Source organism: Antedon mediterranea, chromosome 6 (assembly GCF_964355755.1).
Source record: "Antedon mediterranea chromosome 6, ecAntMedi1.1, whole genome shotgun sequence".
Classification (NCBI taxonomy): Eukaryota; Metazoa; Echinodermata; class Crinoidea; order Comatulida; family Antedonidae; genus Antedon; species Antedon mediterranea.
Genome location: NC_092675.1, coordinates 19,040,196 through 19,162,091, shown reverse-complemented (window position 1 = coordinate 19,162,091; position 121,896 = coordinate 19,040,196). Strand labels below are relative to the sequence as shown.

Below are 121,896 nucleotides of genomic sequence, written 5' to 3'. Positions count from 1 at the left end.
GTACGTGGGTCTCCCTTTTCGTATATTTAGGTCTCCCTTTTCGTATTGGGTATCTGGTCTCTGGTCTCGGGTCTCTAGTTTCGAAACACCCGTTTTAACCGATTATTCTGTTTAACAGCACGCTAGATGTGCTAGATTTAAAGTACCGTATTTATTGAAAAAACGGCCTGGGCTGTTTATTGTTTAGGTGGTTTTTAGGTGGACATTTATTGGAAGAAAGTTGTTTATTCATTGGGAGGGGGTATAATCTAATGGAAATAGACGCCGATTATTCCATATGATGTTTCATGGGAGTGACATGGTCACCGTTTATTTGAGGGGAATTTATTTAAAGATCGCCGTTTATTCGGTGAGTGAACATTGAGGTCAAATATCAAAAGTGATATTATTCTTCAAGTGTACAAAAATACATATATGACAAATTTTAGACAAAAATTAATTCTTTTAAGACCAGTGGTTATCGAAGCATTGTCCTGACGCAAAAATTATTATTATTATTAGCGAACCCAGTCTTTACAGTAAATAGGGAGTACTATATAATACGTTCGACTATCCTATGATCATGTGTGACAATCTTCAGTTTATACCAGGCTATATTTATGTTCAATCTTTTACTTTTGTTTACAATAATGAATAGTAATTCGTCAAAGTAACGAATTAAAATATAGTTATTAATTCCTATTATACACTGTTGCAGAGTCAGGTTGTTGAATGGTCTGGGTGGTAGTTGTCCGTCCGGGGGGTAGTTGTTCTAAAGGGATAGTTGTCTGGGTGGTAGTTGTCCAGGGGTTAGTTGTCCTACGGAGGTAGTTGTCCTAAAAGATTATTTGCCCTCGGAGTATTGTCCAGGTCCAGGAGGTAGTTGTCCTACGGGGAGTATTGTGTCAGAGGTAGTTGTCCGCGGGGTAATTACCCGGGGGAGGGGTAATTCTCCGGGGGTAATTGTCAGGGGGTAATTGTTCCTAGGGGGTAATTGTCCGGGGGGTAGTTGTCCAGGGGTTAGTTGTCCTACGGAGGTAGTTGTCCTAAAAGATTATTTGCCCTCGGAGTATTGTCCAGGAAGTAGTTGTCCTACGGGGAGTATTGTGTCAGAGGTAGTTGTCCGCGGGGTAATTACCCGGGGGGGGGGGGGGTAATTGTCCGGGGGGTAATTGTTCCTAGGGGGTAATTGTTCCTAGGGGGTAATTGTCCGGGGGGTAGTTGTCCAGGGGGTAGTTGTCCTAAGGGGGTTGTTTCCTAAGGGGGTAGTTGTCCGGGGGGTATTTGTCCGGGGGGTAGTTGTCCTAAAGGGGTAGTTGTCCTAAGGGGGTAGTGGTCCAGGTGGTGGTTGTCCGGGGGGGGGGGGTAGTTTTCCGGGGGGTAAATGTCAGGGGGTGAATATCCGGATACGATATTAGGCCTATAGTGGATTATGAATTTCTACAGATTTGAACATTAAAGATGTATTGTCCCCCAAAAACATGACAAAGTAGGATTAATTAAATCAGACTTTGAATACGGTATGTTATTTTGTAGTTTTAAGGAAGTTAATCATTTCTGTAGAAAAAAAATGAAAAAAAAAATGTTTTCACTTAGGCCTTTAAAATGGCAAAATAAATGGGTAAATTCAACGAAACCTATTTGGCTATAAAATACAGTTTTTTCATGTAAATACATTTTTTTCGATCTATTTTTTGGTCAAAGTGGATAACTATTGTGTTAAAATTATTAAAATTGCATATGTATATCTATAAAAATTGTGTTAACTAAGAATTATTTTTTCAGGGGGATAATACATCGTTAAGGGTGTCATGTTATTATTATTATTAAAATTATTATTAAAATTATTATCATTACTATTATTCATTATTTATAAAGCACCTTTCCAGATGATAAAAGAGCTATACAGATTAACAGAAACAACAAACAATTAAATCATTACAAGATACAAGTAAACTGTCATTTTAGCAATTAAAAGTCATTAACATACAAAAATTGTTCCTTTTGTAATATAGTGTTATGAGGTTTCTGACTTGTAATGAAAACTCTTACTCGCTTAACTGTAGTAACACATATATTGTTTATTCAATAATACGTTATAATTATACTAAATAATGATACAGTACAATATACAACTATAAGTATAAGGAACGGAGGATCAGTGATGCTGTCGGTGAGATATGAGTGTAGGTCTGCTTCTGGAGAAGTGGCTGTGAGGTGCGTAGGTCTGCTTCTGGAGAAGTGGCTGTGAGGTGTGTCTGGGCTCTTTTGAAACTTGGGGGTATATTGGATCAGTTCATTAGCATATGTCAATTACGTAATTTTAGAGGTTACTGATTGGTCCTAAGTTATCCAGGGTGTTTAGGTGGGAGTGATTAATGGTATAGTATTTCAATGATGGATAACACTGTCAAATCTGTACTTAAATAGTGTCAATCTCTCCTGGTTTAACGACGGGAGAGGTCAGAAGGTTAAGCTAAGTGTTTTGTTTAGGGGTTCAAATTATACACTAAATATACTTTTAAAACATCTGGACAAACTCTCCTCTGGACTTTCTGGGCCAAGTTCGTGAACTTAGTTGAAATCTAATACAAAGGTTGATTTCTTAATTATAAATGTATATCATTATATTACACTTTGCATCCATCATCTCTTGTCGAGTGCATTTGTTCATTTATGGGTATACATTTATTTATGAATAATTAATTAATTCAATCAAAACGGCCACTAGTGAATGATACCATGCTCATTGATAATTAATACAATTGCGTTTTTTACCTTTAAACAAATAGGGCATCTCGCATCCGATGAATTTTATCGTGATGATCATCCATGCATGGATAATATTTATTATTATGTCTGTTATGTGCATGTTTTGATGTTTGTTTTCTTAATGCATGGTACGATATTTAATTTTAATAGGATAGTTTTATTTTTTATAGCTATTTTATCCAATTTTTATATAGGGGCCTATTTGTAATGCAATACATTTCAGTCCTTGACTGTCGTTTTGTAATTGGCTGTATTTTTATTATAAATAAATAAAAAATATAAGTAAAAATAGACGCTAAATAATCTATAAATAGATGGGCCTTAATTGAGGAACAAAACAAACAACTGTTTAGATCAGTTTACGAGTTTCGTTTCCTCCTAATTAAAATACTGTATTTTCATTGGATTGACAACGAAGCAAAGCTTAAAATGTAATCAAAATAATTTTGTCAAATTAAGTGGTAATATTAGATGTAGAAAAATCCATTTTATAATAAGAGATTTTGTATCGTACATTATTGCTGCTCATGTGCATAATGTAGGCCTACTAACACACACAATATTTAATAAAGTAATCAATTCTTCTTTTTTAATTTATCGTCAATAACTATAATTTCTTAATCTAAAAAAAATCTATCAAAAATCATAAATACCAGCAAGTATAACAATGGATGCCATACATCGTATTACAACGAAAGTGGATATGATTGGATCATTACTAATTTGTTTGTTAGATTAACTTTCTGGAATTTCCAATTCGTCATCTAGGCCAATTATGAAACTACATGGCAAACACCATTATCTGTTTATACATTATGGTATTCGCAAACATTAAATCCCATTCTATTTCTCTAATTCAGTTATTTTCGGTAAGTTGTTTTAAAGTTATATTTTCAAAAACGTATTGTGTTTGTTTATTAGTTTTATTTCAAATTATCTATTAAACATTTTTACAGAAATATTGTTTTTACTATAAAGATTTAAAATATCATATATGCCTATAGCGCCGCACCGTTACAGAAAAACATTTATTAAACATTTTGATGATCTGATTTTATCATTAGAAAATGATGTGTGTTATAATAAATAGACAGATTCATTGTCATCACCAACCAATTCTCTCATTAGCAGCTGTAATAAAACAAGGCCATATACATGGCTGCAGTCGCATGCTCAAATTTGAGTTAGTGTTTACCGACCAACTGACCGACCGACCAACCGACCGACAATGAGCTGTAGAGACTAAAAATGTACATAATACATTTCATTTTATTTCCATACAACTTTAAAGTTGTCTCTCCTATTAAATTGTGCGACAAGTGCATTGTATGACGATGATCATTCATTAAATATCAACCAACGTCCAAATCGGCTACCCTAATTTTGGAAATAGGCTTCTACTAATTCATTTTTGTGTACTTTATAACTGTAAACTATAATCAATGATAAAATAACGGGTTCAGAATCGGATGAATAATTCTACATTTTTTGTCTAAAATATTGTATATGCCTAAATGTAAAAAAAAAAATGCAATAGGCCTATACGATATCTACCGTATATCTTTTATAGTTATTACGAGAATATGATTAAAAACAAATGGTTTCTTGGCCTGCAAAGCCATGCGACATTCTATTTATTGTTTAACAAACTTTGGCAAAAAAACTCCGATGATATGTATCTATAATATCCAGGCCAAAAGGCTCTGATAATTTGTTGACTTTATCATTTTGTTGATACTCCATTGAAATCCAAGCACTGATATCCACAGCATTGTCATTTTTTCAGTAATTTATACCTTATCCAAGAGTTTTATATCATCGTATTTGGAAATGCAGCTGATTTTTTTTTTCAAAATCTTGCGGTTGACAAATAGAAGTATTTTTATAACAAGTTTGTGCTTTATACCAAATTACGTTAAGTTTAAAAACTATTTTAGATTATTTTTATAATTAGGTCTACTAGGACCTAGGTCTAATATTTCCATTTCTAGACTTCTCTTGATTCTTCGCGACTACAGAATTGTGGTTAGGTCTTTTATTGGTAGTTCGATTTTATTGTACAGTAAAAATGGCGTCATCTCTGGGAAATTCCAAGTTCTTCTAAAAATAGGCAACAACTGAACGATATAATTAAGTTATTGTATAATGCGAGTGATTAAGTACAGTACATTACGGAAAGTGTGGCGCTTACCACCTGCTGGACTGCAATCTTTTTTGTTCAATAATCTAATGAATTTCTGGTTTCTGGTAAAATCCAGTCATTGCAACAAACGTTGCGGGCACGAGGCACATTTTAATACTACATTTAAGGCACAGTTTTACCACACAAACACACAAAAAGAAACAGAATATCTATAGCATATTTAGCTAATTTTGCTTGATAGACATGTTTTATATTTCATATATTGTTTTTCTGCGCTTTATTAGAACTGTTAATGTTATTTCTATCTGCTGAAGCTATATTTCGTTGTTTTGCTTAGTAGGATGATTTCTATGTCAGCATCATTGCTAATTTACACACAGCTCAGTATTGCGATTCTACACCCAAAAACTGAGGCCTATAATTTATTGCACTCCTTTGCTTTCCAGCTCTCGGCTAATTTGTATGCTCATGCTTCTTTGCTATTTTTGCTTATTCTGCTAAAACTGTTTTATCACGATAGTGCTGTTAACTGCTCTTTTCTTTTAGCAATGCTTAATTTCTGCTAAATGTTGTATTACCTTTTCATTGATAGTTATCCTATTTTTACACAATTTTGCATTCTGGACTACAGCAGATCAACTCCTATTAATAAAAGATGTATAAGCGTGAAGTTTTTTGACTTTAATAAGTGTATTAATAAATATTGTAATGTAATAATTAGTTATAATCTTTTCACCAATTTGCCCTTGAAACGCCCAGTAAGAAATTGACCAGATGTTTTTGTTAAGACTATTTACCTCCCTAAAAAAACAGAACTTTCACATCGTGAAACAATTAGAGATTGACACATGTTAGGCACAGATTTGACGACCATATCCATCATTGTAATACCTTCAGAACCCTCCCAAAAAAAGTATCTGGTACAACTTAGGACCAATAGTTGAGATGATGATGACATATACTAATCAACATAAGCCGATACCCCCAGTCTCAGCAGAACCCAGACACACCTCACAGACACTTCTTCAAGCAAACACCTACAACACTTCCTCAGAAGCACACCTACAGAGACACAACTCGATTACAGCATCATTTATCCTCTGTTCCTGTATACTCCTGTGTATTATCTGTTGATCTGTAGTAATATTATTAAGCACGAATCAGAATAAATAACTCTGATATTGCAACCTAGCGAGTAGTCTCAATACAGCTAAAACCCTCGCACATTATACAGTACAGTATTACAATATTTTCAAACAATAGCAACCTTTATATATTTTTAATCATTATATTGCAGAGGTTTCTTACTTACGACACTTACTTACACAGTAATAATGCGAGTTAGTTTTAGGTATTAGAAAATAGATTAAAATTAACATACTTTACTGTTGAAGTCTTATTATTAATAAGGTAATAATAAATATGGAAAATATGATATTGCTACTATTTAATTCATTTTTTTTATTATACAGTATTTACAAATTTGTGCAGAATGTTATCATTTTAACTAATAATATTTTAATGTAGCTTAAAAAGAAAGCCTAGTGCTTGAAATTGTCACAGTCACAGTCATGCTCATCATGGTATATTTGTGCCAAGTTAATAATAATAATAATATGGAAAATATGATATTACAGTTTATCTACTACTACTGTATTTAGTTTTTTTGTTTCATTACACTATTCACACATTTTTGCAGTATGTTATCATTTTAACTAATATTTTAATTATAGCATACAAAAAATAAGCCTAGTTCTTGAAATTGTACTAGAGACATGTTCATCATTCTACTGTATATTTGTGCCAAGTTGAAGCATCATGTTCACACTTGATCATGATCAACTTGCTCATGACATAATATTGTGTGTTATTGTGTGTTCTTAGTGTTAGTGTGGTTATTGGCAATCCCCCTCCATCTGGCCATCTGCACACAATATTATGTAATATTATTATATATCTTCATCATCAAAACTGAGTTATCTTTACTATGATTTCTAAACCAAAAAACCCTATGATGGCCAATCAACTACACCATATCAAAACCACAACTAAAGAAGGGAAGCCAATTGCTTATTTTGATTTGCTCCATTCATGCCATTACCAGTGGTACTTCATCTGTATCGTGTATCTATAAAATCAAAGAACTGCTTAGCTACAGCCATGTAGCATAGGCTAGATGAAACAGCATATAAAACACTAATCAATTTGTCTGTTATTAATAACTGACGGACGGTGCCGCAGATTAGAATGGTTCCAAAATTAAACATTGCGCTCCCATAAACACTCCAAAGTAAACGATAAGTGTACGGTGCTGCTTTGAAACACTTCCTGTTGTAAAGGTAAAGACCAACGCCTAGGTGAGAATTGAACAGAAGTGCATTTGCAATGCCGAAGTGCCATGTTGGAAAAACTCTGCAAGTAAAAACAAAATAGTGTTAATGTTAAAGCCCCATTCCCTACGTTTTTTAGATCTAATTTAAGATCACAAACTATATTTAATGTAAAAATAATACTATATGGTCCTATTGCGATAACTTTTTTCGTCTTTAAACGGTTAAAAATGTGAAAAATAAATCGATTTTAATAATTATAGCGGCCCGCTATAAATCCCAAAATGCATTGCGCGCGGATTGATATTTTTGTTTTTCACCTGTAATTCGCCCACTTTTCGATCGATCGTGAAGCCAAAACAAATGGAAGACTCCTAACTTTTCAGCGAAAATACCGGGTTTTCCCCAATTTGTATCAACGGAGTCTGGCAAAAATAGAAAGACAATTAATGCAGCAACTATACAACGTCAGGCTAGGTATATAGCTAGCGTACGATGTTTGTACGTTACCGATGTTTACCAGCTAGGCCTACAAAACTAAGCCTAGCTAGGCTAGGCCTGAGACCGTCCACGAGAGGTCGATCGCCGCGAGCTACTTAGGTAGTGCATTGTTTCTCACTTTTTATCATAATTTACCATAAAACGTACATTTAAGACAAGGAATGACATGGTTTAATGTTTTTAAAGTGATATATATGTATTATTTTCCAAAAAACGTCCAAAATTGCAGGGAAGGGGTCTTTAACATATTCATTTAGGCAGGCAGATATAAATTTAATATTTTTTTCAAACACACAGCCTTAAAATAAAAGGCTTTTTTTCTTCCGTTATTTATTAACAATATATCAATAAATTAATAGTAGAGTAGGCCGGCCAAGATAGAGCCTCTATTTATTAGACTAGGGCCATCTCTTTCTGTTAATGTTATGCAAACCGTACCAAAATACTCAATAGTCTATAGAGAATAGTTAGTAGCTAGCCTAGGACTAGCCTAGACCCTACTCTAGCTAGCGTAGCCTAGCTAGTAAGCCTACCTAGCCTAGAGGGGCCTACCTAGGTTTATTTTATTTTAGGCCGCGCCTACTTACGCTGGTAAAAATTCTCTATTAAGTATATGTACAGAAAACGACATGTGGCTAACTACTCCTACGATTGGAAGATAAACATAGTTGATATCATCCAATGTTTCCTTCGTCGGGAAATTCCTGATCGATTTTGGAACAGCCATTTCTGTAGTAGGTAGGCCTCTAGCGGATTAGTCAGCTGTAACCCTCTCTCCCCTTCGGTATCTCTCGACTATAAATTTTATAAATAATACGGCACGCCCTCTACGTTTTCGGCCACCTCGACTATACCATTATTATAGGGGTGTAACAAACCATCCTGCCATAAACAGAAAAAAATGGAAACAAATTGTGGAAAGCGTAAGACGGAACAACAACAACGTAGTGTATTATGTTTCATGTAGAGAAGCCTGGTGTCTATTGAATGGGAAGACAATAGTATTCAGTTATTTAACCTACAGTACAAACTACAACAAGGAACAATACAGAACAAAACTAGCAAGCCGCACATACTGTGTTACGGAATGCCAAGACTGTGTAACAAACAATATTACTATATAATAAGTGTAATTTGAACTATCCCCCCCCCCCCACCCACCACTGATAAGAAAGTGCTTATTTTCAACAAGCTGGTGCTGGTGACGTAACATAACAAAAAACACAAATACAATCCCAAAAAATTATGAAACATAGGGAAACTATAGATCGATAATTATTGGAATGATATGTATGATCAATAGAAATTTGTTGCCCGCATCTGGCATTTGAAACCTGTTAAACCATGGTTAAACTACAATAGGCCTACAACTAAACTAAATACTATAGTACAATCAATCGTAATCAAAACATATTAAAAACTACAATACAATACAATCGGAATTAAAACATGTCAAACTACAAAACAACTTAAATAGGGCCTACATTACAATCGGTTAAATTACCTACACTCTAGGCCTAATGTTATGAAATATGTAAAAGACATGTTAACAAATGCCTCTTCACTGGACCTACCACCGCCTTACTCGCAATTAAAATTGTTAACAAAATGGTAAACGAACTACTGTAATTTCTTATCTTCCTTTACACCAAGAAAAAATCATTCGTTTGTGGAATAGAAAGTTCTTATAAGAGGGGCCGATGTTGTACGTTGTACAAGACATTCTAATCGGCCAAATACATCGGTAGATAAGTATTTTTATTTGTGAGGAAAGGGATAATTTCTAACAACATGGATTTGAACCTAAGAACCTGGAATCGGTAGCCGAGCATAATTGAAGATTCATTGACATAACTGTATAAAAAAAAAAGAAATTGATTGACTTTCGAAAACATAATTGGTCTGACGGACTCGGTATACGTTGTTCAATTACAGAAACGTTTAAAACGTTTTAGAAAAACCAAACCTAAAAACACGCAATTCGATTACGTTTAAAAGACGTTCTGTGTTTTTGAACAAAATGGTACAGATTCATTGACATAATTATAAAGTTTATTTGTACCTAACAATCTATGTGATAGATTTGATTAAAAGTACTACTGCCATCTTTATTACATGTGCTACTGTGTTATCGCTAGATAATTTTTTTTTTGTAACTGGAATAAAAGCTAATTTCTTTATATACTTTCTATATCTATAAATCCGTAATAATTATTCAATATCCTTCCTAAGGAATCCACCTAATATCCATATTATTATTAAGGAAGGATACCTAAAAATGATATAGAAATAAAGAGCCATGTGTATTAACTTGTAAACTGCAATTAATTCTGCAGGGCGTAGTTGTTTTCACTTTGTTGCTGAAACATAGTGCGCTAAACAAAAGAACAAGAGCAGCAGTATTTTAATACATTAGCACACTAAATTAATAAATGGGGCACCCCTATTTTTTCCATCTTTTTATAATGGTATAGTCCATACAAGTCAAGGCGACCGAAAACGGCACCTGATTCATTTGACCAATAGAGAAGCTTTCTGAGGGGGAATCCCCTCTCTACATTTTAGCAGTTCATGACGACGAAGCTCATTCAGTGACTATTCTTGTTCACAATTTGTGGAAAAACGACATATAAAGATGGTAAGTAAATACTAAATTAAACGCCGCTGTGTCTTTTAAACTTTAAAGTAACTAAAATGTTAGATAGAATATTAAAATAAATGAAAATAAAGCGAGAAAAACGTGTTTACCTTCCCAACTCACACTAATACGTACATGTAACCTACACAAACCTGCACAAAGCACTCATTTTTAACACTAACAGGCCTAATATTAGTGACGTGGATTTTCCATTCTTTATTTAGGCGGGGAACGGCTTTAGTGCTATTTTATTTGTATTACGATTATACATGAGATAATGCCTCCTACACACATTATGACTAAACATCCAATAAAAAGTCAGCTGTATTGAATTAAACATACAATGAATTACATATAGGTTTCTTAAGTATGAAATGAAATGTTTTAATAATTTTTTTAATATCTTAATACATTCCATGAAATAAATATTAATTAGTACTTTTTAGGTTATATTTTAGCAATGTTTATAATTGTCTTCCAAAGTTGATTTAATTTGTTTATTGTTGTAACTTTCTTGATTGTGATCCTTGTACATATCTTTATAAGTGTGGCACTGTGCCATTGATGTCAAAGAGAAACAATAAAGTTCACATGATCACACACTATATTTTTTTTGTTTATTTCATAATAAACTAGAACATTAAAGTTTAAACTGGAAGTTCCCTATAAACTTTGTTGATATTTCAATTGTTTGTATAATAGGTATTGCAGCAGGATTCAAAGGTTGTTGTCCTAGTATTAACGGGTATCCTGGAGATTAGTTTTCGTAACATGCTTTCTCAATTAGTCATTTTCAAGAATTTTCTAAAAAAAATGTACTTGATTGTAATTTGAAAAAATTAAATGATCGTTAGTGATTTATTAAAAATTCTTAAAATTAAACCTAAATTGTGATACTGTCTCAATAAAACTACAATTATTTATATTTTTTAATAGATACAAACTAATCTACAACTTCTTTGCCGTTATATGTACTTTACACTTACTCATTAGATTAAATTCAACAACACAAAGAGGATACAGTCAAATTTATAATATATTATTGTTTAGATTAACAATACAATCCTGGCACAACAGTACACTCTTTCATTGTCAGTGTTTATATATATATTATGATTAAAACCAAACACCTACACCTCTAACTATGACTGTCCCAGTACTTAAAGTTCTGTCACATAATTTTATCCACCATTTTTACTACATGTAGGAGTTCAATCAAACCAGTGCTTATCCTCTGTTGCGAAATATTAAGCAATAACTGTGTGTACTGTATTTAGATTATTGTGAAAGGGTCTGTTTTTTTCATTATTTTATAATCATTATTATTTTATCATTGAATTTAAATTTTTGTTATCAAATAGAATACAAATTTCTATTTTGATGATGAAATCCGTGACATTTCTAGATATTTCTTTGATATGATATTATCTTCAAACCAAATTAAACCATTATGTCACAAATAAAAATAGATGTGACAATGACAGTATTCTGGTATTTTATCCTATGATGAGTGAACACATGCTTGTCACCCTGTAGTAAATCAAGAGGGGGAACCCCTTCCTGCTATTTCTTATGTCTGTACTTTCACTTCACTGTTTTTTATTTGTAAGTATGTGATTTTGAAATTTCTAATTAATAATTTTTAAAATTAAAGTTTAGTAATATTAATTTTTTATTAGATAATGATTATTTCACAATTATTGTTCTGTTACTTTTAAAATAAGTGATTTTTTTTTTATTGATATGTTATTAATTATCGACCAGAGATACACATTAAATGATGATTTCAAATTACACATTACAAAAATAGTTATAAATCAAAATATTATTGTGTTATACCATTAAAAAATGATTATAGTTATGCAATGCACTATAAGATCAAAGTTTTAATTTCATATAAAAAAAATCACAAATCCAATTTTGTTTAAATAGAATTATGAATAACCTAACATATCAAGAAGTCTTAGCAGAAAACAGAATACTGAAGAATGAAAATGACAAACTTAAAAGATCCAGCGAAGGAATACATGTCATCAGTAAGTAACATCCATTGTTGATCCTATGCAATAATAAGTAAAAAATGGGCTTATTATAACTTTGCATGAATGCATTTATATAGATACCAGCAATTCAATTTCACAACCTTTTAAACTCCCAAAAACTACTGCTTTATATTTTTAGGTGAGGCATTGGTGGAGTCAAGAAAAGAAGGAGAGAAACTAAAAGGCACTATCCGAATTTTGACTCAGCAGTTGTCCTCTGTTTCATCATCAGAATCATGTAGTAATAGCATTTCAATTCATACCATTGGTAAGAATATTTATTGTTTTTTAGTATGGTTAATAATTGTCAATTATTTCATTCTTCAAGATTATATAATCATTTAAAATGATTCTAATCTTGTGTATTCATAAAGTTTTGATGGGTTATTATTGATTAAGTATTCAGGATAGATTTATTTACAAATTTATGCCTGCTTCAAATTAAAAATGTGTATTTAAAAAATGAATGTGATATACACAGTAGAACCCCTATTTAACTGTAAGTTACCGTTGGTCGCAGTGTTTAAACATTTATTGTCCTGTTCTTTTAACAAAAAAGTATCCTCGTCGTGAGGTGGTTTCCCGAATGATCGTAAAATCAAAACGGTACTGGGTATGACCAACTAGCGTTATTGTCACCGGCTAGTCATCCATTCATAGAAGTACTAATGTAGTAGCCTACCTGTACGGTGACCATAGAATGTGACCCGAGGCATGACTAACTACGACTTTTAGATGATAGAAAGTTGAGAAAAAATGTTACGAGTAGTTGTACGACATGAAGATGTTTATGAAATTAACGTCATGAGGTAACTTCCCGATTGATCGTAATCAAAACGGTACTGGGTTTGGTCTACTAGCGTTCCTGCTCCCAACCAGTACATCCATTCATAGAAGCCTTAATGAAGTAAGCCTACCTGGTGGTGGCCATAGAACGGTCCCGAGATAACGACTATACTTCGGCTTTAGTCGATAGAAGATTGAATAAATTGTTAGAGATAGAGTATACGATGTTATGATTATGTGTAGATATGTGATTTGTTCTTTTTATTCCAATGATGTTATGTATTTAATAAATTTGTTATATCAATTAATTAAATTATCGTAGATTGCATATTATGCGATGAATATTATTTAATAAATTTTTGATATATTATTATTATTATATTAATAAAAATTAATATGAGTCCTAAAAGAGGGGTTCAAGTGTATTCCAACCCACTAAATTTGAATTCTTGAGGTAAGCCCGTCAAATGTGATACATTTTGTGTTAAAAAAAGTGGCCATAAATCTTAAATCAGTATTTTGTTCTTAATAGTGAACAAAATATTATTTCCACTTAACATTTTAGATAAACACTCATCAATATCAGATCAAACTCTACTGGGTCTTGCTGATAAGTTTGGCTCCAATTGGAGAAGCCTTGCCTTCCGACTCGACATCAAGACTGAAGATGTTGACAGAGTTCAAGAAGAGTACGAATCTGCCAAGGAACAGATCTTTCAAATTCTTCTCTTGTGGAAACAGAAACAAACTCCATCCTCAGATGTTCATGCTAAACTTGTGTCTGTGCTGGAAAGAACTGGACGTTTAGATCTTGCAGAAATGCTTCAAACAGGTATGGAGATAATGTAAAACAGATAGATGGATCAGGTTTAACAATCCAATCATTATAAAATATCCTGACATCATAGACAACCAATACCACAATTGGTTGGGGTAAAGCACATACAGTGTATTCCTTATAAAGATTTAAATTGATGACTTTATATTTTAGGTTTTTTTGAAAGAAATGAAACAACCAATTATGATTTGCCATGGTTTGTTGATGCTGTCAGTTTTGAGTGCAAAAATGATTGGCGGGAACTTGCAGAACAATTTGGTTTAACTTCAGAACAGATTGCTGTGAACTCAAAATTACCACCAGCAGAGAGGATATACGGACTCTTTGACATTTGGTTGAATGATCTAAAGCATGGAGATAATGTTATCCAGCTGCTTGCGACTGCATTGAAAGACATTGGAAGAGAAGATGTAGCAGATAAAATCATTGAAGGTTTGCAGTCATTGTTAATCTAAATTAGTATCCTAGTACCAAAGAATCATAATATTAGAATGCCATCCATTGTTCCATTTATGTTATTTCTAGACTAGGCTTTTCTAATTATGTTGCACTTGCAAAACAATTTTTAAACTTCTAAAATTGTGTAGAATTGTAAATGATGCACCAAGGGAGGTTTTGATTAAACTGTCATAAATGGCTACACAGTAATACGCTATATTTACATTATTAACAGCATCTAAACTCAGACCTAAATATGTGGAAGAGTGGAGTATGAAACATCAGGAGACATCAACAACTTTGAATCCAAAGCCTAAATCATCTGAGTGTGACACAATGTCAGGAATTCCATCACTGAAGAACTCAAGTATTCATTCTAGAGAGCCTACTGGTATTCAATCTATTGAGTCTAATGTTACCAAGCAAGAGTCTGTGAGAAGCTTTGGTGTTCAAGAGAGAATGGATTCTACTAGCTCAATGGTAATATGCAAATCTTTTTCATTGTATGCTTTCTGCAACCTTGTTACAAACACTTATTGATTGTTAACATATTTCTATAAACATATATAACCAGTATACTTCATTACATTTATTTCCAACAAATTAGTGAGCACAACATTATTAAAAAAGGTGCAAAATGTTGCAGCAATTAAGATCATACTGTACACTTGGATCATTTAATAGTACTATTCCATGTGTTTAATAGAGTGAACAAGAACATGACACAAGTCTCTCATTGCAAATCAAAGACATTGAAAAGATTTGCAGAACACAGTTTGGGAGCTCTGAGTTAACTAATGGATTGGCCAAGATGTTACCACAAAGCATACAACAGGACAAGCAATTGAAACAACTAAAAGTAAGCATAATATAATACTTTTTAGTGTTTTCTTCTCTCCTCCAAAGATTCTTATTATTCAATATTTAAACTCCACAGAAAGCTTCTCAAAATGAATTTCTTCAGTTATATATTCTTCTTGAGTTAGGCATGGCAGATCTTTGCTCTTCTTGTAAAGGTGTCTTCTGTGGATCATTATACATACATTACATATTTTTCTTTAGACACTCAGGCATGCAACAATTGAACAAAACCAACGATTGAAGGAAGATCTTGAAGACAAGAACCAAACAATCAATGATCTTAGGTAAGTCTACCTGGCAACAGGTTAAGTTGGCATCTTTAACATTACTCAGTCATTTTAGTGACATCATGTGTTTCATCAAATTCAGACATTGTGCTTTGATGCATACAGTAATGCTCTAAAGTATAAATTATTAAAATAATATTTTTGTTTCTGTGTATAGTAATTCATTTGACCAAGATTTTGTCATGTGTTGTCTGATTTTAAAGCAATTTACTTTAAAACATGTTTGTTAATATCTACTAATTTTTTTAATGATTTGTAATGTAATTTCAGATTGGAAGCAAGACGTCTAAAAAATGAACTTGAAGATTTGAAGAAAGTGAAAGAAGATGAAAACTTATATAGTTTTGAAGTTGTTACAACAGGTGATGCACATGCATTGAGAAAGGAAGAAAAACTTGTAAGTAATAATATAAATAATAAATATAATAATAATTAAGATTTATAGAGCGCACTTATCCATAAAGTGCTCATGGCGCTTGTGAAAACCATGAGAAATGCAACCATGAAACTAAAAACAACAATTTTGCAAAAAGAAAAAAAAACGGAAAAAAGCAGACCAATCGAACCCACATCACTGCTTGTGAAGTTTATTTTACTACCAACCAATGTCATGTGATGTTGTCAACCTTTCACTGCATATTTGCAGTTTCCCCTTTCAGGTTTTCATAGAAATGTATGCCTGACATATTATTAAAAAGATAGTTGTGTTTACAGTCAAACTATATTTGCACTGTACATATAATCAATAATCAGTAAAATGTATTGATCTCAGAAATACGTTTACATACATTTCCGGCATAAGAAATGAATGGTGTTATACACAGAAATGCAATCTTTTATGTTTAGGGTTCCTATTTTAGATTTTACACATACAGTCATGATGGCTGTCTTTATTTTTGTGGCAATTTCATGAAATATGGCCATCTTAATCGATTAATTAGATTTTTAAAGTTGTAAACAATTTGAGTGAGAACACACCATTCGAGACAGAATAACAAAATATCAAACAATTGGTATGGTCATTCGGTTGTGAAGTGATTTGTTTAGATAATAAGAAGATAATTTGGATTTGTTGTAATGAAAATCTATTTATAAACACCTGTATATTTTATTCCATTACATTTAGAAATACTATTATTTCCTGTAACATTATCATATTGTAATATCTTTATTGGGTTTGTGCAGATCTCTTTATCAACCAAAGAGAACAGAAGTTACTATATCCACAATTCAAAAATATATACAGTAAAATTCCCTTACATTATTTTGGTGTACAAACAATAGCAATCAATCAATATTTATATAATAAAGGTCAACTTATTTCCTATTTCAATAGGTAGGTATACAATTTCACTTAAAATGTATTTATGTAATATAAATTTATAATAAGTAATGAATGGTTATTTTCAAAATCATTTACCTATGTAATTTATTATTTTTGTATTGTAAATATTATTTTTTTATTAAGAAAAAAAGAGAAAATGAGACATACTAATGGTTTGTTAGGTACATTATCTATTTGTTTCTCCTCAATTAATTTCTTTACACTCAACATCCTTTCAATGCAAATTTTAATTAAATTCACTAGATTGAGTTTTCTTTGTTAAGCTCTGTCCACACTATCTAGTTTGACAAGTGTCTCAAAATATGGTACTGGTAATGATATGCTTAAATATGGTAGTGACATGACAACATCATGTCCGTATATGGACATATCACATTTTTTGTCAAATAAAGTTTGATAGTGTAGACAGAGCTTTAGAATTCTATACTAAGCTCAAGTTTAATATTCAAAGCAATACTTAGTAGCAGTACTTGAACATATTTCTCCAGTTTTACGTGACTTACACTGGTTGCCTGTAGATCAGCGCATTCGTTTTAAAATCCTGTTGCTGACATATAAGGCCATCAACGGATGTGCTCCAGCCTACATATGTGACATCATTACTCCGTCAACCAACTCTTCGCTTCGTTCATCCTGCAGACTTCTTCTAAAACCTGGACCCCGTTCCAGAACTCGGTTTTACGGTGATCGTGCTTTCGCTGTCGCAGCCCCAAAACTCTGGAACACTCTACCCCTCGAAATACGCTCATCAAAATCTGTTACCACATTTAAAACTAAACTCAAAACTCATCTCTTCAGAGAAGCATAATCACACGCTACTACTTGCACAGATCTTGGAAAACACAGCGCTTTGAAACCTTTGTCTCTTGCGCTTTATAAATGTTATTTATTATTATTATTACTGTAGGCAATATGGAACAAAAGCATGTTTTTATCCGCTACATCATATATTTACTAGAAAGGAAGGAAATATTGAATCTTCACTTTAGGAATTACAGGCATTACAGTGTACCACAAACATAATATTACTAATACTTGTAATATAATCTTCTAACAGTATTGTATAATATTATTGATTGAAAATGAAATAACCAAAATTTAAAACTTTGAAACAAAAATAACCCATTATAAATTTGAATCTCAGGTTATACTTAAGCTCTGTCTAAACTATCAAATGTGACATAAAATATGATGTGCCCATATATGGAGATGATGATGTCATATCACTACCATATTTGGTTGGGCACATCACACTTTTCTATAGTGTAGACAGAGCTTAAGTAAACAAGAAATATAATTAATATCAACAAGGAAATGAAGCCAAAACATTTGGGACTTTTCTGTTTAGATTTTCTGCTCTATTTAGATCGACGCTGAGTTAGATCACTTGAACTTCCTCTAAGAAATGGCTATGGCAATACATGATAAACAAATGTCTGCACTGTATTATCATAAATTAACAAATTTAATGTTCATGCTAGGTTTAAAAAAATGATCCAGATATTTTCACTTCTAATTTGATTCCTAAAAAAAGTCTTTAGTCTATATAATTTACCTTATATTAATCGTTAAATTTACGAAATTTTTAATTTTTAATAAAAATAAATATTGAATGAAATGAAATTAATATATGGAGCAAGGATTTATTTTAAATAGTTCTGTCAGTGGCATGTATTGTAGTTTTGCTTTCCAGTGACAAGGTCCTGGTTTTAAATCCTGTCTTTGTCACAGTACCAGTATTGTTTACTGCCAAAAAGTGCTAAGTATTTATAATAATAATGATACTTAATTTATATTGCGCATATAAGCAGGTACTCCCGGAATAAATAAATAAATGATCTTCAATATGGTATTAATTATGATCAAACTATATTATATTATAATTTAGCAAAATAGTTCTATGTTAAATACTGGCTAATCAAATTCAAAGCTTTATAATAAATAAAGATTGTTTCTCTTTAAATCAACAAAACAACGTACGCAAAGAAACAAAGTATGCGTAACACAAGAGACCAATCACAAGTGACGGTTTCGGTTAATCTTTCACATGATTGGTCAAATTACTTATCACCGTGCATTGCATCCAAGAAAGAATACATTTCTGGTTTTTTTAGAAAGTCCCATGAGATAGTTGACTAATACACAGAAATTATTATTAATATCATGAATAATATAATAATGATATGCTTCACAGGATGTGGAGACAAAGCAAGGAACATCTTCAGACAACAAACCACAAGACAACCTTGTTATTGTGAATCTAAGAAAGGAAAATGCATCATTGAAAAAACAGGTCGACGAGGTAGGAATAATATCAATATAACATTTAAAGAAAAACAAAAACGGCACCATAAAGGAATATTGGATACTCCCATTGCTTGGTGATACTTTGTACTACAGGCACAGTTATGTTAAACATTAAGTTTTGATGAATTTGAAACTATATAAAAAGCATTTCTATATTTGTGACAACAATAAATCTAGTGTGTATAATATTAAAACATGCATTGCCTTCTAAAAGTAAACAATTGTTTAAAAAAAGATGTTTGGTTTATGAAGAATGTATACCTCTAGTTTTAAGAAAATGGTTGGAGTAAACAATCTTTAATATTTTGATAGCTTCCCCCCTAAAATAAGGCCTCATTTTAATATTAACATTTTGACATAATATTTATCACTCTCTAAATAGTTTTGAGGCACAAGTTTGTAGAATGACACAATAAAGTAGTAGAAACCCTGAAATTAATTTATGAAAATATTAAATTGTAAGATTCTAAAAGTGAACAATGAATGGGATCAACATTATGCCGGAATGAAGTCTAGTTACGAAGCTAAGCTTAAAAAAGCTGAAGAAGTCAAACAACAGTTCAAGCAAGATCTTGATCAAAAGCTGCAAGAAAGCATGCAACGGATGGCGGTAGAAAATAAACAAGAATCAATTCTGGACAAAAAACAAAGAGAGTTTGATCAGATGTTGACTCAAGCTAAAACAAGAATTGATGCCATTGAGGTAAGCTCTAACTTTTGTCATCGAGTCAACTTCAACATAACAAGTGTAACAAATAAATAAATGCTTTTATTTCATTTGTATTCATAACATTTGCTAGCCAGGAGTGAATATATATATATGAATGTTTTTCCACAAAATGTTTTGATTATCTTAATTAAATAACATTATTATTTTAAAGTTGGAACGAGATGAACATCGAGATAGATCAGCAAGACTTGAGAAATGGGTTCACATGTTAATCAGCAAGAAAACTGAAAATGAAGAGGAAATCAGCAGATTGAATCAGGTTGGTATTCTGAAAGATCAGATGATTTAAATATATGGATAAGAGTGGGACACGTCAGTATTGCTTGCTTGTCTAAATCAGCATTAAATTGAGGATTTTTGATTACCAAAATGCTGTATTCCTAGGAATATTGCACACTAAAATAAATTTATATTTAACATGGCAATAAGTGTCTAACTACACTGTTGTGTTCTTATGTGAAGTGTATGAGTAACTTGTACTTTTAGTAACGTCTTTGTGGGACGTAAAGATAATCTCCAGTTATTATTTACTTGATATGATACAGTAAATTTCTTGAGAATTTGCATAATTTGATTGTTACCATTTACTAATGAAATTGTTTAGGGTTAGGAACTTGAACAAAGCATGCAGCAACATTGGGAGTTTGAAATTCATCATGGAGCAGCAGCAGCAGCGGCTGTTGGATTTTTTTTTTTTCTTCTACTCAAATTGTTTGTGATTTATTAACAGGAACTTAAACAAAGCATGCAGCAACCTCAGGAGTTTTAGATTCACCGTGGAGCAGCAGCAGCAGCTGTTGGAGTTTTTTTCTATTTTCTTCTAATCAAATTGTTTGGGGTTTGTTAACAGGAACTTGAACAAAGCATGCAGCAACCTCGTGAGTTTGAAATTCACCGTGGAGCAGCAGCAGCAGCTGTTGGAATTGATGAGATGAGGATTCCAAGAGGAGCAGACGATGATGTATCACAGAGAATGAAAGAACAAGTGGATCTGCTTCAGCAGCAGAACATGGCATTCCAATCAGATTTCAACCAGGAACGCAGAGATCGTCAGCACACCGCCGGTCAACTTGCAGAAGCTAAAGAGGAGTTGCACAATTTGAGAAAAATTGCAAAAGATCTGCAAGAACAGGTACCTACTGATTTTGTGTTTTGTACACTTTAGCTTTTTAACTTTCTAATTTATGAAATATTTCATTGCTTGGATTGATTTTTTTTTTCATTTGTTATTGCATTTACCTAGTAATATTAAACCATCCTATTATTATTTATATTCAGGTGAATTACTATGAAGGTGACAGAAGAATCAAACAACCACCACCGGTTAGTATTGATATTAGTTGACACTACTTTACATTCCATCATATCTATTAACAATTAATAATAAACCAATATATCTGGTATTGAGGTGTAAAGTTATTATTTTGACAGTTTTCAATATGCTTCCTCTTTCAGGGATACAAAAGTTATTACATTCATGAAGTTCCTCCTCGGGGCAAGGTATGTATTTATGCTTCCTCAACAAATTGTGTATAGTTTATGTTAGTACATAGGTGGCTATTAGCAACAATATTGCTGGTGGAAATGCTTTTAAGGAAATAAACAAACCATATAGAACACCATTTGTAAATGTATCAATCAGCAAGTTCACATATAAAGTAATGTCAAGATTTAACCTGACCTTCCATATCTCTTTACTTTTTATTTTGTTAGAAGAAAGCTTTTTCAATATGCCGCTAGTCAAAGGCATAATATCACTGACAAAATTATATTTATTTTGTTTAAATGAACAAGTTATGTACACTATTTTGTGTTTTCTTTCTGTCAGATGATTAGACGTGGTGTAAACTATGGTGGTAATGATATGTTCATTGATGGTGATGTTGAAATTGATGGTGTGGATGCTTCTAGCCCTGTGTTGAAAAACGCTGACTCCGAATGTCCAATGTAAGTTGTTTTACAGCACTTGTTGCAAGACTGGCCAATTTTGCTGTGTGCTGAACCGTAACATTCAGGTGTGGTTTGGTCTGAGAAAATGTTTGTAAGTTAGGTTACCATCAATGTTTGTTTGTGGTTATACGAGTTTGAATATTACATCTTTCAGAGTGTGTATGTTAAGTTATTGGTCATGCATGAATGCACATAGTGCAAACATCTAATGATGATACTCTAGTTGATAGAGATATATATTGAGTTTAACTAAGATTTGAAATAATTGTAACTAATGTATGTTTGTCAAACATGCCACAACTTTGTGAAGGAATGTGCCTGTTCTATGTTTATGCAAAGAGCCAATAGAAAAGTATTACTATTTGATAGTTACAAAAACTATCGGTAGTGAAGAGGTAATATTGAAGAGGTTAAGTAGATATTGAGCACGAACACTGCCTGATGTATGTTATGAAATGAGAAGAAGAGAATTGTGAAAGAATTGGACCAGTGTGTTTCCGATGATCATACTATCAAAGAGTATGTGTATAAGTTTAATTTTTTGTGATTTGAAGAATGAAATGAAATGAATTTGAAAGAATGAAATCCAGAAGACCTTAAAAAGTAAAACAAATATTTTTGATGTATTACATAAGATCATGATGTCGAAGTTAATTATGTCTTGTGAAAAACTACATGTAATGAGATAACAATATCAAAGAGCTCATGTTAAGAAATTTAGCATAAAAGTTAACTGTCTCTGAAGGTTGATGAAAAGACCAGTACAGTTCTTAATTTGGGGCTCCCAAGATAGCATTGTGCCTGATGTGTTTTGATGAAACAGACCACATTATTGAAGAAATTAACTAGGCCTTGAGAAAGAATTTTTCCTGGTGCAGTATACTTTTTCTAGAAAGAATATTAAAAAACATGATGAGCATGACAATGGCTTCTGGAAAGACAGTACTGGATGTACAGTACGGTATACTGCAATATGATGAAGTTAGTGCCTTGTGAGAGTTTGATAGTTAAGCCTGTTTTCCAGGCGACATTGAGCTACATGGAGTTGCGTTGAATGAACAAGTTTCTAATGCACAGTAGAATGACTTATCTAGACCTTATGAAACTTTGAATAAATTGTACCTCAACAATTTGAAAAGTAAGCAGCTAATAGTTTTGAAAAGAACAGAAAAGAACTACACTACTGTAGATGACCTTCACTAGGCCTGGTGTATTTTTGTTGAAAAGGGGCTAAACTGTACAGAAAAGAGCTTAACTAAAGCTTCAGAAAGAATTTTGGAACTCTGCCTAGAAAGGTAATTTATCGCTGATGATCTGAAATATATGTATACTTACAATTTTAACACTAAGGAGTAAGAAGATTTAGACATGTTTTCTAATCTACTAATTGCTTACTGATTGTGATATAAATATTGTGGTTTTATTTGTTTTTAGTTGTCAGAGATCTATTGCTGACAAGCAAGAATTGGAGAGACATGTTGAAAGATGTACTAACAATTTCACCTAGTTAAAAATGGTAAGATGATGATAGAATATCCAGTACTGTGATCACTATATAAAATAATATTCTAATATATTATTTTATATAGTGTAGTATGCCATTTGACATATATATTTATATATATATGTCACACAGTATTGTATGTGCACAAGTATGATTATGTCATCAACACGTTTTCAAACATTTGTTTGGCTTTTTAATGAATGTATTAATGTTTGCATGATGAATAGTACTATTGATTTAAACTAGAATGTTAAACATTAATTATGTTAAAATGAAAAATCAAAATAAGTAGATGTTGATGAGACAAAAGTGACGCAATATAAAACATTGCTAGTGATTTATGTTTAAAAAAAAATATGTATTTTGATGTCATTACATAGACTTGCAGTTTGTTATATAGTTTTAAGTTTATTTTACTTCTCAATTTGTGGTTTATCTTCAGAGTAGTAGGCCTAATAAATGGAAATGTTGCGGTTTGGAAGGGATAATAATTAACTGTTATTATTACTACCAAATAGAAACTTCATTCATATTCTACTCTGATAAGACAATATAAAGTTAATACAAACATATAATAAACAAGCTTATCGTAAGATAAAATGTCATTAACATTACTCATTTTCAAATTTATATTATTATACTGTATCTTAAATACAACACAACTTTTTAATTACCGTAGTTAATTTAGTATTTACTTAAAAGAAGGAAACCATTTTGTTGATAATTTTGCTCTTAATGTCATAAAACATGATATCATCTAACACTAACTACTAATAAAATATTTGTTGTACATCGCATGCGTAGCATAGTTATGAAGATATATTTATTGTTTACTTGTTCAGTTGGATGTTTCATAAAACACCAACAAACAAATAAAACAATAAATGTTCTAAATAATGTGTTGCTTGGGTCCAAATATTATAAAAAGAAAAAACAATTTGGAAAAAGAATACTATTCGAAAACGGAAAAAAAAAGAATACAGGAAAAAGTCTACAGAAAAGTCAAAAAAAAAATGATATACCGCACCGTACTAATAATAAACGTCATCTATACTCCGCACTAATGGAAACATTAACTTTTTAAATAATGGCGTTTGCTTATACCTTTAAAACAATTTATTCAAAAATTGAATGGTATGTGGTAGGGAGTAAGTTTTTTTAGTAATCGTAACATTATTGATCTTCAATTTGGTGTTGGATTTAATATTGTAATGATAATGTATTTATCAATATCTAGCATTAGAACAAAAAATAGGCGTAACCAACATAATCAAACATTTGAAATTGACAAAACGTATCTCACGTTATGATATTATATGCGGTGTTTGGATTTGAGTGTTATGTACTGTATTTAGAATGAAACATTTAGCAACGACAATACCAACTATCATACTCAAATGAGTTCATACTCAAATGAATACGTGTGCAATGTTTATCTCCAATGGAGATAAGCCTATCTATAACTCGTTGCTATCTGTTCAATATGTTGTGTTTAAAGAATCAATAAACCTTTGCTTATGCTTATATGTTGAGTATAATTTTGTTTTCATTCATAAATACATTAATAAAAAAAACATTTTAAGAGCACTTGGACAGAATTGAGATAAAAATACAGTTATATCAATGAGGCTCATGGAATTATTTGAATTTAAAAGGGGTTTTTCTTCTTCTAAAGTTGTCTATATGTTATAGAAAATAGATGAGAAACGCAGTTATTACTTATAGAGATTATTATAAATATATAATATATAACAAATGCTGTCTGGCCTAGTCATCTATGTTGAAAGCCCGAACAATTTAGAATAGTACTGTATAACAGAAATGATACAAGCCCTAACCAAGGCACAAATTCACTATAGTTAATATATTGAGAAATGTACAGCAAAATGAACTTTAAACTATCGAGGTCTTCGGATTTGTTTGTCTTATGACGTACATGCCTTAGTAAATAATGATGATAGTTCAAACGTTTAGATCAACAGTGTGAACAGTATACGAAAGCAGCATGGAATCTACTGTCGGAAAGGTACGTTATTTAAACAGAAATGTACTTATAGCGTGATTTTTTAAAATGTGTGTCTAGCTAACAGTAATAACTGGCATTAATATACATAAGGTCTTTGTTGATCTAGGTTTGTGAGCCATGCACACACTTTTAGGCTAAACTTTTAGGATAGATCAGTTGGTCTTATAGAGAATGCTTCTAATCTAATACATTAAAATGTATCCATCAAGAAGATGGTTCAAAGCAGATCGTATCATAGTCACTGAAATGAATTATATTGAGTCAATCTCCAAAACCATGGTATCGATCAATATTCAGGTTTATGGTATCGAGAGCTTATGCATAAGCAGACACGTTATAATTCATGCCAGATCTGAGTCTAACAAAATTATTAAATGGTGTATACAATGTGTGTTTCCTTCCGTTCGTATGTGAACGAGGTAGTTTCTTGCCAAGTTTCTTCTGCAGCATCTTACCACTAAATAATCTATAATAACCAGGGACGTGTTTGGGTAAACAGATTGTATTCACAAGGTGTTTTAAAAGATAGGGTATTTTAAACTGAAACTGAAATATCTTTGTGTAATTTTTGCTGAAAGGGGCAAAGTTGTTCAGTGTTTAGTTTTTTGATGCTATGTCGGCGTTTTTTGAGTAGAGCAAACAAAATAAACGCCTGATTTTCAGTTACAACTTTGTTTAAATAGAATCCGTTTATTTAGCCGATCACATAAGCTAATTTGGTCCTATTTTACAGACGATTTCTTGCAAAGCAGCTATCAGCTGGGATGCTACCAAACCTATGACAATTGAGACGATAGAGGTTGCGCCACCAAAAGCTGGTGAGGTGAGAATGAAGGTAAGTGTAGAAAAGACAATTTTATTTACAGTTATGTCTTACAATCACGGTATATACCGGTACCGGTACAGCTTAGACTTCCAACGAACGTAACAAAATGACAATTATAGCAACAATAAAGCAACAATTATATATAAAAAAAACTACTACAGTAACATTATTATAATTCCAAATAGTAACATACCTTAACTTTAATTCAGGTGAGTGCGACTGGAATATGTCGTTCGGACGAATTTTACAGAAGCGGACAAGAGGACAGACATCCATACCCTTGTATTTTGGGCCATGAAGGTTCAGGGATAGTAGAAAGTGTAGGGGATGGAGTGACAAGTGTTGCACCTGGTGATCACGTCATCTCAGTTTTTATCCCTCACTGCCGCAAATGTAAGATGTGTCAAAATTCAAAGTCAAACATGTGCACTGAAAACAGGTAGGCTCTTAAGTGAAACGCCATGCAATTAAACAAGCATTTGAAATATGCGCTTCGTCGCAACGTCCTGCATGTTAACATTTGGTGAGTTCTGATTGGTTGCGCATTTTCACGTCACAAAAAGTAGATGAAAATACTAATACGCATGCGCATTCGTTAACACTTTTGATTCGCCTGACGAAATTTAAATTGATTCAATAAAATTTAAAACGCAAATTACTATCAGAGTATCAGTAGCTGGATCTCAATGATAGAGTAAAACGACCAGAAAGAAATATCAGAGCTTTTTCAGTAGAAGTTAATATTATAATATCATTAGGCCTATGGTGCACATTTCAGGTTCCAACATTTCGCTGTTGTGAACAATTTGTAAAAAAAATTGTAAAACATAATCTTTGATGTATTCTTAGTTCCAGTCGGCTAATAGGGTTGATGCCTGATGGTACGTCTCGTTTCACTTGTAAGGGACAAACTGTCCATCACACATTAAGTTGCTCGATGTTCAGTGAATATACTGTCATTTGTGAAATAAATGTTGCTAAGGTAGGTCAACTACTTACTCAAAATCGATAAATGGAAATAGTAACAACATAAACAGAATATAATTCAGTCAGAATACGCCTACTTCGCTTTTGTTGATAATAAAAACGCTTTCTTTTAGATTGATAAAGAGGCACCACTGGATAAGGTATGCCTTCTTGGATGTGGTGTTTCAACTGGATACGGTGCACCACTGAATAATGCCAAGGTAGCAACACAATTGAACTTCATTGACCACTGTCGTCTCATCATCACAATCATCATCATCATAATCATCATCATCAACTTCATCATCATTATCAGCATCAGTATCATCATCAACTTCATCATCATCATCCTCATTTTAGAATGTACCTCTACATCCAGGTCCTCGTCAATAATTAACATTGTATAATAACCATGGAGAATTAACTCTACTCTCTATAACGTATAACGTATACATCAAATGCTATATTTAGGTAGAAGAGGGATCGACATGTGCTATATGGGGTATTGGCGCTGTTGGCTTAGCTGTCATAATGGGCTGCAAAGTAGCTAAAGCATCAAGAATTATTGCCGTTGATATTAATCCAGCGAAAGAGAAAATAGGTGAGCGAAAAAAAAATAGCCACGTTAATCTTCTCAACTATTATTGTATCATTATGAAATCAAACAATATCAAGTCAAATCACGTGCAATGATCAAACTGTGAGAAGAAACGATTTCGAATGTTTTTTTTCCTCGGACTTCTATCGGCCTTTGGATTTCGGGTTGAATCCGAATACACAGACAAAACAAGAGCTAAAAACAGTATTAAAATCGTCATTTCCCATGCAGTGGAATAGGTAAACACAGAAACTAAAAAATAAATAAAATGTCATGACTGCGCTGAGGAGGGTTGTATGATTTGATGAAGATGTAAACAATTAAGAGATTTAAAATTATGATTAATTGTATTGATGTTCATCCTAATTGCTAAACATCTTGTAATATTTCAAAGCGATGTATTTATTATTTTGCAGCTCGTGAATTTGGAGCTACAGATTTTGTAAATCCAAAATCCTTAGATACGAGTACAGTTCAGCATTTGGTAGCAATTACTGACGGTGGCCTAGACTATACATTTGAATGTATTGGTAATGTTCAAACTATGGTAAGTTAGCCTGGAAATGTCGATGAAAAGGTTTCGGGCTTATCGCACACGTGCATCTGTCACAGAATAGAGAAATCCTTACTAGGCCTACATAATATCCGATTATGTTGACCGCTGTGTATCCGAATGTGAACGCGTTTATCAAAGTTGATATGTATAAGGCCTACAATTATCACGATGTACCGATGATGAATAAGCTTGAAATAAGTAAAAAAAATTGAACATATAAATTATAAGTACATTTTCTTCACTAAGAGAGAAGCACTGGAGTCATGTCATAAAGGTTGGGGCTTGTCAACCGTGTTAGGAATATCGAATCCCAAAGACGATATCAAGATTATGCCATTCCAACTGGTTACTGGTCGAACTTGGCAGGGGTCACTGTTTGGAGGTAAAATAATATTTGTTCTTTTAAACAGAGGTATCTCAGTACGTTACATAGATACATTAGAACTCTATATACTCAATAAGAAATATGGTTGTTATGCAGATCCATTTGAATGACGTTGGACAACCGCTAGACATCTAACTTTTATTATAATAATATCAATGTTATGATAGGTTGGAAGGGCCGTGATAGTGTTCCTGGACTGGTGAAAGAATACATGTCTGGTGCCATTAAGTTAGATGAATTTATTTCACATAAACTAAGTTTGGACCGCATCAACGAGGGATTTGATCTTATGCTTTCAGGAAAAAGGTAAACATACTTTCTTTCAAAAATGTTTGAATTGATTTACGGGATACAACGCCGCGTGCGCGCGTCGTACAAACGTCATACACAAATGATTTTATATATCAGGATAAAGGGCACGGATGAAAAAAAAAACAACAAAAAACAAATAAACAATTATTATAAGTAATAGTAGGATCATACTTATATATCATTAATATATTGATGTAATTTTATTTACAGTGTTCGGAGCGTAATTATCATGTAACGTACAAGGTCATCAAGTAACGTATATACACAATAAAAATTAAGTATGATTTAACGATAAAAGAAGATGGCCAATGGGGTTTCTACTCGCATGCACTTTTAGTTATGAACAAGGATGCGGTTACTATAGGAATATCTAAATATATACAATTATTAATCCGAGGAGATGATTTAACAAAAGGATTGAGAATGCATGCATCTAGCAATGATGTAATTACATATAGGAACTTAACACACTAAGGCCGAGTTTGATCTTTTTTCTGAAATAAAAATAGTAATCGAATTTAATTATATCATTAATTGTTTTATTATTTATGAATTTGTGGTAATGAGAAATAAGGATGGGGACACATTATCACAATGATCATGGTTTGAGGTTGGTTTATTTTGGATGGTACGGTCCTAACTGAGGAAGAAACAATTCAAGTAAACTTAAAACATTCTTTCTTTGTACATGCTTCGGCAATTTTCATTGGTGGAAAGTTTTAACATGCCGTTACACTTCCGCACGCGTCTTGTATCTTAAGAGTATACTAGATTTTATGCATGCGCGCATGCGTGTTAACCGTCCCCTTTCTACCGTTCCGAAGTCAAACAATTAGCGAGCTTTCGTTTTAGTACGGAAGTAGTTCAGTACGGTAATTTGAACCGAAATGTGATCTACGCATGCGCAGAAATTTAAGACTCGCCGTAGCGCTAAATTTCAGAACGGTAGTGAGAAGAAATAGCGTCCTGTCTGAAACGAACATTCAGCTGTGTATTTTAATACGAAGGACACGATGGAAGCAGTATCGTCAAAGGTAAAGCAGTTTAATCAGTCGTTATTTTAGCTTTATGTAATCAAACATAGACTAGGCTATAGCATATTAAATGAATGTTCATTAATGTAGTGCTCTAGATCAGTGATGCCAAATATAAAATAAAAAAATTGGCTTAGAGATTCGGCCTAGGGCCTAGCTAGCCTAGGCTAGTAGTAGTATAATAGAGGGCAAACCAGTGGCCTAATCGAACTAACTAGCCTAGGGCCTAGCTGCGATACCCTAGCTGCTGGCATTTAGGCTATCCCTACACGGTCCTACAAATAAACACAACTTGCACAAATAGGAGGTCTAGATACGTAGGACCCCCTACTCAAAAGATGACAGAAAATGACAAGTTCAATAATATTGATAAAAACTAGCTAATCAAATTATCTTCAATTCAATCCTGCTTTGCTTAAAACAAAGGAGTTGTTTACTTTATTAGATTTATAACAACTCCCTGCCAATGTAGCTTAAAGTATTTATCTTATTGTCATACAATATAAGATATATGTAGATAAGCTTGTGTACATTTTATTATTTTTATCTTGATTTTTTATTTATTTTTTTTTCAAAACAGGCAGAAGAAATTAAGACAAAAAAGAGTACAAACCGGTTAGTTAGATAATTCAATAGTGCTCACTTTTTTACATTTATTTTAATATATTATTATTATTGTAAACTTTTTTTTTGTATGCACAAAACATATAATATTATATAATAGTATGCTTTTTTCAGTCTGAAATAAATGTGTTATCAATGTCAATCAATATTAGCATGATTAATTGTATAAAGTGGATAGTTCATTCAAGCTATATTATTTATTTTCATTTATTACTTCATTAGATTAAAAACTCCTACACTGAATTGATGAGAAAAATATTACATTAAAAAACACTATCATAAATTATGTGATTTTATTATTTATTTCAGCATGATCTGGGACAACCAAAAGGATCAAATCCTAATAGGAGAAGTAATCTTGGCTAGACCTTTCCAGTCCAAGAAGGGCACAACTGAGCGGGGAAAGGCATGGCAGGCTGTTGCTGATGCAATGAAGGCCCGTGAATACAAAGTTGACAGGCGGGCAGTGCGAGATCGCATATCTAATTTGATGGATAAGGTGAAAGGAAAAAATAACAAAGAAAAGGCAGCCAGTGGAATTGCAGTGGAGGAGACAGATGAGGAAAAGCAAATAAGGGAAAGTATTGAAGAATTCATCCAAGAAGAGGAGGATATAGAAATGTTACCAAAGGAAAGAGGAGATGAAGAGAAGAAAAAGGCTGATGGTGCAGAAATGAGAAAACGTGCATGTGAAACATTTGGAGAAACGCGGAAAAGGTAATACCAAATTTATGTAAAATGTAGAGGCAGATTAAAGTGTTTTTTATCCCCCTCTTCCTTAGTTTAGTTCTTATTTTTGTAAATTTATTTTTAGGCTTGATGTTGAAAGTAACACACCAAAAAGAAGGAATAGTGGGAATGACACAATCGGTATCATTAAAAAAAAAATGGAGATAGATCAGCAACTTCGAAGGGAGGAGATGGAGAGAAAAAAAGAGGAAGAAGAACGAAGGAGGGCAGAAGAAAGAGGAAGGGAAAGACGATTTGAGGCCTTCCAACAGCAACAACTGCAACAACAACAACAAATGCAGCAGCAAATACTTCAACAACAGCAACTCTTGCAACATCAAAACCAGCAAACGCAAACACTGATGATGGCATTTCTTAAGTCCATGGAAAAGAAAAACTAGATCCTTGATATATTTTTTTATTGTGCTAATCTGTGCAATATACTTTCTACTATAGTTGTTTTTATATATATTTGTGTTTATTAATGCATGCCTTTATTTATATATACTTATACCATTGTTTCTTTCAATCTATTAATTATTATCTTGAATGTTTTGAATACCATTGATGCCAAAGAATATGTAGTTTAAATCAAAGAAGTTTTGTTTCTATATGAATGAGCATTAACAAAATATAATTAATACATGCTTTTCAATATCAATAAATAGAAACATTTATTTACCTTACGACGTTTTAACATAATACCGGTAATTCAGCTATCACTTTAGTCACAATTACAATAATTTACATTTTAAAAATACACTAAATATTTGTTCTATTGCAGGTGTATCTTTAGTGTTGGTATGTTATATACAGTTAAGTGTTTAAGAGTTTTCCAGGATTTTTATTTAAACTGGAACCATTTTATTTCTTTTAATCTATTAAAGGTTCTCTTGTATTACAGTTAGATGTTTATGAATGTATATATGTATATGGTTACAATAAAAATATTTATATGAATAACTTCTTAAATTTAAATGGAAACAGTTATTTACTTTATAATTTATACAATTTTTAATAAATTCAATATCACTTCTATCACAATTATTTACAATAATTTAGAAAAAAAATACATTCATTGAAAATATTCTTCCAGCGATGGCGGTTCAAGTTCAAAATAGGCAGATGTATTGTTCTTATACACACATGTATGTGCATTTGTAAGTATTCCAGAAACAATGTACATTTTGCCACATGCACTCAATTGCACTTTCTGAGACTTCTTATAGTCTGTAAATTTAAATATATTTACAATGTCACCAAATAGCCATTCAACGCTAATTCTGACTTTGGACATTGCCACGTTGAAGGCCACTTGTTCTGGTGTTATCCGTACCGTCGGGAAAGGTGCTTGCAATTGTGGGCGCAATGGGTACGCAGGATCACCATACACGCACAATACATTTCCCTGTGGATCATGTGATCTGGCCTCAAGCTCTGTCAACAGACCCGATTCACGAAGGAGAAATGCATCATGTCTCCTCCCTTCCACAGGTCCATATAGGTGAGCTATGAGGCCATTGGGAGCTGTCACTGACTGGAATTTCATGGCATGGATTCTTTTGTGACCATTATACATAACTTGTTGATGCTGATTTGGTCGGCATATTGGCCTTACGGTTCCATCAACGAACCCCCAACAGTTCCTCAAAGCAGCACCCTTTGTGTGTGTTGCCTCAGCAAATTCCTGTAAATGTTGTGGGGATAACCATGGCTGATCTAAGGATGAGATCCGATGTCTATGGATGTCGAAGATGTAGTTGGTCATCCACTTAAACGCCAAGTAAAGCTGTGGTACTGAACGTCCATAGTCCTTGATAAGATCTCCATATCTACAAGGATATGCATACCTTTGGAGTGTGATGCACAAAGCCTCAAGTCCATCAATTTTCGACTTATTCTCCAGAATTACAGTTGGTGGCACCCCCAAAGCATGTTTCAGCCGGTAGATATCATTTTTCTGGAATCTAAGGGAAATAATAATACACAGTATATTTTAAATCTCATAATGGATAACATACATGATACTGGACATGTTATGGGCATCATATATTAATTTAATATTTAATCAACATTTATTACTAAATAGTAGCTTCTGTAGATAGTATAGTAGCCTACTAGGGCTATACATAAAAGAAAGCAATACCTTCAAGGTATATGGAAGTATAATTGTTAGTAACCAATGTTAAATGTATTTAAGCTTTATAATGCCTTAACGTTATCTAGCCCTACCTAGTAGTAGATTATAAATTGATAAATAAAGTGCTACCCTGATTTAGCCTGATGGTCGGCTTACCTGAAATAGCTGTTGCATTCATCATCGTTGAATTTATCCAAGTTGAATTGATATTCATCACTTTTATACTGAAAATCAGGATTACTTGGGGAATTCATACTATACAACATAATGAATTCTTCCTCGTCCAGAACATCTGATATATAGGCAGCAACAAGAGCATCTCGTACCCTATGTAGGTTCGCCATGTTGTAAGATGCTGAAAGTCGAGTCAACTGATGATGGTACCTGATACATCGCGCACATGTTCCCGTCGCGCCCGTGAACAAAACGAAACAGAAACAGACATGACGGGAACCTAGTAAATGAGTACGGTCACGGTTGGTTAAACCGGCCGTACTGCACGTTTACCGTACTAAAACGAAAGCTCGCTAATTTACTTCGTAGACGTACTTTTCATTTTGGTAGAATTTTTTTGTTCGTTTAAGCTCAGAGGGAATCAACGATTTCAAAAATTCAAAATAGAAAAATGTAGTGATTAGGCCTAATAGTATTATTTTTTTAAATAATGAATACAGAATATTATGGACATCTAGGCCTCAAAGCAATACCGGTAATTTAAAAATGATAAATTTAATACCCGCAGAATTACATTGATACACATAATTACACATCAAAGAATGTAGATCAGCCATGTTCCAATCGGTGTCATTAGACGTAAATTATTGCAACAGAACGCCGTGACTTTTAGATTTAGACGTAGATAAGTATACGTTCTAAATAAAAATGGCTTAATAATACTGTAATATGTTCTTATATAATAATATTATTACACATGACAATTGTTATAGCCCACTTATGATAAAAGAGCTTAATATTAAATATTGCGAAATTTGTATCGCATGTAAAGCAATCATGATTATAGAATAGACTATACACAGACATGTGACCTTACCTACTTGTATACATGTTTGATCATTTAATTCCATTGTGTTGATAGTCTATCTGTGAGATATAGGTGATAGTTTATGTCACCAGGACGTTATCTTTTCAAGCGGAACAACGGAATGGGTTATTAAAACAAACTTTCAACTATAGATATCGATGACATGTTTAAAGTATATAAATGCTAGTACTGTAATTATATTCGGAGAGGACTTATTAACTTGCTTTTGAAAGTATCTCATGATGACAGAAAAGGTAAGTAGCCTACCTATACTCACTCACACTCAAAATTGTAGGCCAATTCAGTCGTACATTGCATGGTCGTACTACTACTAGAATAATATGTAGTCCATGCCCGTCCATGCAATATTAATGATTAGGCCTATACCAGCATTTTGCAAAGGGAGGTCGAATCCGTAAAAAAACAAACACATTTTAACAATTTAATTAAAGGTAGCAATTAAGATTGGTTGGTCCAATAGATATAATTAAGCATACTTTATACAACAAACGGATTGTAGGCTCCCAAAGTACCAGATATAATGTTCTTTTAAAACCATTCAATAAAAAGTGATCATTTGGAGCTTTAATTTAATACAATTTTCATCTGACCCGGGTAAATGGGGGTGGACGAGTGTGTTTCTTTTGTATGGAAAGGAGACCAAATGCACTGTATATTTATCGAAATTTCCTGGCTTAGACGAACCTTCACACTTTATATTTAGGAAACGTTGGTCATCCTGGCATCCGTAGGTAATTGTGATGGCCTTGATCGCAAGGTGCATTATCACAAAAATCGATAGATTAAGATACGACAATTGAAAATGGTTTCTTTATTCATAATGTAATCTTCAACCTGCGTAAGAAACAATTGACTAGTTTTTTTACAAAAATAAAAAAGTAGAAACGCCCTGTCCCCTATTTTAGAATTCTTTCCTTCTGTAATTCTCATTTATCTATCTCAACTAATAATATATCAACTATACATTTTTAACTAGACGTGTACGGTAATTAATAGGCCTAGTGCTTTGTTGTCATACCCTCATGCCTGTATGTTTACGGTCCAGGGCATTAAATAAACAGCCATTCGTATATTAATATGTTATGCGCGATTTGAACGATTTGCGCAATTTGAAATTGCGCAAAAAATTCCTTGCGCAATTTGAAATTGCGCAAAGTTCTTGCGCAATTTCAAATTGCGCAAGGAATTTTTTGCGCAATTTCAAATTGCGCAATCAACTTGCGCAATATCAAATTGCGCAAGAAAATCCTTGCGCAATTTCAAATTGCGCTGCACAATTTGTAAAATTGTCAAATTGCGCAGCAGAATTCTACCAGAATGCGTGCTAACGTCGACGATCGGTTAACAATGATAATTTATTAGAAACTAATAACTCAAAATGAAACATAATAAATGCGAAGATAACATGTGTATATACACAACATCAATGGCATACACAATTAAATAATATTATCACTCATTGCAACTTAAAATAAATCAAAATAAATGTAAAAATAACAAAAATTAATGTAGTAGGCCTAATACACAACATGTCTACCGCCACTAACGTTTAGACCTGCTATCAAAACATAGCCATACAGTAGGCTATAGAGAGCATCTTTGGCTAGATGTAGTAATAGTATTAGCCGCCCGCCGGGAACACCACCTTTGTGGTCCTTTGTCGGGTCTTCGACGGTATGCTAACAATAACAATATTTTCACTACTAAAATAAGGAAATGCGATATTATGTTTAATTTTGAATCATTCTTAGAAATTACTATGAAAATATGGGTGTGCATGATTTCACAATCTGTCGAAAAACCTTGCGCAATTTGCAGATTACTTGCGCAATTTAATACGTTGCTTGCGCAATTTGAAACAGATGTTTCAATTCAAATTGCGCAAGGAATTCTTTGCGCAATTTTAAATTGCGCAAATCGTTCAAATCGCGCATAACAAATACATGTATTTTCACAACTTGTCTTGAATAACGCATTGCGAAACACAGGTCTTTGGTTATAGACTATTAGGTCTTAGTTACTTCTAACAACCAACTGAAGTTTGGAAGTACAATTAACGGTCTATATCCTAGTATTGTATTATCCTCGTGTTTAAATAGCTTTCTTTTATTATTATTATTATTATTAATATTATTATTATTATTATTATTATTAAAGACAAGTTTGCTCGGTAATGGAAGACATCCAGAAGTATCGTACGCTGGTGTTGGTGGGTTACATCCCAGTTACCAAGCCGCGGATGACAATCACCACAAGGTGGAAGTTGAGTCCACTAACATCCATTCAGTTGTATCTTTCCACAATATATGCTACCGAGTTTTGGACAAAGCTGCTGGAAAAGACGTGTACAAGAACATCCTGACAAACATTAGGTAGGGTTACCTGGAGCCAAATGTGATCTTTAAAAAATGATCTGGCTGACCGTTACACAAATGACCGACTCACTGACTTGACCGACTGTATGACTGACAAACAACAAAAGTGGAAGGAAGTACTTGTACTTGTATTTAGAAATACATTCATTCATTCAGGCTTATCGCCTGACTTTATTTACTTTAGGCCTCTGGCCCCTAGTTATTAACAAAATAATAATTACATTGAAAAATAAAGCAATTTATGGTCACAAGAAAAATTAATTAATTAATTTCGTTCACTGACCAAAACATATATCTTAACTTATAAGCATGATAAATATTTAGATAGATTATCAATAATTATTGGATCCTGTGATGACATTAAACGGCAGAATTTAAAAGTATTTACAGTAAAACATATTTTGATTTGGGCTGATTTTTCATTGTATTCTTTATTAATACGTATATTGTTTATACTTTCTGCATATTAGTGGTGTTTTTGCTCCTGGTATGAATGGAATAATGGGACCGACAGGTAGTGGCAAAACGTCGTAAGTATACTGTACTGAGAAATAATGATTACATGGTGGAAAGGGAGAAAAAAGATCAGGGATAGAGAAAAGGGTGGTGAAGGGATAGTGGCTAGAGATGGAAGGAAGGATGGAGTGGTGATAGAAAGATGTCTGGATTGCAATGTATGAATAGAAGGAAATATTTTAGGATACAGTAGATGGAGAGAAGGATAGGAAGTACTTAGATTAAGATGAACGGCGACCGAATGAGTAGTTGATGGAAGGATTTTTCTTCCATATCCTTACAGATGCTTCGTCTTTCCTCAGATTATTAGACGTGTTAGCGGCAAGAAAGCATCCTAAAGGACTTTCAGGGGCAGTACTAATTGATGGAAAGCCACAACCAGCACAATTCCGGTTAATATCCGGCTATGTCGTTCAGGTAGGTTAATGCATTTATGTGCATCAGTGTTGTCAAACATGATATGGCCTACCCTAGGTCTACACCTGTTGTTTGTATGGCAAGTTACGATGTCTTTTATTCGGAAGACATGAAAGTGCACGCACTTATAAGAGTTCTTTACAATAACTCTTCTGCTTTGAAGAGTATGGTTTCCGCATTTATTATTGTTTAATTAATTATATACAATATATGAGCAGTAGGCTACGTTACTAAAGTTGAAATAAAATAAGGTATTTTTATTCAAAAAGGATGACGTGGTTATGGGAACGATGTCAGTAAAAGAAAATCTGAGATTTTCCGCAGAACTTCGACTAGGAAAAGAAATATCTACTTCTGAAAAACGAAGACGAGTCAATGACATAATAAAAGAGTTAGGATTAACAAAATGCGCAGACTCAAAGGTAAAAGTCATTTTATTTTACGGGTCAATCTCTGTTTTACGAATTAATTATTAGATATAATAATAATAATAATAATAATACTAATAATAATAATAATATTTATTTCCACAAATATTAAAGCAAAATACAGAGAATCATAATACTGTAAATATACAACTGATAATGAACATATAATAAAAATAATATAATGCAATAATATAACATTGTTTTCCCCAATTATTATTATTATTGATTCTTATTTGTTGTTGATTTCAGAATCAATGTTGACGATGTCGGCTGCACTTTTCTTTATATTTCCACAAAATGTTTTCTGTTAAATTCTTACTCTCCAATACATTCCAAAGTTGATACTTGTCCATATTTTTCCATGTAGCGTATGGAACAAACAAAATGTACTGACATAAAAACGTAAAACTACTAAAATTATTGGAATCACTTCTATGTCGTGTAGTTCGCCGTCTTGTGTACCGGTATTCTATATATTCACTACCTTCCCATCCACCCATTCATATATAAATGGTCCGCTCAATCTACTCACTCTATTTTTAAAATATAAATAATAAACAAATGATTTATATGGTTGTAATCAACAGGTTGGAACTCTTTTCATCCGCGGAATTTCAGGAGGTGAGCGAAAACGAACAAATGTTGGGATGGAATTGGTAACTAAGCCAAGAATACTTTTTCTGGACGAACCAACGACGGGCCTAGATGCAAGCACGGCCAAATCGGTCATGACAAATCTTGCTCAGTACGTTTTTTCGTTATCTGTTCTTGCTTCTTTTAAAAAACGACATTGAATACATGCCTCCAAATTGCTAGATATTACTCTGTTATAAAAACCGCACACACACACAACATTATTCGTTTTTACGATGGAAACTGCACTAAATCAACAAAGCATCTTTGTAGAAGGCCTAGGCCTACTCAAAATTATGTACTATGAAACCGAAGAAACAGAGGGCCGCCCTACATCAATGTGTTAATCACGCTTACGCTAATAAAATGTAATCCAAGTTTTCATTCATGTTACAGGTTGTCTAAACGTGGACGCACTATAATATTCTCCATTCACCAGCCACGGTATTCCATCTTCAGTCAATTCAATAAGCTACATCTACTGAGTCTAGGCCAGACGGTGTATCACGGACCAGCAAACGAGACGAATGACTTCTTTGGAGCCGCTGGTAAAGTTGATTCACTTTTTCAACATTTACTAATAATATAATAGATTCGGTCTATATTCAATAACGAAAAACACCACGAATAGACTTGCTTTTTAATTTTAAAAAAAGAAGAAAAAAAGCTGGCTTCACGTGGAATAAAAAACCGAATGTTTAACTTACTAAACTCTTTGGTCGTCATATTTTATACTTTTCAAATTTCTTTCTTAGGGTATCCTTGCCCCGAGTTCAACAACCCGGCTGATTTCTTTCTCGACGTTATTATTGAACAAGAACAAAGTGGTATGTAGGCCAACATGTTATGCCTTAATTAGACAGCAGTGTAGAATTTTCCATGAGAATTTTTTAGTCCACAAACGCTTTAGGCCTATTAACCAAAAAGTAAATGTATTTCAGATCGATACGTTCTTAAACAATTTATTTCAATTATGTTCTATTGGAGAGTAATGACATTTTGTAAAAGTGTCACTGTACAAATCTTTCCTTGATATAATGTAGGCCTACTTGTACTTAGACTTTTTAGACGGTCTATCCCACCGTGAAGTCTTATCCCCCAAAACAATGTGTGAACTTAACTGTATATTGATAAACACGTGTATACATTGTATGTTTTAAAATAGAAAATGCAATAGATGGTACCAAGACATTGGTGGAATATTTTAATAAATCAAAATACAACACAGTATTAGAGGAAGAGGAAAGAAAACTTACAGGTTTGCACCGATCAGATAGTTTTGTTGAACAAGTTATTGACTATCCAACGTCAGTCTTCAAACAGGTAGGAGCATAGTTAGTAAATACTAAAATACCTCACCTATCTGTCAAGTTGAGTAATTATTGATTACCTACTGAGTTCCTTGTTCCCTTAAAACCGTCAATCAAGCTGATGATTAGCTGTCATCTATCACCAACCAATTGTATTATTCGTATTTATTGAAATTCAACTTCCTAATTTTTAAAACATAGTAGCAAAAAATTGCTGATTTGAGTTCTAATTTACATTAAAATTTTGTTTATTTGTTCTTTATACTGGGTGACCTCTTCAGTAAAAACTGTTCTTCCATAGGTCCCATTACATTACAATAAAAACATCAAAAGGTAATTTATTTATCATTTATTTTGTTTCCACCAACTTCTGTTTTAGTTTGCTGTACTATCAAAAAGGGCGTTTACAAACATGATTCGTAATCCACAGACATCGTCCTTACAGGTAAACTGTTCAAGAGTCTGGCTCTGTCTACACTATCAACTTTATATAATAAAGTGTTGAAAAAATGATGTGCCCATATATGGGCATGATGATGTCATACCACTACCATGTTTGGGCATATCACTACCATATTTGGGCACATCACTTTTTTTTGTCGAACTAGTTTGATAGTGTAGAGACAGAGCTTTAATATTAGAAGATTTTAGTAGGCCTATGTTGCTTATTGCTTCAATGTTCACATATCCTTCCAATAGTACGGCAGCAGAAAATACATATAATGTTCCGAGTAAAATTTGAATTTGCTAAATTGTACAAGAATTTGTTCAACGTCTTTCCACAGGTTTTGATTATGGTTGTGTTGGGTATCTTCGTTGGCGGCTTATTTTGGCAGCTTGATACCTCACAGTCATCAGGAATACAAAACAGGTTTTACAAACATTAAAAATATTCGCAAAACATTAGACAATGTGCTCCTTGTTGAGTTCTATAATAATTTACATTGCATCATCAAAATATGGTAACGTTATGATACATAATAAATGATTACTGAAAAAACAACTTGAATTCTTATATTTCAGAATCGGAGTGTTTTTCTTTATGATTATGAACGTCACTTTCGGAAACATGAGTGCCCTGGAGGTTTTTATTTACGAAAGAGTAATATTTAGGTAAGTTTGAAATGTTATTAGGCCTATATTGATATTGAAAATAGCAACAAAAAACTCCATAAACTGACAATAATAATGTATCAAGAACCAACAGACAAGTTAACGTTGTGGTCCACCATTCTCGAGTAATACAGTTTATGCTTTTTACCTTTATTATCAAAAGGGTGAATGTTTTGATAAAATCGATAGAGTTATAGCCTAAATCCTAACGTCAGCGTCAACATTTACTAATATTATGGTTTTGTTCTCCTTTCCTTCTCATTTACAGGCATGAATCTGCAAGCGGTTTCTATCGTGCATCTGCCTACTTCTTTTCAATGGTGCTTTGTGATCTTATTCCAATGAGAATTGTGCCTACAACCATCTATTGCTGTATCACGTACTGGATGATAGGTAAATCATCCTCATCACTTTAAAGAATAAGGGAGGAAGTATAGGCCTCAAATACTGTATTAACTTTTCTCTTTTCAGCGGTAATCAGTAGGATTAATTGATTTATTCTTATAGTACATTATAATAAACATCTCAATGGACTGTAGCCTACAGTACAACATTTCAAATCACAAATATAAAAAGACTTTAAAAAAATACAAAACACAAATGTTTTTCTTTTTTTCTCTAAAAGGGTTGCAGCCGACTGCTACAAACTTCTTTATATTCCTATTGGATCTGCTGGTGACCACAATGACAGGCTGTTCATTGGTGTTTTGTATTAGTGCAACGGTTGGAATTTATGGAATTGCCGTCCTAATTGCAGCTATGTCTATGATTATTATGGTGGTAAGTATAATTGTGCTATTAACTAAAATAAGACTGGGCCTACACCTATAATTACTGTGAAGCTAAGGCAAAGGAAACTGGGAAGAAGGGAACTTATCGGCGGCAAATGAATGGATTATAATAATATGTAGCCTAACCCGATGAAAATGAGATAATAATTCAAGAGTGATCAATTACCCCGATTTACACAGACATTCGAAGTTTGGCTCTTGTACTTGCAGACGCCCACCAATGTTAAATTAGTGCGTAATTAATAATACAGTATATTATTTTCTATCCTAATTACTATATATAATTAATCATTATAATTATCATTAGGTTTTCGGTGGGCTTTTTATAAACATTTCATCTTTACCAGTTTGGCTGCAGTGGTTACAGTACCTTAGCATGTTTCGATTTAGTCTTAATGTAAGTGCCATTTTACGTTACTAATTATTCATAATTATGAATGTCAATCGCATTTTCCATGCGGGTCTCGGTGATTGTATTGATTTGAATTACTCCCTAAGTTACGTTATAATATTCAGATATCTAAAGGTTCAGTTTGGTCTTGTTCATGACGCTAAATAGTAGGCCCTAGCTTTCGATTTGCGACTACCTGCAGCAGGACCTAAACAATACTTTCCTATTATTCTGTACAGTGTATTGTTTGAAGGTGGTTTGCATGGCGAAAATAGAACAAATTCATCATCAGATACAGTACAGTATAAACGCACAGAAGCTCAACAGTTATTATATTCTGTATAGAAGTTTTGAATTAATAATAATATATGTTCTGTAATAAAAGTAAATTATTACTTGTTTTACAGACGTTAACTATAAATGAACTAAAAGGAATGGTGTTCTGTGATCCGCCTTTGAATGCAAGTGCACATTACTATGACCCAGTAACCTGGTGAGTATTTTGTTAGAATAAAATAAACACTGAAGATGACCATATTGTTTACGATTTCCATTTCATATTCAGGTCAGTAGGTCTATACTGTACTGGGATAATTTTTGATAAGTTCGAATCCCACAAAGTCTCCGAATATCATTCACACGTATTTTCTACCTTCTGGCTCCCGTACCTCATAATAATACCTTATGATAATTCAGTATTCATATTCTTCCACAAGCTTAGCTCCCACTATTTTAACTTATACCATTTATTTTACAGTATAACAGGCGAAGCTTATATGGATCAGCAAGGCATTGACTACAGCACATGGGGTCTTTGGCAAAACCAAATGGCCCTAGGAATCATGATATTGGTATTGTTGACACTCTCATACATCCAACTCCGTAGAATTCCAAAATACAAATAGATAGTGAAACGTACAATTTATATATTTTAAAATAATAAAATATACGTAAAATGCAAATGAGTGAGTGAGGAGGAGGTTGATTTAAAACGAGATGCCATATGTATATATCCAACGACGGTTTGTTAAAATGAGCATTATAGTACTTATAGTGCTGATAAGTAGGTCTTAAATGTAGTATTTGTTCGTCTTAGACGTCTTTTGATTTTACAATTTTTAAAAGTTTAATTTTAGTCATATCTTGCATATAAAATAAAGCCTGTATTATATATTGTGCACTAAATATTCAATTTCTTAGTCGTATTATATAAGATTAGATATACAGTAAACCCACAGTATTAACCAAGTTAGTGTGTATTTTATTGAAATAAATAAGTTGTTTGTATTTGTAGTTTGTTTTCCCTACCAACTGTAGGCCTTAAAAAAGATATTTGATTTAAGATAAATAAAATGTAATATACCTGACAGAAGGTATGTGATATACTGTATGCTGTAGTTATGTTGAGACAAACATTTCAAAGACATACACACCATATCAAGAAGATATTCTGCGCAGGCGCGCCAAGAAAATTGTTGTCGAAAAGTACGCGCAAATAGCAGAATGATCTAATTATAGTACGTCTTAACTTTGCAGGCTATTATCGTTCTTATTAATAATCAATACTTTATTAGAAAAACAATGCTAATTGATGGTTTGAAGATACAGAGAAAGGCAACGTTGCAGTCGAAATGCTCAGTTGTGTGCGACAAATACATATAGGTGACGATACTTTTAATTAATAATTATCAATTTAAAATTGGTTGTCCTGACCGTTTATATAATCGTCTTTCTATCGTCAAAATGTTCAAGAATATTTTTATATTCTTATATTGTAAACATAGGCCTATAACAATAAAAAGAAACATGAGTTATCGATTTTGTAAATTAATTTCAACGATTTACAGTTTCTCACTCCAATTATATTGCCTACCCTCTCACATGCCCGTCTTTTAACCAATAATAACTCCATTCAATTCTCAACATTAAACAAAAATGATAAATGTCTGTTCTCTACAAAACAAATGTCCAAACCACCGCGCTAATAAATTACCAAATAATACACTTTATAACATCTATATAAATTCCTGTCATTTGATTGGACGATTGTGGGTCACATGGCGTGCAATAGTACGCATTGAACGGTCGTTCATTATTTGTATAATACCAAACGTATCAAAATAGCACATCATCCAAAGCTAGTCTGAATAAGGCACATTGAGGTGTGGTTCTTTGTGAGACCAGAAAACGAAAATATTTCAACTGCAAGCTCAATCTGTTAAAAGGATAACGGCGAGCTCTGATATAGGAGATTCAAAGTTCTGAAAGATGGAGCGGAGGTTCACCTGCTTTTCTCTTAGTTTTCGGGTTATCTTAGGATATTTTAGGAATCATATTCATTTGTGTGTAAAGCGCTTAGAAACGTTGTATTAGACGCTATATAAGACTCATATTATTATTATATGTTTGCGGGTTTTAATACTACAAGGCTATTAGACGTTATTATGTAAAACAATCAATATTATTATTATAAAAGTTTGCGGGTTTTGGTACAAAAAGGCGCAATTACGGTATGTTCCGTCTGTGGTGTGTTCTGGGGTAGGACAGATTTCAGAAACTCCTTTGAAATTAAAAATATACAGCTTGAAATGCCAATAACCTGGGACAAATTTCTGCAATAGCATAACATCTATATAATGTAAAAATAAATTTAATTTGTAAAATATGTTTATCCATATTTCTTCAATGTTTACGCATGTTGGCTTTAAAGAGAATATTAGAGTTATTCAACGGAATAACAAATACAAACAGAGAAATTAATTTGCCATTACATGTAGTTATTGATTATCCATTTCTACTTGATGTCGCCTGAATGATTGCACGTTTTCACTCCTATAGGCATACTTTTTACACCATTAACGATATAGTTCCTTAACCATAGCCAGGCTATTGGATAAATATAGCCTATAATAAGTTTTTGTCGCACAACAACAGTTGGTTCATTGGCAATGATCTGATTTGTCGTGTTTCAAGAGAATCAGGCGATGCGTATATTTCTAAATACTTTGTTTCTTTTAGCATTTCTTCAATTAACAAGACTAGGTAAGTAACTGTATGAGTATGCTGTATTCATGCTGTTATATATCATGTATATGTGGTGGTTTATTTCGTTGTCAAACGAGAGAAATAATTATCTGTTTTGGTCGGGAATAGGCAATACGAGACCTATTACATTTAGTGTTTCTTAGTTGAAAAAAGTGCAATATTTTGTTATCTACTTGGTAACTATGCTGTTAGTGACCTTTTCACTGGGTCTTTAGGCCTATTATCTAGAAAATGTAGGCTTAAGATTTGTATTCACATATAACGTTCTGTACTTAAACTTTTAGACACGATTGTGTTTTTTTTTATTGACTGACATTGTATTTATTATTATCATAAGTATAGACTAACTTAACGATATAATAATTATAATGTCACAGGCCTGCGGCCTACAATTTTGTAAAGATGATTCTTTATTGTTTTATTGTAGTAGGTCTTATTCAATTTGAGCAAATAAATGCAGACAACATTATTGTATGAATACAAACAGTAAAAGAACCATCACAATAACATGCGGTTTATGAGATATTAAGTAGAAATTGATAACATTGCGAAATAAATTGATATCTTCTTTTGAAACATCTTATAGCAAAATTATTCATAGGTAGACAGTATAGTATAATGTATAAAACGATTTGTCATTACAGTCTTGGCTTTATATACGTTTCAAAAAATACCTGCATTTAATATCTCTCTAAATAGGCCTACTGGAAAACTATAATATATATATATTGCAATGTATGTTTTTCCAAGGACATGGGTAATTCAAACAAACTCATATTGCACAAAACTCAAAATAGCATTTATTATTTTGCGAAATTGGAAATACTCCTTTCTTTCAATGTGACTCGAGCTTATTAGAACGATATAAGGTTGTTGATTTTAACACTTGTTGACGCAACCTGAACAAAATAATTTGAGTGGATGTAAGAAATATTTTGATCCTTAAATAATACAAACAATGTATACCTCTATAAGATTGTAAAGCTTTTTTAAAATATGTATTTTTCCCAATTGTACCATATTATAGAATATGCAATGATAATAATTATTTAATTATGTTTTCTAATGTCTTTTAATGTAACGCAGTAAGCCTTCACTATTCTTACTTATTGTGTGAAACAATATTTCGAATTTTGTATTTGTGAAAAACTCTGCATTTTAAATGTCCAGATAAATCTTAATTATATATTATACAATACAACAATACACACACTATTGCATGATCCTTGTTCAATATTTACGACTGTTTCTAACAGAAACGATCAGTATTCAATCATTGGGTAATAAGTTATAATTAATTAAACACGTTAGGTAAAAATAGAACTGTAAGTAGACTTATATTTATATAATAGGCGTTAGTGATATTGGATGTGGGTATATGGATGGTACATGCAATTTGTGTTGAAAGAATTAACGGTAACAAATATGTAAAGGTTAAAAACTTACTGAAGTCCAATGGTCTGAGCAGTGGCGTAACACAGAGGCCTGGAGCTCCTGGATTAGGGATCTTAACGCTAGGGGTCTTTTCGTTATATTTTAATCCCTCTGGGCAATGCTCCGGGCCCCTGGTCTTGACCAGTGAACGTTCATAGCCGTTACGCCACTTGGTCTGACTCCTGATTAGTTTTTACGATTTCAGCATTTCTTCTTTAAGTTTAGAAATATAATAATTATTCGTATAGAAATAAACGTACAATGAATGAAGTCTAGTAATAATAATTTGTTTTTTTGCAGGACGATCGCTACGATGTTATGACTGTACCGCTAAATATTACAAATCTAAACCGTTAGGTACCGACTGTTTAGACAATCCCAACAGAACATTTACACCAAGGCTCTGCCAATCATTTGAACATTCCTGCGCTGTAAGTAAAATAAATTATATTGATCGGGCCTTGTATCATCACACATATTTGATAGTTGATTAGGTTCACTTTTTAGATTTGTGTCTTGTTTTTCTTTATCATAATTTATGCTTTTGTGTTTGAATGAGACGAATAAATGTGAAGATGCACCCCGCGTGTTCACTACTGTGACAGTACAAACTGTACTAAAGTTCATCTACCATTTATATTCCAAAAGCATTGTTATCGGTATTTGATACACTTGAAACAGAAAACTTCTTTCACCAAGGCATCCTTTTTCTCAAACAGCCCATTTTAATTTCATTCGTTCCAGTCACTATCGAACAGACTGTATACTTACAGACCATTTTTAATTTCAATGGTTAGATAACACAGACGAAAGCTGCTGGTGTTCTCGTTGAATTCGTTCGTGATTGTTCCAGTAACTGTGTTGATGGATACTGTAAACACACTGGTCTCGGCATCACTACATCAGTTTGTAACTTCTGCTGCCGTACCAATGGATGTAACGTAGGAAACACTGCTTCAAATCTGGGTCCTACACTAAGTTTGCTTACACTTGCATTTTCTGCCATTTTGTATAATGTTTTACGTTAATAATTTATGGAAAGATTAACCCAAGAAGTGAATTTGACATTCATCGCTTTTTCGGCATATTTCGAGTTAGTTCAACTTAAATCTGTCACGGTTACTAATACAGTATGTCCATATAGGCCTAACAATAATTTCGCGCTTAGTATTACAAGGAAAGAGTGAAATACCATTACATCTTACATTATGTAAAGATTGGTATAAGAGAGATTTTTATATTCATAATTTTATTTCGGTAAAAAGTTATTTATATTATGTAAATAGATATAAAATATTTTACAATTATAATGTATATTTTACACAGCTTGCCATGTACACAGATCTTGCCAGTAGTGTTAATAATCATTATTACTGTTCTTCCTATGTTATTGAATTCTCTGTTCAATATAGTAGTGTAGCGAGTCAGTATAATGCGCAAAATAATAATAATAATTTGTGGGCGGAATACATAAGCCAATAATAGTGCTGTCAGTACCTGATTGCTTGAATCCATACCACGGAAGCCTCAGTGGTCTGCATAAGCAGGAATTGCACAGGGAACTTTTTTTGACTCATAACATAATTTTCTACTTTTACCACATTTACAGTATCGTAAAAACAATCCCCCTTTAAACTCATAATTGTATCAAGATTAGCCCTATTTTGCAGTTTTAAAAGTATCGCGAGAATTGAACATACAATTTCCGTATAAAAGGGTTTTTTAGTTTGATTTCTTCGGTAGGTGATGCAGAAATTCATTATTTTAATTTAATTTATTGAATATGCACGACGTAAACATTGACTATCCAACTACAAATTGGTTATTGACAATGCATTCCATTTTACAAAATTAGCAAAAAAAATTATTTTAAATAATCAAATTGCCTTATTTGCATAATATAATATTAAAACAGAGATATTAATAAATGAATGAAAAAAATAATGATAAGGTTTTTGTGTATTTATTATATTTAATTTATTTATTTATACAACTATATTTTCATCACACATCTAATAGCGAGTTTGAGAATGTGAACTAAACTTATATTTTGGCAAAGAGAAAAATCCTAGTACTTGAACAGGAATCAAACCCAGGAGACTAGGAGTATAAGCAAAGCATACTTCAAAGCGTTGCATTACAATTATGATTTTAAACAGATATTTTATGGAATACATAATGTATGTATGTATCTATTTCATAAATTGGCAACAATCAACAAAATGGTTAATTAAAAACATAATCTTAAAATCAGCAAACAATTGTAGTCTAACAGCAATTACAGGATGGATATCACAGAGCACTGATTAGAGAGGTCTTTCCCAACAAATCAAATCGAACAACAAAACTGAACACAAGACTAAGGGCCTGTTCAGACCTACGGAGTTATGCTTTCGTATTGTACGCAGCGTACAACTCCATATGTCTGAACCAGGAAAAGGTTAGTGGAAGCCACCTTGTACTACACTGATCTTTTGTTTGTTACGACAGCTCAAAGTACAGGATTAGTGAACTCCGCTTACGATACGAAAGTCATGCATCAACGATTTTGACCTCTAACCAATCAAATTTACTCCTGCATACCAGATGTTCACACAAATCGGTGACAATTCAGCTTGTAACCAAAGCGTTAGGTAGGCAAATCTGAATACTTTACTGTTACTACATTAATTATAATATGACATTGCTTGAGATATGAAAGCATAACTCCATGGATCTGAACATACTCATAGGAAGGTGAAGCACCAATAAAGAGAATCACATAACTTTGACTACATTGATTACGATACAATTTACTATGAAAAGGGTCTGGTTTGGATCACCTTAGCTCTAGATTCTAGCAAGAACACTACTTGGTTAACTGAATAAAAAATACCCCACCAAGGAGCATCTAAAAATAAATACAAACATGAAGTAAAAGTGAACCAAAATTAAATAACAAACATTGTCAGCCATTATTCCGGACTGACTCAATGTCTTCAAAATATTGCACCAATATAATCGGATATAATATGATACTATACTACTAGTGTAATTGTGTACTTTTTACATATAATAATGCATGGCTCTTCAGCCATACAATGGATTGAAATGACACTTTATATACATGATTACTTTTACAGATTCATTTAGGAAAATCATTATTTCCTTTTAGGTTTCTCTCCATGTGCACCATAATGACTATCCTGGCCTGATATTGTGTATGTATGGTGGTATTTCTTAAATTACATGGCTGCAGACCGTCTATTGAATTTCCAATGTACGACCAAGGTTTTATTGACAATATGATAATTATCAATCAAATACAGATACTGGTTTTCTTGGTATTTGGAACATAGAAAATGATAACATTTAAAAAATCAAATTTAAAATGTCCATATGAAATGCTATTATTGACTGAGCGTACCTAGATTGATTGTAACTTCATTTTGTAGCCAGGAGATTTCAGGCAGCTTCTCTTCAGTATTACGCAATGGAGTGGAAATATTCTTGAAGACATATCTCAATATGAAAGACACCTATGAAATACAAATACCATTCAAACATGATTTATGGCAATATCATATTTCATTTTTATATATCAATTAACAAGCACAGAATAAATTCTAAACCACCTGGTGATAAACTGAATATTAATTAATTTGAAATACATACAATTTAAAAATTGTCTCAAGAAACAAGATTTGTATATACCTGTATATGAGACCACAGATTACATCAGTAATTAATATTTATATTATAATATTTTTGGTTTGGTTTTTTTGTTTGGTTAGTACAGATGCAGGTATAAGATCGATCAATACAGTCATCATATATCACACAAAAATTACATCCACTGTATTGAGTTTAGCATTTAGTCACTGTTAATGCAGACTGTTGATACTGTAGCTAGTAAATCTTCTTAACATGTTAGTACACAACGTCGTACTTACTATTACATCATTAGTAGACGTAAGAGGTGTCACTTTAACTAGAATACCCAGCTTGTGAGCACGACGAAACTGCACAATCCTGAAAAAGAAATGTAGATGATAAAAGTGTCTTCCCTCTAACTACAAGATCTTCATGTGCCTTAAAGCTTTCATGAGTTTCATTAAAGATACAAATAAGTCAACTACAAAACCATAATTGGTCTTTAAAGTTTGGTTCCCAATAGTGACACAACTCAAGGGCGTAACGCTACGCAAGTGATTTTGACCAATCACAAGCGATTGATTATTCTAACAGTGGATTGTCATTGGTCAACTAACTTGCGTTGTGCGTACGTCCTTCCGTTGTGTCTCTAGTGGGAACCACGCCTTATTGAAGAGGAAAATTATATATTAACGATATAATAGAATTGTAAATTCACAGAAACATACAGATAATTTAGTTGACTATAAGAACTTTAGTGCAAAATCATTTAAAAATTCAATTAAAGGATACATGAATATTTTGTGGATAGACCTATGTATAGACCAACTTACTCTGGTTTATCTTCAAATTGTGTTCCATCTTGTGGTTGGTCATCAAACTCTGCTGTATCATCTTTAGCAGCCAAAATGAGCTCCTCCTCAGGAACAACAATCTAAACAATAAAAACAGTCAGTTAAGCTCTGTCTACATTATCAAACTAGTTTGACAAAAAAAAGTGTGATGTGCCCAAATATGGTAATGATATGACATTGTCATGTCCATATATGGGCACATTTTTAATTTCAAATAAAATTGATAGTGTAGACAGAGCTTTAAGCTCTGTCTACACTATCAAACTAGTTTACAAAAAAGTGTGATGTGCCCAAATATGGTAGTGATATGCCAAAAATGGCCACATCACATTTTTTTTGTCAAACTAGTTTGATAGTGTAGACAGTGCTTAAAGCTTTGAAAGTTATACTGTATATTCATTAACAGGAAGCCAAAAGCATAAAGTTTAGCTACCTAGAAGCTGACCATGAATGATGAACAATCTCACCTTAGAGTTGGCTAATGGGCTGTTTTCAGGCTCAATTGCTTCTAACTTGATGTTAGTCGTGTACTCCATTGGATTCACAAACAATAGTGTCACATGACTCTCGCGCTCAAATTGTAGATTGGGCACAAGAAATATGCGAACATCAGGTAAATAATGTCTGAATAAAATATTAGTGTAATAGTGTTAATCTACTGGCCTTAAGCCTGTCTACTTTTATATACTTTTCTTATATTTACTAGTATCCTGTTTGTGTGTAGACAACATTGATTAAAAATTTAAAATGATTCTTGGCCAACATGTATTTTAAATTTTAATTCTAAACTGTGATTAAATAATTTAATTAATTAATTTAAAAATGATAAAGAATAAATCAGTGGGAATGAGAAAAAGCCACTCCAACTGAGATTCAAACTCAGAATCTTCTGCCTGATTTGCAGATGTCAAACATTAGACCACTGAGACTAGCATGGTATTATTCAAATTTGATTTACCACCCTTGGCATGGTACGGCAGAAATATTCTTATATATATATTCAGCAATTCTTCATTTATTATTTTATTTTACATACAGTGACAGGGAAAAATTTCATTTAAAAATGTTGTTTAGCAATATTGCTAATCAAACTGATTTTTTAGTCCAGAAACATAGTTTTTGTATTGACCATTTTTGCTACACATTTATAAAATTGTGTAGCAATAAGGTTGTTTTGAAGAGCTTTTTGCTATGCTAAACTGGAGAAAGTATTCACTGAGTGACTACAAGAAAAGGGAATTATACTTACAGAGCAATTAACTGTAATTTAAACTTAATGGAAGAGGGATTGAACTCTGGTTTACTTAGGTTGTGTTCACATTCCTAAAATCAAAATAAAATATTAACGTGATAATAAATGCCTCCTGTAAATTGCAAGCGTCAAAAAGTTTTGTATAATTTGCATAATGTTTATTTATATACAAAAGATAGACATCAAACATATCTTTTGGGACATCCTGATTAGGGAAACACAGGTTTTGAAGCTACAAACCAACCAACCTATTCAGGGGATACACCCCTATTCAGGGGATACACCCCTATTCTGGGGACACACCTCTATTAAGGGACACTTTATTGGGTCCTGGTGGTGTCTTCATATTAGGGGTTCACTGTATAATCATGAGGGTTCATATCACACAATAGGAATTCATGCAATGCAGTGTGTAATTATATTTACTGTACATTAATATTATTAATAAATTAAGAAGAAGAAACATACCCGGCATCTCTGTGACCTTTTAATTAGAAGATGTTTGTGGCGTGGAAACAGTTCATTGATGTTTGAGCAACTAAACTCTGGTTGCATATGACGCTGTTCAATGGCTGCCACTATAAAAACAAATTTTAAAATTTTAATCATCTATTTATTTACCTATCCATAAACTATGTAGTTTTATTTAGAAGAAGCAGTATCCTTCACAAATACAGAGCATAAAACGTTAAAAAGGCATTACCGTAGTTCCCCGGGTATAATCCTACCCCCCTTGTACGTGAAATTTGCCCGAATTTGGGAGGTGGGACTATACCCGGGGATTTCCCGCTGCATGAACTGAAAATGACGATATTTCTTCTGTCTACGATTTTGCTATCTAAAAGCTATACAGTATTCCGATGTAGGCCTAGCAACTAGACGGCCAGGCCATCTAGGCCTAGGCGGCCTAATTGGTCTTACCTGTGCTATGCCTACCGTATAGATTTTCCCCGAGATTTCTACTTAAAAAATACCCTAAAATGTGATCTAGGTCTAGCTTCCTAAATCGACATGAACTCGATCATACGAGTTCTCCACGTTCACCCACACGCTCGAGCTCTCTGTGTAAATCGCATGTTGTTGCATGTGACACAAACTCTACTGCACAAGCCGGTTGGTATAGAGGGCGGTGTTTTTTTTACGGTAATCAAGCATGCACAGTAGTGTAAACAAGAAAGAATGTACACGACGGCGAAAGGATGTACAGAACGTGACGATCGGAGCATGCTAGCCTTAAGGTTGTATTCAACTTAACAATGTTTGATGAGTTTTAAGTCAGCCAAATTCAGAGAAATTACTCTATTTTTATGGTGAGACATTGACGTCGGCCTAGCTAGCTACAGTAGGCCTAGGTCCACCTCTGGCCTAATGTTAAATTATACACTGGGACTTTGCCCGGGGATATGCTTGCGTGCGAAGGTAATCGTAAAGTCGGAGGTGGGATTATACCCGAGGTGGGATTATACCCGAGGAACTACGGTATATATCAGACAAAAGTACAATATAATTGTGTCAATATATAATGTACAATTGTTAATGAGGCAAAACAATATTAATAATTTTGCTTGTGAAATGCGATTACCTTTTTCAAGAACGACTGCTTGAGTGTAAAATTTAGCAGGTAAAGGTTCAACTTCTTCTGATGCCTCGACTTCTTCAACTGCTATCTCTTTTTCATTGTTTTCAATTGTTTTAAGCCTAAAAAAATAAGTTTTGTAAGTTATTCTAATCTAGTATTGTTACTACAAATTAAATCTAGGATACAGTAAAACCCCTCCTTTGGGACACTCCTATTAAGCCTGGTTTCCATAAAATCGCTACACCGTTTCCATTGAAATCGCTACACGCGCAGATGTCGCCGACGCGCATCGGAGAGGTCTCCCCGATTCATCGCAGACAAATCGGCAAAGTTCAACCATGTTCAACCTTGCCGATTTTGTCGGCGATGAATCGTATACGAGTGTACCAAAGAATCTTTAGCGCTCGCGTACTAGATCCCCGATAAATTCTAGCGTTTCCATAGAATCGCTACGCTCTGTCGGCGACAGCAGTTGGCGACACGGTGTAGCAATTTTATGGAAACCAGGCTTTAAGGAGACACTTATTAGGGGAAATATATGTTTTAACACTATTATCAACCCTATTCAGGGGACACATGTTGGGTCCAGAAGGTGTCCTGTTAATAGGACCTCTACTGTAGCAGATAATTTTATGAATGTTATAGCTACATTGTTAGTTACTTACGAAGCAAGTGCACTCATTAAAGCACTACTCCTACGAGATGTACGACTGCTTGCTGACTTGTCTGGCATACTAAAATAAGTACGTCGCCGTGTAAATCTTTTTCGTTCACGTTCTTGTTTTTCACGGATAGACAGCTGTCTGTAGTATTCCAACAGGTCAGAAATCTGATGAGGAAATATTAATTATTATTATCCAAAATAGGTACAAAAAAAAATAAAATATTGATAAATAATAAAATTCATACTAATGCTCATTATTGGGAGAATGGTATACATAATTGTTTAGCTGTTGTTCTATTGTATTTTCATTTAAGCACATAGCAAGGGTAGCTGAGCACATAGCAAGGGTAGCTGAGCACATAGCAAGGGTAGCTGAGCACATAGCAAGGGTAGCTGAGCACATTGCAAGGGTAGCTGAGCACATAGCAAGGGTAGCTGAGCACATAGCAAGGGTAGCTGAGCACATAGCAAGGGTAGCTGAGCACATAGCAAGGGTAGCTGAGCACATAGCAAGTGTAGCTGAGCACATTGCAAGGGTAGCTGAGCACATAGCAAGGGTAGCTGAGCACATAGCAAGGGTAGCTGAGCACATAGCTAGGGTAGCTGAGCACATAGCAAGTGTAGCTGAGCACATTGCAAGGGTAGCTGAGCACATAGCAAGGGTAGCTGAGCACATAGCAAGGGTAGCTGAGCACATAGCTAGGGTAGCTGAGCACATAGCAAGGGTAGCTGAGCACATAGCAAGGGTAGCTGAGCACATAGCAAGGGTAGCTGAGCACATAGCAAGGGTAGCCATAAGTGAGTTCATTCTTAAAGGTGGCAACCCTGTTCACAAAACAAACATTAATACACATGATGCTCTACAAAAGTCTTTATTGGCGTCTGACAGGATTTGAACCCAGGATCCTGGGATTGGTAGCCGAGTATCAACAAGCTAAAAAAGCACTATACAATACTTACCCTTGTGGTGTTTGCATTCTCCTTTTCATCCCACTGCCCACTAGCTAATTAGATAAAGAAAATGACATGAGTTTAGTTTACAAATCTTTGTTTTTGTACATTAAATCAAAATTATAACATATATTACCTGCTTGCTTATCTTTCATTCCAATATCTCGAGAGCTCCATCGGCAGAATCCACACGCCAAGTAGTATACTTTTCTCGTGGTACTCTTCTTTTGATCCTCAACATCAGGTTGTGCAACGCTGGTCGCTCGTGTTGACAGTGTATGAGAACAGCTTGGACAATCGAAGCAGTTTGCGCACCTGGTATGGTAAATATATGCAAATCCAAAGTTAATTTAGATGTATTATTTTAATATAGGCCTACAATTTTTTGGGCAAATATTTCCAAGAGCATCAGTACATCCTAATTAGGTGGTATATATGCAAATCCAAAGTTTATTTAGGTGTATTATTTTAATATAGGCCTACAATTTTTTGGGCTGATGAGCATCAGCACATCCTAATTACCTGTAGGTGGTAATCAGGTATGTACACCAAAAGTCAGTGGAATTGGTAGCCACCAGGTGTATCATTGTATTTATTCACAGATCATTTATTAGTTCTAGGTTTGGAGTTGTACCCGATGTTGGCTTGATGGCTGTTCCAAAAATTAAATAAACTATCTAATATTAATATATAAAGTTATGAATATAACAAACCTATTCTTCTTCAACTTCGCCTCTGCAGATGGCATGTTCTCAAGACAATTTGGGCAAAAATGAGAATCGACCTGAAAGAAATCAGAAACAATTTGTACAGTGTCTTTATAACCAGACCTACTCATATGCTTACCATATAGAAGCAGCTTATAACTTTTACGTTTTTCTTCTGTAATTCACCCACTTTTCGATTGATCGTGAGGCCAAAATAAATGGAAGACTCCTAACTTTTCAGCGAAAATACCGGGTTTTCCCCAATTTGTATTAACGGAGTCTGGCAAAAATAGAAAGACAATTAATGCAGCAACTATACAACGTCAGGCTAGGTATATAGCTAGCGTACGATGTTCGTACGTTACCGATGTTTACCAGTTAGGCCTACAAAACTAAGCCTAGAGACCACGAGAGGTCAGTCACCGCGAGCTACTTGGGTAGTGCATTGTTTCTCACTTTTTATTATAATTTACCATAAAACGTACATTTAAGACAAGGAATGACCTGGTTTAATGTTTTTAAAGTAATATATATGTATTATTTTTACAAAACGTCACAAATTGTAGGGAAGGTGTCTTTAATTTTTTTTTACTCATCTCTTTATCATTGTCAAAAATGTAAATGAAAAATAATAATTATACTAAATTATAGCCTATATTTATTATTAAATTTTTTAAATTATGATTGGAAAAATGCCACAAAATAATTTGACATTTACTCTAGCCCTAAAAAATAAAATAAAATAGTGTAATGCTGAAAATAAATACAGATAGTGTCAGTAGGCTAGGCCTACATAGCCAGGATAGTAGTGTACTAATACTATACTAGGCCTAGCCTACCTAACTAAGGCTAGTAGTAGGCCTAGCCTCTAGTTAGGCTACACAAAGTTTATTTTATTAAAAAAATTAGCTTGGTCTTTGTCTAATTTATTTCAGATTTAGGCCTATATTATATAGTGATGAATTATTCTATGACCTGCTAGAGCAGACAACACAGACAGAGAAGAGCAGTGGAAAATTGCCACGCCCACAACCGGTTCCACCCTCACTGTCCTGTGCTCCTGCTGCTGCTGCCGGCTCACTTGACTCAGCAGTCACAAACTGGCTAAAAAAAGTAACGGCTGGCTAGTCTAGCAAGAATCGGATGCATACTCGCTGTACATTAATAAAATAATGAAATACAGTACCTCGTGCGATACACATCGTTTGCATCTTAGTTTCATACAATGTTTGCAGAAGTAAAGTTTTGTGATAGGTGAACGAATACCGCAAGAACATAAGATTTGAACCTTTTCATATTGCTGCAAGTCTGCCATCTTTTTCATTTGTGGTAGTCATCTCACCCCTGACCTTTGTAAGATCTCCAGACGTTTGTAATTTGGGAGATTATGAGACAAGGAATGTAGATATTTTTAAACAATAAAAACTACGATGATGTATTGCAGTGTGTTATAAAAAATATATTTTAGTAACTTGCTGTTTTTAATACTTTACCAAGTACAGCAACAAACATTTGTGTTACTGGGATTTATGATACATCTGGAAATAAGAGGCTATTGACCGGTGTCACGTGGTATCGGAACATTGCTCATTCATCGAACATGGCATCTGGAGAAGTTACCAAAATACGTAAAGAGGTAATTATCAAGTCGATTATAAAAGCAAAATAATTCACTTTTTTATTATTAAGCATATAATATAATAAATCATTTATTAAAGCATTTTTGTATAATAAAATTACGTAATTTTGTGTTGATTTGTCAGAGTAATCTGATAATTTAAACATCGAGAAATCAGGAAGATCGAGTCCATCATTTCAGAGAGAGGGAAGGCAGTATCCTACCTGTGCTGTGTGTGGCGTGTGTATGACAAGAGAGACACTTTGCCACGCAGTACTATGCCTAACAACTTTCTTGTTTTTGTATTGTTTGTATGTATGTAGATATCTGATTAATGTACTAGGTATCGCATCCTGCACCTAATTTATAAATAAAAGCATGCCATTTTTATTTAGAAATAAAGAGTTGTACATTTTTACAATTTTTTAAGAAATTTTATATTGATTTTTTATTTTATTTTTATTTCTATATTTAATATAATAATAACACATCTCTTATCTAGCCTACTACACAGTAGTGTACCAGAGCAACAAATGATCGGACCTATGACCAGAAAGACAAAATGGGTCCAGTTTTTAAGGGCCAGATTGTCTTATGTGCTAGGAAAAATCGTCAAAACTTTAGTATTGGAAAATTCCCATTAAAACTATTACTATATTTTAAAGCCACAGGGTATCTTAAATACAGAAATTGATAACACATATGACCAGGGCTCGATTTATCTTTTTCATATTGCTAGCCCACTGGGCTAGTTCACTGTAGATTTCACTAGCCCATACATTATTTTACTAGCCCACTCTTATTATCGCACCGTGATAGCAGGGCCGCCATATAAATGAATTCAGGCATTTTGTACAATAGAGGGCGCACTAATCTAAACGCTCGAGAATTGCTACACATTTACATACAAACTGTATTAAACTATTATTACATGAAAAATTACACAAAATTGTATTTCTTTATTGTTCACATCCCGGTTCACATTATAAAAATTAACTTTGCGTTGCGACGCATAGTCTATTTCATGCTCAACATATTCACAGAATCGATTTATTGAGGTCTTTTTGTTGTTGGGCTTCAACCTAGCCAAGAAAACTAATTAGATTCTGTCTACCTTAGGCTAGAGGCCTAGGCCTAGAGCCTATTATTATAGTAGGGTAGCTAGGATAGACCTACCTACTAGGCCTAGCCTAGCCTAGATCGCATTGGAGCACCCTGGCCTACTGTACCAAAATGGTACTAGGCCCTAGCCTAGGTAGTATCTAGCTAGGCCTAGCTAGCTGCTGAGCAGCCATCACGATGCCAAACGATGGCTTTTGGTTCTATCTAGGCCTCCTACGCATATTATAAAATATGGCCTCCATGGCCTACCTACAGGGATAGAGCCAGCCACCCGGCCCTACAAAATATCCCTACTAGCTTTGGTCTGTGACAACCAGGCCTGGCCTGACAAGACTGGACAAGTTATTTTTAACATTGGCAAAATTCTACTACATTTGGCCAATCACAGTTCGTTATTTATGGTCATATTTTTGTGACATGTTTGACCTGATAATGAAGCTCCGCCTACTTCACAATAACCTGGGTGACAAAAACATAAATGGCCAATCATAATTCGGGAAATTTGTTTGATTATGAGAGGCTCCGCCTACATCATCACTTGTTATGGCCCCAGCAGCAGCGCGCGAGTGATTTTTTTTTGCTGATGTTGCCAAGACATGTCTTTTATGCTGGAGTTATTTTTATGAGGTCATTTCGTCCCAATTTCGAGTTCCCACAACCTACTAGCCATCCGGGCTTAAAGGAAGATACTTTAGGTAGCCCGGAGCTGTTTTTACTAGCCATTGTACGCCGGGCTAGCACTAAATCGAGCCCTGATGACAGTCATTTTTTACTATATATTTTTTTTTTTATAAAGGAGAAGGATGAAGCAGAGGAGGTTCCTGAAACAAAAGAAGGAAAAGAAGTGATTAAACAAGAAATTGATGTCACCCCTGATCATGCAATCAAACATCCTTTAGAAAACAAATGGGCCCTATGGTTCTTCAAAAACGACAAGACAAAATCATGGGCTGATAATCTTAGAGTTGTAACAACCTTTGATACGGTTGAAGACTTCTGGGCGTAAGTCACTTGAAGCATTGCATGATTCATAGCATGTTTCATTGTACATTGTATCAGTAAAGGTTTTGTTCTATTCTAACTAATTATGTTTTTGACTGAACTAACTGCTCTGCACATCTTACTGTGATTAATGATATATTGTTTATAGGCTATAAAACCCTAAATTATTAAGGTGTTTTCAAATAATATTCTGTTCAAAATCAAACCTCCTTCTGTAGAGAATAATTTCATTGATCAAACCCACAGCTGAAGGCAGCGTTTATGTCTTTCATAATTTGATGTAAAAAAGCATGCTATACAGTATTTTTAAATATATTGTGCATACATGTGTGAAACTATACAGTAACAATCATGATTAACATGTCAGTATAATAATCAAGTTTCATATATTATTTATTACAGGGTATACAATCATATACAACTTGCAAGTAAACTTGTAACAGGATGTGACTATTCATTATTCAAGGTAAACTATGACACTCTTTTGCATTTGAACTACAACATTTAAAAGATCATGAAAGTTTTATGATAGTCCTAATTTGCATAGTGGTTGGTAATGATGTTGTTTTGCACCAAGGAGGCGCTATACAGTACCTGTCATTTTGAGCATAAACTCACAACTTTGGGCAAAACAAATACATCTACTATTTCTACAAAGCACATCATTATGTGACAAGTTTAGTGTGGGTTTTAAGCATCATGGTGCTGTGGTGATTCCCTATGCCCCCATGACATATATTTTAGCATATTTTTTCTTTGTCTTCTCAATAAAGGATGGAGTGAAACCAATGTGGGAAGATGATCAAAACAAAGCAGGTGGAAGGTGGCTTGTGAATTTTGACAAAAGAAATCGTAATTCTGATATAGATAAGTTATGGCTAGAAACGGTAAGTGAAATGGAAATATATTTTTATTTTTGTAAATTTTATTTTATTTTTAAAACCAGAAACAATTACAGCAGAAACAAATCCGCCACTTACAGCTTGGTTTAACAGATACAAAGACAATTACAACAACTCAGAAACAATTAAATTACGACGAAACAGATAAAGATTTGAATTTAAAATGTCGATATAGGGATGGGCCTGGACTGAACTATTATAACATAAACTTAACCTACTGATGTAACCATTTTTAAGAACATTGACTCTACTAAAGGGAACACAAAGGATATTGTTGTTTCTTAAATTATGGGTGGGAACACGAATACCGAAAATTGGAGATAAAGTTGCAGTCAAAAATTGAATGAAGACATTTAAAAAGAAAAATAAGATCATTGTGACATCTACGTAATGAAGGGGGAGATATGAGATATATTTTTTTTTCATCGTCAAAATTATATAGATCGTTACATTTATAAAGGATATTCTGATTGTGGCTGATGTAGCGCAAACATCTAGAGTGGAGTCAGTCAATACGTGAGGCTTGGGTTTTTGAGACTATGGATACCCCATATCAAAGGTACACTCCTATTAATGTGTTCCCTTAATTGGGCCTCTACTGTAATAGTAATACTTTTTTGTTTTATCTGTTTTTAGTTATTGTGCTTAGTTGGTGAAGCATTTGAAGACCAAGGTGATTACGTGAACGGTTGTGTTATTAATATACGACCCAAGGCATATAAGATAGCAATATGGACTGGTTCACAAAATGAGGAAAGCGTAATGGCTGTCGGGTAAGTTCATTATTTACCTCCTCTCTACTCTCTAGTGCCTCCAGCTGATCTTCAATAGGTGTTGGTTCATTGCATCATTGAACAAAAGTCAATTGTAATTGCCTTTGGCTGTAATTGAGTCATAGGAAAATATGCCAAATATGAAAGGGGAAAACAATTTACAATGACTTAGCCTTTCAAATTGAAATAATCACCAATTAATAATATTAAATATAATTTTTTTCTTTTAGACGGAAATTTAAAAGTAGACTTAACTTACCACCAAGAGCAATAATTGGATTTGAGGTAAGATAAAAACAAAATATAAAAAAATAGTCCTATCACATAGTTAATGTGATAAGATCTGTTTTACTGTTATTGTTTATACCATAGTGTGTTTAAAAGCAATTTCACTCGCCCAAAAGGATAGATAAGTTCTCAAATTTGTTCCTACTTTTACACTGCAATTACATACTGAGATGAATTTACTGTATTTGAATTTCATGATATAAAACACAATTATCTTCTTCTTTAGTCCCATGCAGATACTAAAGTGAAAACAGGATCGATGGCGAAACACAAGTACTCTGTATGATCAGATCTGAAGAACGAGGGACGATTAAAAAAACGGAGTGGATTGGATAAAACAAACTGGAATAACAAACCTATCCAAGATACGATACCAGCAACCGACCAAGATGTGTATAAATAACTGGTGATCGAGAGCCTTTTAAGTGCTAGGCTCTGCTTGTTCTGTTGTGGGCACTTACTTAGTGAACCGCAGGAGGGGAGGAGTCAATGGTCCTGTAGCAACATAAAAGCTCAAGAAATGCTGGCCTAACTACTATAATAACATTATTAAACGTGATGTTGATAACTGATTTATCACTGGTATGGTAGTGTATTGACATGACTTTAATTTTTTTATTCTTAAAGAAAAATAGTATAGGTGTTAATTAAATGAGTCAGCTGCCTAATCATAATTGATAATAATCAAAGACTTAAAACCTCTGTGTACATTTTTAGTTTTGGCGATTTACCAACTAAATTACCAAGTAAAGTTGCAAATTGCACAAATTATACTAATGCATCTGCTAACATGTATTTTGCAGAGATATTAAACTAAAATGATTTTAAAAAGCATGTTTGTTCAAAAAGAAATAGTGGAGAGGTTGCAGCTGTGAAGCTAAATTAGAAAATGTCGTACATGATCATACTAATAGTTTATTTCACATTTTTTATGAAGGGATGTAATGCCTAAAAGATGAAGACTCTTTATCTAGTCTTAAACGTTTCTTTATTGTGCTTTTTGATATTCATTTTTTATAGTTAAAAAGTATTAACCTGAACTTATATTTAAGTTTTGCTGTAAGCACTGTTTGTGTTCAATTATGAAATTCTTCTAACTTGTCTGTTGTGTTTTGTATAGATCATCTCATAAATATAATCAACCCGTTTGCATCACATTTATTTGTAGAAAAAATATTCTGTTAAAAAGAAACTGTAATATAGATAGTAGTTTAGGGTGATAAGTTTGTTTGAGAATTTTACAATATACTTCATTATAAAACATACAGTAATTGAGTTTACTGCTTAAATTAGATCTTTATGTAAAGGAAATAGTGTTTAATATTCAGATTTTAGACTTTGTTATTCTAATCAACATTTAGAATCAAGAGTTTAGGGCAAGTTTTAAGATTTAAATCGTTATTTTATTAACTGGAAAATCAGTGTTTTTTTTTTTTAAATAATCGGAAATATCAAAGAATTTGTTTATATGTTTAATGAGTCAAGATTGATTTATCATTTTGTGTATTTAAGATGATTATTATTAAAAACCTAGTCAGACCCCCTACATGGGGTATTAAGCTTAATTTGGTGTCTTGTGTATGAGTTATGAGTAAAGCTCTGTCTACACTATCAAATATAGTAGTGATATGACATGTCCATATGGGCACATGATGAGGTAGCATCTCCGACTTCAGACTGGGATGTTTTTTTTTTGTTTAATAGTGTAGACAAAGCTTAACACTAGGTAATCATTCAAAGAATCAACAATTACACTCTTTTGTGTCCAATTTCTTTTTATTAATTTAAAGCAAGAAGCCCTGAGAACAGTCAATTATTGTTTGAAGCGTACCATTTTGTGTCCCAATATTCACATTATAAGAAAATTATTACATAATAACAGAAAAAGTATAGTACCAGGGAAAAAAAGGCCAGAGTATGGCAAGCCAAGTCTGCCAAAAGTCCTCAATCCATACCATTTAACAATACATTCATCATCAACCCAAACCATTCATGTAAAGGCTTAATATTTTACAAAGTTACTAGGCACCGAACATGATACAAGATGGTTGTCTGAAAAGGAGTAATGTGTTATGTCTCATTCATCAGAGCAAGTAGAGTTTGTCCAAAATACAATTTAATACATTGGATTGCAGGTTGTACAGTACAAACTATATTCTATAAACTCTATAAATATACTACTACAATATATATATTTAAGACATAATTTTTAAAAATCCCTTTCATCTTTTACTACATTTTGGTTTGACCAAAAAACCCACATTTTTTTTTCATCTTACAAAAAAATATATGCATTCTTAGATCTTTTTATTGGAAGGGAATATGATACAGTTATCTCTCCCTCTGGCTGGCCAATATATCTGGACTAATTGTGTTTTAGAATTGGGACCTTTTTGCCCTCAATACAAAAACAGTCTAGTTTTGAAAGAGTTTTTGGTTTTCAGAGAGAGAGTTGTATTAGGAGAGTTGACTACATCATACATGTATGACAAATTCACTACGGTAATGTATTCACTTAATCAGCCGTCATACTGTAGGTGTCTAAGTGATGTTCCTCTGTAATAATACCTGTTTAAAAAACGATCTTCAAACTTACTTTGCACCAAAAGATTTTACATTTTGTATATATTTTATACAATTAATACAATGTACATATATTTGCATAGTTTTTTTAGAATGGTAGCTTTTGCCCTTTATTTAGCACCAACTAAGCTTTTTGTAATTTAAAAAATAAAGTAGCAACAGCCAAATCAATAATGTATTATTTATAGAAAAAAATATATATAACCAGGCTTTATTAATTATTATATATATATAAAAAAAACTATCTGATTATAATATTATTACTATACATTATTACTTTGCATGGCGACATTTATAATACAATGGTCGATAAACAAGAATGTTACCTTTCAATACTCTTCTGAAAACAAATGTAACATAAAAATAAATTCAAAAATTATCCAAAAAGAACTTTTAAAGATGAATTGTACCCAAACCAAATTATTAATAAGGCACATGTTATGTGCATTTTTAAATCATTGACATATACATTAGTATTTATAGGTGTACGCTTAACATCCTACAAGTTATAGGAAACCCTCTATTTATGGGTAGCAGCCTTGCCATAATTAGGACGTTCTTTACCTCAGAAAAAAATGATATGCCATGCCATTGGGTCATAATTCACAATTACTCTGTAAAATAACATTCTGATCTGAAAGCAACTTTGGAATTTTATCATAAGCGTGTTTTACCTTATCTCCAGCTTTTGATTTCCTAATGAAAAATGCTTTTTAGTACAGTAATAACAATGACATTGATTGCTGATTTTAATACTAATAGCACCAGTTAGTATAAAGTGTTAGAGTACATATTCAAATTGAGAAATGTGACAATACAATAAGCCTATACAATTGATATGCCATATTCAAATATGGCACGATATGACAATACTTTATGCTTATACAATTTGATTTTATTTCATTAAAAAGACACTCCTCTCACTAATCCATTTACGACTAAGTGTACAGGCCTGTAAATCCAATGAATATATAATTATGGTGTACAGTATAATATTTAAATGTACCTTATAGAATTTACAACCTTTAAACTAATCTTTAATTTGAACATATATCCAAATGAATATTTCTGGTGCCATATGAGGGTCTTTCACACCTGCTCTGGTCCGACTCAAGTTTAAGTTCATGTCATACTCAGCATTAGTGACTTTTTGTTTTCGTGACGTGCCACACGCTATGTGCATAATGTGGTGTGTCATGAAAACAAACATTGGGACTGCACCAGAACCTGAGCGGGTGTTAAAGGCCCTTAACATGTGTTAATTAGTTAAATTCATATGTTTAATCATTTTTTACAGTAAATCATAAATCAAATAATTTACTAGAGACGATTAACGATTACTAAAGATATTATATAAATAATTTAAATACTGAATTGAACTTAAATACAATTAAAATCAAGTAATTAATACTATTACGAGTAATTATATATAGAATATTTCTCCTTTTACATATTTGATACAGTTTATTAAATTTAAATACATTATTTTCAATTAGCCAAATGATACTAAAATAAACCCTTTTTTAAATAATACTTTTCATATTTTGGATTTTAAGTTCATTCTTTTCAATTATAAATATTAACATTTTAAATATGTTTACATAAATTAATACAACATAAATATTAACAACAATCAAATTAAAATCAGTAATAATGAAAAAATAATCAAATACAAAATTATTTTATTCCTTCATACACATAACTACATACACCCAACTTGCACACAATGTCTGTAAAACAAACTGCATATTCTTTTAATTTGATTAATTTTACGTGCATGATTTTATGTCAAAAAGTCTTCATTTATACATAATTACCAGTAATCATTGTTTAATCAATATTTCTATATACAGTACAAGTACAGCACATAAAAACACTGTTACAGAGGTAAGCTTTGCATTGTGTTCGGTCCCTGTTAGCATCTCAGCTATTTTATACTAATAGGGAGGTTTCGCAACCTTACGAATACAATAACGAAAACGGATACGTCACACATTTGTGAAACTTTTGAGCTGATCCCCATTTCACTCTTCCCTAGAATCAAATGGTCAAATTGAACATTCATTGATCCCTGTGATGACCGGCTAAAGAGTTGGTCAGTTTTATGAATTTTTAATTATACAAAATGTCACTAATTTGAGGGAATAGGGGAGAGAGTTGGTGGGATTGTTGAGTATACTGTACAGCTTTTAGCATCTTCAAGCAAATATATATATACTGTATTTATACCGGTATAATAATGGCAGTATACAAGAAATTGAACAAGTTGTAGAATAGAATAGACAGTTGCAGTGGTAAGACATTCAATATTTTATAATGCAATGCTCATGCCAGAATTTTTATCCTTTCTCATATTTTCTTCTAGTCGTTCTACTGCAAATGGGTTGATATGAACTGCTATTCCATTCCTATCATTGTCGTCGACACCTCTTGGGTTTTCTAAAATGCTATTTTGTTTCGGCGAGTTACTAATGTTTCCAGATACACCAAGCTTGCCGTTTTCAACGTTTGTACAATGCACCTCCACACTAACAATGATGGTGCTTGAGTTTGACACAGCATCTGCAGGAATAGTCGGCGTATTAGATGAATATGAATGCTCACTCTGACTAACTCTTTCCGTATCCGGTTTATCGTCAGGAGATTTACTTGATTTTACATCTCCATTTTTTGAATTAAATTCATTAAGTTGTTGCAAGTTTTCTTTCTTTTCATTTGTAAACCTATTCTGTAACACTACTCCTTCTGCTATTTCTTGGTATGGTTCAATTGAATTGATCGGTGAATTTGTAACAACAGAAGAACCCAACTTTTTCCTCTTTGTCTGAAAAAATGAAGAAAACATGAAGAAGAAGACATGGAGAAAGTGAGTCAAAGTTGAATGAGGTCAAAACAGCAGACCCAAACCTCTGATGTCAGATAGAGCAGCTTCCAGGCTTCACGGAAAGCTGTATTTTATAGAGCGGATACAGTAACTGGTGGTTGGTAGCTGGCCCATATTTTGATCATTTAAAGGCAGAATTAAAATTGAACGCTGACATTTCTTAACATAATAGACAAGAATTTAACATCCCAAAAGCAGCATAGATTAGATAGAAACTATTGTACTCTATATACATATTAAAAAAAACATATGTTATGTTACGAAATGAATGTAATAAACATACTATTTTCCCATACAGATATATATTAATATTGTCACTTGTGTTTTAAATTCATATTATTAATTTGATATGAAACATAGGCATTTGCAACACATATGTTACTCTTCTAATTGTAACTATACTTATATTGTACATCACCTCTACAGTAGTTTTCTGAGGTGCGTCATCAAATGAAGGGTTTGTATAAACTTCATCAGGACTATCCTCATCATCAACTACATCTTTTTTTGTAAACCGCCTCCTGGAAGAAAAGAGATAAATACAGTATTTGTTTACAATTGTCATCCTTGTAATTTTGCATTTTAATATAATTTTGCATTTTAATGTAGTTCAATTTGTTTTTTATGACACATAGCAGTAATTCTTTTAAATTTTTAAAAGTAATTTTAACCAATTTTATACATATTTTGTAAATTGAAATAAAATTTAGCATTTTTCCGGCCTGCAATGTTTTTATCTTTTTTTTTAATGAATAAATACCAATGAATTATATTTCATAACAAATCTTGAAAATAATTAAGTACTGCAATACAACACTTTATACATGCAATACAAGAATATACATTACGTGAGTGGACAAGCGGTTAAGACAGTGGAACATAATACCTTGCCATATTAATATCGGCAAGGGTTCGAGCCTCACTCACTCCATGGTTCTGGTGGTAGAACAAGTTTTTCCACGATAAGGACTATAAACCATAGGTCCAGTGTACACACACACCTGGCTAGTCTGGGCTCCAGACGGAGTTTTGTCTTAATATTAGTTAAAATATAAATATTTTTGCACATATGGCATTTCATACGTGTATTACTTGAGTGTATTTTCAGACAAAAATCAAAACGACGACGTGTGGAATGACAAAAAAAGACAATAATACAGACTTGGAGCAAGTTCATAACTGTATTAATCATAATTATCCTCATAGATTTTACGATATGTTTAAATTTAATGTTACTTTCTATAACTACGACACTAGGTCATCCTCTTATATTCATCTCCCAAAACACAGGACTACAATATTTCACCAAAGTATTAGATACTCTGGTGCAAAACTTTGGAATGTTTTGCCTCATTCGTTACAAAATATACATAATGTAAATAATTTTTTAAAAACGGCAAAATATTATTTATTATCAAACAATACTTAGCTGCCATGTTTCTTGTTAATATATTTACCTTTAGAAATATTGAAAATGTATTTAATATGATTTATACTACAATTGAAATGTACCGCTTTACGTTTTATTGTTATTTTCATTTCTATGTCTTATTTATATGTTTTGTTTGCTTTTGATTGGTTTGTTTGGGCGTCCCTGACACAAGCTTTGCTTTTTTGGTGACGCCACCATTTTGGAAATAAATGTTGATTTTGATTGATTGAAAGTCTAACATCTGGCTCATGTTCACTTTAAAGAACATCTTTCGAAACAAGTAGGAGGTTACCCCGTTGTACTAGTATACACACAACCACTGTCACTCATCAAGAGGGCAGCATATGCTGTTTAGGGTCACCCTCTATCAATTAAGGTTTAATACAACAAAAAAATGATTTGATTGGGTACCATTTTTTCCTCAAACAAAAAGCAAACATGCTTTTTAAATACAAGGTATAATACATTTTTAACATATTTGAACAAGTAATCTCATTTTTTTAAAAAACATATTTGAAAGTAATGTCATTTTTTTTCTAATTAGTATATTATCAGGATTTGTCCAGGCTGTATTATTACTTATTTATTGATGCGCTTAATAAATAATTATTAATATTTTTAAGAATAAATAATAATATAGAGATATTTACCAGCATTTGCAAGTGACACAGCTTAGAATCATTACTACGAAAATGACAGCAGTTGTTAATGACGTTGCCGTGACAACAACCAAATTATCTTGGCCATCAACACTAATGACCATCTCTGCAATTTACATACTTGACATCTGTTTGTTTGACCTGAACATAATTTAAAAAAACAAATTTGTCTCATTTGTTGTTGTCGAATATGCCATTTTAATGTTACATAAAGTAATAATCTTTATTTTTTACGACAAAAAATTGGATCAAAAAAAAAAATTATTTGTTTACATATAACAATTGTTTATCAGCATTGATTTTACAAAAAAACAATTTTGTGTTTTTATAAAAGTGAAATCATTATTTTTGTTAAACATGAACTATACTTTAGGTATTGCCAGGTATTTAATATTTATTTGGTTTATTAAATGAAAGTATTTAAAAACACCCTCTTGACTGTATTAGACAGGTGTTTTAGCATATGTTCATCTATTTATACCGTAGCAACTATTGTTTCTTTTCTATAATTTATAGTTAAAGGAAACAATTACAATAAAATGCTGTCTAACAAACAGTGTTATTAATATTTTTACTCAATTGTTTTATATTCCTTTTAGTGGGTTAGGGTTAGAAAAAAAATGGAGCACAAGTGAAAAAAAGGGATTAAAGCATTAATTTAAAACATTCAAAATTTGTTTAATAAGTAGCATGGAGCATGATCATTTAGACACTTGAATAACATTATAAGTAATTGTCCTTCCCAATTATCACTAAGTGTACACCACCCCAAAGAACTTAAAAATATCTTAACTGGTGTTTTAATATCTGTGGAAAGTCAAATTCTTCCAAGTCTGTTTAACAGTATTTGGAGAGAGTTTGCAAGATTTGCATTACAATTTGACCAAACACAGTCACAGTAATTAAAATAAGGTATTGTATTACTAAAGCATTAGCTAACATTTTGAGAGTATTTCCTGGTATTTAGTACTTTACACGTCGGATAACACCAATTCGTTTCATTCTGACCATGTTAATTGAGAATCAAACACAACTCCAAGATATTTGAATGAATCTTTTAAACATTTTTTTGCCAGATATAGTTACTCTATGTCCCTATAGTACATAGAGTTCTGCGGTGTGACGTCACAACGGTAGATGGCGATAACCACTATAGATTTGTGTTTCTATCAAATTATGTATCTTAACTTTTTTTTGTTTAAACTTAAACTGTAGTTGAAGAATAAATAGATTACCGTATTAAAAACAGATATTTAATGATCTTTTGAAATTTTAGTTAATGTTTTTATAACTAGGAGTCATTCAGGCAGGTTAAACGCATTTTTTGGTTGGCTAGCAAACCATGCAGCGCCACCTATCATCGTGATGTCAGCACCGCAGAACTCTATAGTCAAGAATTTTATAACACATATTTTGTTTATTAAATTTCCTATTTACGTTTCAAATTTCATAATTGTCTCGTCCACAACATTTAATAGTTAGTTTTATTATTTATTTAATTAATTTGCAGTTAAAATTCTATAATTATTCAGTCATCTAAAACAACTATCTGTAACATAATAATACAAAACAAATTTTAAAATCTCTTCTAAATGAGGAGAATATTACAATACGTAAACCTTCTTAAAAGTCATGTCCATTTACTGTCCTTTCTGCGACGCATACAATTTTCATAATAAACATTAAAATATTGTACAGTCTTAGAAATTTGTTAGACTTTCATAATTACCGTAACATTGGCCATACATTTATTTAACTCTTGTATTTTATTTTATTTCTAAGATATGGCTAGTTATATTCTCATTAACAAAAAAATACTATATTTTGGTTTCAAGGTTTATATTTTTATGTTTTTTCATGGTTTTTCACAAGCGCCTTGAGCATTTTTGTGGATATGTGCGCCATATAAATCTTATTATTATTATTATATGGAATGCATCATAAATAAATAAAAATTGATGGAAAAGGAATTGAGAATTGATATGTTTTTTTTGTAAAAACTACTGTAGATAGACATAGCTAGTCTAAAAATACGCACTAGGCTAGTATCATTTTGATTATATAAAAAAAATTTAAATATAACATGAAAGCATGGAGGTATAAAATAAATGATAAAATCTAATTTCATACCTCCATGATGAAAGAAAGTGATGCGTATTATAATATTTATAATATTATTATGTATTATATTATTTCTTTATTAAAAAAAATGAACTCATCATATTCATATAAATAAGGTAAGGACGAAGGTGTATCCTCGAACTCGGGATATTAATACACATTATTTAAAGTGACACTCGAAAAGAGAGGGGTATCATGAGCCTTAATTGGGTCCCCCTTTTTTCGAGGTCTCTGTTTTCGAAACACCGCGTACGTACATGTAACTAAAGTGAAGGCTAGGCCTCCTCTAGGCTTGACAAGAAGAAGCAACAACAGGAAATCTCTCAATGTCATGCATGGATAACCTGCCGACGGCGTGTGTGCAGAAGGCTTAAAATTACGAACTCTCGGCCTGAAAATCCTTAGTAGGACTATGGTTTATGCGTGTTAATCTAGCTTTTAAATCAACTATTCGTCAGTATAGTATTATAACACATCTTTTCAAAGCACTAATCTATTTAATTACTAGTATGTAATTGCTTTTAAACTATCAAAACAAAACCTTGCAAAACAAAATATTGTTTGTAGTACTCACATCAACAATTTAATCAGGCTCAGTGACCAATAACACGACGCAATATCCGTCAACACATACTACCTGAACGCTGCAAAGCGTCAACAGGCAGCCTTTTAAAATTATATAATTATAAATTTAAAATCAAAACCTAAAGAAAAAATTATTTTCTTTTCTATAAATGTCATATTTTAGTGTCACATAAAGTAATAATAGTTATTTATTTTGACAACAAATTGGATCAAAAAAAGAAAATAGATAGATACGAGCACAGACTTAAAGTTGAAGAAACTGTGTATTTACTATGCAGTTCCACTTTGGTGCAGGTACAGTTATTGCATACCGCATGAATTATAATGTTTTACTATCATGACAACTTAAAAGATTTGAAAATTTGACGCACTGTCAAAGTATATCATTTTTACTGAATAAAGTTAATATTACGTTTGTTATTTCGGCCCAAGAAAATGTCATAGTTTGTTTGATTGTCGAAATTAATTTTTTTAAATTGAATATGCACAATTAATGATGACTTAATCAACTTTTGTTCTCTTAATAATAAATCATACATATTACATACCGGTGGTACACTTTTAAAAAAATGAAAGGCAAAATAGGTGTCCCGAGCATTCTGACGATCTATTAGTAGGCCTATAGGCTTATTAATTTTAAAATTTAGCATATTTTCACCGTGCGTAGCTGGCCTGTCACTTTTGACGTGCTCGTATAACGCAATTTCAAGATGAATCAAATATGATGATATTATTAAAGAAGGTTGTGAAACAGAAATCGGGCAAAAAGAATGCATATTAACGTTTACCGCGCAGTGTGCGTGAACAAATCGGCGCACTCATGGCAATTTTTTAAAGGCTTAAAATTGTCTGAAACGTACTCTAATTTCTTCGAAAATAAATGTTGACAATTTTGAAAATTTTAAGCGCGCATATACGCATGCGTTATATGCGCTACACACGTAATTGTTGCCATATATGATGAACTATGACCTAAAATGTGTGAGTACCAAATTTTGTTTAATTGTGATTCATGCTTGTTGTTAAGATTATGATTACAAACGTGATTCGTTGAATCGTGCGTAGACCGCGTAATTTTTGATTGCGCACCGTGAAAACATAACCACATCGATTCCTTGCCATAATAATTCACTTAGCTAGATGAAACTGATATCAAGATAATTGACGGACAAAATAGTGCTAAGGAAAGAATAAATAAACTAAGATTCTGACAGAATCAAAGGTTATATGCATGATAATGCATATAACCTAATAATAATATAGCAACATGAACCAATGTTGAACCATTGGTTTTTATTTAAAGAAAAATGTTGGTTTGTCGTCCAGTCTAAAGAACGCGCTCTTTCTAATTAACAGATGTATACCAGTGAGATAAAGCCGCCGACAACTATATAAAATCTTTGATGTATACAGAGAGATGACGCTGTGTAGTGCGCGCGCATTTAAGAGAGTATAGTTTCCAAGAGCAGTATTAGTAACAATAGTGGTATTCAATTGGCTAGTTAGTGCGCTCACCGCGCTTACAATAGAACAGCGCAACCATTGTTACGTCATCAAATATTCGAAAATAACTAACGACTATTCCAAATTTAAGTCAGAATGAAAAATTCTTTCAATCCGAATCGATGTAAAACGAAATAAAACCGCTTTTACCGTGCAATTCAGTTTGGAAATACTATACATCTATTTCCTATTACGTTTGCTATACTTACATCATCTGCTATGGCAAAGTTGATATTTAAAAGAAGATATAATGCTTCTTTAGAAGAAGCCCAGAATGCGGTGAGACCAAATGAGTATCCCGCCGCTAAGTACGCTAGGTTCCTCCAGGTGAGGAATAATAGAAGGTCTAGGCCTAGAAACAGGGCGCGTCCTTATGTCAGAAGAAACGCTAATGTTAACCCAACTTGTAATTTACACGAATTAGATAAACTTATAAAATCGGAAAACAAATCAGCTGATATCAATTATTGTCATTTTAATCATGAATTAAATAGGCCTACTAGTGACGACCAAATGTTGTCTTCAAATACAAATGATATGCCTATCATAATAAGTAGTGATATAAGTAGTGATAGTGACATCATTATTAGTAGCAGCAGTGATAGTGATAGTAGTTGTTGGCCTAGTGAAGATCAAATGTTGTCTCCATAAAACAAATGATATGCCTATCATAGTACGTAGTGATAGGAGTAGTGATAGTGACATCATTATTAGTATTGACAGTGATAGTGATAGTAGTAGTTGGCCTAGTGAAGATCAAATGTCTCAAAATACAAATGATATGCCTATCATAATAAGTAGTGATAGGAGTAGTGATAGTGACATCATTATTGGTATTGACAGTGATAGTGATAGTAGTTGGCCTAGTGAAGATCAAATGTCTCCAAATACAAATGATATGCCTATTATAATAAGTAGAGATAGGAGTAGTGATAGTGACATCATTATTAGTATTGACAGTGATAGTGATAGTAGTAGTAGTAGTAGTAGTAGTAGTAGTAGTAGTAGTAGTAGTAGTAGTAGTAGCTGCAGCACTATGCCCAATAGCACTAGTAGCAATAGTGGTGAGAGTAGTTAGTGTTAGTAGCAACAACAGTGGCAGTAGCAGCATAGGAGAAAAGTCTAGTAGTACTAATAGTAGCACTGTTGTAGTAGTAGGACATGGTGATGTTTTGTTTCATTTTCCAGGTAGTGATGATAGCAATTCTAACGACATTTCAAATGAAAATTTGGAACTTGAATCTAATAAAGAATATTTTAATTCATTAATTAATCGTGAAAAAATATCTGAAAATCCATGGGCACATTTTGAATCACAATCAGTTAAAGATCATATGGTAGAATTTTTATGTAATATTCGATCTGAACTCATACGTTATGAATACATGATCGATTATGATATTGTTCATCGTAGCCTTACAATTATAGAAAATGTACTAATCTCTGATTACACAGCATTTCAACTTGAAGATCTCGAAGAATATGCAATTGCATCATTTTGCCTTGCATTGAAATGTGCTGAACGATACCAATCTAAACACATCATCCCTTATGCTTGTGACTGCCTCCGGAATCTTGGCTTCTTTAATCCTAAAAAAAATGCCCAAATAGAATTTAAAATACTACAGATAGTAAACTTTAATATCAATAGTGTCACTTGTCTTGATTTTGTTCACATTTATTGCGATATTGCTATCAGTAAAGCTACAACCAACAACAACAAACGTAGAATAGAAAGAGTGAGACACGAATCTGTCAAATATTTGATTACAAATAAAATATCTCTTACAACAGTAAAGCCATCAGCAATAGCTTACTTAATAATTAACGCAATTCTTGAGAAATTTGAATTACAAGACTCATTCTATTTTGAGAATAATGACGATAGTTCTTAAACAAATTAAGATAATTTCAAACATAATTTAAGTAACCATCATTAAAAAAACAGTTTAAGGGATTAGATCTAGAATATAGTTACAGGAATGTTAAGACGATTAAATTGATTAAAGAAAAGTTAAACTAAATAGATTTTCTAAGATGTGCAATATCTAAGTACTAAGGTAATAAATATATAAAATAACGTTTTAAAAATGTAGATTACTGCAGCACTTGTACTTAGAAAAACAGTAATAATGATAAGTAATGTGGATTAAAAACAATATGCTATTGTTACATTATAATGATAAAAAAAAGCTCTAATGAGGATATTAATAATACCAATAATAAATTAAAAATAGATTATTGATAATAATGATTAAAATAAAGTAATTTGTTTCAGTAATTAAACTTCCCGTTATTATGCTAATGTAAGTTTTTAGATAGTAAGCAATACAAAAAAAAAAGGAAAAAACAAAAACAACATTATTTACTTAGTTTTCCAAAAAATTGTTAATAATATTTAATTGATATAAGTTTTTGGTTTAATTTTTTTACGAGTTTATATTTTAATAATAAATTTTAATTAAAAAAATGTTATCGTAAGTTGATTTAGTTAGTAAGAAATAATTTAAAAAAAAAAACCCCCCAAAAATAATATTGTAATTATTAAAATATTTTTCATTATGAATTTCGTATATAATAGGTTTTAGGCCTATATTATTGTATAGTAAATAGTTAAAATAAGTAATTTACTCAATAATCTTCACTTATTTAAGTTAATATAAGTTTTAGCTCGATAAGGAATTTAAAAAAAACAAAAAACAAAAAACAAAAAACAAAAAAAAACATCCCAGTCTGAAGTCGGAGATGCTACCTCATCGTGGTAGACTGGTGTCAACATCATTGGTAGCCAAACTGGTACCAAGATGGCTAACAGCATCATGCATCTTGTACCATAGTACAATCGCACACTATATACCACACATTTGTGCTGTCACGGATGTAGACCACTTATTGAGTGTGAAAATATATATAAAAAGTACGTTTTATATATTGTTTGAAGGATTGCATGACAACATTAAATTAATATGATATAAAGATCAGGAGTACAGGTAGGAATTATAAGTAAGTTTAAGTAAGATTTTATTCGTCACTATGACGAATTATAGGTTACATACATTGATTTAAATAAAGATAATTGATTTTTAAAAGATATATTGATTGATTGATTTTGTCGGAATCTTTGTTTATTTATATTATATGATAGGATCTTGCTAACGCAAATACAATAGCCGGTATCACAATCCGATCAAAGATCCATCTGTGTATAATATCATAAACCACATTTGTTACATAATAATAAAGACATAAGTTACTTTTTATCTAAATTTAATTATAAATCATGTGTATAATCTATACACTAAGGAATAAAATTGAACAAATAATACGGAAAAAAAAGATCTTATTTCTTTTTGTTTCCCAATTGAGACTCGACCTCGTACCTTGACGAGCACAGACCACCCAGCCATACACAGCTGACTAAAAGTTGAAGAAAGATTCCTCCTTGTATTTACAGTAACCACTTTAGTAGAGATTGTTTTAGTTTGATTGTCAAAATTAATTTTATTAAATTGAATATGCAATTAATGATGACTTAATCACCTTTTGTTCTCTTAATTTTATAATAAATCATACATATGATAAAAGAGATTTACGGAGCAGCCAGGCAGAAATGTCGGCAGACTTTTCAGCGGAAAGGCAGTAATCATCACATATGATACATCACTTGAATTGCAAAATAGGTGTCCCGAGCATTCTAACGATCTATATTAATTTTAAAATTTAACATATTTTCACTATTTTGTTAACTTACACGTGCGTAGCCTGTCACTTTTGACGTGCTCGTATAACGCAATTTCGAATTGAAAAGTAACTCAAATATGATGATATTATTAAAGAAAGGTTGTAAAACAGTCAAAAAGAGTGCATATTACCGTTTAATGCGCAGTGCGCGTGCAAAAATCTGCGCACTCATGGCAATCCTGAAACGTAGGCCTACTCTAATTTCATCGAAAATTTTAAGTGCGCGTACTTGTATTGCCATTATGATGAAATATGACCTGAAATGTATGAGTACCAAATTTTGTTTAATTGTGATTCATGCTTCATGAAGATAATATGATTACAAACGTGATTTCGTTAAATCGTGCGTAGACCGCATATTTTTTTATTGCGCACCGTGAAAACATAACCACATCGATTCCTGGCCATAAGGTATATACTCTGCTGAAAAATTGACTTAGCTGGATGAAACTGATTTTTCAAGATAATTGAATGCATATAATCTAATTAACCACCTTTTATAATATAAGTGAAATCATTATTTTGTTTTGTTTGTATTTATAAGGAAGGGAATAACTTTTAAAACTGCAAAATAAAATACTGAAAGTCTGTTATTAAAGTTCAGTTTTCATGTTTTTTGGGGACAATACAGGCTACATTATGAAGTTGTGGCTTTGGTGCATGCTTGGTGGTTTGGCTAACAATCGCCCTGGGTTCAAGTCAATTAAATGTCACACTACAAACAAACAAACAAACACAATAATATACAATAGTATTATATTGTAGGTACAGCGAAAATTAAATAAAATAAAAGTTTATTTTCGGATAAAATGTTTTTGCTGTGACAAAATGTTAATTACTTTATTTTTCATATGATTATTTAATTTAATGCCTCTCTAGGCCTATTACAATTTTGAGTAAAAAAGAATAGTGTTTACAAAGTAATTTCAACTATCACCCACAGATCAGAAAAATAAAATCTCCAAAATGTTTTTTTTTCAAATGAAGCATTTAATATAGGCCTATGGGATCGAAAACACTATATTAAATCTGTGATTCGAAAACCACAGCAGATTTACGTTTTGTTTTTGCCTTTATACAAGTTGGTGGCGCTCTTTAAAAACAACTAGTCACAAAAGAAAAAAAAGAAGAGGAGAGAATTATTGAAGGGATCGGAGAGGAGGCAATGGAAAATTTTGACATGCTTTTACATTTAATCAGAATACAAAGCAAGTGTTTTTCAATTATTTTGGTAATATATTGCCTAATCCTATATGTAGGCGGCTAGCTAGGCTAGGCCTCTGCTTTTATTAGTTTAGGCTTGGTAGAGGATATCACACACACTGACACGGTCTGGTGGCCCTGCTGGATAGGCTAGAAAATATATAATAATAGAAATAGGCGGCTAGGGCCTAGGCCTAGGTCTAGTACTAGGGCCTAGTAGGAAGGACTACCTAGATGCCTAAAAGCTCTAGCTAGGACTAAGTAGGCCCTAATTTAATAAGACATGACGACAGTGCATGCTGTACAGTCTCCTCTCTCTGACTGCGCAGTGTGGACGATCAGCTGTTTGGGTCTGGGTGGTGGGGAAACCGCATATCCTGTTGTGTTGTAATAATTATTTAATAAAGATCTTGTCCCGGTTCCACACACACAGTGCCTCAACTTAACAGCGGCTAAACCTGTCATTATGCATACAAATGGCCCACCTATTGTAACCTTGACGTCACGTGCGGTTCTGGGAGTCAAAACGAATTAAACGCGTTCACAAAGGTATAGATATAAATAATGTTTATTCAACACGGCAATGAAACGAACGATTTGACAAATTGGTAAAACGATTGGTTGAATGGTCGAACAATTGGTTGAGCACACAATGAATAGATGTTGAACGAACACACAGCAGTGGAACGAACAATAGATCGAACGGTTTAAACTGTAAATTAATGGATAATCAAAGCCGTCATTGTAATTAAATAATCAATTGGTATAACAATTGGAACATCTAAGCTAAATAGCTCAACAATCATATTAAACTAGATTTATAGAAAATGATCGATTAATCATTACTGTATTACCATTACTTCAATTTAACAGTAGGCCTAGGCCTAGATTATAGTATAATTGAGTCAGTAATTTGTAATTATCTAGTAGGCTACAGTTAAATGATACAAAAGATTATATTATCTAAATATAAAGCATCATAAACTTACATCTGTTTCTTCACCAGAACCTATAGATTACAGTACATATTTTTGACTATTAGTGTATTTATCTAGGCTATGAACTATCCCAAAGAACAACTCTGAGACAATCTGCCCGTTACTATGGCAATCTGACCTTACTAGGAGAAAAGTCACCTCTTGCTCACCAAACATGAAATAGAGGGCGACATTATACTATTCAAAGTTAACATTCCGGCCCCTTAAAGGCACCGTATGGATAGCCTTTACATAAAAATAAACATGTCAACAAAAACCTAACATTGTTAAAATTTATAAGGAAAAGATAAATTCCAAAATTGGATCTTATAAAACGCAGAAGAACAATCTGTAATGTTCAAAAGTTCATATTTCGCATTCTCAAGAAGGACCAGTTTGTCAATTGGTCTCACAAGCGTTGATGTGTTTGTCTTTACTTTCACTGACCGTACAAGTCCATCCTTTTGGTTGCTGTACACTTCAAGAACTCTTCCCAATGGCCATGAACTTCGTGGTGTGTTTTCGTCAAGAACAAGCACAACATCGTCTACAGCAAAGTTTCTCTTTTGCACATTCCATTTTTGTCTTTGTTGCAGTGATGGTAAATACTCCCGTACCCATCGTCGCCAGAACACATTTGATAAGTACTGTACTTGTTTCCATCGTCGACGATAAATATCCTCCTTTGAAAAGTTACCAGGAGGTAAGCTGTTCCCTCCTCGCAACAGCAGTAAATGATTCGGAGTTAAAGGCGTCATGTCACGAGGGTCATCCGATATCTTAGTAATCGGCCGACCATTAACAATAGCCTCTGCTTCACACATTAAAGTGTTTAGGCCTTCATCATCAAGCACTTGTTGTTTCAGCACAGCCATCATGACTTTCCTCACTGTCCGAATACAGCGCTCCCATACTCCTCCATGATGAGATCCCATTGGTGGATTGAATAACCATTTCACATTTCGTTGCAACAAGAATTCATGGATTTGTCCTTGATTCCACTCTTTAATTGCTTTATTCAGTTCCTTCTCTCCCTTTTTGAAGTTTCCTCCATTATCTGATCGAATCTCTTCTGGCTGTCCTCTTCGTGCTATGAATCTTCTCATAGCATTCATGAATGACTCCGTGTCAAGTGAGTTTGAAACTTCGATGTGGATTGCTCGTACAGTGAGACATGTGAAAAGGACACCATATCTCTTCACATTTGACCTCCCCCTTTTTACTTCGAATGGGCCGAAGCAGTCAACACCAACGTACGTGAACGGTGGCTTCGAAGGTGTTACTCGGTCTTGCGGAAGTGAAGCCATTTTTTGTTTCCCAACTGATGATTGGCGTCTCTTACAGCTGAAACACTCGTTTAGAACTTTCTTCACTGCAGTACGTGCATCAATCGGCCAGAACTTCTGTCGAACTAGGGACAGTGTGTATTCTAGTCCACTGTGTCCTGATAAATGGTGATAGTATGTAGTAATGAGCTTCACTATGTGGTGATTCTTTGGTAGGATTATCTGATGTTTCATGTCACCGTTGATAGGTGAATTTTGAAGACGGCCCCCTACTCTGATCACTCCCTCACTTAAGATGGGATCGAGTTTGTAGATCTTGCTGGATTTTGGTAGTGCTCGTTGCTTTTTGGTATTGCAGGGTTGAGATAGGCTTACATGCTTCAGGCAAACTTGCTCGTCTTCAAAGCATTTCTGTACATGCTTCGTGATAGCAATTTCAGCACCTTTCATCTCCAAAACATTGATTGGATCAACTGTGTCATTTCTATTAAATGAAACATCGTCTCCAGCCTTACGCCTGCGAACCACTTCTCGTAACTTTTCTTTGTACCTCAAAATCCATGCAAACGACTTCTTCAACTTCTCCCATGATGAGTAGTAGTTAATGACTGATGAAATCGAGTCAATTACATTTATACCAGTAGCACAGACTGTGGATTTTGCCTTTACCTCTGGGTCATCTTGTGGGATTTCACCCATGTTTGCTGGTCTTTGTGGCCATGTCCTCTCAGGTTGCTTTAGGAATTCTGGACCTTCCTTCCAACGTTGATTGATCAGTAATTCATTTACTGTCATACCTCTTGATGCTTCATCTGCAGGGTTGTGTAACCCATCCACAAATCTCCATTGACTTGCGTCACTTTGATCAAGTATGGTTGTGACTCGATTAGCTACAAACGTCTGAAATCGTGTTTCCTTGTTTTCTAAATAGCGTAGAACACATGTGCTATCCGTCCAAAACGTACAACTATCAATAGGTGTTTGCAGTTCTTGTTTAATCATTTTGTCTAATCGTGTGGAAACAACAGCTGCCGATAACTCCATTCTTGGTATAGTCATCGTCTTGAGAGGAGCTAACCTGGATTTTGCCATCACAATAGCACAACTGATGTCTCCATTTACATTGATTTGTCGAAGATAAGATACTGCACCATATCCATGACTTGAAGCATCTGAGAAGTGATGTAGTTCTCGTTTAACTACATTTTCAAAGTTTAGAGGCTTGAAGCATCTTGGAATGCTGAACTGCTCCAGCTTAGGAAGATCCTGGAGCCAATCCTCCCACCTTGCTTTGCAAGCATCTGGAATCTTGTCATCCCATCCTAAACCCTTTTGGCACAGTTCTTGTTGAATGGCCTTTGCAGGCAAGATGCATGGACCGACAAATCCAAGTGGATCGTACACCGAACTTGTTATTGATAACATTCCACGTCTTGTCGCTGGACGTTCTTTCTTGTTGATACTATAACCAAATGTGTCAGTTGACAGGCTCCATTTGACACCTAATGCTCGTTCAGTTAACATCATGCCACCAAAGTTCAGATCCAAGTCCTTCACCGATTTTGCCCTTTCGGCATCCGGAACTGATTCAATAACATTTATTGAATTTGACGTCCACTTTGTCAGACGGAACCCGCCCTGGTTTAGTAGTTCCTGAAGTTGTTTGATCAGTTGTTTGGCTTCTGGCTCTGTCTTTACAGAATGAAGACAATCATCCACATAAAAGCTTTCCTTCGCTGTTTTGATTGTCTCTGCATCAAAGTCATCTCGGTTGTCTTCTGCATTACGTTTTAGTGCATAGTTGGCGCAGCTGGGAGATGACACACCCCCAAACAGATGAACCATCATCTTGTACTCTTCAGGCTGCTTCTCGGTATTGCCATCTGGCCACCAGAGGTATTTAAGGTAGTCTGAATCATTTTTTCGTACTCGTACCTGGTAATACATCGATTCAATGTCCGCCATGAAAGCGATTTGTTCTCGCCGGAAACGGGTTAGTACCCCGACTAGTGTGTTAGTAAGGTCCGGCCCCTGTAGAAGCTGGTCGTTTAATGATGTGCCTCCATATCTCGCCGAACAGTCAAAAACAACACGTACCTTGTCAGGTTTTTGAGGATGAAATACTGGGTGATGTGGTAAGTACCATCCTTCAGGTACCGAACCATTAACTTCCACCTTATCAGCATAGCCCTTTCTTACCAAGTCGTTCATGAACATGCGATATTTCTCAAATACAATTGGATCATTGTCTAGACGTCGTTTGAGGGACTGAAGTCTGCGTTCAGCTTGTATTTTGTTGGTCTTCAGATTTGGTGGATAAGACTTCCATGGTAACGCAATCTCATAATGTCCATCTTTCAAAACAGCGCTTTTTTCCATAATTCGCAATGCCTGTTTGTCATTTTGCGACATCGCAGCCTTCGGGTTGTACAGGCTGTCATTGAATTCTAGATTACAGTAGTCCTTGAACTGTGTTGACAACTCTTCATGTGAATCAATGTAGTTAGCGCAGTGTGTTGATCCAGAGTTCTTCCTTCCCAATGGGCCGTTGACAACCCAGCCAAATATTGTTCTAGTGGCAAATGGACCACCATCGTGGCATTCGCGTACTTCCAGCGGTTGTAGCAATTCTGGCACATCACTTCCAATGAGAATACCAATATCTGCATTTATTTTATCTACTTTAATCCCAGCTAGGTGAGGCCATTTGTTGATGTCATCTGGAGTAGCGATCGTATCGGTAGAAATTGGTAGGGTTTGCACTGAATAGACGTTTGGAAGTAAGACGGAATGTCCATGATTTAAATCCAAAATCTCCAACTTTGTAAGTTCACACTGGATTGGTCTATTTACTCCGTTCATGGTTGTCAATGATAAGTCTACAGTATTCGATGATATCCCTAATTGCTTTAGTAGACCAGTGGTGCAGAAAGTTGTGTTGGATCCACTATCAAGAAATGCATAGGTTTCTACAAGCTTGGCACTTCCTGGAGCCTTGACTCTCACAGGTACGGCAGCAAGACCAGTAACGGTTGATGTGCTTCTCGATGCCGACATGTTGACCTGTTCACCACTGAAGGTTGCTGGAGATGTCTGAACTGGTTGTACAGCAACAGTACCAGCATTACTTGCAGTCTCACCTTTGGGATGTAAATATGTTGAGTGTTTCTTCGTGCATCCGGATATTTTGCAGAAACTTTGCTTTTGACAATCTTTCACAAAATGTCCAACTGTAAGACAGTTGATACAGATTTTCTTGTCATTTACACATTTCCATCGGTCGTTGAGTGACTTCCGTCGGAACTGCTCACATCTGGAGAGCCAATGGTCCTCACAGCATAGCGGACACGTTGGTTGTGATGTTACAGGTGTGTTTGACTGAGAATTGTGAACGGCATAACTGCTAGATTTGTGGTTGGTCGATAATTTATCCGAATTTGGAGAATTGGTAGACTTCACTGGCTCTATTTTACCAAAGACTGGATGAGTTGCTACCCTAGCCTTATCGGTGACAAACTTGGTAATATCCTTAATGTTTACATCTCTCTTTTCCTTTACGATGATAGTGTCAACCACTTCCCGCCATCTTAGCCTTAGTCGATACGGAAGGAGTTCAATGATTTTCCGAAGATTGTCTGGATTATCTAGCTTGCTAAGGTATCCAATTTCCTGAAGTGTATTTGCACAGCTTGTTAGTTGAGTAGAGAAGCGTTGTAGAGCTATGCCATCCTCGACTTTGATAATCGGCCAATCCAGCAAGAGTTGAACGTGGGCAGCAGCTATCTTGTATGCTTGTCCATATCTTTCCTTTAGCAAGCGTCTCGCCTCAACATATCCTTTATCATCACTCATCGATAGACAGCTTCTCATCAACTCTTGTACAGCCCCAGTCGTGTACTGTACCAAGTAGTGCAGTCTTGCACTCTGGCTCACAGTTTTGTTCTCAACAAGATGTTTGAATGAAGTGACAAACTCGCAGTATTCAGCAGGATTGCCACTGTATAACTTCATTGACGGGTTAGGCAAGGTAAGCGCAGTAACACTTTGTTGCTGTTGTTGGACGATCTGTCTCAATGCTTCATTTTGCTTATCTTGTGCTCTCATCATTGTGGATGCCAGTCTATCTATGGCATCGATCTGCTTGTGTTGGTGGAATACAGGAGCATCCAGATTAAATGGTTGGAACACTGCTGGTTGAGGTGTAGGCTGCCACAGCATAGGATTCCCTAACAGTTCTGTCTCCTCCTTTGGAACATAATCTGCTCGATAATCAGGAGCAAATCGTTGGTCGGGCAGATTTCCTGATGGAAGTTTGGGAGTGGTTGTTTCAATTTGAAGCTTTGGTAGAGAGAGATCTTCGAGTTCACGATCTACTGCCTCATCCTCGTCCTGTTCAGCTTCGTTGTAAACTTTGTCGGCAGCTTCAATTGCCCCGATTTCAATTTGCAATTCCACATCCGCCTTCTTTTGTTTGAGCACCAATTCCTGCATTTCCAAGTCATGCATTTCTTTCTGTCTGGCAGCTCGTTCCCTTAATGCTGCAGCTTCAGCCTTAACCCGGATCCTAGATCTGCTGCTCGATGATGAGCGTTTGGAGCTTACGCAACTCACTGAATCACTTGGTTCAACGTCAAACATCTTAGAGATAGATTATTGCAGTAGAAGATTGATTTTAAACTTATGTAACCTTGACGTCACGTGCGGTTCTGGGAGTCAAAACGAATTAAACGCGTTCACAAAGGTATAGACATAAATAATGTTTATTCAACACGGCAATGAAACGAACGATTTGACAAATTGGTAAAACGATTGGTTGAATGGTCGAACAATTGGTTGAGCACACAATGAATAGATGTTGAACGAACACACAGCAGTGGAACGAACGATAGATCGAACGGTTTAAACTGTAAATTAATGGATAATCAAAGCCGTCATTGTAATTAAATAATCAATTGGTACTGTATAACAATTGGAACATCTAAGCTAAATAGCTCAACAATCATATTAAACTAGATTTATAGAAAATGATCGATTAATCATTACTGTATTACCATTACTTCAATTTAACAGTAGGCCTAGGCCTAGATTATAGTATAATTGAGTCAGTAATTTGTAATTATCTAGTAGGCTACAGTTAAATGATACAAAAGATTATATTATCTAAATATAAAGCATCATAAACTTACATCTGTTTCTTCACCAGAACCTATAGATTACAGTACATATTTTTGACTATTAGTGTATTTATCTAGGCTATGAACTATCCCAAAGAACAACTCTGAGACAATCTGCCCGTTACTATGGCAATCTGACCTTACTAGGAGAAAAGTCACCTCTTGCTCACCAAACATGAAATAGAGGGCGACATTATACTATTCAAAGTTAACACCTATAAGTAAAAAATACATAATTTATACAGTGCACAAAAACCACAATTGAATTGTTTCAACCATTATTAATAATGCACTTGTCAATTGTATGACTCACTATACGACCCCCGGGAGAGGTGCGTCATGGGTGCGTCATTTACAAATAATTACTGACGCAGGGGTGCGTCAAAAAACCTAGATGGTACGTCACATCAATGAACAAGGTGTGTCAATGTCCGTCACTTTACCACCCACCATATCATAAACAACATGGTCACAGTGCGTCAAAATGGGTGCGTCATGGTCACCTAAAGGTAAGTCACCTTTTTGACGCACGGGTGCGTCATGGTATTCAAAAGTATGACGCACATCGGACAAATGACGCACCTCTCCCGGGGGTCGTATAGTGGGTCATACAATTGATAAGTGCATAATGAAATATATAATACTGTATCTCTATGTTTCAACTCTCTCTAATTTAGAATTTTAACTGAGCAAGACAAGTTCACAAAATGCTTCGTTTTATTTCGAGGAGATCACCAACCTACAGAAATATCTCAAAACTTACAGCAAGATTCGTCTCGTCCGAAGAAACGTTTTGGTCCCGTGAACCAAATCAGGAACCAAGTCACTGTATTAATCAAAAAAACTTTGGTGTGTGGGAAAACAGGATTGAAGAACCAATACTGTTACAGCAGAGTATTAAACATGGAATACCTATCCCAAAGATTTCACTTGAAATGGTTGGTCATGCATCATTAACCGGAAGAAAAAGTGTCAATGAAGACCGAATTCGTATTCATGAACTTCAGCCAAACCTGTTGTATTTTGGGATATTTGACGGACATGGTGGTGGGTTAGCTGCAGATTATACTCAAAAACATTTAGAACATCATATATCATACTGGATATCGCGTGAAGATGACCTCCAAATTGTTTTACAGAACGCATTTATCGACCTCAATAATAAGTTTATGAGATATCTAATACTTGAAAGTGGAAGTTAGTATTTTTAACAGAATTTTGTTCTGGTTCACACCTAAGTCCATATCCTTATGTAACTGATTATACTTATCTATCTATCTATTATACTATTACAGTACATTTTTTAAAAAAGAAGCTATTTTTGCATGGTTAAAGTTATAGTGTAATCTCCACCCACTTCCGACATAAAAATGGGTTAAGTTAGTGCCTGATTGGCTCATTATTACAGGAGCAAAATTGAGTGGATTTTGATTGCATGAAAATTTCTCCAAATGTTAAAAAGATTTAAATGTAAACCCCATGGTAGGATTTTCTTTGATTAATTCCATCCAAATTTTAATTTATTTTTGTGTGTTTTTAGATCCTTTATCAAACTCAGGTACGACCGCCACTGTTTGTTTGTTACGCAATGGAAATGAGTTGGTGTTAAGCCATGTTGGTGACACACGTTTAACTTTATGCCGAAAAGGAAAAGCAATACGCTTGAGTCGAGATCATGAACCAGAAGTTCCTGCTGAACAGGAGAGAATTAAAAAGGCTGGTGGATTCATCAGGTATTATAAGGCTTATCCATCAACAGGGTATGCTAGGGTATTGTGGATTACTAATCTAAAGCCTTGTCTACACTATCAAACTTTATGTGACAAAAAAATGTGACATGCCCATATATGAACATGATGATGTCATAACACTACCATATTTAAGCATATCACTACCATATTTGGATACACACTTTTTTGTCATATAAAGTTTGATGGTGTAGACAGAGCTTAATGAAGTGAAAGGTTGGGTACTACACTGTATGTGTATTGTAGTATTATATAGTTTGAAGGTTTGCATGGCAAAATTAATATGTGAAAATAAAGTTTGCGGTACACCATGTATATATAGTTCTGAAAATATACTTTGATCGTCCTCTTGACGAAGTTTATTGATCGAAACGTCGAGAAACTCTACTGTATATACGTGATGTACAGTAAAGCAAACTTTATATCAACATAGTGTAGTATTTTTATGGATAAAATAGTTCAAAACATACTCCGAGGGCTCATTCACACATTGTTGGCATTGGCCCTTTATTGTCTCCTTATCAAAGAAAGATTGTTCCATCAACAGGTCAGTCGTATGAGAGCTAGTCGGCTGTACTATGGAAATCCTCGGCTTAACCGCTCTGCCATTTACTCACAATTTGTATTTTTTATTTCAGCTGTGACAGCATTGGTAGACCACTTGTAAATGGTGTATTATCAATGAGTCGTAGTATTGGAGATACAGAGTTAAAGAGATATGGAGTGACTGCTGCACCACAAACAAAATCAGTTGAAGTAAGTAGAGAGGTTTCGCAATCTTACAAATACGAAAACGGATACGTCACGCACACGTATTCGTTTTCGTAAGCCATAAAAAAATCTGTTTCGCATGGCAACGAAATATCGAGGCGCGTCCAAAATATGACTGAGGTAAATTTGAGCGAAGCGCAGGTACGTGTTGCTTGGTGCTTGGCTGCCTAGGCCTAGCGTAACATCAAAGCGAGTGAGGACTTTAAAAACTGCTATTTATCTAAATTGACCTGGCATTTTAGTAAATTACTTTAGTAAATTACTTTCAATAAATCTATAATTATATTATAATCATGAATCATTCCTAATTCAAATGCAAAATGTGCAAAATAGATCAAAAACTATACTCGTTTTGTAGTTACGAATATGACTGGTGATATTCGTCAACACGAATACGCTTTACGAATATGAAATAGGGATCAGCTCAAAAGTTTCACAAATGTATGACGAATCCGTTTTCGTTATCGTATTTGTAAGGTTGCGAAACCTCCCTAGTAACAGGTAGATTTAAAACTTGTACAGTACTGTCATAGAGATATTATATTGAACTTTATATAACACCTAAATAAATTCCTGTCATTTGATTGGACGATTGTGGGTCACATGGCGTGCAATAGTACGCACTATTAAACGATTGTTTAATAGTACTTTTTGAAACATTTTTGTGTACGAAAAAAAAAACGCCTCGCGGATGAAAAAAAATCTATTACACAATGATATGGCTCTGTACTGTGAAATACAACAGCGCCACCTGTCGTCTGGTCTCAGTTTCATTTGTAAACACCACCACGAGATATGCAACAGCAGCAGATATTTGTGTACGATTTGGACATAATATGTACTAATTTCATTCAAAAAGGCGTTTAAATTAGCTTTAGATCGTTTTTAGGATTTTGATTAATTAATGGGGACATCACTACAAGACGTGGAAAAACCATAATTAGCCTAGATAAGTTCCAATTGTCTGTCGAAGTTTTACCTTTCAGCCAAGCTAGACTAGAGAAGTCTAGCCTAGGCCATGATAGTATTAAGCTAGGCCTAGCCTACGCGTTTTAGCCTTGCTAGGCCTAGGATTATTTGGTCGTTTGTTGACATAATTAACACAAAAGTAGGTGTGTTTATGAAATCCATATAAATATAACATTTAATATAAAATTATTAAAAACCAAATGTTACTGTTTTTAATCAATGTGAATGAAATGTATTAAGACTTGGCTAGGCCCGGGCTACCTTATTTGATTCAAATGACAGGAATTTATTTAGGTGTTATATAAAACAAATAATGAATGTTTATGAGTGTAATGGTACAAATAATGGCACGAGGTGAAGGATGAAAGGTTAAATATGTGAACGTAAACAGATATCGCCTTTTATATCGGTAAAAAAAAAAGATTTGACATTCCCTCGGGGATGTCAAATCATATATTTCACCTCTAAGCAGGCAATATCTGTATGATAATATCTCTATGGTACTGTACCTGGAATGTGCAGATGCTATTCATTTTCTCTGGCATGATTAAAACTCTGTCTACACTATAAAACAAAAAAAGTGTGATGTGCCCAAATATGATGTTCCCAAATATGGTAGTGATATGACATCATCATGTCCATATATGGGCACATCATATTTTGTTGTCACATAAAGTTGATAGTGTAGGCTTTATATGTCATACATGAATATCTAAATACCTTTTTTAATAAGTAATGTTTTTCTTTTAGATAAAACACAGCAAAGACGGTTTCCTGATATTCACTACTGATGGTGTTCATTTTGTGATGACGGATCAAGAGATCTGCGACGCCATTAACCGCGTTGACGATCCACGAGAAGCGGCCCGTTTTATAGTGGATCAGGCTATGCAGTTTGGGAGCGATGACAATGCCAGTGCCATGGTGATACCACTTGGACAATGGGGAAATCAAGAATACCTTAATCCTAATTCTCTGTACAGTTTAAGATGGAGAGGGAGGTCAAATTGTTAACACATCATCAGTATTGAAATGTACACCATATTGATATATAAATATTTGCTTGTGCCAACCGCGAATACAGATGTATTTGCAAATGTACAATTATTTCTGTAAGACAATCCACTATATTTTAGTTTTCTGGTATATTTATTTATTTTCATAAACTGTGTACTGATCTTCAGTACAAGATTGCTCTCCCAGGACCCTTCAGTACAAGATTGCTCTCCCAGGACCATTCAGTACAAGATTGCTCTCCCAGGACCCTTCAGTACAAGATTGCTCTCCCAGGACCCTTCAGTACAAGATTGCTCTCCCAGGACCCTTCAGTACAAGATTGCTCTCCCAGGACCCTTCAGTACAAAATTGCTCTCCCAGGACCCTAGACAATTAACAAAATCTATAGACATAGACAAAGTTATTTTCTAGTGAAACGTTGTTTTAACTGTAAATATTGTTATATAGAATAAATATGTTATAGTACTTTAAATTATTTGTATTGCATTGGTTTCATTCAAATTATTATGTACCCACTTTTACTAAATACCCTTGTATGCTTTCATTAGAACTAGATGCGAGTTTCTTTCGAACTGATCTGTACACAAATTCGAATCAAATCACTTACAACTTGTTTCTTGCCTCTTAATTCTAACCACAAACATGCTAATGTTACTAAATTAACTAGTTGCAGCAGATGGTATGGGTATAAATAGATGAAACTTACTGTTCAGATCTTTGTGAAAAAATAATGGTCACCGCAAGTGATTTGGATGATCCATGACATTGACCAAATTACTTGCCGTGTGCTTGCATTGTGTAAAACCAATCTTAAGCACTGTGTGCTTACATTGTGTAAAACCAATCTAAAGCACTGTGTGCTTGTTTTGTGTGAAATCAAACTTAAGCACAAGAACGATTGAAAAAAAGGTTCAGACATGAATGTTTATTACCATAGCCAAGCATGATACAGTAAAATGATTTCGACAGATTCAGTAAAACAAATAAAATGGTAAACAAATATTAAACAGTAATAATGCACTTATAAGTACTGTACAAGTAGTATTAACTGTACTGCAAGTTGTTTCACAACTTGATATGTGTGCATTATGCAAAAATAGGAAATAATTCCAAGTGTATCTGATGCATCAGAATAAAATTATTATATGAACTTTCTTAAGAATTAAAAAAATATAAATTTACAACAAAAAATTAACTTCATCTATACAATGTTTCTTTTTTATAGTACCACTTTTTCTGCAGTATAGAACTCTTTATATCTTATTTATAATTTATACATTTAAAGCACTGTTAACTCTACAATATCCACAACTATTTGCTATTGCTAAATACAAAACTTGTGTTCCTTTCACACAAAGAAAACCAGAACTTTGGAGTTAACACAAGTTTGAACAATTGTGAGCAACACCCACGGTTAGAAACATGAAAGAAAACGCTAATATATGCACTGGTTACCAAACATTTTTTTTGGTATATAGGTGTTGATTTCAATGTCATGTCAGTACTGGCCATACGAAAGGGGCAATACAATACACATTGCAGTGAAATTCTATCAAATTAATAAAATGTAGCAAAACATTATCACTCGTGCGAAATACTTTGTGCAAAACAACTACTAAATTTTTAGTACAAATTTTATATTAAAAATTGCCAACATATTTTTGTTTGCTATGCCTATAAAAACTGACCATGGTAAAATTAAGGTTACACATTATTAGCTTAGTACTGTAACACCCTGTATGCTATTCATTTGTAAACATTCAGAGGGGAGTTACAAAAGCAACATTTACACTTGTTTTATTACCACATAGAAAGTTGACGCATGATATGAATTATAATTTCATTAAGTTTCATAAAAGAATATTTGTTGGTTCTAAATTTATGATGAGTTATAGAAATTCATGCATGTAACTTATACAACACAGCTCCCACATCGTCGAAAAGCTTGGCTGCACATCTACACTCCAAAGTCAATCTTTTTACAAAGTTGTGTTTACAAGCAGTAGGGGATATTATGCGCACAAAAATCGTGGAAAGAAGAATAACAAATAAGATAATGAAAAAATATCCCAACAATCACAAGAAGTTATCTGCCAAGGTGCGGATAACTAATTATCCTCACAGATTTCCTCATCTTCACAATTGATTTAATTAATTTCCTGTATATCACTGTTGTTCATATTTTATATGAATAAATTATATAAATAAATTTGACAGAAAAAATTCTAAACTGGCCATAATGAGAAAAGCAACACAACCGTTTACTGCATACAATAGTTTATCCTTTGGACTAGAAATGTCTCACGATAACTACTGAATAACAAATGTTGTATTAAAACAGCACCAGATGTACTAATATTTTATACATTTTCCAGACTGTAAAAAGCTTTCTTTCAGCATTTGTTTAACCAAAATGATAGCGAATTTTGAATAGATACTGACTTGACAGTAATGTAACGTTTGTTTTAGCACCAATGAAATTGAAATTTAAACTTGAAAAATATTGAGTTGAAGCATAAAGCCTCATAAATGTGTTTAATCTACCGTTGCCATTATTCTGTACGTAGAATCATTGCTTACGGATATTACATTTGTTATGTAATGCATAAGCAATTTCTATACTACTTGTTAGGAGATGAATGCTGAAAGAAAAGGTTTTCTGTAAAATACAAAAACTATTAAGGAGATGCTTTCACGACCTAACAAAGTGTCCTTTAATAGGTGTGTCCCCTGTATAGTGGTAAGCTGTAGTATATACTGCCCGTGTTTATTTCAAGGCAGTGTCCTCTTAATAGGATGTCCTACTAGGGGTTCAACTGTATTATGAAGCATGGTATTAAATTAATTTAACACCCAAATAAAACTATAAGAAAATAGCACATTTAAGTATTAATTGTTAGTAATAGATAGATAGCAACATGTTTCAAAGGTTATTCAATACTCACTAAATCTCTATGCCTGTCAGTAAAAACATATAAGTCTAAAAGATATGTTGGGCTACAAAAATCCACTCCATTGTGTGAAATTTGTATCTTGTAAAAGTAAAACTAATTGTTTTTGGTGACATAGAATAGAATAATAATTTAAAAAAGGATATGGAATACCATGGGTATGTTAGGCTTCATTTCTCAATTTGAAATTAAAATTATAAATTAATAACTTTGATATTTTGTTCTAGGTTTAAATCCTATAAGCTCTAACAATATAGCTATATTTTCAAAAAATTGATCCGATTTTATAGTTTATTTTAAAACAATTATTATTCTTCTTTTAATGGCTTGTATTAAATTTGACAGAAAAACAGGCTTTTGTTTCTAAAGCTTCAGCACAAGTGTATTCAAGCATTCTCACGGCAACTTCTCCCGCTATAAATCTTCCTCCGTTAACCTACGAGTTGACCTACGCATCCGTGATGCCAACATCAAACAAATATGCGTCATAATTTAACATATATGTAGCATGTTACAACACCACCTTTGTACAGTTGTGCTATCCTCCGGGTTTCTGGATTCATAACAACTGTATAGCATGCTTATATGGTTGAGCATCAACCAGACGTCTCTTCTGCTAAGATTGAGGTGGTGCCTGTGGCTTAACAAACCTCTCTGGTGTGGTACTAGCTGCTCTGTGTCTCTACAAAAGAATAGATCAAACTGAATTTGTTAAATATTGGAAACATCAATGGAAAATCAATAGCCGCTCTGTGCTGTGTCTCTACAAAAGGATAGATCAAATTGAATTTTGGAATTTATTAAATATTGGAAACATCAATGGAAAATCGCTAGCAAATATAGATAACATTGGATTTTGGAATTTATTAAATATTGGAAACATCAATGGAAAATAAATAGCAAATATAGATAACATTGAATTTTAGAATTTATTAAATATTGGAAACATCAATGGAAAATCACAACATTTTTATTGTAAAATATACAAAACAGAGAACATTACATACAATAAAATATAAAAAGTTTTACTGTAATGAAATATTAAAGGACATTTGTATTTAGTTATATCTTATTCAGTGATTTATTTAGTAAATGAATTAAGGACACGCCAATGTAAATCGTATAGTGCATTCTATTTTACCGTAAACAGTAGTAAGATAAATATTAACTAGACATGAAACTCGTCACTTTGACGAGTTAGTTATCCGCACGAGAAACGCCACGTGCACGTCATACGTTGGAATATTGCACACAGAAAAAGATTATGGCATTATGACCTGAACTGAAGAATATCATATATTGTTAGTGCTGAATTCTGTCTATTTTGTGTCATATAGTATATACAGTATAATCTGTATACATATTACATACAGTGTAGAATAGGTGAAATTACGGGACCAACCGTTTATTCCAATTTTTAACATGGCGACGGTATTAAAATTAAACACTAAGATAGCAATTTCGGAAGGACATTATCTCACCAACAACACATTAACGTGTAGAAGAAATTTGAATACGTAGAATATGGATGCGTGCTCGTTTAAATGTGATGAACCATGACGCAAAATATGAAAATACGACTTTTTTTAATCAACTGGCCATATGATGACTTCACAACATCCGATTGGCAAAATGTTCACATTAATTCGTATCTACAGTCCAATAGCTTCCAGAAAACGTTTTAATCAAAATTATCACTTTTTGTTCTTACGAGCTATAACAGATTAAAATTTACTGTAAAGATGAAATTAATGACCCTGTTAATTATAATTTTTAGGCATGATGACGTCAACAAAATTAAAATATTTTTAATTAATGCGTAAGATAGTTGATTGACCTAGACAATATTAAAATCTCGGAGAAAACGGAATACAGATAGGCGTGATGCGCTCCATTGAATATGATGAGCAATAACAAAAGAGACAAAAATCTTATATTTTACATTCGTGTGGCCATACGATGACGTCACAATGTCCGGTTAGCCATATTGTTTCATGATCCGATATCTACAACTCATCAACTTCCAGAATATGTAATTAAAAAAAAGTTCACCTCGTTGTTTAGAATCTATGACTGTTTAAAAAAAGGCATAATTTTGACGAATTTTTGAACTTTTTCATCAAAAACGCACGTAAATTATTCAATTCAACGTGCCCGTATGACGTAATTTTAAGTCGAAATTGTTTAAAAGTTGGTAAAATTACTAGAAAAGGCTGAAAAAACATAAATCACGCAAAAAAAATTGTTTTCAACGCTACGTTCGCACCATGCGCGTAAAAAAATGCGCGCGCGTGGGAATTTTTGACATGCTCAAAATGACATGAAATGCGTAGAAAGTTGATTAGAAATTGATTTTTCGCATTTTGAAATTTTAAACGCGCGTGCACGCGTAACTTCGTGTGAAACATGCCATTTTTTCCCCATAGTCAGTTAGCGCAAGATATAACTTAAACTTTTGTTAAGTTTCATAATAAATTGTTATATGGTTTTCGATCTATGTTAAATACGCGAAATTCGTAAAAACGCGCGTAAGTCATGTTGCGCAACTCTGAGGTCATTCAAAATAGGAGGTGCACAATTTCACGTAAATGCCCACATGTTGACAAAGTTATGAAATGTTATGTTTACACGTTTTTGAGTTACGCGAGACACAAAAATGACAGAAAGAAAGAAGAATACAGAAAAAAAAAAAGATGATGAAACAGGACAGTTACAAGGAGTTATCCGCTGAATGCGGATAACTAATAAACATTTTAGCTGTCAGAAACCGTTTTCTCTATTAAAATTGCTACCTGTCTTTAATACATTTATTCAATGACACAATTATTCAGAAATGAATTAAGATTGTACAGTAACTGTCAAACAATCAATCAATTTTATGATGACTTATTAAAGATACAAGAAAAAGAAAATAATGTTATTATTAATAATAAAGAATTTGCATGTCAAACTTACCAGGTGACTAACAGGTGGAGATGTTCCAAATGACATTGGAGATGGGGTACCAGCCGAGGCTGGGGTACTTCTACTGGCTGGAGAGGGCGGTGAAAAGGCATGCATTGCTAAATAAAAGAGGAAAATATTTTCATTTTAAGATATTTATGGGCTAGGCAACATGTGTTGTCTGTGCACACTGGGCTAGGGATTCGACAATAATTCTCTGTACCAGGCTTACTTTAACAGGACAACGTCTTGTGTGTCTAATATGCTAGAAAAAAGTTAACTAGGTTACTGTTCTAGTTTGGAAAATGCCTTACCAGGTGATGTTGGTCTGTTTGCATTAGGTGAATAAGGTATGGGACTAGAGATGGTTCTTGGACGGAGACCATGCGCTGTCATCTCGTTGAAGTGCCGTTCATCATCCATCTCCAAACTAGACTCACTCTCTGACAGGTGACGACTTAATGCTTCACGGCGCTCCTGTTCCAGAAGGAGTCTCCGTTGCAACCGAATATTTTCTTCTTTGACGCCTTTCTCCTCTTGCATCAACTGGGCCATTTGTTCAGATTCTATAAGTAAACATTTTGGAAAATGAACTAAAGTACAGTTATACCAAACCATAGCATACAATCGACACAGGTTCAAGACATTCTTCGACCATTGTTTTGGTGGTAGAACAAGTCTTCTCGGATAAGGACTTAAAACTGGAGGTCCAGTGTACAAATCTGGTATTCAAAGTCAGTTTTTTTTTTTACACATTTGATTTACATTACAGTCTATATTTAAATGAAATAAAACAAATGTCAAAACTTACTTTCCATTTGTGTCATATGAAGTTGTCGACGTAGCCTCAACACTTCCTGGCGTAGCGTCTGAACATGAATACTAAGAATCTGGGTCGTGTCCCCGTTCTTAATTTCCCGGGGAGATGGTGGAGCTGATACTGGTTCATCTAATTTTTCTTGCAAAATTCTAAATAATAAGCAATAATTAGATAGATTCGTTTATTTACTGTATTAAAATATAAACAAAGAGGTACCAACTCTCCCTTGGGCTAGTTAATAAGTAAATAAATTCTCAATTTATAGCAATTAAAATTGAATTATGTCTTTACTATACAGTAGGTACCCCCACCAGTGTTATACTGTACAATAGTGTATGTAAGTGTAAAGTGATTTTGTTTTTCCTATTCAAACAAATAAGAAAGGTTCCATTCTACTATATTCAGTGGTCTCGATGGAGCTGAAGTTGGAGTAACCTTATTTTTCACACTACATAACATGAGATCATCTTCTAACCTTTTTTCAGCTTCTAGTCGATCCATCCTTTTCCAGAGTCTGTTTACTAGAGCTTCTTGTTCCTGTTCTAGTGCATTCTCCAGATCTACTTTCTCTCGACGAAGCTTTATTAATGAAAAAGAGAAATTAGTTGGTTATCAACATTATTTTACATGTACTGTATAAGAAAGACAATTAAAATATGTTCATATTGTACCGTAAGCTCTGTCTACACTATCAAACTTTACATGAATGTGATATATTACTACCATATTTGGGATCACACTCGCCCTCCACACCCTTATACAGTAATAGGGTGTCTCAAGGGAGGAGTTCTACAGTAAATTCTAACAATACCTCTTCCAGTTTTCTTTGCTTAGAGCCAGTTTCATTCTCTAATTTATCAATCTTTCTCATCAATTTATTCACTTGATATTCCTGTTCCTGCTCTAATGTCTGCTCCAACTGAGCTTTCTCTTGACGGAGCTGAAATAAAAAAATAATAATAAAAAAATACCCTTGTACAACACAACAAAATTAATAAACTGTTCATTTTAACTAATAAAAATAATACACAGAATAATATGGAACATTAAATACAGTATGGCTACTGTACATCACTAATGACTGAGATGCTAATTTATTTTCATTAAATAAAATTTTAAACAGGCTGTCTCCAGGAAGACAGCTGAGCCATTTTGAGTCTTTACTCAGTACTACAGTACATTACCTAGTGTATTCATCTTTAGTATCTTAATAGTATCTGTGTGGCTTGACCATTTTGTTATTTCTTAATTTTTTCAAACATTGGTTATTTTTGTTTTTTCCCCTATACAGTTCATAAATATCTTTAAAATGAATCTACACTGAACATACTTAATTAATCTTATTAATGATTTTTAACGTAAAACAGTTATTATAAATATTTGAATGCACAGTTTAATAAAAGATTGGCATACTAGTAATTGTAACGATCTATGATGATGATCAAATAATGATCGAAACATTCAATCATGGCTTGTCTCTCATTATGAATCAGTTTTTATATGTTTTTTTAACATAATCTGTACTACAGTACACTACAGTATACAAGTTATTAACCTGTAACTAATTTCATTTATTTCAGTAGCGAATAAATTCTAATAATTGGATTATATTACTAAATTCAAATCTTATTAATTTGAAACATCCCTTCTCCACTACAGTAGATTGTCGACGGAAACTGCTAATCAATAAAATGAAAATAATCAATTTTCATCTCGCACTGCTTTTTCCATGATGCTGATAATTAGACACCATCATATTAAGACAAGTGTGAAAACACAGGGAGAGTATATTAATGAAATTTAAAGTAGCCATGTATGCAGAAAAATGGGTCTTCAATCATGTGGGTGGTAATATAGCAAGGTATTAAAATAGTAGTATAGGTAGTAGGTATAGTTACAACATATTCTAGGGTCGTTCTTTAGAAATAAATGAACGCTGATCGGAGATGTACATACTGTACATCCATAAGGTGTAATAAAAGCACCTTTTATCTACTGTATACCAACTTACTATAAGTTAATATATATTGACTAAAATCTGATGGTTTCCTTGGCATAATGTGATTATGTGAACATTGCATGCAGCAGATGTTGCACAAGTGGGCTTATGAACTGATGATGATGGTATTTGAAAAGAAACATATTGTATATTGAAATAATTTTCATCTGAAATTTAATACTTCTTACTATACAATAGATTGTTTGATGAATGTGTGATTGTATGTTTAAATAAATGCCTTATAAATGGAAAATTATAAGCAACCACTAATTAGTCAACATTTTAAACACTTCTTACAGTATATTACATTATGATTGCCAATATTACAGTAAATTGAGTCATTATTTAGGGTTTATGAATAAAATATAATGTAGCGGGTTACACAACAACACCATGTTTGATATTATTCATACTCGATTTTGTAGGCGGAAACATTCTCTAGTATGTAGGCGGTACCGTATTCTAGTTTGTAGGCAACAACGTACCCAAGCTATAGTTAGACCAAGCCTACTGTAGTTGTCTCGTTTGTTGAATTAATCATCAGAAAATCATCAAAAACAGTTATTATTTAATGTTACCATTTAAGTTATTGTAAATGTATGCTTTTTTTATTTCTTGAACTGTTTCATAAATAAATGTTGAATGAATGAATAAAAGTGAAAACATTTGGCAAAAGTGTCTACAGTACAATAGGTATTGTATTACGTACATATATACAGTAGTTTATAAATTGTAATACCTGAGTAAGTTTCCGTGAAAGATCGTTAGTAAGAAACTCTTCTTCTTGTTCATAATTAACAGCTAGCTTTTCTTTCTCTTTTTTCAGAACTTGAATTTTCTTCAATAGTGTATTGCTAATAAATTCTTCCTCTTGTTCTGCCTGTACTTGCTGTGAAACAAATTTAAAATATTATTTCATTTATAACATCCGGCCTATATAAAAGAAATCTTTATTCATACAAAAACACACACATTACTAGGCTAGAGCTAAGTTAGCACCTACCTACAAACAATTTACAATTGAAAATGAATAGCCTACTAGGCCTACTAGAGGCCTACACAAATACAGAGAATCAGCAAAGAAAGTCCTGAATTGTCGACCGCATTTTTACAAAATCACCATAACATATTAACACTTTAATTTATCAGAACCGATTCGATTAAATATAAATACATATTATGATGTCCTATATTAAATATAAAATCAGACGTGGGCCTAGCCATATCCCTAGGCCCAACAAGGTTATACTTTTATCTCATTAAAAAGGCACTGAGAGCCCATACGTACAATGTTCACGCTCGCTTTCTTCAACTCTTTGTTATCGGCCTGCAGAGATTTGCACTTTAATTTGTACGTTTCCACCTCGATTTTCAACACTGTGTTTTCTTGTTCCAGTGATTTAATCCTATTGCACAATTCTTCCTTTCTTTTAGACGAAGATGGTGTCATTTTAATACTATCTGTATCACTTTCAATCTCGCTAGCACTCGTGCTATCAGCCATGTTGCTATCCATGGCGCTGCCTTCTTCTCTCTCTCTCTCCCCCCCTCGATCCTCAGTTCAGCAGCAGCTGCTGACTCGCGTCGTCGCGAGGACGTTGATGATTCGCTCGAAGTCCACAACAACAACAAAGGTCAAGGTGGCATGCGGATGTGTTGTTTATTTATGTTGTTGTTTATTATACGTGAAAAACACAGCTTGTGTCAAGCTAGCCGACAATAAGCCAGCCGACAATAAGCCAGCCCACTTTTATTTTTTCCAGCCGACAATAAGTATGAAACGCCGTTTGTGTATTTTTCACATTTTCAGTATTGCTTAAGGTTTTTATAGTACAGTATTAGAAATTCAATATTTGTGAGAAAATGGCGGATTGCTCCTGGGAGTCACTTGGTGGGATTATACTAGGGGACCTCCTTAATCGTCAAGTATAAGTTAGAGTAGAACCGCTGGTCCTGTTTACTCAGCCCTCATCTTTTAAATCTGAGTGTAACTCAATTACGATTTTTAATATTATAGTGAAATTTGATACTGTATTTGTGAGAAAATGGCGGATTGCTCCTGGGAGTCACTTGGTGGGATTAAACTAGGGTACCTCCTTAGTCGTCCAGTATAATTTAGGGTGGGACCACTGGTCCCGTTTACTCAGCCCTCATCTTTTAAATCTGAGTGTAACTCAATTACGATTTTTAATATTATAGTGAAATTTGATATTGTATTTGTGAGAAAATGGCGGATTGCTCCTGGAAGTCACTTGGTGGGATTATACTAGGGTACCTCCTTAGTCGTCCAGTATAAGTTAGAGTAGGACCACTGGTCCTGTTTACTCAGCCCTCATCTTTTAAATCTGAGTGTAACTCAATTACGATTTTAATATTATAGTGAAATTTGATACTGTATTTGTAAGAAAATGGCGGATTGCTCCTCGGAGTCACTTGGTGGGATTATACTTGGGTACCTCCTTAGTCGTCCAGTATAAGTTAGAGTAGGACCGCTGGTCCTGTTTACTCAGCCCTCATCTTTTAAATCTGAGTGTAACTCAATTACGATTTTTAATATTATAGTGAAATTTGATACTGTATTTGTGAGAAAATGGCGGATTGCTCCTGGGAGTCACTTGGTTGGATTATACTAGGGTACCTCCTTAGTCGTCCAGTATAAGTTAGAGTAGGACCGCTGGCCCTGTTTACTCAGCCCTCATCTTTTAAATCTGAGTGTAACTCAATTACGATCTTTAATATTATAGTGAAATTTAATACTGTATTTGTGAGAAAATGGCGGATTGCTCCTGGGAGTCACTTGGTGGGATTATACTAGGGGACCTCCTTAATAGTCCAGTAAAAGTTAGAGTAGGACCGCTGGTCCCGTTTACTCAGCCCTCATCTTTTAAATCTGAGTGTAACTCAATTACGATTTTTATATAGTGAAATTTGATACTGTATTTGTGAGAAAATGGCGGATTGCACCTGGGAATCACTTGGTGGGATTATACTAGGGTACCTCCTTAGTCGTCCAGTATAAGTTAGAGTAGGACCGCTGGCCCTGTTTACTCAGCCCTCATCTTTTAAATCTGAGTGTAACTCAATTACGATCTTTAATATTATAGTGAAATTTGATACTGTATTTGTGAGAAAATGGCGGATTGCTCCTGGGAGTCACTTGGTGGGATTATACTAGGGGACCTCCTTAATAGTCCAGTATAAGTTAGAGTAGGACCGCTGGTCCCGTTTACTCAGCCCTCATCTTTTAAATCTGAGTGTAACTCAATTACGATTTTTTATATAGTGAAATTTGATACTGTATTTGTGAGAAAATGGCGGATTGCACCTGGGAATCACTTGGTGGGATTATACTAGGGTACCTCCTTAGTCGTCCAGTATAAGTTAGAGTAGGACCACTGGTCCTGTTTACTCAGCCCTCATCTTTTAAATCTGAGTTTTTACTCAATTACGATTTTTAATATTATAGTGAAATTTGGTACTGTATTTGTGAGAAAACGGCGGATTGCTCCTGGAAGTCACTCGGTGGGATTATACTAGGGTACCTCCTTAGTTGTCCAGTATAAGTTAGAGTAGGACCACTGGTCCTGTTTACTCAGCCCTCATCTTTTAAATCTGAGTGTAACTCAATTACGATCTTTAATATTATAGTGAAATTTGATACTGTATTTGTGAGAAAATGGCGGATTGCTCCTGGGAGTCACTTGGTGGGATTATACTAGGGGACCTCCTTAATCGTCCAGTATAAGTTAGAGTAGGACCGCTGGTCCCGTTTACTCAGCCCTCATCTTTTAAATCTGAGTGTAACTCAATTACGATTTTTTATATAGTGAAATTTGATACTGTATTTGTGAGAAAATGGCGGATTGCTCCTGGGAGTCACTTGGTGGGATTATACTAGGGTACCTCCTTAGTCGTCCAGTATAAGTTAGAGTAGGACCGCTGGCCCTGTTTACTCAGCCCTCATCTTTTAAATCTGAGTGTAACTCAATTACGATCTTTAATATTATAGTGAAATTTGATACTGTATTTGTGAGAAAATGGCGGATTGCTCCGATCCTGGGAGTCACTTGGTGGGATTATACTAGGGGACCTCCTTAATAGTCCAGTATAAGTTAGAGTAGGACCGCTGATCCCGTTTACTCAGCCCTCATCTTTTTAAATCTGAGTGTAACTCAATTACGATTTTAAATATTATAGTGAAATTTGGTACTGTATTTGTGAGAAAACGGCGGATTGCTCCTGGAAGTCACTCGGTGGGATTATACTTAGTAGAGCAGTTAACGCCATAAAAATAGCCAAGATGTGCACTTTATTACCAAAGCATGAAAGTTTCCACAAAGTGTCTTTGATGTATATAGATTCAAAATATCGGGGGGTGCCAACGTCCGGTATGGCGGCCATCTTGATTTCAAAATGGCCACCATAAAAAAAAAGTGTTCATATCTTGGCAACTATAAACAGTAGAGACTTGATTCTGGTGTTAAATTGTTCACAAACCACATATTTCTATTTGCTCTAATGAAAAGTTTCGTCCAAAAATTACCGGAAATGACGTTTCTTCCAGTTTGACCTTTGACCTCTTATCTGTATATCTCAGTAACTACTGATCATTTTCAATCGGTTTATGTGTCATTTTTTTCAAAATAAAGACATTTATATTTGTAGTAATGAAACATTTTCACATAAGATGACTGGAAATACAATTTATAACCTTTGACATATATAATTTTGTGAACATACTGTATGTGGTTAAATTGGTATAAATGCACCTAATTTTTTTACCGAAATAAATGACACGGAATTATTATTCTGAATTTTTAACTTTTGATGTGATAGGATAGGCATAAAGTATGACAGATCACTGAGCTCATCTATGCCGACATGTTTGCTAAACTGTGATGTGTCAATCGTTTTTTCGTTGCATCTAAAAAAATGTACTCCATTTTTATGGTAATGGGCCTTTGCTGTTAAACCTTTCATCTGAATCCTTTTCCTCGATTTTCTCTAGTCATTGATTTTTTAGCAAAATCTGAACTAAATCAATTCGTAAAAGACATCTCAATATACCTACAATATACTGTTCTGTACAAGACCTGTTTAGGCATCCACCTGTGGACTTTCACTTTAAAGGTCTTGGTTTCCTAATCATACAAGAAACAATGTCTAATTTAATCAATCAAATTAGGGGGTCAGACAAAGAAGGGGGTGTAAGACCATCCACAGACAAAGAAGGGGGTGTAAGATCATTCACAGACAAAGAAGGGGTTGTAAGACCATCCACATACAAAGAAGAGGGTATAAGACCATCCACAGACAAAGAAGGGGGTGTAAGACCATCCACACACAAAGAAGGAGGTATAAGACCATCCACAGACAAAGAAATAAGACCATCCACAGACAAAGAAATAAGACCATCCACAGACAAAGAAGGGGGTGTAAGACCATCCACATACAAAGAAGAGGGTATAAGACCATCCACAGACAAAAAAGGGGGTGTAAGACCATCCACAGACAAAGAAGGGGGTGTAAGACCATCCACACACAAAGAAGGGGGTATAAGACCATCCACAGACAAAGAAATAAGACCATCCACAGACAAAGAAGGGGGTGTAAGACCATCCACAGACAAATTAAAGGAGTGCAAGACCATCCATACACAAAGGGGTGTATAAGACCATCCACATACAAAAAAGGGGTGTAATACCATCAACGGACAAAGAAAGGGGTGTAATACCATCAACAGACAAAGAAGGGGGTATAAGATCACCCACAGGCACAGAAGGGGTATAAAACCGTCCACAAAAAAAGAAAGGGGTGTAAGACCATCCACAGACAAAGAAGGGGTGTAAGACCATCTACAGACAAAGAAATGGGTGTAAGACCATCCACACATAAAGAAAGGGGTGTAATAATACCATCAACAGACACAGAAGCGGGTAAAGACCATCCACAGACAAAGAATGGGGTATAAGATCATCTACAGACAAAGAAGGAGGGTTAGGACCATATTAACCGAGGAAGCATACAAAAATAAGATGCAATCAAAATAGGCCTACCCCTTGGAAAACAATAAATTGTAGAATAACTGTGGCTTACTTTGTAAGATCATTAATAATATATTGATATAAACACGATCATCATACTATATTCATTTGACAATCAAATACAGTCTGTCTCGAAAAGAAGCTTATACTATCACCTTTTCGAGGTTTTACGGTATTCAATAACATGTATGTTATTTCCTCTGTCAAACTATTAAAACTTTTAGCGAATCAGAAGGTGCCAACATCATTGAACTAATGGTACCACCAAGCACAATGTTTACCAATTTTATGTACTATATACAATTTAAGTCCATTAATCATTTAATATAATTACGCCTATCAGGTTAAAGTTCAAAATTAGGTGCACTTTAAACCAACAAAAACCACCTACAGTATATTCACATAATAAAAATCAATAAATTAATGTCAAAGGTCATAAATTGTATTTCCGGTCATTTTATGTGAAAATGTTTCATTACTACAAATATAAATGTATTTATTCTGAACAAAATGACACCAAAATCGATTGAAAATGACCAGTAGTTACAGAGATATACAAATACGAGGTCAAAGGTCAAACTGTAAGAAACGTCATTTCCGGTCGAAACTTTTCATTAGAGCAAATAGAAATATATAGTTTGTGAACAATTTGAGACCAGAATTAAGTCTCTAATGTGTATAGTTGCCAAGATATGAAAATTTTTTGTTTTTATGGTGGCCATTTTGAAATCAAGATGGCCGCCATACCGGACGTTGGACACTTGGCACCCCCCGCCCAAATCCAGCATCAATTATCTAGGATCGGTGCCGAAAAAGTTTATCAACGAAGAAAGATACTGGATAAAAATAAATTTAGATTTTCACGAGACCCGACTGGCGTACGTTAGGAAACTCACAATCCAATCGTGTGTGACTGGAGACTGCGACGAAAACGGATCAATTGCGGTCGGTGTTGACGTGAAAGAGATTGCCGACAGTTTAAGGGTGTTGAAATGCAGATCATATGACGGTAGCAGATATAGACTACCGATGCCACCGCCGGTGATGAACAACGATCACACGTGCAGATTGGTATTGGAAACGTCGAACGCTCGAGCCTTTATGGTACACGTTAGCGTCTTTTTGCCACAACATAGACGCTTGAAAAAAATACTCGAATTGTGCACAAAGGTTGTCCTCGAAGATAAAAACGCGTGCCGAGGTAATCGAATACGCGTTCTGGTAAATGACGAGTTCGAGGCGGATGAGCTGAGAAACGGTGTGAATTTGCTAACAACCGACTTGAGACACTTGATCAATTCTTCTTCGATCATCTGGGAAACACCACCACCGAACGTATTCTTTCACGTAAATCTGTTGACGTTGAATTCATTGGAAGACGCGTGTAAGCATTACAAAGTGAAAGCCGGCGAATCGATGATCAAGAGTGTATTGGAAAAGTGCGTGTTTAAAAATATGACTGAACGTAAAACCATCATGTACGTGGATCGTAGTACAAGAGATGTGTTTCAGACGTTAGACATTCAGCAATTGGCCGAAAAGAACGGCGGTAGTCTACCGGTACACAAGTGTAAAAATCCGTATCTGACACAAACGCTTCGAAATCCAACAACGGAGGTAGTAGATCGTGATAGATTAAGATTCAAGTTAGAAGAACCGCAATTTCTTGACAGCCGAACCGTCGCACGTTCAACGACGAAAAGCGTGGATTAGAATGTTGTCCGATGGTACGGAGATTAAACTGAGAGAACGATTTGGACACGACGTGGACACTTATTTACGCCATATAAGACTGGTAGAAGATGCAATTATAGAAAAGGACAAACTGCACGCATTCAGACCACTGGTTTACAAGACTGGTGAAAAGAAACTTTCACCGTGTACGTGCTCAAAACAAACGTTATGAACTAATAATATGTAAATATGTATATATTAAAAAAAAAATGATTTCATACCATACCCCCGTGCATTCATAATTATGTTTATGGTCTTATATAAATTACATTGTATACATGTGGTTTTTTTTATATATATTTTGTGTGTGTGTGTGTTGCCAATAAAACGAATGAAATTTAGCCGTCTCGTTCTCTGTTTTAATCATTACACATGCCAGAATACCATTGATAAACGCGCACTTTATAATGATTATGTACAGATAGTATGTTTACTGAAAGAAATAAAATCGCGTAATTATTATACACTTCTCATCGAATAAAATAAAAATGTATACTACCGATTCTAGGAAAAATTTTCCGATAAAGCGCCGCGCTGTTATCATGATGGTCTTCCTGAATGCTTAACAATGAAGCGCGCTGTTATCATTGACTTGAAGTTATATTTTCATTTAAAAAAAACAAAAAAAAAATATAAAAAAAATATTCCTCTAAGAAAATGATGAGAAAAGATGATGGTCAATAAAGAAGATGGTGAGTAAAACAAATATTAAAAATATATATATAAATGTATCAAATCAATTCTCGAACCCTAGCCTAATGCTACAGCGTTACATAACGAGACTCAAGAACTAACCATTCCGCTGGCTTACAATCTACCGATACCATAACAGTATTAGTAATTTATCAAAAACTATAGGGGCGCAATATCGGTAAATATAGAATCTAGGATTGGATTTACGACTAGGCGCGTAGAGGCAGCTGGTTCAAATTGTTAGTATACCAAGATGATTATATATCGAAACGAATCACTCTATCACACATATTCGGGATAACAATTAAAAATATTTCTTTAAAGCTTTGTGACCTGGTGTAGTTTAAGACAATTGCATTCGTTCGATGTATGAAATGACCCTTTAACAGTTTTATGACAAAACTATTCTTCAATACACCCAGCACAAAGGAGGACAGTGCATGTCTCTTATTGTAAACGCATTCAACTTGGTCATCTATCATCGATAATTCTTTAGAACAAAAATAATAGATACTTTTGGAATGTTTCTGATTGTTCTTATAATAATTATTATACACGGTTTCTTAAAATCTAAACACATTCTAGAATGTTCATTTAGATGTTACTGTATAATGTTAGAAAATTTATGATGATGGTTAAACATAATTCAATACCGAGTGGCAAAGGTACGCATTATAGGCGCGTTATAATATCTAACTTGCCGTTTAAGACAATTGAATTCGTTCGATGTATGAAATGACCTTTTAACAGTTTTATGACTAAACTATTCTTCAATACACCCGCACCAAGGAGGGCAATGCATGTCTCTTATTGAAAACGTATTCAACTTGGTCATCTGTCATCGATAATTCTTTAGAACAAACAAAAAACTGGTACCCGTTTGCATTCGTTAGATGTATGAAATGACCCTTTATAGAGGCAGCTGATTCAAATTGTTAGTATACCAAATGATTATATATCGAAACGAATTACTCTAACACACATATTCGGAATAACAATTAAAAATATTTCTTTAAAGCTTTGTGACCTGGTGTGTACACTGACCGGCGGTGATACAGACACACGCCCTACCCTTATTTCTATTGTAATCATCGATAAAAGCAAAGCAGACCGATTATAATATTGTTACAATGCAGTGTTTTAATTTGGAAATTAAATTCCGTTTCTACATAGTCGAATCCAAATTAATAAGGAGAGAAGGAGAGGGAGAGAGAGAGAGAGAGAAACCTAGATAGAATTTAAAACATAGCACTTTGATTTTAAAATGTGATGGTAGAATCGATGGAGATGAAATTTATAAAATACGCTTAATATTTTAAACTATAATAATAATAATAATAATACACATTAAACATATTTCTTAAAAAAAGTAATTGACCCTGACTCTTTGGGACCGGTGTATACATTTACCGACAGTGACGCTTATTTCCATCATATTGCCGAGACGGTTTTATTGTAACACTAAAGTAACTAACGATGGAATTACACCCGTTTGTGTGTTTCATGATCATCATTCAAAAACCATACGCAAATTAAGCCGGGTAGGAGGAAGAGGAGGCACGATATATTCAATACGAATTTAAAAGCGCGCACCACACATACACATCAGTAATCGACAATCATTCATCGGTTTCGTTGTTTGTTGACAAATCGCGTGTAGTTAACCTTAACTATGGTCAATAAAGAAGATGGTGAGTAAAACAAATATTAATATATATATATATATATATATATATATATATATATATATATATATATATATATATATATATATATATATATATATGTATCAAATCAATTCTCGAACCCTAGCCTAATGCTACAGCGTTACATTACGAGACTTAAGAACTAACCATTCAGCTGGCTTACAATCTATCGATACCATAACATTATTAGTAATTTATCAAAAACTATATAGGGGCGCAATATTGGTAAATCTAGGATTGGATTTATGACTAGGCGCGTAGAGGCAGCTGGTTGAAATTATTAGTACAGTATACCAAATGATTATTAATCAAAACGAATTACTCTAACACACATATTCGGAATAACAATTACAAATATTTCTTTAAAGCTTTGTGACCTGGTGTGTACACTGACCGACGGTTATACAGACACACGCCCTTCCCTTATTTCTATTGTAATCATCGATAAAAGCAAAGCAGACCGATTATAATATTGTTACAATGCAGTGTTTTAATTTGGAAATTAAATTCCGTTTCTACATAGTCGAATCCAAATTAATAAGGAGAGAAGGAGAGGGAGAGAGAGAGAGAGAAACCTAGATAGAATTTAAAACATAGCACTTTGATTTTAAAATGTGATGGTAGAATCGATGGAGATGAAATTTATAAAATACGCTTAATATTTTAAACTAGAATAATAATAATAATAATACACATTAAACATATTTCTTAAAAAAAGTAATTGACCCTGACTCTTTGGGACCGGTGTATACATTTACCGACAGTGACGCTTATTTCCATCATATTGCCGAGACGGTTTTATTGTAACACTAAAGTAACTAACGATGGAATTACACCCGTTTGTGTGTTTCATGATCATCATTCAAAAACCATACGCAAATTAAGCCGGGTATGAGGAAGAGGAGGCACGATATATTCAATACGAATTTAAAAGCGCGCACCACACATACACATCAGTAATCGACAATCATTCATCGGTTTCGTTGTTTGTTGACAAATCGCGTGTAGTTAACCTTAACTATGGTCAATAAAGAAGATGGTGAGTAAAACAAATATTAAATATATATATATATATATATGTGTGTGTATATCAAATCAATTCTCGAACCCTAGCCTAATGCTACAGCGTTACATTACGAGACTCAAGAACTAACCATTCAGCTGGCTTACAATCTATCGATACCATAACATTATTAGTAATTTATCAAAAACTATATAGGGGGCGCAATATCGGTAAATCTAGGATTGGATTTATCGGACTAGGCGCGTAGAGGCAGCTGGTTGAAATTATTAGTATACCAAATGATTATATATCAAAACGAATTACTCTAACACACATATTCGGAATAACAATTAAAAATATTTCTTTAAAGCTTTGTGACCTGGTGTGTACACTGACCGACGGTTATACAGACACACGCCCTACCCTTATTTCTATTGTAATCATCGATAAAAGCAAAGCAGACCGATTATAATATTGTTACAATGCAGTGTTTTAATTTGGAAATTAAATTCCGTTTCTACATAGTCGAATCCAAATTAATAAGGAGAGAAGGAGAGGGAGAGAGAGAAACCTAGATAGAATTTAAAACCTAGCACTTTGATTTTAAAATGTGATGGTAGAATCGATGGAGATGAAATTTATAAAATACGCTTAATATTTTAAACTATAATAATAATAATAATACACATTAAACGTATTTCTTAAAAAAAGTAATTGACCCTGACTCTTTGGGACCGGTGTATACATTTACCGACAGTGACGCTTATTTCCATCATATTGCCGAGACGGTTTTATTGTAACACTAAAGTAACTAACGATGGAATTACACCCGTTTGTGTGTTTCATGATCATCATTCAAAAACCATACGCAAATTAAGCCGGGTAGGAGGAAGAGGAGGCACGATATATTCAATACGAATTTAAAAGCGCGCACCACACATACACATCAGTAATCGACAATCATTCATCGGTTTCGTTGTTTGTTGATGTGGTTAGCTAGATTTTAATATAACTAGCCTAGGCCTAGCTACACAATATAACCAGGGAGTGACTTAGGGGATCCAATTTATAGGTACCACCACTGAATTCTCCCAAACCACTCACTATCTACTGTAGCCTAGCCCTGGTCCCTTTCTGCTGAACTCAACTTCCTACTATTATTAGGCCTAGCTAGTTAGTAGCTAAATACAGAATGATAAAAGAGCAGGTATAGATACTAGTTACAATACCTTTTATATCAGCAAAATCTGTGTAGGGTTGCCAGCAGGGTGTAAAAAGAAGGAAGGCTGCGGTCTATAATAGGCCTCCTCACTCAACTCAGCCTTTCTCTAGTCATTGGTCTCTTGAATTTGAATTGGTTGTTGTTTTTTGGCAGTTTTTGAGGATTGATCTGATTGGTTGAGCATTCAATTATTTCCCTGTTTACCATTTAAAATCTCTTCCTGAATGCTACCAATGATCTTAGCATCCACACTACCATTTAAAATATCTTCCTGAATGCTACCAATGTTTTTAGCATTCACACTACCATTTAAAATATCTTCCTGAATGCTACCAATGTTTTTAGCATTCACACTACCATTCAGAATATCTCCACCGAATGCTTGCAATGATCTCTTAGCATTCACACTACCATTCGGGATAGCTTCTGAATGCTTATTGACTCTTGTAAGCATTCCTAAAGGATGCTTGGAAACTTTTCTTAGCATTCCATTTAAGTGGTTTTAACCATGAATGCCTAAATTCTAAAAATTACCTGTAAATTAGCATTCGAATGCCTAGCGAATGGTTAGCGAAGGCTATTTAAGCATTCTGCTTTGGTAAGGGAGGCCAAACAGTAAACACACATGTTCGGAGCACACATGGGAAGGGATTGTTGATATGTTTTTGTAGTATTTTAACTATAAAAATCTCATCTTGTTTGAAAATTGAGTTGGTAAGTGATTTATTTACACAAACAAACATTCCACCGTACACTCTCTATTTGCACGACGGATTGAACGTGGACGAATTTATTCACCAGGCCGGCTATAGTACACATATTTTTTAGTGTCCCGCCACATGATACATTGGTCTATGAATATACAGATAGATATGTGGTCAAGGACCATTCCATTAAATTTTGGAACCATTTGGGACCATGGTCCCAATTCTGAACCACTTTTTGAGTATACTTTTCAGACCTGCTAGTGTTAAAAGATAGGACAGAATTTTTCAAAAGCCGGCGAGCAGTCTTAAAGTAGCAAGTAAACTGAAATTGCATTTTCTCGAGAACTACTTGTCCAAAAAACTTCATTTTTGTACAAGAGGCAAGAGTTATTATTTGTGATTTGTAATTTTAAAACATAATTTGATTTAATGTGCAAGTTTTTTGATGCGAGTAGTTTAAAAAACCTATTTCTTTTTATTTTAATATAAAATTCAGGAGAACAAAACTGTGATAAAGAACTTTTTTTTATTTAAAGGTCACTTCATTTTTAAAATTGAAAGAATGGATTTGTACGCAGTATTTTATTTACAAGTACCATGAAAAAAAGATGCCTCCCCTAAATTTGATGAAGACCACCTCAAATTATGCTAGAACTCTGTTGCTTCTGTGGACTTTAGATCCTGAGACGCCACCGCTGCTTAGGTACAGTACATGTCTCATGTTCTTTCCCAGCAGTCAATGTCCTTATAATTTAACTGTGTTTAAGCAGCCGTAATTCTAGCATTAGTTTTATTCCTTTAAATGTGATAAATGCAAAAGAAACCCTACAGTATGTGGGTATTCCATAAATTATTTTTACTATAAGGTACAAAGGGTCTATAAGGCCTACAAAAAAAAAGGTTCATTCTTTGTTTACTTGAATTTTTAGTGTAAAAATTGATTGAAGATATACTAACCTGCAGTTCCATTGTATCCACTGATTCTTATAAGATAGTTGGACTTCTCACTACCAACACGAAAGTGAGAATATCTTGCAAACTTCATTTCATCCAAGTGGTCAGTCATCTCTACTAAGAGCTCAAAACTACCATCAGATGTTATACGGTGTATCTGTTCATTGCCAAGCCAGAACTCTGAGTACACTTTTCCAAAACCCTCTCTGTAGTTTCCCCAATTGAGGTAGAAATTTTCCGAACCATCCTCTCTTCGTTGTATCACCTGGGGTTACAAAGAAACTTTACACAACAGCTGAACTATAAAAAGGCAACAATCTAAGTACCACATACTGTAGTTCAAACTAAAAAAATGAGTGACCAATTATATTTACAAACCAAATTATTTATTTTTTGGGTCGTAAATTGTGGAAAATTTATCTTGTGAAATTTATCAAAACTGTAATTTAATAGTTAAGTATAATGGAAGAAAAAAAACCTCTGCATTTAATTTATCATCACTTTTACTTACTGTCCATCCGCCATCTTTCCTCATGTCACAGTAGACCCTAAACTCAGGTTCTCTATCATTTGGCTGTATTAAATAATCACCACTTGGAGCAGAAGGATCATTTTCCAGCATTTCACCACAGTCCCTTAAAAAATACAAATATATAAAATAAAAAATATTTGCATTATATACTATATTTAAAAAATAAAAAGTAACTTGCATTATATACAATACTATAGTTTGGTATTCTGGGATTGTACTTTTCTGTTTCCTCTCTGATTGTTTAATACATCATTTAATACATTTTACAAAAATCTATTGTAGTGCTTTAAACATTTTTTATTTATAAATGTAAAATTTAGAAACTGAATTGGTTAACATTGTTCAATAGATGACACATTTCTCTTTACAGCTGTTTAGAATACTACTACTTACTCCTTGAAGGGCATTCACAATCATCTTTCGGGCAACAGGCAGCAGCCATCACAGCCAACATACAGCCAATTAATAACATTCTGCAATCCATTCTGAATCAGACTTTAAAGCTTCCTCTCACAATAAAACTGACAACAGAAGAGCAAACAACAAATGTTAAAGCAATCCTTATTTGTTTGTTAGTTTATTATTTATTTTATTTCTTTCAGTAAAGACAATATAAACATAACAATAAACGTGAAAGTGGAGCACTAAGGAGAGACAAAAGCTTTATTTTTTTACCATAATTTAAATGCTGAGCACACTATTAATTATAATTTTTAGAAGTAGTTAGGCATATTTGGTTATAGTCTGGATTCCAGACGGAGTTTTGTCTTTAATATTAGTAAAAATATAAATATGTTTGCACATATGGCGTTTCATACGTACTTGAGTTTGGATACTCCGTCTGGGCAAACACGTGCAAGTCACGTGGTTTGACACCAAGAATTCTTGGTGCATACGATTATCCGGTTGACTAGTTTCAGCCGCATGCGATTGGCTACTTACTTGTACACAGTTTTAATATTCATATTTTAGAATTTCAAAGATTCAACAACTAAGATGATGCGCATACGCTATGATATGTTTAGCTGGTGTGGAGACACACGTGTGTACCTTGGTACATTATCGCGAAGCGATGATGATGTGATAATGAAAGTTTCTGAAGGCTAGAAATAATTTTATATGCCTAGTAGTCTGGTAAACATTTGATGGGATTTTTCCCAAGAACATGAAACTCGACTTGATATGATAGGCTAGCTTCTCCGCAAATCAAACATTGAATGGATCATTATTTTGCAGAAATAATTTAATAAATTTCCACCCACCCAGACTTGGCAAAACGATATTATAATATTTCAATAGTTTTTATTTTAGTCTCGATCATACTGTTATTAGTAGTACTGTACGTAATCGATCTTTTTAATTTTGAAACCAAATGATCATTAGTTGATTCGAAATCCATATATTACATACCGCCCGCCCCCATATAGCCAAATACGATATGAAAACAACGTAATTCTTATCGGATGTTTGTGGTCTGCAAATCGATTTCTCAAGTCTGTATTTTCAAACAAAAAAATAAAAAAGACAATGAATTTGGTGACAATGTTTTTTTTAGTAATAATGGGATGAAAATCACAATTAAATAGATAGAAAAGTATAAAAAAATATATAATAACAGCAGTGAATTAAAAAAACAGCAGTGAATTAAAATCAAACTAATATTTGTGAGATAAGACTTTTAAATTAGTTGAGATTTGAGCCCAAGTGAGTATTAATTAAACTAGATGGTACGCTCGCTTCGCTCGCGTACCATCTAGGTCGTGCCCACAGATGGTTCTCGAATACAAAGTAATTTCAGCGTAACAAAACTGGCGATTTCAAATATACGTACCGCAGGACTACAATACATTGTCGTTTACAGAAACGAATAAATAGACACGATGATTTATGTAGTCAACTAAAATTAGCACCCTGGGAATTACTTCCGAAGGAGAAACTTATCACAAAATGAGTTCAAATGTTTGATTTGGACTCATTTAAAGAAACCCAATTTGTGTTTTGTATGTAACATTAGGTTTGAGGGATGGGAAAGCGGATAGGTACAAAGAGGAACAATTTTTAAATATATTCTTTATCCATGAAATACACATGAACAAAATATTATTTTGTTCATGTTTTATAGGCCTATAAATAATATACCTCTAAATACAGTAAAACATTTGCGATTTAATACTTTGTTAAAACTGTCACTGTCATAATCAATTGAAATATTAAAGTACATGTCACGATACACCACTACGACGTTTATATTATTGGTAATTATTAATTAATAATTAATACAAACGTTGAGAGGGAACTGTTAGTATAAAGTTTATTTGTATATAATAATGTGTTTATATATCTAACAGTGAAGCCTAACCACAATCTCAGTAATAAAGTTTATTTGTATATATTTTTATATTACATCTAACAGTACGAACATTCACAGTAAGAAATGTTCGATTCAAATGAGGACCAAAATAGTTAATAGGTATTTACAGTATTGTCAAAGTATTGCAAGTTTATTCTCAAAGGGACCATATATTTACCTACTGTATGTGTTAAACCAAGGACTCATACATTTACCTACTTGTGTTAAACCAAACTCTGGCAGACTGAGAGATTGGGATGTTCCATTCATCGCAAATCAATACATTTGTATAATCGTATATTAAATCTATCAAAATATTATTTTGTAAAGAAAATCGGCCTGTCTTCAACATTATGATACTGATACTCTAGCTGTTCAACCGGTTTTCAGCTATTAAAAACAATTATCGCAGGAGGAGATAGGAAAATGCGAAGCCTCCTCGCATTTTTGTGGCGGGTATTTTTCAAGATGGACATCCATTAGACGGTGTATACCAATCGTTGAACCTAAATTCGTTTTAATCGTCAATAACTAATTATCTAACTTAATTTAATTAGTAAACAGGATTACATCAGGTGGTTAAAATCAGTACCGAAAGTACGAACCAACTTTATATACCATCGAGTAAAAATTCTAGATGTAAGGCGCAATTTACCGAATTTTTCCCTTACGTAAATTTATATATAGATGACAGGCGACTACATACATACAAGAGCATTTTGTTATGGTTATTTTTTCAACTTATATATCTGTTCAAGAAAATACTGATTTCAACCAATCTCAAGCTTTAGAAAGCGACACAAAAGATTCTACAAGTGTATCTTTCGCATTCTGAAATCATCTCTCTAATTTTAGAATTTAAGTTGTCAGTAGGCTAAATTAATATACAAGCAGAAAGGTAATACTTACACCTATGTTCTATGTTTTCCACACCTCAGTTGAACGATGAATCTATCTGACAATGCAATGTTGGAACACCTCTCTTTTATGGAGATTGTTTGGAGAACAACCCAGATGTTTTCTAACCAAATCTGTTCAACTAAGATGGTTTATTTATATAATCTGAATGTTACAAATTACATTTTACTGAACAATATTTGATTAATGTATAAGTTGGTTTAGATTTGTTGTTAATTTGTTTAGCTAATTTGTTCGTGAATGAGATGAAACACTTTGTAATTTGCTGTTTGTAAACACTCAAGATAGAATTTGGGATTTTTTAATTTGTTTAGCTAATTTGTTTGTGAATGAGATTAAACACTCTAGTAACTGGCTTTTTCAAGACAGGATGATAAGTTTGAATGAGTTCTCAGCTACTTTTCTTTCTACTTCTATGTCCCCAGTTGTCCATATGGCTCAGTGTTATGAATATCAATGTTAAATAACACAGAAACACTCTCATGCATATAGTTTGTTATATTTATTAGCTTATGTAAAAAATGTTAATAACGTATTTACAGCAGCCTTCGATGTAGCTTTGTACGATTTTAGAAATGAAATCAACCAGTCTGTTTCTGATCATAATAAATACATTTGTAATTAAATGAGAAAAGATGTGCCTAACTCTTCTATGTCTTTATTTATATTTTAGTTATGCATAAATGTTGTTATGTTTTATACTTGATAAACTTCTATTGATACATATTTGTTTATTTGCCATAAATGTTATTTTTTTAGTGCATTAATTTTTACAATTATGAAAGTAATAAAATTTCAATTGAGATTCAGATACTTTAAAAAAATAAGTGACCAATAAAGAAATTAAATCTAATAATAGCAATAGCATATTTCTAGGTAAATTTGACTGTTGTATTGTAAAGACAAATGTGTGAGTTTCTTACATTCTCAATTTTAAAATTGCTGACCGGTAAAAATATTAAAAATAGAAATTAAATTTAATATTGTTCTTTTAGGCTTGAAGCTGTTCATTGTGGGTGTCTTCCATTGTGTCCTAACCAGCTGGTTTATCCTGAAATATTTCCAAGTAAGTTATAATAATTTTTTTCAACTTACTATATAATAATATAACTGATATACTAATATTTTTTTGTTTCAAATGCTAATTTCTTTTGACAATTGTACGGCCATGGAAAACCCTTTTTGTGAAGTAACTTATGTCATTTGAAGTGTACAGAGGTCATAATTGATTTGTCTCTAGTTTTTGTCCAAGCATAGTTTATTCCATTTCCTTGTGACAATGTGGCAGCACTAAAAAAAATAATTCAATATTCCAATATTTTCTTTTATTATATTATATGGTGATGATATTGTTCAACAAATTGCTTATTTTGTATCCCATTCCATTCCATCATTGTATTGTATTTGTATATGTTTTTGTTTTATTTTGGAATAAAAATGTTTATGATTGATTGATTGAAATTAAATAATTATTGTTCCATACCGAATTACATTTTTTAAACTCTTTTAGAAGACTGTTTATTAATACAGAACAACAGTTATTTAAACAGCTAGTATAATTCTGCAAAACATCAAAAATTGTACGTAACTATGACAGAAGTACACTGAATGAAATCACTGCAAAATGTAGCTGGACATCTCTCAAGCAACAATATGTAACACTGCTTTCAAGTCAAGAATCATAATGGTGTATCACAATTTTTCAAGATACATAATTGGTGTGAATGGTAAATCAATAACTTATATACTACTTTTCAATTGGTATGCACTTTTATTACACCTGCCTTAGTACAATTCTGACTAATTCGATACGTCTCATAACCCCCGGACGCCAGTATCTCCCTGTACTCGCCAACCTCCACCCCTCTTCAATCATATCCCATACTCGGATGATTTTAAAAAAAACCACCCACCTCAAACTCCCAACCCCTTTCCAGAAATACTTAAAATTCAATTCAAAATGATAGCCTACTACTCTTAGCCCAAGCAAATCACCATTTCCTTTAACTCCCCCCTACCCCTCCTGACTTGAGGAATTTTTTAAATGTAGTTTAAAACCTTCACAGTACAATTGCAGTCATTTTGATACCCCACATTTATGGTTACGTGCAGAAACAAAAATTTGTATAACGAACAGACATAAAAAGTGGGAAAAAGATTGGGAATTTTGACCCATAACTTGTATTCCAGATGGCGGATGATGCTCAAATACAGTTTAGAACCTTCCGGTACCATTACGGTCATTTTGATACCCCATATATGTGCAGTAACAACAATGTGTATAACTAACATACAAACATCAAAGTATCAAGCAGATTCATAAATTAAAATTCATACAAAAACAATTGATCAAAGTTTTGTTTTTGCTGACTAAGTGATTTTTTACATTAAAAGTTGGAGTTTTTCCTAAATTTTGTAGTAGTTTATTTGCTTTTTAATGTTTAATACTTTCACCTTTACCTTGGAAAATAAATAAGCATTCAACTTGTGTTTGCTAATGTCACTAATTTCTTAGATCAAAACCAATATAATAAGATATATAACATGTAGGCCTACATTAATTGTAAGTTTTTATTTAATTTTTAATCAATTCAAAACAAGATTCAATTTAAAAACTTCAGCATTGAAAATACTCCTAAAACTACTAGAATATAATTAATTAGAATATATCATAAAATATAGGAAATACTGATTTATGATTAGGTATCAATTTGATTTTATTAATTAAAAAGCAATAATGATAATGTTACTATTATGTATTGTAGCATAGTTTTAAATAAAAAAAAATATTTTTTTACTGAATGACTTGAATATATTATTAGTTATAATATTTAAAAATGATTAATAATAAAACAGTCATTGTTACTATTATATAATTCAAAATACAAAATTAAAAATTCCATATATAAAATTTTAAACAAATCAAAGTTGATATGACAATATATTTTGTTATACAATTTGGATTACATAACTAGCTTTTATTATAATAAAATAATTATTTAATGATAAGGCCAAATGTATAATAGCTAAAAGGCTAAACAAAAGAGGACTATATCCTTATTTCTATTATCAGAACATCTAGGTGTTAAAAGGTCAAGCCCAGTTAGGTTTGAATGTGTAGCGAAGTTGAAAGTGATTTTTTACGCTAATACATTCAAAGATTTAGATCTTAAATTTTGTAGTAGTTTATTTGCTTTTTAATGTTTATATACGTTCGCCTTTGCCTTGGAAAATACATCAACATTTATGTAGGCCTACATTCAATGTAAGTTTTTATTTCATTTTTAATCATTTCAAAACAAGATTCATTTAAGAACTTCAGCAAATATTAGATTATAACACTACTAATTATTAATTAATGAAAATATAGGAAATACTGATTTATGATTAGATATCAATTTGTTATTATTATATAAAAACATGATAATAATAATGTTACTATTATGTATTGTAGCATAGTTTTAAATAATAAAATAATATTTTTTTACAGAATGACTTGAATATATTATTTGGTATAATATTTAAAAAAGATGAATAATAAAACATTCATTGTTACAATTATATAATTTAAAATTCAAAATAAAAAATTCCATATATAAATTTAATACAAATCACAGTTGATATGACAATATATTTGATTATTAATGTTATAACATATGAGATTATTATAATAAAATTTAATGATAAGGCAAAATGATATTTAAAAGAAACAAAAAGGAATCTAAATTATTAAATAACTACAGATTCTGATTTGTTATGGTGGTCTTATAACCAGCATCACTGTTGTCTTTGATAAAAAATAGCGATCCCAGTTGATGCCATTGTAATCAGCAGTGTGAGATGAAGCCTTTTCAGGTCTGAATCATGACAACTCTCTTATGGCACTCTTTTAACCATCATCACTGTCTTCTTGAGACTGTTTTTATTATTATGGAAATACCTCCAGTTGATGCCAGTGTAATTAGCTGTACCTGGTATAAGGTAAAGCCCATTCAGGTTTGAATAATGACAGTTTTCGTACCACCAACCACCTTTGAATGTCTCAGCACAGTTACGACTACTCTTATCATTGTCTCTATCATACGTTGTAAATTGTTTACCATTGTGGGATGCCAAAGAATCACCTACACAAACAAGATAGTAGATCATCTTTAGTTTA

The 121,896-nt window shown here is 33.5% G+C and overlaps 12 protein-coding genes and 1 long non-coding RNA gene across 20 annotated transcripts in view; 7 read left to right on the top strand and 6 right to left on the bottom strand.

Moving 5' to 3' along the window:
* Nucleotides 1-10,234: 10,234 nt before the first annotated feature.
* LOC140052175 (uncharacterized) lies at nt 10,235-24,975 on the top strand. Of its 5 annotated transcripts, none has more exons than XM_072097610.1 (17): nt 10,235-10,363; nt 12,296-12,399; nt 12,545-12,673; nt 13,757-14,023; nt 14,183-14,461; nt 14,703-14,947; nt 15,174-15,326; nt 15,530-15,612; nt 15,886-16,012; nt 19,155-19,262; nt 19,731-19,970; nt 20,149-20,256; nt 20,848-21,129; nt 21,276-21,320; nt 21,453-21,497; nt 21,826-21,944; nt 23,382-24,975. In XM_072097610.1, exons 2-17 carry the CDS (start codon nt 12,300-12,302, stop codon nt 23,452-23,454), a joined length of 2,403 nt encoding a protein of 800 aa, XP_071953711.1. In that variant the 5' UTR covers nt 10,235-10,363; nt 12,296-12,299; the 3' UTR covers nt 23,455-24,975. The 5 variants fall into 5 exon arrangements, with proteins under 5 accessions (XP_071953711.1, XP_071953714.1, XP_071953715.1 ...); XM_072097613.1 differs by lacking the exon at nt 23,382-24,975 and adding an exon at nt 22,693-23,353; XM_072097611.1 differs by lacking the exon at nt 10,235-10,363 and adding an exon at nt 11,571-11,654.
* A 331-nt stretch (nt 24,976-25,306) lies between these two features.
* LOC140052176 (alcohol dehydrogenase class-3 chain L-like) lies at nt 25,307-29,826 on the top strand. Its single transcript, XM_072097615.1, has 10 exons — nt 25,307-25,477; nt 26,211-26,312; nt 26,513-26,742; nt 27,153-27,285; nt 27,404-27,490; nt 27,741-27,870; nt 28,284-28,414; nt 28,670-28,805; nt 28,976-29,114; nt 29,331-29,826. The coding sequence occupies exons 1-10, from the start codon at nt 25,457-25,459 to the stop codon at nt 29,353-29,355; spliced, it is 1,134 nt and encodes a 377-aa protein (XP_071953716.1). The 5' UTR covers nt 25,307-25,456; the 3' UTR covers nt 29,356-29,826.
* A 151-nt stretch (nt 29,827-29,977) lies between these two features.
* On the top strand, nt 29,978-31,987 carry LOC140052101 (uncharacterized). 2 transcript variants are annotated; one of them, XM_072097507.1, is made up of 3 exons: nt 29,978-30,154; nt 31,088-31,495; nt 31,593-31,987. In XM_072097507.1, the coding sequence occupies exons 1-3, from the start codon at nt 30,021-30,023 to the stop codon at nt 31,906-31,908; spliced, it is 858 nt and encodes a 285-aa protein (XP_071953608.1). In that variant the 5' UTR covers nt 29,978-30,020; the 3' UTR covers nt 31,909-31,987. The 2 variants fall into 2 exon arrangements, with proteins under 2 accessions (XP_071953608.1, XP_071953609.1); XM_072097508.1 differs by having other exon boundaries at nt 30,032-30,769.
* Nucleotides 31,988-32,387: 400 nt separating this feature from the next.
* Nucleotides 32,388-33,994, bottom strand: LOC140052100 (uncharacterized). Of its 2 annotated transcripts, none has more exons than XM_072097506.1 (2): nt 33,804-33,994; nt 32,388-33,474 (listed from the first exon to the last, which is right to left on the bottom strand). In XM_072097506.1, exons 1-2 carry the CDS (start codon nt 33,989-33,991, stop codon nt 32,583-32,585), a joined length of 1,080 nt encoding a protein of 359 aa, XP_071953607.1. In that variant the 5' UTR covers nt 33,992-33,994; the 3' UTR covers nt 32,388-32,582. The 2 variants fall into 2 exon arrangements, with proteins under 2 accessions (XP_071953607.1, XP_071953606.1); XM_072097505.1 differs by having other exon boundaries at nt 32,388-33,467; nt 33,804-33,944.
* A 787-nt stretch (nt 33,995-34,781) lies between these two features.
* LOC140050898 (broad substrate specificity ATP-binding cassette transporter ABCG2-like) lies at nt 34,782-44,513 on the top strand. The gene is made up of 17 exons (XM_072095893.1): nt 34,782-34,943; nt 36,868-37,082; nt 37,556-37,615; nt 37,904-38,018; nt 38,288-38,440; nt 39,034-39,191; nt 39,476-39,627; nt 39,835-39,906; nt 40,245-40,402; nt 40,769-40,834; nt 41,175-41,260; nt 41,413-41,502; nt 41,771-41,895; nt 42,128-42,282; nt 42,601-42,690; nt 43,092-43,177; nt 43,442-44,513. Exons 1-17 carry the CDS (start codon nt 34,929-34,931, stop codon nt 43,587-43,589), a joined length of 1,944 nt encoding a protein of 647 aa, XP_071951994.1. The 5' UTR covers nt 34,782-34,928; the 3' UTR covers nt 43,590-44,513.
* A 1,001-nt stretch (nt 44,514-45,514) lies between these two features.
* Nucleotides 45,515-48,414, top strand: LOC140052010 (uncharacterized). The gene is made up of 3 exons (XR_011845568.1): nt 45,515-45,726; nt 47,464-47,594; nt 47,961-48,414. It is a non-coding gene; the product is annotated as an uncharacterized lncRNA (long non-coding RNA).
* Nucleotides 48,415-49,120: 706 nt separating this feature from the next.
* Nucleotides 49,121-58,337, bottom strand: LOC140050911 (dynactin subunit 4-like). Its single transcript, XM_072095908.1, has 12 exons — nt 57,990-58,337; nt 56,810-56,880; nt 56,233-56,411; nt 56,106-56,149; nt 55,147-55,310; nt 54,485-54,600; nt 53,371-53,480; nt 52,900-52,973; nt 52,118-52,274; nt 51,630-51,730; nt 51,096-51,174; nt 49,121-50,681 (listed from the first exon to the last, which is right to left on the bottom strand). The coding sequence occupies exons 1-12, from the start codon at nt 58,125-58,127 to the stop codon at nt 50,553-50,555; spliced, it is 1,362 nt and encodes a 453-aa protein (XP_071952009.1). The 5' UTR covers nt 58,128-58,337; the 3' UTR covers nt 49,121-50,552.
* A 16-nt stretch (nt 58,338-58,353) lies between these two features.
* LOC140050912 (eukaryotic translation initiation factor 4E-like) lies at nt 58,354-64,039 on the top strand. The gene is made up of 7 exons (XM_072095911.1): nt 58,354-58,439; nt 60,340-60,545; nt 60,948-61,011; nt 61,319-61,432; nt 62,084-62,220; nt 62,451-62,505; nt 62,735-64,039. The coding sequence occupies exons 1-7, from the start codon at nt 58,404-58,406 to the stop codon at nt 62,792-62,794; spliced, it is 672 nt and encodes a 223-aa protein (XP_071952012.1). The 5' UTR covers nt 58,354-58,403; the 3' UTR covers nt 62,795-64,039.
* Nucleotides 64,040-66,782: 2,743 nt separating this feature from the next.
* Nucleotides 66,783-72,774, bottom strand: LOC140052177 (uncharacterized). The gene is made up of 4 exons (XM_072097616.1): nt 72,762-72,774; nt 70,058-70,207; nt 68,394-68,496; nt 66,783-67,915 (listed from the first exon to the last, which is right to left on the bottom strand). Exons 2-4 carry the CDS (start codon nt 70,168-70,170, stop codon nt 67,403-67,405), a joined length of 729 nt encoding a protein of 242 aa, XP_071953717.1. The 5' UTR covers nt 70,171-70,207; nt 72,762-72,774; the 3' UTR covers nt 66,783-67,402.
* A 6,347-nt stretch (nt 72,775-79,121) lies between these two features.
* Nucleotides 79,122-91,675, top strand: LOC140051142 (protein phosphatase Mn(2+)-dependent 1K-like). Of its 2 annotated transcripts, none has more exons than XM_072096265.1 (5): nt 79,122-79,224; nt 87,334-87,853; nt 88,197-88,389; nt 89,043-89,160; nt 90,895-91,675. In XM_072096265.1, the coding sequence occupies exons 2-5, from the start codon at nt 87,364-87,366 to the stop codon at nt 91,156-91,158; spliced, it is 1,065 nt and encodes a 354-aa protein (XP_071952366.1). In that variant the 5' UTR covers nt 79,122-79,224; nt 87,334-87,363; the 3' UTR covers nt 91,159-91,675. The 2 variants fall into 2 exon arrangements, with proteins under 2 accessions (XP_071952366.1, XP_071952367.1); XM_072096266.1 differs by having other exon boundaries at nt 79,151-79,247.
* Nucleotides 91,676-92,068: 393 nt separating this feature from the next.
* Nucleotides 92,069-101,710, bottom strand: LOC140051141 (coiled-coil domain-containing protein 6-like). The gene is made up of 8 exons (XM_072096264.1): nt 101,163-101,710; nt 100,614-100,763; nt 98,687-98,815; nt 98,351-98,454; nt 97,867-98,024; nt 97,370-97,621; nt 97,068-97,174; nt 92,069-94,794 (listed from the first exon to the last, which is right to left on the bottom strand). Exons 1-8 carry the CDS (start codon nt 101,388-101,390, stop codon nt 94,729-94,731), a joined length of 1,194 nt encoding a protein of 397 aa, XP_071952365.1. The 5' UTR covers nt 101,391-101,710; the 3' UTR covers nt 92,069-94,728.
* A 12,225-nt stretch (nt 101,711-113,935) lies between these two features.
* Nucleotides 113,936-114,953, bottom strand: LOC140052456 (fibrinogen-like protein A). The gene is made up of 3 exons (XM_072098067.1): nt 114,859-114,953; nt 114,449-114,572; nt 113,936-114,202 (listed from the first exon to the last, which is right to left on the bottom strand). Exons 1-3 carry the CDS (start codon nt 114,951-114,953, stop codon nt 113,936-113,938), a joined length of 486 nt encoding a protein of 161 aa, XP_071954168.1.
* A 6,404-nt stretch (nt 114,954-121,357) lies between these two features.
* Nucleotides 121,358-121,896, bottom strand: part of LOC140052124 (fibrinogen-like protein A) — a 5,571-nt gene continuing 5,032 nt past the window's right edge. Inside the window, exon 5 of the mRNA XM_072097546.1 lies at nt 121,358-121,861. Coding sequence (XP_071953647.1) covers nt 121,614-121,861 — 248 coding nt within the window. The 3' untranslated portion in view covers nt 121,358-121,613. The remainder of the gene's footprint in view (nt 121,862-121,896) is intronic.

Bases quoted from the DNA above. Each gene is read 5' to 3' on its own strand.
- LOC140052176 (XM_072097615.1), top strand. From the start codon at position 25,457: ATGGAATCTACTGTCGGAAAG. The intron at 25,478-26,210 runs GTACGTTATTTA...CCTATTTTACAG, and splicing joins TGGAATCTACTGTCGGAAAG to ACGATTTCTTGCAAAGCAGC. The intron at 29,115-29,330 runs GTAAACATACTT...TTTTATTTACAG, and splicing joins CTTATGCTTTCAGGAAAAAG to TGTTCGGAGCGTAATTATCA.
- LOC140051141 (XM_072096264.1), bottom strand. From the start codon at position 101,390: ATGGATAGCAACATGGCTGATAGCACGAGTGCTAGCGAGATTGAAAGT. The intron at 97,175-97,369 runs GTAAGGCATTTT...TCTTTTATTTAG, and splicing joins AAACAGACCAACATCACCTG to CAATGCATGCCTTTTCACCG. The intron at 94,795-97,067 runs GTAAGTTTGACA...ATTCTTTTGTAG, and splicing joins CTCCACCTGTTAGTCACCTG to AGACACAGAGCAGCTAGTAC.
- LOC140052101 (XM_072097507.1), top strand. From the start codon at position 30,021: ATGCGCAGAAATTTAAGACTCGCCGTAGCGCTAAATTTCAGAACGGTA. The intron at 30,155-31,087 runs GTAAAGCAGTTT...TATTTATTTCAG, and splicing joins TGGAAGCAGTATCGTCAAAG to CATGATCTGGGACAACCAAA. The intron at 31,496-31,592 runs GTAATACCAAAT...ATTTATTTTTAG, and splicing joins TTTGGAGAAACGCGGAAAAG to GCTTGATGTTGAAAGTAACA.
- LOC140050911 (XM_072095908.1), bottom strand. From the start codon at position 58,127: ATGAAAAAGATGGCAGACTTGCAGCAATATGAAAAGGTTCAAATCTTA. The intron at 56,881-57,989 runs GTACTGTATTTC...GATTTCTTTCAG, and splicing joins AACGATGTGTATCGCACGAG to GTCGATTCTCATTTTTGCCC. The intron at 56,412-56,809 runs GTTTGTTATATT...TTACCATACCAG, and splicing joins GCGAAGTTGAAGAAGAATAG to GTGCGCAAACTGCTTCGATT.
- LOC140052100 (XM_072097506.1), bottom strand. From the start codon at position 33,991: ATGGCGAACCTACATAGGGTACGAGATGCTCTTGTTGCTGCCTATATA. The intron at 33,475-33,803 runs GTAAGCCGACCA...TATTTCCCTTAG, and splicing joins GAATGCAACAGCTATTTCAG to ATTCCAGAAAAATGATATCT.
- LOC140052177 (XM_072097616.1), bottom strand. From the start codon at position 70,170: ATGGTCATTAGTGTTGATGGCCAAGATAATTTGGTTGTTGTCACGGCA. The intron at 68,497-70,057 runs GTAAATATCTCT...CTTTTCTTCCAG, and splicing joins TGTGTCACTTGCAAATGCTG to GAGGCGGTTTACAAAAAAAG. The intron at 67,916-68,393 runs GTGATGTACAAT...TCATTTTTTCAG, and splicing joins CTCAGAAAACTACTGTAGAG to ACAAAGAGGAAAAAGTTGGG.
- LOC140050912 (XM_072095911.1), top strand. From the start codon at position 58,404: ATGGCATCTGGAGAAGTTACCAAAATACGTAAAGAG. The intron at 58,440-60,339 runs GTAATTATCAAG...TTTTTTATAAAG, and splicing joins TTACCAAAATACGTAAAGAG to GAGAAGGATGAAGCAGAGGA. The intron at 60,546-60,947 runs GTAAGTCACTTG...TATTTATTACAG, and splicing joins ACGGTTGAAGACTTCTGGGC to GGTATACAATCATATACAAC.
- LOC140051142 (XM_072096265.1), top strand. From the start codon at position 87,364: ATGCTTCGTTTTATTTCGAGGAGATCACCAACCTACAGAAATATCTCA. The intron at 88,390-89,042 runs GTATTATAAGGC...TTTTTATTTCAG, and splicing joins AAGGCTGGTGGATTCATCAG to CTGTGACAGCATTGGTAGAC. The intron at 89,161-90,894 runs GTAAGTAGAGAG...TTTTTCTTTTAG, and splicing joins CACAAACAAAATCAGTTGAA to ATAAAACACAGCAAAGACGG.
- LOC140050898 (XM_072095893.1), top strand. The intron at 38,019-38,287 runs GTAGGTTAATGC...TTATTCAAAAAG, and splicing joins TATCCGGCTATGTCGTTCAG to GATGACGTGGTTATGGGAAC. The intron at 42,283-42,600 runs GTAAGTATAATT...AATTATCATTAG, and splicing joins TGTCTATGATTATTATGGTG to GTTTTCGGTGGGCTTTTTAT.
- LOC140052175 (XM_072097610.1), top strand. From the start codon at position 12,300: ATGAATAACCTAACATATCAAGAAGTCTTAGCAGAAAACAGAATACTG. The intron at 21,498-21,825 runs GTATGTATTTAT...TCTTTCTGTCAG, and splicing joins AAGTTCCTCCTCGGGGCAAG to ATGATTAGACGTGGTGTAAA. The intron at 21,945-23,381 runs GTAAGTTGTTTT...ATTTGTTTTTAG, and splicing joins GCTGACTCCGAATGTCCAAT to TTGTCAGAGATCTATTGCTG.
- LOC140052456 (XM_072098067.1), bottom strand. From the start codon at position 114,953: ATGGATTGCAGAATGTTATTAATTGGCTGTATGTTGGCTGTGATGGCT. The intron at 114,573-114,858 runs GTAGTAGTATTC...GTATTTTTTAAG, and splicing joins GAATGCCCTTCAAGGAGTAA to GGACTGTGGTGAAATGCTGG. The intron at 114,203-114,448 runs GTAAGTAAAAGT...TTGTAACCCCAG, and splicing joins GGAAAGATGGCGGATGGACA to GTGATACAACGAAGAGAGGA.